The sequence below is a fragment of the Oncorhynchus nerka genome, linkage group LG5 (assembly GCF_034236695.1).
Source record: "Oncorhynchus nerka isolate Pitt River linkage group LG5, Oner_Uvic_2.0, whole genome shotgun sequence".
Classification (NCBI taxonomy): Eukaryota; Metazoa; Chordata; class Actinopteri; order Salmoniformes; family Salmonidae; genus Oncorhynchus; species Oncorhynchus nerka.
In genome coordinates, this window is record NC_088400.1 from 35439316 (window position 1) to 35583494 (window position 144179).

At 46.0% G+C, this 144179-nt stretch overlaps 3 protein-coding genes and 1 pseudogene across 4 annotated transcripts; 3 read left to right on the forward strand and 1 right to left on the reverse strand.

Annotated features, from left to right (window-relative positions):
* Positions 1-367: 367 nt before the first annotated feature.
* Positions 368-18981, forward strand: LOC115129394 (four and a half LIM domains protein 1-like). 2 transcript variants are annotated; one of them, XM_029659685.2, is made up of 6 exons: positions 368-475; positions 14036-14217; positions 15563-15740; positions 15902-16071; positions 18045-18231; positions 18430-18981. In XM_029659685.2, the coding sequence occupies exons 2-6, from the start codon at positions 14062-14064 to the stop codon at positions 18582-18584; spliced, it is 846 nt and encodes a 281-aa protein (XP_029515545.2). In that variant the 5' UTR covers positions 368-475; positions 14036-14061; the 3' UTR covers positions 18585-18981. The 2 variants fall into 2 exon arrangements, with proteins under 2 accessions (XP_029515545.2, XP_029515544.2); XM_029659684.2 differs by lacking the exon at positions 368-475 and adding an exon at positions 9592-9698.
* A 257-nt stretch (positions 18982-19238) lies between these two features.
* LOC115129392 (ensconsin-like) lies at positions 19239-68878 on the reverse strand (annotated as a pseudogene).
* A 12802-nt stretch (positions 68879-81680) lies between these two features.
* On the forward strand, positions 81681-100681 carry LOC115129395 (adhesion G-protein coupled receptor G4-like). The gene is made up of 28 exons (XM_029659686.2): positions 81681-81836; positions 83627-83709; positions 83922-84548; positions 84854-84951; positions 85061-85119; positions 85473-85527; positions 85805-85845; positions 85945-86093; positions 88059-88907; positions 89032-89139; positions 89316-89407; positions 89514-89581; positions 89689-89725; positions 89980-90005; positions 90927-91069; positions 91392-91521; positions 92392-92498; positions 92694-92898; positions 93050-93215; positions 93904-94053; positions 94566-94685; positions 94779-94931; positions 95038-95159; positions 98268-98536; positions 98844-98949; positions 99058-99344; positions 99491-99592; positions 99711-100681. The coding sequence occupies exons 2-28, from the start codon at positions 83634-83636 to the stop codon at positions 99869-99871; spliced, it is 4506 nt and encodes a 1501-aa protein (XP_029515546.2). The 5' UTR covers positions 81681-81836; positions 83627-83633; the 3' UTR covers positions 99872-100681.
* Positions 100682-101899: 1218 nt separating this feature from the next.
* On the forward strand, positions 101900-105257 carry LOC115129396 (transcription cofactor vestigial-like protein 2). Its single transcript, XM_029659687.2, has 4 exons — positions 101900-102191; positions 103255-103466; positions 103620-104015; positions 104284-105257. The coding sequence occupies exons 2-4, from the start codon at positions 103274-103276 to the stop codon at positions 104319-104321; spliced, it is 627 nt and encodes a 208-aa protein (XP_029515547.1). The 5' UTR covers positions 101900-102191; positions 103255-103273; the 3' UTR covers positions 104322-105257.
* Positions 105258-144179: the final 38922 nt, after the last annotated feature.

Sequence of the window (144179 nt, forward strand, 5' to 3'; positions counted from 1 at the left end):
CATGCACACTGTAGGGTGACATAGATGACATATAGATGGCAAACTGTTCATCCTTAATTCGTTTTTTTTTTGGACAACACAAGCTATCCTCCTAATGAGGCCATTTAATCTATCTATGTAATGAAGAAAGCATAGGGCTAGTGTTAAACCAAAAGATGCAGGCCATACTAAAACATTACGCACTTCTATTGAGTTTCTTGAGTCATATACCTGTTCTCAAAGAGTAGCTTATTGCGCGTTGTGACGCAAAGGCCCTTTTGAATGCAACAGTATTGCCCCCATTACCTCCGGTGTTAGCCAGTGAGAACCTATTAGCTACAGCTTGTAAATTCCTGGCTGAGGTCATTGTTGATATGAACGGAGAGGTTTGGATCATATCCTGCAGTTTTTTTTTCTGAGCTCCACTCGCTTTTAAGGAGCGTCTGGTATATCCACGCTAAAAACCTTTCCGTAGGACGCATCGGTGCGGAGATAGGTGAGTCAAATGCCATATTTTGAGAAGTAAAAAACAATCTAAAACCTAGTGAAAATATGTTATAATGGTTTAATAAAGTTTTCTTTGACTGTTCAGTGGAACGACTGTTGTGCGTAAAAGGTCAACTTTTTTTTGTTATAACATATATTTCTTTACTCCGGTTGTCTATGACATAAGTAAATGTTTGAATGTAATTTGTTGTCAGTTTTTGTAATATTTTGGTTTTGGGTCCATGCAAAAAACATTAGACACAATGTGCATGTGCATTTTGGTCATTGAATGCTGGTTTACAGAATCAAATTCCTTGTAGTGGGCAGCATAGCGGTGAAGCAGTTTAAGAGGTCTGATAAGGAGGGCTGGAATTTTAATAGTCAGTGATATAAAGTCATTTCCCTTCCCTGGAGGTATGTGCTGTTATTTATTCGTAGTGAATTTTAGCCTATTGGCAATCATTCATCACAAGTATTATTTGTAAAGTAGCTGCTGCAATACATTTTGCTGACCAAAAATGTAAAGATTTTCACATTTCAGATGAAACCAAGGATTTCTAAGTGTCTATATGCATATGGGGAGTGTGTGACTTGGTAATTTACTGTAGCCCATATGGCCAGATTTTAATGGTCTAGCAGTTTAGTAAATTACATTTACTAATGATTGTTATTCCAAGTTTCATAGTTTTACTGACATAAGGAAAAATGATTCACTGAAAAACTTTTTTTATAGACAGATTATTAGGTTCTGTACATGCATGATGTCAACTATTCAATCAAACCCTGAAACCAGGTTTCTTGCAAAAGTCAAAAGCAGCATTTGTCTACCTCAGGCAAGGTACTGTTTACAATGGGACACAAAAAGAAACTGGACTGCAAATAATGCTGTTTTGGACATATCCTGTAGTTGAAATTAAACCCGTTTTAATTGAATAGGGCCCTGAGCCCATGTCAAAATCATCAGTGCTCAACAATACCATCATAATAGTAGCCTACTTTTCCCCCGTGGGTTCTTTTTATTTTTATTTCACCTTTATTTATTCAAGGTCAGCCCAAAACCCCTCTAGGAAACACACAGTACAATAAGTTGCCCTCAGCCCTGCTACACTTTACTGGTTTGGCCAGCTGCCAAGTCAAATGTATGATGTCATTTTCTCCCAGCAGCAGCAGCCTCAGAACACAGTATCTTTGGATTGGGTTTAGTGCCCATAGCTTTTCAGAATATGGTAGATAAATGATATGATACTTTACTGGAGGGCCTTGTGTTTCCTGCTGGAGGGCCTTGTGTTTCCTGTTTCTAATCAGACTGATTGACACAGTTCCATTTGTTTGTAAAGTGAGCATTTGTGCCTTCATGAAGAATTTGTTCATGCAAAGTTTAGTCTTATCAACCAGTCGCATAAGCCTGACACACCAGCAATAGCAGCAGGACCCAATGTCCACAGACAGGATGCCCATTGGAACACATTGTGACATGTTAGATCAGTGGGCTCAGTTACTGGAGGACATTGTGTTTCCTGTATGGCACACATCAGTTACTGGAGGACCTTGTGTTTCCTGTATGGCCCACATCAGTTACTGAAGGGCCTTGTGTTTCCTGTATGGACCACATCAGTTACTGGAGGACCTTGTGTTTCCTGTATGGACCACATCAGTTACTGGAGGGCCTTGTGTTTCCTGTATGGCCCACATCAGTTACTGGAGGGCCTTGTGTTTCCTGTATGCCCCACATCAGTTACTGGAGGGCCTTGTGTTTCCTGTATGGCCCACATCAGTTACTGGAGGACCTTGTGTTTCCTGTATGGACCACATCAGTTACTGGAGGGCCTTGTGTTTCCTGTATGGCCCACATCAGTTACTGAAGGGCCTTGTGTTTCCTGTATGGACCACATAATTTACTGGAGGACCTTGTGTTTCCTGTATGGCCCACATCAGTTACTGGAGGGCCTTGTGTTTCCTGCTGGAGGGCCTTGTGTTTCCTGTATTGCCCACATCAGTTACTGGAATGCCTTGTGTTTCCTGTATGGCCCACATCAGTTACTGGAGGGCCTTGTGTTTCCTGTATGGCCCACATCAGTTACTGGAGGGCCTTGTGTTTCCTGCTGGAGGGCCTTGTGTTTCCTGCTGGAGGGCCTTGTGTTTCCTGTATGGCCCACATCAGTTACTGGAGGACCTTGTGTTTCCTGTATGTCCCACATCAGTTACTGGACAAGGAACACCATTAGACCCAACCAAATCATGAGAAAACAAAAAGATCATTACTTGACACATTGGAAAGAATTAACAAAAAAAGTGAGCAAACTAGAATGCTATTTGTTTCTAAACAGAGAGTACACAGTGGCAGAATACCTGACCACCGTGACTGACCCAAAATTAAGGAAAGCTTTGACTATGTACAGACTCAGTGAGCATAGCCTTGCTATTCAGAAAGACCGCCGTAGGCAGACATGGCTCTCAAGAGAAGACAGGCTATGTGCACACTGGCCACAAAATGAGGTGGAAACTGAGCTGCACTTCCTAACCTCCTGCCCAATGTATGACCATATTAGAGAGGCATATTTCCCTCAGATTACACAGACCCACAAATAATTAAATAACAAATTTAATTTTGATAAACTCCCGACTAACCGGTGTCTGTATGTAGCCTCGCTACTTTTATAGCCTCGCTACTTTTATTTTTCACTGTTGTTTTTATTTCTTTACTTACCTATTGTTCACCTAACACCTTTTTTGCACTATTGGTTAGAGCCTGTAAGTAAGCATTTCACTGTAAGTATTCGGCGCACGTGACAAATAAACTTTGATTTGATATCTACTGGGTGAAATACCACAGTGTTACATCACAGCAGCAAGATTTATGACCTGTTGCCACAAGAAAAGGGCAACCAGTGAAGAACAAACACCATTGTAAATACAACCCATATTTATGTTTATTTATTTTCCCTTGTGTACTTGAACTATTTCCACATTGTGACAACACTGTATATATATAATATGACATTTGAAATGTCTTTATTCTTTTGGAACTTTTGTGAGTGTAATGTTTACTGTACATTTTTTTGCTGTTTATTTCACGTGTTTATTATCTATTTCACTTGCTATGGCAGTGTAAACATATGTTTCCCAAGCCAATAAAGCCCCTTAAATTGAATTGAATTAAGAGAGAGAGGTAGAGAGAGATAGAGGGAGAGGTAGAGAGAGATAGAGAGAGAGGTAGAGAGAGATAGACGGAGAGGTAGAGAGAGATAGAGAGAGATAGAGAGAGGTAGAGAGAGATAGAGGGAGAGGTAGAGAGAGATAGAGAGAGAGGTAGAGAGAGATAGAGAGAGAGGTAGAGAGAGATAGAGAGAGAGGGAGAGAGAGAGAGGGAGAGGTAGAGAGAGATAGAGGGAGAGGTAGAGAGATAGAGGGAGAGGGAGAGAGGTAGAGAGAGATAGAGAGAGGTAGAGAGAGAGAGAGAGAGAGGTAGAGAGAGAGAGGGGAGAGGTAGAGAGAGATAGAGGGAGAGGGAGAGAGGTAGAGAGAGATAGAGAGAGAGGTAGAGAGAGATGTAGAGAGAGATAGAGAGAGGTAGAGAGAGATAGAGGGAGAGGTAGAGAGAGATAGAGGGAGAGGGAGAGAGGTAGAGAGAGGTAGAGAGAGATAGAGGGAGAGGTAGAGAGAGATAGAGGGAGAGGGAGAGAGGTAGAGAGAGATAGAGGGAGAGAGGTAAAGAGGTAGAGAAAGAGAGCGCTCATAACCCTCTCCCAGACCAGATCTCCCTCTTTCCCATTAGCCGTGTGTCCCTCTTCAAACCTTAAACTGATGTAATCATACTTATCCGTCCCATGACTGTGAATGTAACCATATTCTGCATCTTGGGGTCTCACCGCTTTTGAAGTGTGTTCTGCTGGCCTATAAGGACAGATGAAGTCAGAGGGAAACTCACACCTATTGAACAAGTGAGTCTGTCCTTCTTTACATGCTCTTTCCATTGTCCTACTGATCCTATCTTGTCAACTTGACATATATTGTGGACAGACTTCTCCATCCCCATCAACCGAGCAGACTGAGCTATTGGAGCAGTTGACCTTTGCAGAGTTCCAGAGAGCTGTGAGTCATGCAGAAGCAAAGGGAGCCTGAAGTGTTGGCCTGCCCACCGTGAAGTCTTAATCAATGAGTGTGTGTGTGTGTCTGAATTCTGCATCATGGGAGAAGAAGTTTGGATGCTGTTGAATGGAAAAGGACACACATACAGTAATCCCCCCACCTACCCCACCTTTCTGGTGCCCTGCTGTCCTTGATGGACACACACACACACCTCTGTGCACGACTAGGAGTCATTCCTGAATCGAGTGTTGTGGATATTTTGTCAGTGCCACGTCCTGTTGTGAGATGTGACAATGTCAATTTGTTGACAAAATGGCCATGGCCTTTTAGGCTCGTGTCCACTCAGAAATCACACATATTTGACCCTGTCCGTCTACACCTCACAACTCTCCCTGCATGTCTGTTGTTGCTGGGTAATGTGTGTTGATGTACAGTAGTGCCGTGGCTGTGTCACCGTCTCCCTGTGTGTGGTGGTGAGTCAGTAATACTTTAGTACTCCCCTGACAGAGATAAGATGGCCCTATCACTACCCTGTCCACTGCCCAGGACCAGGAACAGATGGTGACTGAGTCACAACAGAACTCAGAGAGAACAGGACCAGGAACAGATGGTGACTGAGTCATAACAGAACTCAGAGAGACACACAGAGGGGACATTCTGAGAAATGAACCATTGGAAAGCCTGTCCTTTTGTTTCTGTCTGGGCTATAACAGCCATCCATGAACTCTTATATCATGATCAGAGGCTGGCATTTGTTGGTCGGTAAATGTGTAATTGACAAGTCAAACACCAGATGAATAATGCCTGTTGCCAATGGACCTCAGTGATATATCTGTCTGTCTCACAGGGAACAGGGCTCTGGTGGTCTTATGTTGTGGAGGCATGGGCCCTATTCCTGCTTCTGGTCAGAAAGTCCACTCCAGGTGTCCTGTTGAAACCCCCTGGTAACATGAGCAATAAGACTCTGTCTGGTTATATATGTGATGTTAATGCACAGAGTTTTCACATTATCCATCACCCCCACCACCACTACAGAACTGCTGCCAGGATTTCCTCCCAACAGCCTCTTTGATCTCTCCTAGAGAGAGTAGAGATTGAGGCCACACCCCAGAGTGAGGAACACTCCATCAACACACATTACATCTCATTTGTGTGGGAAATAGCTTTCCATGCATGAGAACTCTGAATGTATTGAGACTTTAAAGAGTCCCCATCTCTGTTGGACAGGCTGACACACTGCAACATGACACAATAGATTACAAAGATAGGAAACTGAAGGTAGTCAATTTTCCTACAGTATGTGTCACGTCTGTATGGCTTTTGGCTAACTAACCAAGTACATCTTGTAGTTGGAAAAGCTCTTTGTGGTTCTGGTGAGGTTTGTTTTTGCTGATGGAGCCAGGGTGAGTGTGTGGCGCTATTTCTGTCTAAGGGACTTGCAGGTGGGCGTGCGTTCCTCTGCTATTGTCTACCAGGATAGTAGGCACAGTCTCATCAGCAGTACCTGCAAATGAGCCTGTCACACTGCTGTCAACATTACACACAGGCATGTGCACATGGATAAGCACGGACACACGCACATTCACACACAAAACACACACACCGATTTATATTGTTGTACAGTACTAAACCATAGACCGCTTTAAAGCTTTAATCAACAAAACAACTGCCTGTTCCAGACAGAGGGAGAGATGATGGGAGAGATGGAGGGAGAGATGAAGGGAGAGGTGGAGGGAGAGGTGGAGGGAGAGGTGGAGGGAGAGATGATGGGAGAGATGGAGGGAGAGATGAAGGGAGAGGTGGAGGGAGAGATGAAGGGAGAGGTGGAGGGAGAGATGGAGGGAGAGATTAAGGGAGAGATGGAGGGAGAGGTGGAGGGAGAGATGGAGGGAGAGGTGGAGGGAGAGATGATGGGAGAGATGAAGGGAGAGGTGGAGGGAGAGATGAAGGGAGAGGTGGAGGGAGAGATGAAGGGAGAGGTGGAGGGAGAGATGAAGGGAGAGGTGGAGGGGGAGATGGAGGGAGAGATTAAGGGAGAGGTGGAGGGAGAGATGAAGGGAGAGGTGGAGGGAGAGGTGGAGGGAGAGATGATGGGAGAGATGAAGGGAGAGATGAAGGGAGAGGTGGAGGGAGAGATGAAGGGAGAGGTGGAGGGAGAGATGAAGGGAGAGGTGGAGGGAGAGATGAAGGGAGAGGTAGAGGGAGAGATGATGGGAGAGATGATGGGAGAGATGATGGGAGAGATGGAGGGAGAGATGAAGGGAGAGGTGGAGGGAGAGATGAAGGGAGAGATGGAGGGAGAGATCGTGGGAGAGATGGAGGGAGAGGTGGAGGGAGAGATGATGGGAGAGATGGAGGGAGAGATTGTGGGAGAGATTAAGGGAGAGGTGGAGGGAGAGAGAGGGAGAGAAAAATGAAGAGAAGAACTAATGGAGGCTGTACAAGGCAGAAAGGGGGGGGGGGTATGGGGGATGGGTGTACAGTTGTAGGATTTACATTTGATCACCCTGTTGCAGGAGAAATTTCCTGCAACGCAGTAAATGTTAAACTTGTAATGTGCTTGGGATTTAAAAAGGCTTCTGAAGATGGACATTTTGGACTTGATTTTCAGTTACGAAAACATCAACCCCTACAAAAATGTCCATTCATTATAATCCACAAAATAATTCACATTTCCTGTTGCTGCAGGATTATTTTCCTGCTGTAGCAAACTGGCTCAAATGAAGATCCTATATATGTACTCAACAGAGGAGAGAAGACGGGACTCTTCCTCAGGGGGCTTTAAGTGGTGTGATGTGGTGTCCATGGCTGCTGCCTGATCATTAATGTTTCTCTGTGGGTTTAGTTTGAGGGACAGGTGATATAAACAGACAGGCAATGAATGAAAAAACATGATGTTCGATCCTCAGTAATGGGACAAATCAAATCTGCAAGTACGACCAGATGCCTTAAACAAACATCCACTGCTTTCTCTTCCTTCCTGTTGGATCTGTTGTCCTCTGTCTGGCCTAGTGTTTTTATTATCCTGGTTTATATGATTCTTGTCCTAAATGACACCCTATTCCCTATATAGTGCACTGCTTTTGACCATGGTCCATAGGGCTCTAGTCAAATGTAGTGCTCTTTGCAGAGGATAGGATGTCATTTAAGTGCAGAGACATGGTAGACTCATTAGGGCAACAATAAATAATGGGGATCTCTTTACTCAGGTCATTGACTTGATGATGAGTCCTGATTATTCAATCCAGTTACTGGCCTCCCCACCCAAGTTTCCGTCATTACCTACAATACCTTTCTGTTCTGTTCTGTCTCTATTTCGCTCTCTCTCTCTTCCCCTCCCTCTCCTCCAAACCTTATTTATGTGAGTTAATACTGTTGTACTGTCTGTCTATGGCAGGGTTCCCTAACAGGCGGCCCACAGGGGATTGTATTTGGCCCCGCAAGTTTTTATTGATTTATTTTGGACATAAAAGACTGTAAAAACACCAGAAAATCATCTCAAAATGTTCATTTTGGAAATATGTTTCAAGGTCTTCTCACACATAATAGAGAGATAAACACTGAGTGGACAGAACATTAGGAACACCTTCCTAATATTGAGTTGCACCCCCTTTTGCCCTCAGAACAGCCTCAATTCATCGGGGAATGGACTCCACAAGGTGTCGAAAGCATTCCACAGGGATGCTGGCCCATGTTGACTCCAATGCTTCCCACAGTTGTGTCAAGTTGGCTGGATGTCCTTGATACACACAGGAAACGGTTGAGCATGAAACACCCAGCAGCGTTGCAGTTCTTGACACACTGTAACCGGTGCATGAGACACCTACTACCATACCCCATTCAAAGGCACTTCAATCTTTTGTCTTGCCCAGTCACACTCTGAATGGCACAAATACACAATCCATGGCTCAATGGTCTCAAGGCTTAAAAATCCTTCTTTAACCTGTCTGCTCCCCTTCATCTACACTGATTGAAGTGGATTTAACAAGTGACATCAATAAGGGATCGTAGTTTTCACCTGGATTCACCTGGTCAGTCTATGTCATGGAAAGAGCAGGTGTTCCTAATGTTTTGTACACTCAGTGTATGCGATCGTACACAAAATTTGAAATGATTATGTTTTAGTCAAATGTTATATCCGTTTGGAATTCTGGCGTTCAATTTACAGTCTACAAATGATCAGTAATTATGTTCCGGCCCCAAAGACCATCCGCTCAGGGAAAAACGTACCGCGGCTGAGTCGAGTTGATGGTCCCTGGTGTTACAAATGTCATCTTCACTACTTTCAATGAAATATTTCTGCTGAGAACCACTGAGGTCACAGAGGTATCCAACACTGAAAAACAAAGTGCTTGAAAATGTATTACCCGCATGTGCCTTGAATAACCTTGGCTGGGAGCGCTTTAGGACATAGTTTTGAGAATACATCATTGAGTTATGGGAGTACCGACACACACACACACACACACACACACACACACACACACACACACACACACACACACACACACACACACACACACACACACACACACACACACACACACACACACACACACACACACACAATTTTTTCATATTTCCTATAAAGCCTTCCACCATGTTCTAAGTGTTTATGGTAATATAAAGTGTTACTAAATAAACAAACCATAAATTAAGGTTTGATTGACACTCAGCCTGTTTGCACAATGCCTTTCACTGAGTAATGATATCAACATGCTGGTCGGTTGCAGTGCTTCAGTGCTTGATATTAATCCATTCACGTACTGCAAACACATTCTACACACTAACAAACAAATATCATAGGGGTAGTGGGGGTATACTATCTGTTGTCCCTCGTGGTCCTCATTCCAGAGCTTTGGAATCCCTCTTCCCCTCCCCTACACTCTATTATTTTGATGCATATCCTAAAATGGAATGGTTTATGGTTGGGTTTGTGTGTGGGGTTAGGGGGTGTGGGTGAGGGGGTGTCGGGGTGAGGGGCAGCTGTTAGCCTCAGGGCGTGGATCAGAGGGGGTGTATATATAGCCTATACCTTGGTGGGGTGTGTGGATCACCCTGTGTGGATGCTACTCTCTCCTCCGTTCCTTGGTTCTGTCCTTACCTCTCTTACCTGGACCTAAACATGGCTTACAGACTCTCAGGTAAATAATTATGATAGATGATTTTATTCCATTACTGATACCTAGTGCTGGAATAGTGGTGGTGGTTTGGGGAGATTTTCTCAAGTCCGGTCAGAGACTGACTGGTGGGTTGTGGGAAGTTCCTCTTGGGTCTTGGTTAGAAACATGGGTTTGTTTAGTGGGTCAGAATTGAAAACATTTTGGGAACCTGGAGTACTTTATCTGATTATTGATTTTTTTTTGTTGGGTGGAAAGAAAACGAAGGTCTTGTGACACAACAGAGGGAGCAGAGAGGTCCATAGAGGTAGAAAGAAGTTGAACGTGTTTTTGGGGAGAAAAGGGATAGTTTGACCTTTTTTAAGGCAATGCCATTTACAGCAGGATTAAGGTACTTGGGGGAAGTTAAGTCCTTGGGACAGCATCATTTAGGCTGTCAGTAGATCATCAAAGAGGTTTCCTTTAATATTCATTTGTTACATGATGAGTCAGACAGAGTTATCACATGGTAGATACAGTTGATCTGCCTGACTTCCATAACTCTCTCTTTGGGAGCCGTTTGGCTTTGATCTGCCATCGGTGAGAGATGAGAGCCAGGCTCCCTGGCACCATCCTGGTTCACCACTCAATGTGCTCTTACTCTTACTCTTTCCACTGTAGAGAGCTTCCCTCCCCAGGGATCAAAGTGGTATACTCCAACCCCTCCTACAGAGCGCTGGTGCATACCAGAGCTGTTTCTGCGGGGGGTGCTATGTGATTGGCGGTAGCTGAAGGGCTTAGCGTTTAATTACTCTGCCCTTTTATTAGGAATCTAGACCCATAATGGTCACGGTGGCACAGTGGCACCCACGGTGTCCTCAAAAGTCACTCCTCTGAGTTTGTGGGCCTAGATCAAATCAAATCAAACATTTATTTGTCACTTGCTGAATACAACAGGTGTAGACCTGATTGTGAAATGTTTACTTATGAGCCCTTTCCCAACAATGCAGAGTTAAAAAGTAAGAACAATGAGCTCAATAAAAAAGGAAATAGTAACCCAATAAAATAACAACAACGAGGCTTTATACAAGGAGTACCGGTACGGAGTCAATGTACACGGATATGTGGTAGTTGAGGTAATTAAGGTCATATGTACATAGGGGTAAAAGTGACTAGGCAATCATGATAGATAATAAACAAAGTAGCAGCAGCGTATGTGAAGACAGTGAAAGAGTGTGAAACTGTGTCTGTGTGTGAGTGTGGCATCAATATGCATGTGTGTGTGTGAGCATATGTAGTGTGTGTGTGTGTGTGTGTGTGTGTGTGTGTGTGTGTGTGTGTGTGCGTGTAAGTGTCAGTGTAGTATGTGTGAGTGTGTGTGTGTGTGTGTGTGTGTTTAAGTGTCAGTGTAGTATGTGTGTGTGTGTGTTTAAGTGTCAGTGTAGTATGTGTGTGTGTGTGTGTGTGTGTTTAAGTGTCAGTGTAGTATGTGTGAGTGTGTGTGAGTGTGTGTAAGTGTCAGTGTATGTCAGTGTATGTGAGTGTGTGTGAGTGTGTGTGTGTGTAAGTGTCAGTGTAGTATGTGTGTGTGTGTGTGTGTGTGTGTGTGTGTGTGTGTGTGTTTTAAGTGTCAGTGTAGTATGTGTGTGTGTGTGTGTTTAAGTGTCAGTGTAGTATGTGTGTGTGTGTGTGTGTTTAAGTGTCAGTGTAGTATGTGTGTGTGTGTGTGTTTAAGTGTCAGTGTAGTATGTGTGAGTGTGTGTGAGTGTGTGTGAGTGTGTGTAACTGTCAGTGTATGTCAGTGTATGTGAGTGTGTGTGAGTGTGTGTGTGTGTGTGTAAGTGTCAGTGTAGTATGTGTGTGTGTGTGTGTTTAAGTGTCAGTGTAGTATGTGTGTGTGTGTGTGTTTAAGTGTCAGTGTAGTATGTGTGTGTGTGTGTGTGTGTTTAAGTGTCAGTGTAGTATGTGTGTGTGTGTGTGTGTTTAAGTGTCAGTGTAGTATGTGTGAGTGTGTGTGAGTGTGTGTGAGTGTGTGTAAGTGTCAGTGTATGTCAGTGTATGTGAGTGTGTGTGTGTGTGTGTGTAAGTGTCAGTGTAGTATGTGTGTGTGTGTGTGTTTTAAGTGTCAGTGTAGTATGTGTGTGTGTGTGTGTTTAAGTGTCAGTGTAGTATGTGTGAGTGTGTGTGAGTGTGTGTAATTGTCAGTGTGTGTGTGTGTGTGTGTGTGTGTGTCAGTGTAGTATGTGTGTGTGTGTGTGTGTTTGTGTGTCAGTGTAGTATGTGTGTGTGTGTGTGTGTAGTATGTGTGAGTGTGTGTGTGTGTGTTTAAGTGTCAGTGTAGTATGTGTGTTTAAGTGTCAGTGTAGTATGTGTGAGTGTGTGTGTGTGTGTGTGTGTGAGTGTGTAAGTGTCAGTGTAGTATGTGTGAGTGTGTGTGTGTGTGTGTGTGTGTGTTTAAGTGTCAGTGTAGTATGTGTGAGTGTGTGTGTGAGTGTGTGTTTAAGTGTCAGTGTAGTATGTGTGTGTGTGTGTGTGTGTGTAGTGTGTGTGTGTGTGTGTAAGTGTCAGTGTAGTATGTGTGAGTCTGTGGGTGGAGTCCAGTGAATGTGCATAGAGCCAGTGCAAAAAAGGGGGTCAATGCAAATAGCTGGGTGGCCATTTGATGAACTGTTCAGGAGTCTTATGGCTTGTGGGTAGAAGCTGTTCAGGAACCTTTTGGTCCGACTTGGCACTCCAGTACCATTTGCTGTGCGGTAGCAGAGAGAACCGTCTCTAACTTGGGTGGCTGGAGTCTGACCATTTTTAGGGCCTTCCTCGGACACCACCTGGTATAGAGGTCCTGGATGGCAGGAAGCTCGACCCCAGTGATGTCCCTGAAACAAGTGCACAGTGCTTATACACTCAGAATGGAATGCATGGTTTACTCAGTTTTAGATGGATTCGGGCTTCTGAGACTGTGATACCTTGCTACCCTACTCCCCATAATCAAGCCACTGATCCAATCCTGCAAGTTAGATTCTGTTGGACTGATCCTGGCTGGCTCGTTCCACTGAGATAAGAATGGGGATGACTCACCGGTGACTCAGCATAGGGGCTTAAGCCGGGCTGCCTCTTTTATCCCTCTGGCACAGCTGAAGACAAGCCTGTCTCTTTCCCCTGTTCCACCCACCCATCCATCCTCACTAGACACTACAGCTGGGAGAGAGCACATACCACAGTGTCTGTAACTCATCCCGTTCAGTTCACCACACACATCCCCAGACACCTCGAAGAGCACCAATTGGCGTTCGTAAATATTTGCAGTGTTCCCATGGCTACCAGGATATAATGTCATTCCCTTGTTAGTATTTCCCTCCATCACACTCATTTTATTCAACTGGATTAAGATACTTGAGAACTCACAATAATATCTCATCTGTTGTGTCTCATAAATCCCAGATATTTTTGCTCTGGCTCCCAAACGGCTAACCCCAGCATAGAGATCCAGTTTGATTGACCTTTGGTAGTTTTGGCGTAGTTTAGATGACCCAGATGACACATAAGTAAAAGGCTGAAAGTTCATAGTTCATTCCAGGGAAACCCAAGAGTACAAACATATAAACACACCAATCTCTTCCAGGGAACAACTAGGTCTCTGCCCGTTGTGATGGGAATGTTGGTATGTTGATGAGAGGAGCAGGGGGACTTTTTTGTTTACACTAATAGCCAATGGAGTTGGTTGGATGGGGTGTGTTGTAGTGAGTGAGCCAGGCACTCTAAAAATATGGCCTAAACTTTCCAGCAAAGCCCCCCGTGGGGCCGAGTCCGACATGGAGTGATGACTACATGCTAAAGCTCTGTTCAGGACAGGCAGACATCGGTGTGCCACTTCCCTCAGCGGTTTGGCATGCCGGTGCTAAGCCCCTCACCTGGCTGGTTCTGATTAGAGGACAGAACACATGCTGGGATGCCAGCTTGAATATATCTTCCTTTTAGCTTGGATGTTGGATTATGGAAAGGGGAGGACTTTTGGAATGACTCAGGGCAGGGTTGCAGATAGCTGAGGATCATGGTAGTCTAATAATATGATGAATAAGTCATGTAGGTATTACTTTCTCTTAAGACCCACATGGACCATATTGAGATCTAGGGCTCTATTCAATCCGTATCGCAGAAGTCGGTAGTGATTGACTCAATCAAAAGGTAACCTACACTGCCTCCCTGTGGTGACTCTGAGACATCACATCCAGCTGAACCAGAGCCTTGACAGTTCACGTGCTTCCAGTCAATTCATCTCCAATGGCGTTTATTTACTTGTCAATCAATGAATTTGACGAGTTAATCATGTACACGTGACTCGATCCCCAATAGTAAATGTGATTGTTGTGTGTGTGTTGGTACAGGGCCCAGGAGCTACGCTACTTCCACCATGACTGAACGCTTCGACTGTTACTATTGCCGTGACAACCTGCATGGGAAGAAGTATGTTAAGAAGGATGAGAAGCACGTGTGTACAAAGTGCTTCGACAAGCTCTGCGCCAACACCTGCGCAGAATGCCGTCGCCCCATTGGGGCTGATGCCAAGGTGGGTATTGTGTGTGTGTGTGTAGGAGTGTCCGTGTGTGTAGGATTGTCCGTGTGTGTGTGTGTGTGTAGAGGTGTCCGTGTGTGTGTGTGTAGGAGTGTCCGTGTGTGTGTGTGTGTGTAGGAGTGTCCGTGTGTGTGTGTGTGTGTAGAGGTGTCCGTGTGTGTGTGTGTGTGTGTGTAGGAGTGTCCGTGTGTGTGTGTGTATGTGTGTGTAGAGGTGTCCGTGTGTGTGTGTGTGTAGGAGTGTCCGTGTGTGTGTGTGTAGGAGTGTTCGTGTGTGTGTGTGTAGGAGAGGTGTCCGTGTGAGTGTGTGTGTAGGAGTGTCCGTGTGAGTGTGTGTAGGAGTGTCCGTGTGAGTGTGTGTGTAGGAGTGTGTGTGTGTGTAGGAGTGTCCGTGTGAGTGTGTGTAGGAGTGTCCGTGTGAGTGTGCGTGTTTGTGTTCAGTAGGCTGACTGGCTTCAGTTCATATGTCCAGATTAAGACCAGTGTTTCATATCTGTTCTTCCTCAATGAGCAGCAGATCCACAACATAACAGTCAACATTCAGTCACGGACACTTGTCTGATAGACACTATCATTACTGACTAACCCCGTTTCACCATGGCTGTAGTCTGCCTGTAATGGCTGTAGTCTGCCTGTAATGGCTGTAGTCTGCCTGTATTGGCTGTAGTCTGCCTGTAGTCTGCCTGTATTGGCTGTAGTCTGCCTGTAATGGCTGTAGTCTGCCTGTAATGGCTGTAGTCTGCCTGTATTGGCTGTAGTCTGCCTGTAATGGCTGTAGTCTGCCTGTAATGGCTGTAGTCTGCCTGTAATGGCTGTAGTCTGCCTGTAATGGCTGTAGTCTGCCTGTATTGGCTGTAGTCTGCCTGTAATGGCTGTAGTCTGCCTGTATTGGCTGTAGTCTGCCTGTAATGGCTGTAGTCTGCCTGTATTGGCTGTAGTCTGCCTGTAATGGCTGTAGTCTGCCTGTAATGGCTGTAGTCTGCCTGTATTGGCTGTAGTCTGCCTGTAATGGCTGTAGTCTGCCTGTATTGGCTGTAGTCTGCCTGTAATGGCTGTAGTCTGCCTGTAATGGCTGTAGTCTGCCTGTAATGGCTGTAGTCTGCCTGTATTGGCTGTAGTCTGCCTGTATTGGCTGTCAGTCCTTCATGCTACGCTGCACTCAAATTCACTTCATCTCCACTGCTAACAATTCTTTCCAGATGGACATACTCTGGCAAACCCCTCTGAATACCGTAGCCTACAATTGATAGGGAAATGAGCCTCAGTTTAATGAGGTGTGTATGAAGCCCGTGTTTATTAATGTATCTTACTCTTGACCTTCTCCCATCCTTCCTGTCCAGGAGCTGAACCATAAGAACCGCCACTGGCACGAGGACTGCTTCCGCTGTGCCAAGTGCTACAAGCCCCTGGCCAACGAGCCCTTCAGCGCCAGGGACGACGGCAAGATCATGTGTGGCAAGTGTGGCTCCCGCGAGGATGGTAACCGGTGCCAGGCCTGCTACAAGGTGGTCATGCCAGGTGGGCTTAACCATAACCACAATGCACTTCTTCATCTTTTCTTTAAAGTGACCTAGCAATGCGCACGTGGCTGCTGTTAACGTTTTCAATTTTGACATTTTCAATTCCCACATTATGAAACAGGGTTTTTTATTCTCTTCTTCTGTATCTTGGATTGCCAGGCACACAGAACGTGGAGTATAAGAAGAAGGTGTGGCATGAGGAATGCTTCACCTGCTTTGAGTGCAAGCAGCCAATCCGCTCACAGAGCTTCCTGAACAAGGGCGATGACATCTACTGCGGCCCGTGCCACGACAAGAAGTTTGCCAAGAAATGCTTCCACTGCAAGCAGGTGAATAACAAAATGTTCCCCTTCACACATCCAAATACACATTTGTTTTATTAGATAGAAAATGTTACTTCATTTTATCCTACCATGTTATTTCATGTTAGGGACAGATATACATTTACAGGGGGGCTGGTCCAACTCAAGGTGTCATTAAAAAAAATGCACCCCCCTCCCCAAATGTAAATATTTTCACATGACCCTCCTCTTGTACTGTAAAATAAATTGAACATCCTTCCCGTCATAGGATTAAATCTAAAGTATGTTTACTACCACAAATAACTGTAGTGAATTTGTCTTTATTAACGAGGATATTGACTTAGGGCTACAGGCCAGAAGGTTGATGGTTCACCGACCACCACACACGAGCTCACTCTCCCTGCTTGTTTCATTACATTACGATCAACGCCGGCTGCAGACAATGATCAGCCAGGGGGAAAATCACATTTTAAACCTTTTGATGCAATATTCATTATTAAATCAAATATATGCAACACATTTTCCACCAACAGGTTTCTGTGCCAATACCCCATACAACCAATAAACAAAGTATACCGACTTCAAGCATTTCAATATCATGGTTTTCAACACCACAATAAATAGACTATGTCAACAAACAGAAAATGCATCCCTCCCTACATTGTAGGCTTTACCCAGTATGGAAGGCTTGAATCTCAGAATGTCATTCAACTTGTTGTTTTGTAACAGATGTCCCTTTCCTTTCACCAATTGGCCGCTGCACAGTTTGAATTGATCGATTGATCTGATTTGTCAGTTAATAAAATACATATATACACAAACATGTTAATAGTGGCCAGGATTGCACGATAAAGTGAGGGACCTATTTCCATTGTGGTCCCTATATTTGACATAAATATATATATAATTACAGAGATACAGACGAAAAGGTGCTCAACCTCCAGATGAGTATGAGGAGGGAGTTTAAGTTCAATTCTTACAAGCTTGTTTGGCTGGTAGCCTGTTCTTTATTCTTGGTCTATATCTTTAGATGTTTGGGGCTGCTGGTGAACCATGATGTGCAGACAGAATCAAAGTGACACTGGACTAGCGCACTTGCCAGAGTCTTTAGGGTGTCTATAGCTAGGTTTCCATCCGATTGTAGAGAGATTGATGTGAATATTCTAAAATCTTCATAAAAACAATATGCCATTTCAGTTTCCTTTAGGAATATTTGGCACCGGACAACATGACAGGGAAGATTTTAATTTACTGGACATCTATATGCATTCAGATCCGACTTGGCGCAGTCAGCACCATCAATAAACATCAAGAAACATTTGTTAGCCAAATGAGCCACATTTACGTGTCCTTAAAGACGAGAACCAATTACAGAAGCACTATTTCTTCTGTTTCGATGTGTAGCATATGCAAAACTTTAAAGCCTCTTTTTTTTGGGGGGGCTTCTTTTCCGAAAACAATAATTGTCCACCTCACGGTTCAGCTGTCAGAGATTTGCGCACTAAATGCATCAGGACATTGCATGCAAAGGCCTATAGGTTTAGGTGTCCACGGTTTGATATTAATATTATATACCCCAGAGAGAGAGAGATATGCCGGCAGCATGCTACGACAACATGCTTTTCTTTGTCAGAGGGGTACTGCGCCTGCTCTACAGATTTTGACGTACAGGAGGGTAATTCGTACATATTCAATCTGAATATTTGGTATAAAGATAAGCATTATATTGTTAGACTATAGGAGTAACTCTGGTAGGCCTGAAACAGTCTTCCTCACCTCAATTTCAACTGTAAATAAATCAAATTGACAACCCTCCCCTATTTTGGACCACTACTCCTTCCTTCCAATGCATTTCAATCTGTCCCTTATGACAGTGTAATTAAAGTATACCTAATTATAGTATTCGTAAGGTACAAGTTAAAGGAAATGCTTTCTGTTATTATTCATAGAGAATAAGTCTGTCTTCCAATAGAACTAACATGGTGTTTCTCTCCCCTCAGCCCATCACTTCAGGTGGTATAAGCTACCAAGATCAGCCATGGCACTCTGAGTGCTTTGTGTGTCGTACCTGCCGTAAGAACCTGGCCGGAACCCGCTTCACCTCCCACGAGGAGCAAGTCTACTGTGTGGACTGCTACAAGACCTCTGTTGCCAAGCAGTGCAACGGCTGCAAGAACCCCATCACAGGTCAGTCACCCCACACACACAGTTTACATGAACATGTATGTCTGATGTTGCATGGACAGATGCTGTTTTTATGATAAAGGATTTAATTACATGATATTCTGTTTTGCTGAGATTATATTTTGACTAAGCAGCACTGGTCATCATATATCTGTCCCAGTATTATGCTGACTGCTCCACATACCATCTCCCATAATACAGGGTTTGGCCATGGGACCAACGTGGTGAACTACGAGGGTCACTCCTGGCACGAGTACTGCTTCAACTGCAAGAAATGCTCCCTCTCCCTGGCCAACAAGCGCTTTGTCATCAACGGAGAGAACATCTACTGCCCTGACTGTGCTAAGAAGCTGTGAGGCCCAAAACGTCTGTCATTCATGTTGAGGTGTTTTGACAGGGTCAGGAACATAAATTAGTGCCAACTAAAGTTGAGAGGTCAATCCAAGGGTTAAAACTAGAGAAAGGTCAATTACCTGAGTGAATTTGAACAGCAGCCAAATAGGAATCTTGTTCCAGTGTTTTGTCATTGTTGAATACTAACACACGTCAACTGGTTTGCTTTTGTGGGCCTTCGATATGCAATACTAACAAGCTTGAACACTGCATAGCCATATTAGGGAATGCTATTTTCACTGCCTTACTGGAACACTGCTTTGATAATACTAATATGGCAATTACATGTTACAACGCTTCACATTGCTTCTTGAATTATATACTAGCTTCACTAAATAAATTGGTCACGGCACCTCTGAAGTGATGTTTGCAGAGTTACGTATGAGGGTTTCACATATAACGAACGCTTCTTGTAATAATCAGTATGGACAAACTAGGTCTTCTGTAGGTATCAAGTGGTGTTATGAGATGGTAATCTAATCATGTACTCATACTGTAACTTTCTGACGTGGAGGGAAAGTTCGGGATGTGAATGCACATTATATGATGGGTCAATAAAGGCAAGCGATAAAATTGAGTATTTTCACCTGCTAGACAGAAATAACAAAAACGCCTACTTTTATTTAGCAAAACTTTATTTTAACAGTTCATATCTTCTCAGAACACTTTAGATATATTTACAAATATAATTTGTGGACATGGCTTGGGTTAGGGTCTGAAAAAGCTATTGATATTCACATTGTAGCCCTGGTCGGTTAGAATGATTGTCATGGCCGACGTAAGGACACGTGACACATTTGATTAGTTATTATTACTATAAAATAAAAATACAGCCTATTCTCAATCTAAGGCATCCTATTCTACCATCATAGCCACTGAATCATGAGATCAATTAAGAACAGTTAGCTCTGTATTCAGGCCCACAGATGCAGAAAGGGATGGGAATTAAAAAACATAACAGGACCTGGAACATTTCTAGTATTAAAGCAGCGACCGTCCTGCATTGGTCCGATCTACAGTATCCGTGACTGGATGTGCCAGCGCCACTGCCATTAGCTAAGCACATGTAGACCTGACCAAGGAACAAGCGGTTCATATTGAAGAAGTCTACAGCAATCACCTGCACTTTGAAAAGATAAACGGTTAGTCAAGTCAAGGAGGGGAGTTCATTAAAAGCCTGGATGGGAGGAGACCGGAGAGGAGAGAGAGAACTTTCCAGAATACCACACACACACACACACACCTCTCGAACAGGACTATACAGTAAAGTTACTTCTTGGTGACAAGTGAACCCTGTGTAATTCATTTTAGAAAGCTTTTCAACCCTTTCAAGAAGTGGAAAACCTCCCGCAGTGCAAAGTGTCTTATGTTGTGATGAATAATAAAACTGGTTGCACATGAAAACAAGAAAAGGTTTCTCCTCAGAAAGAGAAGCATGTTAAACGATTAAGGGCTTGTTTGTTTAGTTAAAGTTACATTCTCAAAGCTAAGCTCATGGGTCTAAGTCCAGACATAAGGTATGTAAAATATAAAGCTATTTCAGAGAAACCTTCTGGTTTATTAAATGTGACAGTCAACAGATTTATTATGAAGCAAAAAAACAAAGGTCCCCAAACCTCTCCGTTTGGACGATTCAAGCATAGGGAATTCAAGCTTCTCGACGCAGATTTGAAAGAACCCATAAACGAGACAAGAACAAGACTGACCAAATCGCATTTGCTCCCATCTCCATCATTTAGCGGTAGATTCACTCCGTCACACTGCTGCTATACAGAGAAGCGTGTGGCGCAGTAGTCAGAGTTCATGCTAACCTTCAGACACCATATGACTGCAAACTTTCACACTGTGATAAAGCACTGAAACATTTCCACCCCTCAGAGTCCACCCCTGTCGGAGACCAAGGCGATTGTCAGAGGTGGTTGGGGGATGAAAGTCAGAACTTCACAAAATGCCCTCAATCAAGGTGCACAGACATCTTCCCTCTACAGTATGAGGATCCCCTGCCCTAGGCTCAGAGTACTGGAGAACAGGAGGGTTTCCTGTAGCCTCCTGGGTAACACCAACCCTTAGTCCCTATCCCTTGGCACTTTGTAAGCATTTGACAGGTATAAGCAATATAATAGCTTCACCTTGTGGAATCGTTACCATATTGCTTACACCAATCCAATCTACTAAAGTGCCTAGAGGGCAGGAGACAGGGCTTAATTTAGAACAGAGCATAGGGTAACAGCACTGACTACCCTGGCAAAGGGCACGAGTCTAATAGAACAAACATTTAAATAAAGTAACATCCATTCGCAGTACCCCACCCACAGAAGCATTGGCCCAATACTGATTACATACATAATACAATAACACTTAAATATGAGGAAATATATTTTCGTATATTGTATATAAACAGACGGCCAAATTATGACACAAATAATTGAAACACTTATTTTTTTTTTTTTACCAGGAGAAGTAACATAGAAGCTTAGTGGAGAAGCACTGGAATTTGTATGGAACGAGCTAGACAGACAGCGAATGTAGGAGACACTCCATACATCTACAGCCATGTCAAAACTGTGTTTTAGCCCTAGAAAAAGGAACTTTGGGCATCGTAAGAGAAAACTTCCAACCATTCAAGTTAGTTTCTGGACTAGTACACCCCTTAGAGAAGAGTGACGTAAAATGAAACTCATGGACCTCGTCTGACTGCAATTAACCAACACACACACACACACACACACACATTAATCCACTACGGGCTATAGCCATTCATATGGTAAGTGTATAAATTCATGCAGTCATTGCTGGGGGTTATACCTCAGCGCTCAGGATGCAATTAAATTCAGAATTGATATGAGTTAGTTAAACATTAAGTCTACATACATGTAAAAACATAACATGTCAAGATCTGAGGACATAAACCTAAAGACCAGGAACCGAAAGTTAACAGCAACAGTTCACAAATATTTACTAAATCACCAGCTTTGTCAAATTCCTACATCCTTCAGTTTGTAAATTTGAAATAGTAGGCAACCACCCTCAGCAGTGCCGGAAGAAACCGGAAGCATCCGGTTTTCAGGGGAAAAGCTGAGAAGAGGCGAAGTTTGAAAGCCGTATGCTTCCGGCTTCTTCCGACCCCACTCAGGCATTTATTTTATGCCTGCTACCTTAGGTTAGTAGGCAACAGTCATTTCATAAAACCATTTGTTTGATTCATAGACCTGAGTGCCCCCTAGTGGCCATAAGGAGAAGAGCAGGAGTGAGGGACTGCTGGGGGATGGCAAGGGAAGGCAGAGGGGCATAGGGGTAAACCATGGGAGAATAGGACCTGGAGAGTTTAAAGGAGAGCAAGGACAAATCCAGAATTCTACGTCGGATTACAATTGGGGTAGGATGAGATTAGAGTTACATAGTGCCGCTTCTGGTTTGGGAACCGGCAAGTCGTAACACACGTGTAAATACTCCCTTATCCACTGGAGATACTTAGGGCTCATGTAGGCAGACCCTGAGAGACTACAATACCCAGGTTCCCCAGCCCACCAATCAGTACTAGAGTTTCCTGACTCACTCATGACACGAGAAGTAATGAACTCATAGCGATCATAGAGCAAAGTGTTAAGTACATAAATCCTGGAATATTCTCAAACCAGCAATTACATTTAACGAACACAACAAAATTAATAAATTACGTCGCACGCCCTGCACAACACTTAAAAAACAACAGTATGAACAAAACAACATTTAAAAAATAACCAAGTGTCAACTGTTATAGGTATGGGAGGATGAGAGCCCTTGAAGTAAGCACATTGAAGGAGGAATAGAGATTTTCCCCTGAAGCTTTGTTTCTCTTTTTAAATTTTCTTTTCATGTGGTGGGGGTGCAAAGTTAGCGTTCTGGGAGTCCCTGTCCCCCCCCCAACCCCTGTGCTCTTCCTCTGGCTGAGGGCGGGTGTGTACGTGTGGAGGGGGTAAGGGGGTCTGGAGCTCAGCTGGACAAGAACTCTGGAAGTGCAATATTCACAGGCCTCTGAAGGGAGAGCTGCAGCCTCACATCTCTAGAGAGAGAAAGACACAAAGAGAACAAGTGTCAATATTTGACATCCACAAAGCAATTCACTTTTCTATACAACATGTGCAGTACAGTAACAATAAATCAACTATACAAACAGTTGTTTCCAAAATAACTCTCACACCTGACAGGTCTTCAATGGGCTGACTGGAGGGGTGGAGGGTGGCCACGGGGGTCCCCTTGTCCTCGAAGGCCACCCTGGGTCCATTGGGGGCCCCGTCACAGTCGATGAGGCCCTGGTTGCGGCCGTCAGCATCGATGAGGGGACGGCCCTTGGAGTTGACGCCCAGGTCAATGAATTCCTCGAAGCTCCAGGGGCCAGGCTTACCGTTCAGCCCCGGGGACAGCTTGTTAGAGTCCTCGTTCAGGAACTCTGAGCCCCCCACTAAACGAACCTTAGGCTCTGGACTGGAGGGGAGAGAGGAAGTGAATGAAAGATGCCTATAGCCAAAAATAATCCTATATCATTGTGTCTAGAGCATTTGGGATTGGTATACCTTGTGTGGGTGTGTGTGTCATACCTCACAGCCAGAGGCCCCTCAGCGGTGGTTCTGTTGTTCTCCTTGTTGTCTGCCTCCGGTATCCCGTTCACGCATCCCAACGGCTCTTCCCGCACTCCCATTGGTTCGCTGCGGGCCAGTCCACGCTCCAGGTCGTCCGTCTCCAAGGCAATATCTCCGGGCTGGGTTGACTCATCGTCTGCGGGGACAAATAAGCAGATGGCAGATGACTCAATATGCACACTCACAAAGAGGAGTGGTGTCTGTGCAAACAGACAAGTCAATCACATACAGTGTATGCACTCACTAGGGATGTGACACCTGGACAATTTTTCTTAACGTTTAAACTGCCATTTTTGTATCTGTGTCCATTAAAACCAAGAAAAATTCATCAAAAGTTTTGTCAATTCACAACAATCTATCAGTATAGGCAGGTCAGCCACCAGACAGTCATAACCGTGCACTAGGCCTATCAGTATAGGCAGGTCAGCCACCAGACAGTCAGAATGTGTACTAGGCCTATCTATCAGTATAGGCAGGTCAGCCACCAGACAGTCAGAATGTGTACTAGGCCTATCAGTATAGGCAGGTCAGCCACCAGACAGACAGGCCTTGTGCACGGTTCTGACTATCTATCAGTATAGCCAGGTCAGCACCGTGCACTAGGCCTATCTATCAGTATAAGCAGGTCAGCCACCATACAGTCAGAACCGTGCACTAGGCCTATCTATCAGTATAAGCAGGTCAGCCACCATACAGTCAGAACCGTGCACTAGGCCTATCTATCAGTATAAGCAGGTCAGCCACCATACAGTCAGAACCGTGCACTAGGCCTATCTATCAGTATAAGCAGGTCAGCCACCATACAGTCAGAACCGTGCACTAGGCCTATCTATCGGCAATCAAAAGCTGTATCCCACAATTTCATGGCTTGCAATTTCATGGCTTGCTTCTTTACACAGCGCGCATCCAACCAGGAAGCCAGCCGCACCAATGTGTCGGAGGAAACACCGTGCACCTGGCAACCTGGTTAGCGTGCACTGCGCCCGGCCCGCCACAGGAGTCGCTAGTGTGCGATGAGACCAGATATCCCTACCGGCCAACCCCTCCCTAACCCGGACGACGCTAGGCCAATTGTGCGTCGCCCCATGGACCTCCTGGTCGCGGCCGGCTGCGACAGAGCCTGGGCTCGAACCCAGAGTCTCTGGTGGCACAGCTAGCACTGAGATGCAGTGCCTTAGACCACTGCGCCACATGGGAGGCCCTGGCTAGGATATTCTACATGCAAAAGACCGAAGACTGAACACACACACACTAGCATCATTAGCAAAGAGAGGAAGCGGCAAAGCAAGAGGTTTCACTCTTGCCAAAATCTGTCCAAAAAGGTCTTATTTAATTTGGACCTGAGCTTGTCACCTGCTTTCCCGCCTTTGGGACAACAATTCCCATTGTTAGGGTGGAGACATGAGTGTCTCATCATCATATACAGAACTCTGGCCAAGAGCAGGGCGAGCCAGGGTAAGAGAGAGGGACGAGGGGGCAGGCAGAAAGAATGTCTAGGAAATCTGTGTCTCACAATGTCTTGATTTTCTTGCCTTGCAAATTCACCAAAGTAGGCTAACGTTGGCCCCTTCCACTGTTTTTATTGAAAGGACAACATTCCCCAGGCCTTCATAGCCAACCATCTAGTTAGGCTATAACACAGAAAACAATATGTTATAATAATATGATAACTGCATTGTGATTTAAATTTGGTATAAAAAGTAATGATAAGGATCCCAACTTTGTTTAAACATTTGAATGCTATAACTCAGTCCATTTATGGGATTTTTGCCCATACTGCCCAGCTGTCTCACACACACACACCGTTGTGTCAAAGGGATGGTTAAGTGAGGACAGTTACCCTTGGTTTCGACACAGTTGGTTTCTTCTTCGCCCTCCTCCTCTCCCTCTTCATCCTGTATGTCTCTCATCCTCATCCTCCTCATCATCATCATCATCTCCTCCCTACACAGGACACATGGACAGAGCGCCAGTTAAAATATGTATCAACTAGTATGTGGGAGGATTACTGGATGTTTTAATCCAGCTGATTTGGCTATTATGGAAAGCACAGTTTCCCATGGAGATATCAGAGCTTGAGAAATGTGAACTCACCTTTTCTTGGTCTCCTTTTCTGGTTCTCTTCATGATCTCCTCAATTCTCTGCAAGTCGAAAAGCAACAGTGAGATTCACGTGAACAATCTGGCAAATTACACCCTGCAGACATGCTCAATGTAAAACAAGTTATAAAATGGTTGGGCTGCCTTTACATTCAAGTGTTGGTATACAGGGAGTGGATGCAGGTGCTATTTTCACTGAGTGAGCATGGTGAACAGGTTACTGAAACATCCAGTCAACGCATGCAGTGTGTATGATCAAGCATGCATGATGTGATGGTGATTCTCCACCCACCTTCTTCCTCTCCATGCGTTCCTTATGGTTCTGGGCCATTACCCTCTCCCTCTCAATGCGGACCTTCTCTGCATCAATTGCAGCCTGAGCCTCCGCCTCTTCACGCTGCGATTGGACAAACAGGTGGTCAATCACAAGCAACCAATCAAACTATAAAATGACATCAACAACACTGTCAATGTGTGTGTCCCTACCTCTTTCTGTAGCTCAGCCTGTCTCCCGGCCTCCTCAGCCTCCAGTCTCTCTCGGTCTGCCTCGGCCATGAGAGCGTCCTCCTCCTCCTTTTTCTTCTTCTCCTCCGCTAGCCTCCTCTCCTCCTCCAGGCGTTTCAACCGTGCCTCCTCGGCCAAGCGTTTCTCCTCCTCCTTCCTCAGCCTGTAGATAGGATATGAAAGGTCAATGCCCCCCCCACAGAAAGATGGAGACCACCTGAAAGTGTTCTAGCAGCATGCCTCCTTACTTCTCCTCCTCCTCTCTCAGTACTCGGAGTGCCTCTTCTCTCTCTTTCTTCTCCCGTGCCAGACGGCGGTTCTCGGCAAGGATCATGGCGGCCTCGGCTGCAGAGTTGGTGCCTGCCATGGACTTCTCTGAGAGACCGATAGGAGCCACACAGGAGGTTAGGAAATGTATTGTTTCATTAAAAGGAAAAATCCATCCAAAACCATTGCTTTAATTTAGAGTGTTAAATAACACTAACATGTGAGAACAATATTTCTTGTGAACAAATGTTTCATTTCGGCATTATAATGAAGGCTGGTAGCAACAAGGAGAATTGTTGTGGATATCGGTTGCAGCTCAAGTCGACTACAAAATCCACAATGCAATGTTCTCTCTATGGGCTGGCTGGCTATCTAGCTAACAAACGTAGCTAGCTAGCAAACATAGCTACACACAAATTCGAAAGACAGTCCCATTGGGAGCAGTGAGGGCCTTCAGCGCACACACACACAATCCATTAACCCTCTCCTTAACTAGTTGCTCCTACCCTCTACTTTTTTGAACATTTTGTTAAAAATCGCGCAACATTTCAGCGCCCTGCTACTCATGCCAGGAATATAGTACGTTCATATGGTTAGAATGTGTGTATAGGAAACCCTCGGACGTTTTTAAAACTGGTTAAATCACGACTGTGGCTATTACATAACGTGCGTTACATCGGAAAGCGCAGGAAAACCTGATCACAGAAAATGGAAATATATATCCTTGCGCCACTTCCAGCAATTGTTAACAGTGAGCCGAATTAGATAAGACCGAGCATTCAACTCCCACAGCATCCCCATGTAGTCGAGTATCTTATGAATTTAATCCTCTTTGATTCTTGGTTGAACCGAAAGAGGGGCACGACGTACCTCCGGTCTCCGCCCAGATCATTCCGGAAGAGCTCTCTCCTGAAATTTTTTCCAAGACGACAGCTAATGATATGTACATCGCCACGGATGATTTTTATCGCTTATTAACGTTTACTAAGACCTAAAGTAGCATTACAAACGTATTTCAAGTGTTTTGTGAAAGTTTATCGTCTACTTTTGAATTTTAAAAATGACGTTACGTTGTGAAATCGCTGTTTTTTTCCGCTTATCACACAGTCTACATATAACGATATCTTGGCTTTATATGGCCCGATTTAATCGAAATAAAGACCCAATAGTGTTTATGGGACATCTAGGAGTGCCAACAAAGAAGATGGTGAAAGGTAATGACTGTTTTCTATTTTATTGTGCGGTTTGTGTAACGCCGAAATGCTAATTATTTTGTTTACGTCCCCTGCTGTGCTTTTCTGTTGTAGTGTATTGGTGCATGCTATCAGATAATAGCTTCTCATGCTGTCGCCGAAAAGCATTTTAAAAATCTGACTTGTTGCCTGGATTCACAACGAGTGTAGCTTTAATTTGATACCCTGCATGTGTATTTTAATGAACTTTTGAGTTTTAACTAATACTATTAGCATTTAGCGTAGCGCATTTGCATTTCCAGAGCTCTAGTTGGGACGCAAGCGTCCCAGGTAGAGGTAAGAGGTTAACTATCTCCTAATGAGTTATACAGTAGTAGTACAGGACTCCAACCAGAAGGGGGTACTAGACCTCTAGGGCTAACAGCATGGAACTACAGCTGGTTCACAGAGCATTTACAGCTCCACACTAAGCTGCTGCTGGGGCTGCCATGTCCCTTTCCCTTGCTAATGAACCGCACAGGAGCCCACTAACACACTGTGTTGAAACAGCTATTAAGCCACAGATCAGGGTTCCCCAACTGGCAGGCCACGGGTTTTTATTTGGCCCTCTGTTGGACATATGTATATATTTTTTATACCAGGAAATCAGGTCCAAGTTAATTTAATTTGGGAAAGTATTTCCACGTATAACAGAGATCATATTATATCTGTTTGGGCTTCTTGCGGTCAATTTGCAGTCTACAAATAATTTATAATTATGTTCTGGCCCCCGATAAATCTACTCAACAAAATAAATATGCTGCTGAATCTAGTTGATGATCACTGCCATAAATCATTTAGATACATCCGGATAGAGGACAGAGCAGAGGCTGATGCTCTTTATGGGAACTCAGTAATACAATACAGGGTTTCCAACACATTGCCTCAGAGGCTTACAGTATAGGCTCCCTCTCTCCTTATTCGAAGAAAGTGAGTCTCAGAAGACAGATTGTCAGCGTTGGTTCTTGATTAATCTGAGCTCGGCAAAGTCCTTACTTAAGTGAGATTTCAGCCTTATGTCATGACTGTGGTACTAACAGATGGAAATAGCTAACTCAGCTCAGAGAGAAAGGCCATCTCAGTGAGGTTGTAGGTTCTCTTTGCTCACCGTCCTTGTCTTTGGTCTTAGTGGAGGATGTGGGAGCAGGAGTCGGTGTTGAGCTGGTCTGGGGGGGCTCTGGGGACTGGGGGGCCACAGCCTGGATGGGACACAGGTCCTTTGGCTTGGAGTCTTTCTTCCGCAGGGTGGGGGGGCGGTCGGGGTGAGGGCCGGTCTCTGGATGGGTGGTGGCTTGGCCGAGCTGGGCTGAGGGGATGGGGGCTTGGCCGAAATGGGTTGAGGGGACGGGGGGCGATGTTTGGTACCTCCGGGGTGACGGGGGACGGTTACGGGGGCTTTGCCTGTAGAGGGGAGACAAGATTTGACAGTTTTATCAACTATCCAACAAATCTAAACTATTTCATAGTACACAATTAAACAAGAAACATCTAATATTGTTTAATATCCAATATTGTTAACACATTTTCTGGGGGAGAGCTGTGATGTCTTACTTTGCTGCACTGGGTGAGGGGGTTCTTTTGCTGGCGGGGAGGGTGGCAGGGGAGGGCGAGCGGTGGCGTCCCGCGATGTTGGAGGGCGAGGCGGGGCGCTTCCCTCCGGGCGACGAGAACCGTTTCTCCTTCTGTCGTTCCACAAAGAGAGAGGCAATTCAGTCCATTACGTCATCCGGCTAGGGTATCCTTAAAATAACACGTTGGATTAACACTAGAACAGCAACCCTTCATGAGAATACAGTGAACCAGTAGAAGTGGATGGATAACATGGAATGACCAGATAGCACTTGATCCATGACACAGACAGTCTCCCCATGTGGTCTCAGAGTGTCCCCCCCCCTACTGCAGCACACAGCAGGCTTTAAATAACATCACAGGTGTGGGCAAATCTGATTCAAATATATCCATTTATAAAAAGCCCGTACCACAAGAGGGGTATGCTGACCGGCACAGCAAGGACACCCACACCTGGTAACACAGAGGGTCACACACGTAAACTGACATGCATGCCAAACTTAGGAGGTGTGTGTGTACAGCTATAACTATTTAAGCAGGGTTTATCTGAACACTGCTTAGTAAAAGAGCAGGGTGAATTTATTTCTAAACTGTTTGCTTCTAGTGGGGTAGAAATTAGAGGTCGACCGATTAATCGGAATGGCTGATTATTTAGGACCAATTTCAATCAGTAAATCGGCATTTTTGGACGCCGATTATCGCCCGATTATGTTGCAATTCACGATAAGATTGCGTGCCAGGCTGACCACCTGTTATGCGAGTGCAGGCAGCGAAGAGCCATGGTAAGTTGCTAGCTTGCATTAAACTTATCTTATAAAAAAAACAATCTGTTGACTAGAGGTCGACCGATTATGATTTTTCAACGCCGATACCGATTATTGGAGGACCAAAAAAAACAGACACTGAATAATAAATGTATTTGTAATAATGACAATTACAACACTACTGAATTAACACTTATTTTAACTTAATATAATACATCAATAAAATCAATTTAGCCTCAAATAATGAAACATGTTCAATTTGGTTTAAATAATGCAAAAACAAAGTGTTGGAGAAAAAAGTAAAAGTGCAATATGCGCCATGTAAGAAAGCTAACGTTTAAGTTCCTTGCTCAGAACATGAGAACATATGAAAGCTGGTGGTTCCTTTTAACATGAGTCTTCAATATTCCCAGGTAAGGTTTTAGGTTGTAGTTATTATAGGAATTACAGGACTATTTCTCACTATACAATTTGTATTTCATATACCTTTGACTATTGGATGTTCTTATAGGCACTTTAGTATTGCCAGTGTAACAGTATAGCTTCCATCCCTCTCCTCGCCACTACCTGGGCTCAAACCAGGGAAACATCGACAACAGCCACCCTCGATGCAGCGTTACCCATGCAGAGCAAGGGGAACAACTACTCCAAGTCTCAGAGCGAGTGACGTTTGAAACGCTATTAGCGCGCACCTCACTAACTAGCTAGCCATTTCACATCGGTTACACCAGCCTAATCTCGGGAGTTGATGGGCTTTAAGTCACAAACAGCACAATGCTTGAAGCATTGCGAAGAGCTGCTGGCAAAACGCATGAAAATGCTGTTTGAATGAATGTTTACGAGCCTGCTGGTGCCTACCATCGCTCAGTCAGACTGCTCTATCAAATCATAGACTTAATTATAACATAATAACACACAGAAATAGGAGCCTTAGGTCATTCAAATGGTCGAATCCGCAAACTATCATTCAGAAAACAAAACGTTTATTATTTCAGTGAAATACGGTACCGTTCCGTATTTTATCGGATGGCATCCATAAGTCTAAATATTCCTGTTATAATAATGACAATGTAATTGTCATTATTACAAATAAATGTAAAAAAAAACATTGTGTTTTTTGTTGTTGAAATCGGACGATTTCGGTATCGGTTTTTTTTGGTCCTCCAATAATCGGTATCGGCGTTGAAAAATCATTATCAGTCGACCTCTAATACATACCCCAACCAGAAGCCATGGATTACAGGCAACATCCGCATTGAGCTACAGGGCAGAGCTGCCGCATCCAAGGAGCGGGATTCTAACAAGGATGCTTATAAGAAATCCTGTTACGTCTTCTGACAAACCATCAAACAGGCAAAGAGTCAATACAGGACTAACATTGAATCGTACTACACCGGCTCCGACGCTCGTCGGATGTGGCAGGGCTGGCAAATGTGAGCAAGACCTTTAACTTCTTATGGCTGGGGGGCAGTATTGAGTAGCTTGGATGAATAAGGTACCCAGAGAAAACTGCCTGCTACTCAGGCCCAGAAGTTAAGATATGCATATTATTATTTTATTTTTTTAAACTCTGACACAGTGGTTGCATTAAGGAGAAGTACATCTTTAAACAGGTCAACATTCACAAGGCCGCAGGGCCAGATGGATTACCAGGACGTGATTTCCAAGCATGCGCTAACCAACTGGCAAGTGCCTTCACTGACATTTTCAACCTGTCCCTGACAGTCTGTAATACCAACATGTTTCAATCAGACCACCATAGTCCCTGTGCCCAAGAACACTAAGGTAACCTGCCTTAATGACTACCGACCCGTAGCCCTCACGTCTGCAGCCATGAAGTGCTTTGAAAGGCAGGTCATGGCTCACATCAACACCATTATCCTAGAAACCAAAGACCCACTTCAATTTGCATACCACCCAACAGATCCACAGATGATGCACTCTATTGCACTCCCCACTGCCCTTTCCCACCTGGACAAAAGGAACACCTACGTGAGAATGCTATTCATTGACTACAGCTCAGCGTTCAACACCATAGTGCTCTTAAAAGCACATCACTAAGCTAAGGACACTGGGACTAAACACCTCCCTCTGCAACTGGATCCTGGACTTCCTGACTGGCTGCCCCCAGGTGGTAAGGGTAGGTAACATCTGCGACGCTGATCCTCAATATTTGGGGCATGCTCAGTCCCGCACTCCCTGTTCACTCATGACTGCAAGGACAACAGTGGTAGGCCTGATCACCGACAATGATGAGACAGCCTATAGGGAGGAGGTCAGAGACCTGGCCGTGTGGTGCCAGGATAACAACCTATCCCTCAACGTGATCAAGACAAAGGAGAGGATTGTGGACTACAGGAAAAAGGAGGACCGAGCACACCCCCATTCTCATCGATAGGGCTGTAAAGGAGCAGGTCGAGAGCTTCAACTTCCTTGGTGTCCACAACAACACCAACAAACTAACATGGTCCAAGCACACCAAGACAGTTGTGAAGAGGGCACAAAAAACCTATTCCCCCTCAGGAGACTGAAAAGATTTGGCATGGGTCCTCAGATCCTCAAACAGTTCTACAGCTGCACCATTGAGAGCATTCTGACTGGTTGCTTCACTGCCTGGTACGGCAACTGCTCAGCCTCCGACCGCAAGGCATTACAGAGTGTAGTGCGAACGCACCAGTACATCACTGGGGCCAAGATTCCTGCCATCCAGGACCTTTATACCAGGCAGTGTCAGAGGAAGGCCCTAAAAATTGTCAAAGACTCCCGCCACCCTAGTCAGAGTGTTCTCTCTGCTACCGCACAGCGGTACCGGAGCGCCACGTCCAAAAGGCTTCTTAACAGCTTCTACCCCCAAGCGTTAAGACTCCTGAACAGCTCAAAGGGCTACCCTCTTTTACACCACTGCTACTCTTACCATCTATGCATAGTCACTTTAATAACTCCACCTACTGTACATGTACATATTACATTGACTCTGTACCGGTACCCCCTTGTATATAGCCTTGCTACTGTTATTTTACTGCTGCTCTAATGATTTGTTATTTAATTATTTTTTTTACTTACCACTTACTTTTCTTACATTTACATTTAAGTCATTTAGCAGATGCTCTTATCCAGAGCGACTTACACATTTTCTTAAAACTGCATTGTTGGTTAAGGGCTTGTAAGTAAGCATTTCACTGTAAGATCTATCTATACCTGTTGTATTCGGCTCATGTGACAAATACAATTTGATTTGATAGGCCCAGGGTGTTGCCTGCGCCGTCTGTCTGTCCTGCTCTGCATGGCCTGAACCAGCCACAGCCAGCCACTCCAACTGTACTCAGCCTGTTGTGGGCTCCTTTGTCTGTCTGTGACAAAGGCGCTCCTTCATATCCATGGAGGACCATGGAGAAAGGACAGAGGGCGAGAGAGCCAGGCAGTGGAGGACACTGAACGAATCAAAGCTTGCCTCAGGCTGCATGGAACATGTCTCGAGGCTAACATGACGCTGCTAATGCCCAATGAACCTACTTGGGGGCTAAAACACTTGAATGCAGTAGTGGCATCCTCGTCTTACTGAATTGTTTGGTAAACATCTCTAATGCAACAAGAGTGAAAGAAGCATTTCTCTAGTGAACAATGGTCTTCTCCCCAATGGACAATGAAGGTATTCAATGTAATTCCGACTTGTCCGAGTCGTGAGAGAGCAGTGGGATTCTGAGCAAACAGCTCAGTATCATGGATGGATAACACACAGGGCTGCTTTGACTGGCAAATTATAGAGGATGTACGCATATAACTGAGTGACATTTGTATACTGGGGTTATTTTGTCCAACATCATTGCAGGTTTGGCGAGAGTGTTATCACCATGTTCCTGTAACTAAATCCTGGTGTCCAAAGGGCTTCTGGGAAAGACAACCCACACACCTTTACATGATCTACATTTCCACTGTCTCCTTCATTTATTTTTGATGACCTGGGAGGGGACTGTACTTGCTAAGAACACAAAAACTATGCATGCATAGCCGACTGCTAAGTCGCTAAAATTGAAACCTAATCACTCCCCATTAACCTAGAGTGTAGGGGGCAGTATTTTGATGTTTGGATGAAAAACGTACCCAAATTAAACTGCCTATTTCTCAGGCCCAGAATCTAGAATATGCATATAATTGTCAGATTAGGATAGAAAACTCTAAAGTTTCCAAAACTGTCAAAATATTGTCTGTGATTATAACAGAACTGATATTGCAGGCGAAAACCTGAGGAAAATCCAACCAGGAAGTGCTGTTTTTCCTAAAACCTCTGTTCCATTGCATGCCTTCCCTCCATTTAAAGGGATATCAACCAGATTCCTTTTCCTATGGTTTCCACATGGTGTGAACAGTCTTTAGACATAGTTTCAGGCTTTTATTCTGAAAAATGAGCAAGAAAGATCACATCGCGTCAGTGGAAGGCTGGGTGCCAGCGGTGTTTTGCATGCGCGAGCAGCTTGGAACAGACATTTTCTCTCTCACCGCTATTGAGAAAGCTACAGTCCGGTTGAAATATTATCGATTATTTATTGTAAAAACAACCTGAGGATTGATTATTAAAAAACTGACATGTTTCTACGAACTTTACGGATACTATTTGGAATTTGTCTGCTCCGTTGTGACCGCTCGAGCCTGTGGATTTCTGAACATAACGCGCCAACCAAATGGAGGTTTTTGGATTGAAAAATAATCTTTATGGAACAAAAGGAACATTTATTGTGTAACTGGGAGTCTCGTGAGTGCAAACATCCGAAGATCAAAGGTAAGAGATTCATTTGCTGCTAGCTGTTTGTAATGTTTTGTCTGCTGAGAGAGATGTCCTAACATAAACGCTTGGATAGCTTTCGCCGAAAAGCTTTTTTGAAATCTGACACGCCAGGTGGATTAACATCAAGCTAAGCTGTGTTCTGCTATATTGCGAATTCATGAAAAAAAATAATTGTAATTTAATTTGGCGTTCTGCAATTCAGCGGATGTTGATGAAAATGATCCCGCTAACGGGATGGGTGCACCAAGAAGTTAACAGGTTGTCATCATGCACATGAACACATTAGTTCTAAGTGCTCTACGTTTGCACCACTCCACTAATTCGGTGTCTTCCATTTGTCCATTCTATCAATGCTAATTCTATGTCTTCTAGATTCATGACGTCTCACCAGTGAGGGGTTCAGTTGGTCTGCCGAGGCCGAGGTGGGCAGGGTGGTGCTCTTCTGCCGGTCGATGCTGCGGCTGCGCACAGGTCCTCGCTGCATCAGGTGCAGGGGGCTGGACGAGGCTGAACGAGGACACAGGTGACACTCTGGTAAAGGACACAGTCATCGTAGCGCAGGGAAACCAGCCAATGGGAGCACGGGTAGAAGCAGCCGAGTTGGGTGAGCAAAGCAGAGGCATGGGGGAAAAAGAGAGCGATGGAGAGAAAGAGAGAGTAGAAAGAGAGGAAGACAATGGTTTGGGGGATAAGAGCACAAAACAACCTATTGTTAGATTATGGTAGCACGCACACGCAGTTGGTTGTTGAAGCATTGGGGATAAACTGGAAGTGGAAGGGCTGGAGGGTGGAGCCAGAGAGAGGCAAGGACAGACAGACTGGCATCCCCTGATTGGTGCCAAAGCTCCGGTGCTGCTCATAGCAAAACACATCGACACAACACGGCAATGAGCACATCGCCACAGCAGACGCTGAACACAGCGCACATACAACCCACCACCTTCACAAAATCATCACATCAAAGCAGAAAACGCTGGCAGCGCTCACACACATTAGTCTATAAACACCCTAAACCATCACTATCCAATAGCAACGCTCAAGCACGCTGGAGGAGTGCATTCATTTCTAGTATTCATTCATGGTGATGGGTGGGAAAAGAATTGGTAGTTACATGTCGGGTTATACATTTAGACAGAGCGAGAGATATATAGCAATATTGTTTTTGACAATGTCACAATAATTTTGCTCTAATGGCTGGACGTGCACCAAAACTCCAGTATATATATTTTTTTGAGCCAAATTGTTTTCATCACTTTTATTTCCATGACTGATCAAAACTCGTTTTCTCATGGCTCGCTTGAATCTGCAGCAGACATATGGTGAGCAAAATGTTTGGAATATCGAATCACAATACATATAGAATGGTGAAAATCACAATATACTGTATATCGTATCGGCACCTACGTATTGTGATAATATTCCCGTCCCTATTCAATCATATTATTTGTTTCATCTGGTCATTTCAGGCTTTCTAGCATTTTCTGTTTTTTAAAAGACAAGAGTTTTAGGGGCTTAGTCTAGTATGCCAATGCCACACACAATATTATATCCAGCTTGAATCCAATCCAAATTAAAAACCCAAAAGTTGAATAGGACAAATCCTTCACAGAGAATGATGTACGTCAGCCACAACCCTGCGTATTCCAGTAGCTAGCCCCTCTAGAAGGGTGCTAATGATTAAGTCTTTCATACAGAGTCAGTGTAAGCTGCTGGTCTGTGGTTTGAGACCCTAGTTCTTAATACCGTCTAGCAAGTCTCCAGCTCCCTGGGTTCATTGACCAGTTACCAGCACAAACACTCAATCTCTTAGGCAACCAGCTGCGCGCTGCACTGGGCCCACAAGAAAGTAGCTTAGTGCAAAGCCACCCAGCATGAACTCTGATTCCCAAGGCTCCTCAGACACTGAACCAGCTCCCAGACAAGACTCTACACACACACCCCAGCCAATTGTGTCTGAGCTGTGAGTGCATGTGAGCAGATCCTGCACCTGTATGTGTGGCGCCCATCTACATATGTATGCACAACTTTGTGATCTCAAGTGTACTTTTACTGGATAGCACATTCTGTTCAAGACATTAACCCCTGAGCAAGCAGGCCCCATCAACAGTAATATAGCCACGGCTGGACTACAGCCTTTAGGACTACAGCCTTTAGACACGGCTCCTCGACTACAGCCTTTAGACACGGCTCCTCGACTACAGCCTTTAGACACGGCTCCTCGACTACAGCCTTTAGACACGGCTCCTCGACTACAGCCTTTAGACACGGCTCCTCGACTACAGCCTTTAGACACGGCTCCTCGACTACAGCCTTTAGACACGGCTCCTCGACTACAGCCTTTAGACACGGCTCCTCGACTACAGCCTTTAGACACGGCTCCTCGACTACAGCCTTTAGACACGGCTCCTCGACTACAGCCTTTAGACACGGCTCCTCGACTACAGCCTTTAGACACGGCTGGACAACCACCAGAAAAAATGTTTTACCAGGAAAGGGCCGGTTTTCTTCTAAGGATTTGCCTAGCCAGTAGCAGGGACCTGGGCTAGAGATATACGTCTATACAGCTAGGGACATAACAGGGACCTGGGCTAGAGATATACGTCTATACCACTAGGGACATAGCAGGGACCTGGGCTAGAGATATACGTCTATACCACTAGGGACATAGCAGGGACCTGGGCTAGAGATATACGTCTATGCAGCTAGGGACATAGCAGGGACCTGGGCTAGAGATATACGTCTATACCACTAGGGACATAGCAGGGACCTGGGCTAGAGATATACGTCTATGCAGCTAGGGACATAGCAGGGACCTGGGCTAGAGATATACGTCTATGCAGCTAGGGACATAGCAGGGACCTGGGCTAGAGATATACGTCTATACAGCTAGGGACATAGTAGGGACCTGGGCTAGAGATATACGTCTATACAGCTAGGGACATAGTAGGGCTCTGGGCTAGAGAGATATACGTCTATACAGCTAGGGACATAGTAGGGCTCTGGGCTAGAGAGATATATGTCTATACCACTAGGGACATAGTAGGGACCTGGACTAGAGAGATATACGTCTATACAGCTAGGGACATAGTAGGGACCTGGACTAGAGAGATATACGTCTATACCGCTAGGGACATAGTAGGGACCTGGACTAGAGAGATATATGTCTATACAGCTAGGGACATAGTAGGGCTCTAGGCTAGAGAGATACGTCTATACAGCTAGGGACATAACAGGGACCTGGGCTAGAGATATACGTCTATACCACTAGGGACATAGCAGGGACCTGGGCTAGAGATATACGTCTATACCACTAGGGACATAGCAGGGACCTGGGCTAGAGATATACGTCTATGCAGCTAGGGACATAGCAGGGACCTGGGCTAGAGAGATATATGTCTATACAGCTAGGGACATAGTAGGGCTCTGGGCTAGAGAGATATATGTCTATACAGCTAGGGACATAGTAGGGACCTGGACTAGAGAGATATATGTCTATACCACTAGGGACATAGTAGGGCTCTGGGCTAGAGAGATATATGTCTATACCACTAGGGACATAGTAGGGCTCTGGGCTAGAGAGATACATGTCTATACAGCTAGGGACATAGTAGGGCTCTGGGCTAGAGAGATATATGTCTATACAGCTAGGGACATAGTAGGGCTCTGGGCTAGAGAGATATATGTCTATACAGCTAGGGACATAGTAGGGCTCTGGACTAGAGAGATATATGTCTATACAGCTAGGGACATAGTAGGGCTCTGGGCTAGAGAGATATATGTCTATACCACTAGGAACATAGTAGGGACCTGGACTAGAGAGATATATGTCTATACAGCTAGGGGCATAGTAGGGCTCTGGGATAGAGAGATATATGTCTATACCACTAGGAACCTGGACTAGAGAGATATATGTCTATACCACTAGGAACATAGTAGGGACCTGGACTAGAGAGATATGTCTATACAGCTAGGGGCATAGTAGGGACTTTGGGTGGGTGTTTTATAGCTATTAACTGGTGATGTAATGGGGGCAGGGGTGTGGATTGAGGTGGAATTATCTTATACTGTATCTAGTGATATAATGGAGGTTCAGCAGTGGGGTGGGTCCCTGTGCGTTGCTGGGTCCTCACTCTCTACAGGGGGTCTCCTCTGTGGGGGTTACCTGGGGCTTCACCTCCTTCGGACAGGGCTGCGGCGCTCTTGCTCCTAGCTAGTGAGGCCTGGGTGGGGATGAGAAGGCGACTGAGGAACCCTCCGTCCACGGGGCTCGCCAGGGGCTTGCGAGCTACACGGCCGGAACAAGGCAAACCCCACAAAAAATGGAGAAGCCAAAACAAGAAGAAAAGAAGGAGGCGAGTGGGGGTGGGTCAACACAAAGAAGGGGGCGGGATTTGGGGGTCACCATATGATTTCAACCAGTCACAGGAGAGAATCCACATAAGAAACCAAGGCTGTGTCTCAATAGTCTTAAAGGGAGTCCTTGAGGAAACCTAGTCCTTTCACCAATTCCACCCAGTGGGAATGAAGACAAGGAGACCAGGAAAGAGTATTGGTACACAGACCCAGAGCGAGTGTCAAGCAACTGAAGAGTACTACAAATGAGGTTTAATCAAGGTGTGTTCCTGGTGCAGAGGGGATGCTGTGGGGTAAAAAGGGTATTAGTGAACTCCGCCCACAAACAGGATAAGTTAAGGGCTCAAAGTAAGTGGTTTCTACTGTTCAGACTATAGCAGTGTTTTGTATTGGAAAGAACAAGAACTTAAAGTCTTACGTTGAAATTGCCAAACCAAGATGGTAACTCCTAGGCCCTGCCCACTACGCATTTGTAAAGTATTCAGACCCCTGGACTTTTTCCACATTTTGTTGTTACAGCCTTATTCTAAATGGCTTAAATAAAACAATTTCCTAATGAATCTACACGCAATACCCCATAATGACAAAGCAAAAACAGGTTTGTAGATTTTTGCGTGCGCAAATATATAAAAATAAAAACAGAAATAACTTAACGTAAGTACTCAGACCCTTTGCTATGAGACGCAAAAATTAGCTCAGGTGCATCCTGTTTCCATTGATCATCCTTGCGATGTTTCTACAACTTGGTTGGAGTCCACTTGTGGTAAATTCAATTGATAAATTCAATTGATTGGACATGATTTGGAAAGGCACATACACCTGTCTAAGGTCCCACAGTAGACAGTTCATGTCAGAGCAAAAACCAAGCCATGAGATTGAAGGAATTGTCCGTAGAGCTCCGAGACAGGATTGTGTCGAGAGACAGATCTGGGGAAGAGTACTAAAAAATGTCAACAACATTGAAGGTCCCCAAGAACACAGTGGCCTCCAGAATTCTTAAATGGAAGAAGTTTGGAACCACCAAGACTCTTCCTCAGGGATGCAAACTGGTGAGGGCCCAAAAAGGTGACACTTTTTTTTTTGCACCAAAACATTAAAAGAAAATCCCTGCTAGGGAGAAATGCAGGCTTTAACTAACTAATCAACAAAGAATATGATCTACATGAGCAGTCTTTGTGTAAAATAAGTGGTTAATGTGAACCTAGCTCACAGCTAAAAAAAAATTAAAGAAAGCAATCCAATGTTATTTTTTTCCTAGACTTGACTGCAAATGACACTCAAGTCTTGAGAAAAAAACAATACACTAATATTGCAGTTAGTCATGACAGCCTTTATAATAGAACGCGTGTGACCACACACACACATCTAAATATTGCACTTGTGATAAATACCATTTTTAAAAGTAGAAACAGAATGAAACAAACATTCTATTTTTGCTCCAATCAATTTTTGAATAAGTTTGTAACTTAACAAAATATGGAATAAGTCAAGGGGTCTGAATAGTTCCAGAACGCACTGTATGTGAATAGACAGTGGCGTACATATTAGCAGGATACCTGGAGTCTGACAGTAAAAACCAAGAGCTCTTGATCTCACAAAATGAAGGATTACAGTTCCCCCTTGGTTCCTATGAAAGACCAGTATCCCAGTAACAAAGGTCGATAAACAACAAACGTTAAAGTACAAATCGGCCGTTGCTCTATATTCCCGTTTGGCACTTTGGATAAAGGGATTTGCGTCGAGGCCTCCTTCAGGCTCCCTGACAGAGAGGGGACATCTGTTGCAGACACTCATGTTAGACGTAGAGTGGGCCAGCCTCTTAAAGCATGGAGCCAGACCCTTAAACTTCTTCAGATCCAGCTGTGAAGCTCCAGACTGATTGGAGGTCAGGGTGGGCCAGGGAACGTGGTTAGGAACGGTTGAGGATGGGAGAGTTTTCCCTGTCTGGTTAGTGAAAGGATCCAGGTTAAGGATAGACATGGATGGCTCGTTGTGGGATTCCTCTCAGTACGGGAGATTCAAAGTTTGAGTTGATAAACAAAAAAGGCTAAAGGATGTTTAACAGTTCATGGCATCTCATATCACTGAGAAACTATTTGCCCTGTAAATGAGAATACTCTAAATACAGTCACTTTGAACAACTACTACAAGACATACAGTATGTTGGATACAGTGGGACATGGTTAACACAATTGGCATACAGTATGTTGGATGCAGTGGGACATGGTTAACACATTGACATACAGTATGTTGGATGCAGTGGGACATGGTTAACACAGACATACAGTATGTTGGATACAGTGGGACATGGTTAACACATTGACATACAGTATGTTGGATGCAGTGGGACATGGTTAACACATTGACATACAGTATGTTGGATACAGTGGGACATGGTTAACACATTGACATACAGTATGATGGATGCAGTGGGACATGGTTAACACAGACATACAGTATGTTGGATGCAGTGGGACATGGTTAACACAGACATACAGTATGTTGGATACAGTGGGACATGGTTAACACAGACATACAGTATGTTGATACAGTGGGACATGGTTAACACATTGACATACAGTATGATGGATGCAGTGGGACATGGTTAACACATTGACATACAGTATGATGGATGCAGTGGGACATGGTTAACACAGACATACAGTATGTTGGATACAGTGGGACATGGTTAACACATTGACATACAGTATGATGGATGCAGTGGGACATGGTTAACACAGACATACAGTATGTTGGATGCAGTGGGACATGGTTAACACAGACATACAGTATGTTGGATACAGTGGGACATGGTTAACACAGACATACAGTATGTTGATACAGTGGGACATGGTTAACACATTGACATACAGTATGATGGATGCAGTGGACATGGTTAACACATTGACATACAGTATGATGGATGCAGTGGGACATGGTTAACACAGACATACAGTATGTTGGATACAGTGGGACATGGTTAACACATTGACATACAGTATGATGGATGCAGTGGGACATGGTTAACACATTGACATACAGTATGTTGGATACAGTGGGACATGGTTAACACATTGACATACAGTATGTTGGATACAGTGGGACATGGTTAACACATTGACATACAGTATGATGGATGCAGTGGGACATGGTTAACACAGACATACAGTATGTTGGATGCAGTGGGACATGGTTAACACAGACATACAGTATGTTGGATACAGTGGGACATGGTTAACACAGACATACAGTATGTTGGATACAGTGGGACATGGTTAACACAGACATACAGTATGTTGGATACAGTGGGACATGGTTAACACATTGACATACAGTATGATGGATGCAGTGGGACATGGTTAACACATTGACATACAGTATGTTGGATGCAGTGGGACATGGTTAACACAGACATACAGTATGTTGGATACAGTGGGACATGGTTAACACATTGACATACAGTATGATGATACAGTGGGACATGGTTAACACATTGACATACAGTATGATGGATGCAGTGGGACATGGTTAACACATTGACATACAGTATGATGGATGCAGTGGGACATGGTTAACACAGACATACAGTATGATGGATGCAGTGGGACATGGTTAACACATTGACATACAGTATGATGGATGCAGTGGGACATGGTTAACACAGACATACAGTATGATGGATGCAGTGGGACATGGTTAACACATTGACATACAGTATGATGGATACAGTGGGACATGGTTAACACATTGACATACAGTATGATGGATGCAGTGGGACATGGTTAACACATTGACATACAGTATGATGGATGCAGTGGGACATGGTTAACACAGACATACAGTATGATGGATACAGTGGGACATGGTTAACACAGACATACAGTATGTTGGATACAGTGGGACATGGTTAACACAGACATACAGTATGTTGGATGCAGTGGGATATGGTTAACACAGACATACAGTATGTTGGATGCAGTGGGATGTGGTTAACACAGACAGAGGCCATTTCAGTGCTCTCTAAACCCTAGGAGCTACAGTGGGATGGCACCGAGACACAGCATGGTACACGAGACCATGTGTCAAATCCAATGCTTACAAACGGCATCTGCAGGCAAAACAACAAACACAACGTGACCAACAAACAAAACATTGTGTTAGTTAGGAGCCATTCCTGGTGCTTAGCAGCTCAAAGGAATGAGAGAGAGGGAGAGAGGGGGGGAAGGGTGGAGGGGAGAGGTTAAGACAAGATTAGCTGGGCGTTAAACACAGCAGGAGAGCAACAATACAGGAGAGATCTGTAAGAGAAAGAGCAGGGTGGGTTAGTGACACGAGGCACCAGAGAGAACCCCTGGTAAAGACCAGGGACAGACAAAGGCACAGGAGTTCGGGGCAGTCGAGGGTGTAGTGTTGGCTGGAAAAGAACACACCTATAGAGAGAGGAGGAAAGACTGGAGGAAAGGGACAAGTGCTGGTTTGGAAGTTTTAAATCACTAGCTTGCTGCATTTTACAATCACTGCACCAACAGTAGCTTGAACTGCCTAAACCTCCCTAGCTTGCGCATACAAATCAGTACTAGGAGCTGAATAAGAGGTAAGTGAATGAGCAGACAAATGTTGGAGGAGATGCGTGCTTGTTATTACAAAAGGAGGAGGCCCAAGTAATGCAGACAAGGACAAGAAAAATATAAACTTTGTTCATGCTAGCCACCTTGGTCGTCTGACGTCCCCTTATCGAGCTTGGAGGGGGTCGGCGTTCTGCCCCCCCCAGCTCGTGTCAGGGAGGAGCTTCTCTTCTTCAGGGAGGGGCCTACAGACAGGAGAGTGGGGTTACAGCCTATCAAGGACAGAGGGGGCAGGAGCAATTTCCCCTGAAAGGGCCTCTCGAAACACATGGATTTCATTAAGAGTCATTTTGTTCTCTCATTACAGTACAAATCAATATGCCTTGAATTCTACATTAGTGTCATTTAGCCACACAGTCCACTATGATCATAATCTGATTACTTGCTCTCTCTCGATAGAGGGATACATGATGTCTACCACCACGGTACTGTATGATGTTAGCCTGCATCTGCCAACTATTCAGGCTTAAAGGAAACATTTGTTTCTCTAACAAGCAAAAAATGTCTAGACACGTAGTACTCTCCAGATCAATTATTTTCATCTCTATAGATGCTTGTTTCCTGTGCAGAATGAGGGCGTTGTCAAAAGCTTCAGAGCCACATCAGGCAATGGTTGCTCAGACCTATCAAATGGAGTGTGGAGCATGAAGAGGATGGCTGAGTTGGGTGAGGATAGTGGTGTACTGGGGGGCCTTAATATGCACCTGTCTGTTCCACCTGAAGCTTTTTTCTGCCTTCCTTAGTGGGCTGAGTGTCTAGGTCGACTTTGTTGTTTCTAGGCAACCGATTCAGTGACGAACTCCTCACACGAGCACCTGAGAGACAACGAGGAGACAGCCACGGTGAAACGGTGTCTTTAAAAGTCGGAAGTTTACATACACTTAGGTTGGAGTCATTGAAACTCGTTTTTCAACCATTCCACAAATTTCTTGTTAAACTATAGTTTTGGCAAGTCGGTTAGGACATCTACTTTGTGCATGACACAAGTAATTTTGCCAACAACTGTTTACAGACAGATTATTTCAATTATAACTTACTGTATCACAATTCCAGTGGGTCTGAAGTTTACATACACTAAGTTGACTGAGCTTTTAAACAGCTTGGAAAATTCCAGAAAACGATGTCATGAATTTAGAAGCTTCTGATAGGCTAATTGACATAATTTGAGTCAATTGGAGATGTACCTGTGTATGTATTTCAAGGCTCATGGGAAAATCAAAAGAAATCAGCAAAGACCTCAGAAAATAAATTGGAAACCTCCACAAGTCTAGTTCATCCTTGGGGGCAATTTCCAAACGCCTGAAGGTACCACGTTCATCTGTACAAACAATAGTACGCAAGTATAAACACCAAGGGACCACGCAACTGTCATACCGCTCAGGAAAGAGACGCGTTCCGTCTCCTAGAGATGAACGTACTTTGTTGCGAAAAGTGCAAATCAATCCCAGAACAACAGCAAAGGACCTTGCTAGAGGAAACCAGTACAAAAAGTATCTATATCCACAGTAATACGAGTCCTATAATCGACATAACCTGAAAGGCCGCTCAGCAAGGATGAAGCCACTGCTCCAAAACTGCTATAAAAAAGCCAGACTACGGTTTGCAACTGCACATGGGGACAAATATCGTACTTTTTGGAGAAATATCCTCTGGTCTGATGAAACAAAAATAGAACTCTTTGGCCATAATGACCATCGTTATGTTTGGAGGATAAAAAGGGAAGCTTGCAAGCTGAAGAACACCATCCTAACCGTAAAGCACGGGGGTGGCAGCATCATGTTGTGGGGGTGCTTTGCTGCAGGAGGGACTGGTGCACTTCACAAAATAGATGGCATGAGGGAGAAAATTATGTGGATATATTGAAGCAACATCTCAAGACATCAGTTAAAGCTTGGTCGCAAATGGGTCTTTCAAATGGACAATGACCCCAAGAATACATCAAAAGTTGTTGCAAAATGGCTTAAGGACAACAAAGTCAAGGTATTGGAGTGGCCATCATATAGCCCTGACCTAAATCCTATAGAACATTTGTGGGCAGAACTGAAAAAGCGTGTGCAAGCAAGGCCTTTACAACCCTGACTCAGTTATACCAGCTGTCAGGAGAAATTGGCCAAAATTCACCCAGCTTATTGTGGGAAGCTTGTTGAAGGCTACCTGAAACATTTGACCCAAGTTAAACAATTTTAAGGCAATGCTACCAAGTACTAATTGAGTGCATGTAACATTCTGACCCACTGGGAATGTGATGAAAGAAATAAAAGCTTAAATAAATCATTCTCTACTATTATTCTGACATTACACATTATTAAAATGAAGTGGTGATCCTAACTGACCGAAGACAGGGAATTGTGAAAAACAAAGTTTACATGTATTTCACTAAGGTGTATGTAAACTTCTGACTTCAACTTTACATGATACCATATGTATTATTTCCGTTTTGATGTCTTCACTATTATTCTACAATGTAGAAAATAGTAAAAATAAAGAAAAACCTTGAATGAGTAGGTGTCCACACTTTTGACTGGTACTGTTTACATTGATTAGAACAAATTGCCATAGCGGACGGTAGCTAAATGCTAACAAGCGCAAGAGAACAAAGTAAATGCTAGGAAAGACCACCCAGCCCAAAAATAAACTGTCAAAAGGCTACTCACATTTGATCGAGGATGGGATTGATTGTCCCTGCTGTATCCCAAAAGTTTGGTTTTGCAAGCTAGCCACCTATACCTAGCAAGTTAGCAAACCAAATGCATAGCTGGAGCCCTGAACTGGAGAAAATTATTTGGCAGTTATAACTATAATTTAAGATATTTAGCGGGAAAACAATAGGATTGAATTTCAAGCGCAACTTGATCACCTCTTGTGCTGCTCAACAGTGGGCGTCACGTTAGGAAACGTCAGTTGGCTCCACGTGCTCTTTGTAAACAAGCATACCATGTAACTGACTCAATTGATTTGTGAATAAAAATAAATAAAACACATTAAAATAATAAATAGGGACAGTATTGAAAATCATACCACGGGTATTTCAAAATACCCCGGTATATGGTATATATGCTATACCGCCAAAGCCTAGATTGGACCCAGAATGATGAGTCTTCTCAAAGGACAGAAACAGTGCAATTCCTTGTGAATCAAATCAGGATGAACTGCATTAGGATAAGAAAGGTACAGTACAATGACTACTGAAGAGGAGAGGAGAGAGAGAGAGAAGTAGATCATAAACAGATTACTGATCCTTTGGCACCCCTCCTTATGATTCTGAGACACTTCCCTGTGTCACAAAGTGCACTAGAAAGTGGAAGGGAGCACTAAATGGATGCAATGGAATCACAAGTTCATGCTGGGTTCATCATTGGTTGAGATCAGAGACAGCGAGCCACAGCATTTGTTTACCAGTCTCTTAATGCTCCTCTGATCGGCTTGTCACTCAGTTCCTGGACATAGGAAGAAGAGGGTCAACAAGGTTGACAACAACTGTGACAGTGGCTGGGCATGAGGGTGGGTAAGGACTTACTTTTGTCAGGTGATTTGATGAGGGTGGCGGAGGAGGAGGACAGGCGCTTGTTGATGCCAGAATCGGCCGGCTGTTTCAGGTTCATGGTGGAGGTAGAGCGCTTGTCAGCTAAGGGGAGGCAGGGACAGACAGACAGGGAGGGACGAGGGAGTTATACAGGAGGACCACTAGGAGACTGGGCATGGGGGAGAGGAAAGAGGGAGATAGGGGCAGGGTTCTTGCAGTGTCCGAATGCCCTGCCGGCAGCTAATATTCAACACTCATTTAGTCTCATGTTTATGGTATACTGTACTGGCGGGGCCATGTTTAAACCAAACATTGATCAATAGGGATGGGAATTGCCAGGGACCTCACAGTACGATATTATCACGATAGTTTGGTGCAGAAATGTATTGTGACTTTCACGATTCTAGATGTATTGTGATTAGATACTGTAATTTGATGTTCCAAAACATATTGCTTACTATGGCTACGTTTACACAGACAGCCCAATTCAGGTTTTCTCCACTAATTGGCCTTTTGACCAATCAGAACAGCTCTGAAAAAGATCTGATGTGATCAGTCAAAAGACCAATTAGTGGAAAAAATATCAGAATTGGGCTGCCTGTTTAAATGCAGCCTATATGTCTGCTGCAGAGAGACAAGAGAGCATGAGTTTTTGATCAGCCATGGATATAAAAGTGAGGCATACATGAACATCAAGGGCCAGACCAAAGCCATAACAATTCTTAGCCAGGCACAGCAGTTAGTGGAAAGAATTGAAAAACCAGAAAATATCAACTGAATAGACACCACAGGTGAACAGTCAAGAGAACGTGGACATTAGTTGGCACATGCGTGAAACAGTCAACAGTAGTGCTGCTCAGAGAGCTCAGTGCCTCCATGTGACAGCTGACCTGGAAGTGCTAAAGTGTGAGTGAGAGTGAGAGTGAAAGAAGGTGAGGACGCCCACAGGCTGCGTTTCCATTCAGCGAGCCCAAGGCATGTGGGACAGAAGCAACAGTGAAGTTCCCCTTACATGTTGATCTAAGGTCAGCCTTGCATTTTCCCTCCTGACGGTTCATTTTAGGATGGGGGGGGGGGGTAAGCTGATACTAGATCTGTGCATACAAGCAACATTAACCCATCCCTGGGAGAACAGGAATATATTAGTGAGGCAGTGAGTGACTAAGAAAAGGACTAGTGGTTAACATAACAGTGCCAGTCCATGCTACTGTACTGTAGGTATAGTACAGGTATCAACCAGCACCTTGTGTCCTGGGGGGCTTTTCTGGAGACGCAGGGGAGATAACTATAGCTACTGGAGAGGAGGCGCCTGCGTCAGGGTCTCCTGTGGGTTAGAAAGGATCTCAGCAGGGAGAGGGAGAAGACACAACACCCCACCTCCCCACATGGACAGAGTGGAAGAGGAACAGGGCTGGCTGACAAACATCAATAGATTCACCTCTCTGACCATCAGAGCCCACAACACTGCTGGGAAACAGGCTCACATCATAAGACTTGGGTGAGGCTCTATGGGATCAGACCACAGAAATGTCAAATAAATAGACTGACAACGTACATATTTTGGACCTATACTAATAAGTACATTGGTTTCATACAGTATGGGTTGGATTCCCTGATGCAGATTAAGCACAATTGGACTGAAAAGCACTTTCATCTTCTATCATGTTTTTAAATCCAGAACTAGGTGTAATCTAGTCCTGGGAAACTGCCCCTAGATGTACAATAAATGCCTTGCCTGAAATAAAAACTAAACTTTTTTTTGTGATAGAGAGGCAGCTGTGTCACTGCACATTAATAGTATGCTTCATTAACTAAAGGCAGTCAAGACTTCAAATAAAAACAGAAAACATTGAGAAACAGAGCCAATCAACATAACTCCAGCTGACAGAGAACCAATAACGAGCCAGTCAATGTGAGGATGCATCAGCAAGTTTAACCGACTTGTGTCATTCAGCGTCCCGCTGTCAGACAAGCAGAAACAGAAACTTCTTACACACACACACACAGGTGGAGTCCTATACACTTTGTAGTCCTATCTAGATGGTATAGAGAGCAGTGGGAATGGTATGATGGAGGGTTCCTCACCAGGTCGGTTGTCTGACTCTGAAAGCCCCCCCCAGGACCACCTCTTCTGCTTCTGCTCCACTCTCTGGCTGCGCTCCAGGGTCCGCCGCATCACCGCCTCATAGTGCTCCTGTAGCACAAACACACAGAGAGAGAGCGGGGGAGCGAGATGGGGGAGCGAGAGAGCGAGATGGGGGAGCGAGAGAGCGGGGGAGCGAGATGGGGGAGCGAGATGGGGGAGCGAGAGAGAGAGATGGGGGAGCGAGAGAGAGAGATGGGGGAGCGAGAGAGCGAAAAGAGAGAGATGGGGAGCGAGATGGGGGAGCGAGAGAGAGAGATGGGGGAGCGAGATGGGGGAGCGAGAGAGAGATGGGGGAGCGAGATGGGGAGCGAGATGGGGGAGCGAGAGAGAGAGATGGGGAGCGAGAGAGAGAGATGGGGAGCGAGAGAGAGAGATGGGGGAGCGAGAGAGAGAGATATGGGGGAGCGAGAGAGATATGGGGAGCGAGAGAGAGATATGGGGAGCGAGAGAGAGATATGGGGGAGCGAGAGAGAGAGATATGGGGAGCGAGAGAGAGATATGGGGAGCGAGAGAGATATGGGGGAGCGAGAGAGAGAGATATGGGGGAGCGAGAGAGAGATATGGGGGAGCGAGAGAGATATGGGGAGCGAGAGAGAGATATGGGGAGCGAGAGAGAGAGATGGGGGAGCGAGAGAGAGATGGGGAGCGAGAGAGAGAGATGGGGGAGCGAGAGAGAGAGATGGGGGAGCGAGAGAGAGAGATGGGGGAGCGAGCGAGAGAGAGATGGGGAGCGAGAGAGAGAGATGGGGAGCGAGAGAGAGATGGGGGAGCGAGAGAGAGATGGGGGAGCGAGAGAGAGAGAGATGGGGAGCGAGAGAGAGAGATGGGGGAGCGAGAGAGAGAGATGGGGGAGCGAGAGAGAGAGATGGGGAGCGAGAGAGAGAGATGGGGAGCGAGAGAGAGAGATGGGGAGCGAGAGAGAGAGATGGGGGAGCGGAATATCGAGAGAGAAAGGCGGGGATAGCAAGAGAGGGGGATAGCAAGCGAGAGATATGAGAGGGGGGGGGGGTGGAGAGGAGAAAGAGAGAGAGGGGGAGATTGAGAGATATGGAGAGAGATGGGCACATTGGTAGAATGCAAAGTCATTCAGAAATAATCTTGGTCTCCCAAACCAAAATAAACAAGGTCAAACAGATAATGGGATAAAAATAACAACATGAACATATGTCCCAGAATGATTTGAGTCGGTAAGTCAAGGTGAAATGCCATTTTCTGTCTGACTAGCTGACAATAACAGTTCACTATAATATGACCATAGTGATGGGAGAGGGGGTAAGTGAGGGAGATCATTTTGAGAGACAAACAAGATGTCAGATAACGTCATATTAGAGATCAAGCCAAATAGTCTGTTCTGTTTGAAACAAAAACACATATCCCTAAAATATCTTGTAAATTCTGAAATCTTTCAGATGTCATGGCCATCACTAAATGGTTCTGGGGCCGTTGCTGTAGTGGTGAAAAGCAGCAGGCTACTAATAACAAAGTGTCTGGAATAAGAACTCTGAGTGACTGAGCTTCCTGCAGCAGACGCCCATGAAAAGAAGCTAAAAACGGGATATGGTGTCATTCATAACACGTACCAAAGTATGCAGACTTCACCGAAGTTCTTCACCCATGCTCTAACCGAGACATAGCATTAACTCTGCCAATTAGGCTACACCATAAAATACCACAGACCTGAGCAGTGAGCATAACCACCTCGTGATGAGTTAAGTTCACCAGTACCAATTGAAATACATTCTTCTTGCTTACTTGTACATCTGCATAGCCTGGTTCAGACACATTTGTATCATTCCCAAACCACTGCATCTCAGGGGCTAAAATTAACGCATGCCAAATACGGGTCGGTGTTGACATCGGCGGGTAAGAGGTTTATTCCAGCCACGTTGGCAGGTGGTCTGGGACCCACAGTGCAAGCATTTCACTCCCATTAGCAAATAAATGAGAATTAAGTAAATTATGAGAACATTTATCGCCAAAATAAATGCAGCAGTAATTGTAGCAGAAATCAATTATTTTTCTCATCTACCTGCCACAGTAGCTGGTGGACCAAAAGGTTCCATGCCCAGCACTGCACACACCAGTTAACTAGAAAATATCCCAATAATACCAGCTGTATCTGTAGTGCCGCCCTGGTGTTGAGGATGACCCCAGGGGCCTGTACCTTCTCCTCCTCCTGTTTTAGCTTCCTCTTCCCCTCCACGGCTGAGCGTCTCTGCTCCTCCTTCCTGCGCTGCTCGTCCAGCTTCTTCTGGCGCTCCTCCATCTGACGCTCCACCTGCAGCTTGGCCTTACGCTCCCGCTCCAGGATCTGAGTTTCCTTCGTAGCTAAAGATGGGGCGGGGTTGTGAGGGTGCAAGTGTGTGTCAGTGTGAAAGGGTGATGAAAAAAAACAGAGGGAAAACACATTGGTTCGTTTACTTTGTGACCAGCCCAGAGGTCACCTCATTAAATCTCCCAGTAAGGTCCCTTTACACTCTAAAGAAGGCATTTCCTGTCTTAACAGGAAATGCCTCTGAGGACTTGCAATGTATGTACTTGTGTATGTTGCTAATCCAATGATTTGATTAGGGCTGAAACGGTCAGGGTCCGAGTCTGGGCCTATTAAAGAGGATGGTGTACAGGTTTCCTGAGACCGCTACGAGAATGTTCTGTTGGATTCTGAACCACCATTCAGACTGAGCTCTTACCTTGCTGCCTATCGGCCTCCTCTCGTCTCTCTTTCGCCACTCGAAGACGCTCGTCTATCCTTAGTGCAGCACCATCAATGACTGCATGCACACACAGACACACAGGTAAGTGGGAACACACTCACCTTCACAAGAGGTGGAGAAAGTGTGAACATGGGTGGAGCATCGTTGGTGGATTATAATGAGCTGCAGTGTCACTGAGTGAATCACCTGACAGGCAGATGTGTCCATCATGTGCCTACCTCACATTAATGCACTTTGAGTCATATTACTTTAACTGTAACGGGGAAATAGTGCGAAGATCGGTCAAATTGCCAAGCCCTCATTTCCAGGGAATTATTGATTTTGCACAAAAATAAAACAGTGATCGTGGAATCACAGAGGGACTGATTAGGCTACTCTGCAATGAATTATAGCAGGTAGGGCTAATTTATGACTACTGAGGTTAAGATCATGTTAGCGCATGATAAAAACAACATTAGCTAGGCCTCCTTGAAATACGGCAGAGGCTTAGAGTGACATAGGACTCATTCTGGTGGTATGTATGCCTATGCATGATATATACATGTGTGTGTACTCTATATTCGTACATGTGTGTGTGACAGTGGGTTTATACAGATGCAGAAGGCAGGGGCTGTTTTGTTACCTGGTCGGGGAGACTTTGCTGCTGCTGCTGGGGATGGTGTGTTAGCTGCTGCTACTGCTGCTGGGGATGGTGTGTTAGCTGTTGCTACTGCTGCTGCAGGCCCTGGGCTGTTCCCTGCTAGGCTGCGCCGCTCCTCTGCCTGTGCCTGCGCAGCTGCAGCTGTAAGCACACACAGAGAGAGCGAGAGCGAGAGAGAGAGACAGTCACACGGTCTAGCATGATCAATAAAAATACATTTAAAAAAAGACATCTAATGAAATGAAAATGATTTTGGAATAAGGAGCTGCTGAGCAAGCAGTTTACACTGTGCCTTGTTTATCCTCCATAGGAATGCATGTTCTAGAGAGATCCAGATGATTTAACACTACAGAACAATCCATCTAGTCAGCCTCTAGCCACCCCCTCGTCAATGGTCAGCCAGGCAGCTGTACACAGGGCTCTGTGACACACTGGGTCAGATGCGCTTTGGTCACGACACTAACAGTGCTGGGCTTTTCTATACAAACATCCCAGGAAGAACCTGAAATTTAAAACAATGTCATAGGCCCGCCATTGACTTTGTTATAATGTTTGAGTCCCTCAGGTAACATATGAACAAGGCATAAGCCATGGTAAAGTGTATAATTTCAGTTACTTTGTTTAAATACGGAATTCGCTCTCAGCCACATGACAAATGTGTAGAATTACAGGAAACTAGAATTTAAAAAAATAAAAGTCAAATAGTCTCTCTTCCCGATGGCAAAATGTGCAGAATTTGATTAAATTAGCATTAAAACAGCAACATTGTCTCTGCAGTTCAGTGCTATAGGCTAGCAAAGCCCCATGAGTGTATGGGATAGTAAAGTAGCCATCATGCTTAAATATCTGAGTCTGAGACAGCGGATAACAACGTCAACAAAAAACATGTCCTGTCTAAATGCCTTTATGTCACAAACAACTTTAGTGCAACAGAAGGGAACCATGAACCCTACTCCCCACAGCACCTCTGCTTCTCCCTAACGTGAGACAGTATGGCAACACTAAAGCATTATCCAATGGGGAGTGGTGACAATGGCCCTCTTTACAAGACCCTGATGGTGCTCTGTGTTCACTGCTATCTGCCATGCTGTTTGTTGAGTGGGAGTGCATAGTACAGGAAAGCTCATATACAGAGGACGAGAATCTGCGGGAGAAAACTCATCCGGATATGAACACAATAAAACCAAAGGCAGGTTATCAGTGAGTGGAAATTCCAAATCAGGAAGTGGACTACAGAAGAGGACTATGCTTCAGCTCTTTCCATTAGCCCATATCAGTGTGGTTCTGACTGGAGAAGAGAAACCTCAAAACAACAGACAATGGATCTGTAAATTCAACACTCTTCCACTCCCAAACGGACTGGCATTGATGTATATCTTTAGCCATTGGCCTTTACAGAGCAGATAGCAAAAGTCAACGGGAGGACAAAACCAACACGACAAACAAACAAAGCTGCATCAATACCATAGTCTTCAATGGAACAGCATCAATATATTTCACTCAGGTCGTCACAGATGAACGACTCGGTCAAAGTCTGCTGATAATCCCATAGGAAGTGGACATCAGTTTAATTTCATCACGCTTCACAGAGTGGGAATCCCAGGTTAAGTGAAAAGTTAATGGCCTTATGACTATCTGATACCTACCTTCATAAGACTCAGATAGGTCTAATACACAAATGAGCTAACCCACTGCCTCTTTAGAAACTGAGGGGTGCTTAGTATTAGATTACACATTTGGGGTGAATGGTTAAGTAGTGGTGTCTCATGAGCTAGTGACTAACATCCATCCTTCCCTCAGGGCAATAACAAAACACAATGAGAGGGTGTGAAATTAGATTAAGGTAGGCCAATATACAGCTCTTGAATGTACGAAACAGAGGAAAAATATATAATCTAATCCAAGTTGGTGCAGATAAGGAATCATCCACTAGACGAACTTCAAAACCTCATCACATCGGCCTAAAAGGGACTCTTACAACACACCATTCATCTAGTGTCCTCCTCCCCCTCCAAGACTTAGGCAGTTCTGTCACATGGCAACTGTCCAGCAGAGTACAGCTTGCGACCAGAAAAGGGCTTATGCATCTCACTCACTGTCATTCCAAGCCAAGCACCAAAGTCTTTTCAGAGACCCAAGACAACTGAAAGAATTTTTAAATGGATAGTGAAGGATTTTATTGTTTTATTTATTTAACTAGGCAAGGCAGTTAAGAACAAATTATGATTTACAATGACGGCCTACGCGGGCTAAATCCAGACGACGCTGGGCCAATTGTGCGCCGCACTATGGGACTCCCAATCAAGGCCAGTTGTGATACAGCCTGGAATCGAAGCAGGGTCTGTAGTGACGACTCTAGCACTAAGACGCAGTGCCTTAGACCGCTGCGCCACTCGGGAGCCCTAAGTCAGATGAACTTGTGGATACCTTTTTATGTTTATGCATACAGTATGAAGAAAGTTTGAGGTAGATTTGCAAACCAATGCCAACTAGCATTAGCACAATTATTGGAAGTCTATGGGAACAGCTAGCATGCTAGTTAGCAATTGCGCAAACGCAAGATAGAAACATCCTACAAAATGCACGCAGAGACATAAAAATGGTACTCACCAGTTCATCCGACTCTGGAGAAGTAGATAAAGGGCTTCATTGGCAAAATCCAGAACAATTCTCTTTAAAAAGATTGCAGTCAATTTCATAATGACCAATTTTAGGTTAGTAGTTCCTTTACATGAACACTTGGGCAATATATTGACCACATTTATCAAATGAAAGTCTGTGGTCTGTCATCAGGGGCCAGGTCTGAGGTAGCATGTCATGTAGTTGGGCAGGGCTCTGGGTAAAAAGAAAGTAAAGAATTCACACTGCCCTCGCCTTTGAATGAGGATTTAACTCTACCGCCAGTTAAATTCAACTTCGTTAGGTCCGAGTACTCTATGCATTTACATTGCTATGTTTAGAAAGGAACCAAGATACACTGAACAAAAAATATAAAAACGCAACATGCAAGTTTCAATGATTTTACTGAATTAGTGCATATAAGGAAATTTGTCAATTTAAATAAATTCAATAGGCCCTAATCTATGGATTTCACACAACTGGGAAAGAGTACAGACATGGGTGGGGTACCAGGCACAGCCAACTATGAGCTTTTCTCCACAAAAGGGCTTTATTATAGACAGAAATACTACTCAGTTTTATCAGCTGTCTGAGTTGCTGGTCTCAGACGATCCCGCAGGCGAAGAAGCCAGATGAGGTGGTCCTAGGCTGGTGTGGTTACAGGTGGTCAGTGGTTGTGAGCCCAGTTGGACGTACTGACACATTTTTCTAAAATGACATTGGAGGCAGTTTATGGTAGAGAAATTTACTTTCAATTCTCTGGCAACAGCTCTGGTGGACATTCCTGCAGTCAGCATGCTAATTGCTCACTCCCTCAACTTGAGAAGTCCGTGGCATTGTGTCGTTTGACAAAACTGCACATTTTAGAATGGCCTTTTATTTTACCCAGGCGCACATGTGTAATGATCATGCTGTATAAATCAGCTTCTTGATATGCCACACCAGTCAGGTGGATGGATTATCTTGGCAAAAGAGAAATGCTCACCTAGAGGGATGTAAACAAATTTTGTGCATATTTTTTATTTCAGCTCATGAAACATGGGGACCAACACTTCACATTTTGATTTTATATTTTTGTTCGGTGTATTTTTCCAACATTCACTCAATGTACTCTGGGTAAAAATACAGGACAAGCCACTCCATCAGAATGTGCTATCGGACAACTAGATATACTTACCTACTTACATTTTGGAAGCTAATAGATAGCATTTTGTTAAAAGATGACAATTGTAATCAGAAGATAAAATGAAAATGTAAATAGTATTGGTAACATTAAAATACCAGTAGAATAACTGCTGATTAAATCATTTAAAATTGTACACCCAATGTAGGCTACTGCCCCTTTAAGAGCTAGAATTGACTTTACGACCATGTCACCAAATATGTTGTCTTCACACTATTCAAACCCCACAATCAATAAACAGCTTATGAAGCTATCTTAGCCTATAGATCAACATATTGCAAACAAATGCTTGACATGCTTAACACCCCGGCCATCCTACAATCTAAGCTTGATGCCCTCAATCTCACACAATTTATCAATGAACCTACCAGATATAACCCCAAATCCGTAAACACAGGCACCCTCATAGATATCATCCTAACTAACTCACCCTCCAAATACACCTCTGCTGTTTTCAAGATCTCGGCGATCACGGACTCATTGCCTGCATCCGTAATGGGTCTGCGAGCAAACGACCACCCCTCATCACTGTCAAACGCTCCCTAAAACAATTCTGCGAGCAGGCCTTTCTAAGCGACCTGGCCGGGGTATCCTGGAACGACACTGACCTCATCCCGACACTAGAGGATGCCTGGTTATTCTTTAAAAGTGCCTTCCTCACCATCTTAAATAGGCATGCCCCACTCAAAAAATTGTAGAACCAGGAATAGATGTAGCCCTTGGTTCACTCCAGACCTTTCTGCCCTTGACCAGCACAAAAACATCCTGTGGCGTTCTGCATTAGCATCGAATATCCCCCGTGATATGCAACTTTTCAGGGAAGTTAGGTACCAATATACACAGGCAGTTAGGAACGCTAAGGCTAGCTTTTTTAAACAGAAATTTGCACCCTGCAGTACAAACTCAAAAACGTTCTGGGACACTGTAAAGTCCATGGAGAATAAGAGCACCTCATCCCAGCTACCCACTGCTCTGAGGCTAGGAAACACTGTTACAACAGACACATCCACTATAATTGAGAATTTCAATAAGCATTTCTCTACGGCTGGCCATGCTTTCCACCTGGCTACCCCTACCCCGGGTCAACTGCCCAGCACCCTCCACAGCAACCCGCCCAAGCCCCCACCATATCTCCTTCACCCATATCCAGATAGCTGATGTTCTGAAAGAGCTGCAAAATCTGGACCCCTACAAATCAGCCAGGCTAGACAATCTGGACCCTCTCTTTCTTAAAATTATCTGCCGAAATTGTTGCAACCCCTATTACTAGCCTGTTCAACCTCTCTTTTGTATCGTCTGAGATTTCTGAATCACATCATACCTTCTCCGCTATGCAATCTGGTTTCTGAGCTGGTCATGGGTGCACCTCAGCCACGCTCAAGGTCCTTAACGGTATCATAACCGCCATCGATAAGAGACATTACTGTGCAGCCATATTCATTGACCTGGCCAAGGCTTTCGACTGTCAATCACCACATTCTTATTGGCAGACTCAACAACCTTGGTTTCTCAAATGATTAGCTCGCCTGGTTCACCAACTACTTCTCTGATAGAGCTCAGTGTGTCAAATCTGAGGGTTTGATGTCCGGGCCTCTGGCAGTCTCTGGGGGTGCCACAGGGTTCAATTCTCAGGCCGACTCTTCTCTGTATACATCAATGATGTCACTCTTGCTGCTGGTGATTCTCTAATCCACCTCTACGCAGACGACACCATTCTGTATACTTCTGGTCCATCTTTGGACACTGTGTTAACAACCCTCCAGGCGAGCTTCAATGCCATACAACTTTCCTTCCGTGGCCTACAACTGCTCTTAAACGCAAATAAAACTAAATGCTCTGACTTAGAATACGTGGATAACTACAAATACCTAGGTGTCTGGCTAGACTGTAAACTCTCCTTCCAGACTCACATTAAAAATTAAATCTAGAATTGGCTTCCTATTTCGCATCAAAGCTTCCTTCACTCATGCTGCCAAACATACCCTCGTAAAACTGACCATCCTACTGATCCTTGACTTCGGGGATGTCATCTATAAAATAGCCTCCAACACTCTACTCAGCAAACTGGATGTAGTCTATCACAGTGCCATCCGTTTTGTCACCAAAGCCCCATATACTACCCACCAATGCGACCTGTACGCTCACGTTGGCTGGCCCTCGCTTCATACTCGTCGCCAAACCCACTGGCTCCAGGTCACCTACAAGTCTTTGCTAGGTAAAGCCCCGCCTTATCTCAGCTCGCTGGTCACCATAGCAGCACCCACTCATAGCACACGCTCAAGCAGGTATATCTCACAGGTCACCCCCAAAGTCAATTCCTCCTTTGGTCACCTTTCCTTCCAGTTCTCTGCTGCCACTGACTGGAACGAACTGCAAAAATCACTGAAGCTGGAGATTCCCATCTCCCTCACTAGCTTTAAGAACCAGCTGTCAGAGCAGCTCACAGATCACTTCACCTGTTCATAGTCCATCTACCTACCTCATTCCCATACTGTATTTATATTTTGCTCCTTTTGCACCACAGTATCTCTACTTGCACATCCATCTTTTGCACATCTACCATTCGTGTTTAATTGCCATATTGTAATTACTTCATCACCATGGCCTATGTTTTGCCTTAACCCCCTTATAGGCACTCACTGTATATAGACTTTGTTTTATTTTTTTCTACTGTATTATTGACTGTATGTTTTGTTCATTCCATGTGTAACTTTGTTGTTGTATGTGTCGAACTTCTATGCTTTATCTTGGCCAGATCGCAGTTGCAAATGAGAACTTGTTCTCAACTAGCTTACCTGGTTAAATAAAAAAATAATCTGAACATCATGTCAGTACAAAACTGTATATTTGAATTTCTGTGCATCCCTGACAATCTCTAATCAATATCCATAAACAGCACACGTTCTTTTCCCACGAACCTGCACATCATCTTCTCTCACCAATGTGAGGGGTTATTGGCAGGGGAAATGGTGTTGCAGTAGTCTACTGTGTGGTATGGGAATAATGACAAGCGAACGTGGAGAGCTTTGTGTTCACATTGATCTGGTCCCTTTTTTGGGGCACAGAATTCAAGCAAACCAAACTCAGACAACCTCTCGAGATAGTTCAGTTCAATTCACATCTGGGGCTCTTTTGAGGGGTCTGAGTTCCTTTGGAGTGTTCACACTATTCATAGACAGACTCTTGGCCCAGGCAGTGGTCATTCATATTGTCGATCCAAAAAGAGTTCCACTGAAGACAGTCATCTTTAAAAGAGGTTGAAATAATTCCCTGCTTGTGTGATAGCGTGATTAGAAGTAGGTGCACCCTACCCTCACAGACGCAGATTAAAAGAGCAGGCCAGAGGATATAGAGAATATGCAAAAGGGATTGTCTGAGTCACTGTCCTCATCCTCTCAGTCACTCACAAAGGAGGACAGTGGGCAAACAGTGAGCCCTCTCCTCCAGCACAAAGCATGCAAATAACAGTACACCATAGCAACAATAAAAGGACTGAGTCCCTGGTTACACCACCTATGCTCCAGTCCATACCCATTAACTCTGCCACACCTGGGAGGCTAGTGATACCATCAATTTATCCAAAGTTAATATTGGTCATAGACTAGCCTACATTAACTGGACAATGCAATAGGGGTTTCAATTGAATATAATGCTTTTATTCAGGTCTTCTCACCACAGACTTAAACATAATTTACATTTTAGACATTTAGCAGACGCTCTTATTCAGAGCGACTTACTTGTTGCTATCGTACTGGTCCCCCGTGGGAATCAAACCCACAACCCTGGGTTCGAGCCACACAGGACCACGTATTGTAGAACTGAAAGTGAGTGCATACGTTTTCGTACTGGTCCCCCGTGGGAATTGAACCCACAATCCTGGGTTCGAGCCATGCTCTAACAACTGAGCCACACAGGACCACGTATTGTAGAACTGAAAGAGCCAGGTGTCCTTGTGCACACTGAAAGGAGAGCTGACGAGAGGGAGAGGGCATCTGCATCCATCACTATGGAGATTTGCATTGATAAGCATACATTAGACCCGAGTGGGCTGGCTGCTGTAAATCAGACAGACTGGATGACGCAGCACAAAGCCGGACAAGAGCGTGGGTGGCGTTTTTATAACAGTAATGTCAATGGGGACAACAGCAATGGTGACGGAGTGAAGGTATTAAGCAAAACCATTAGCACACACAACAAATTTGCCTGCCTAGCCGATGTCAATGTCAATTGGAGTTACGTTTCAATGGCATTTTATCTACGTTTCAATCAGGTTTCAGAAAACAGCATGGCACTTCTACTGCAGCAACAAATGTTGGTAATTATATAATTGATGCCATGAACAAGAAACAGCACCCTTATTAAATCGATCTATCAAAGGCATTTGACAGTTGATCATGACATGTTGCAAAGACTTGCCAACACAGAATTATCTGATCAGGCTGTCTCTTGGTTCAAAAGCTGTGTGTCAGAAACTGGACATAGAGTTCTGATGGCAAGACACCAGATGGGTTAACTGTCCAGAAGGGGGCAGGACCACAGTTCTCTATTTATATTAAAGGGAGACTTATGGATTTTGGAAATGAGTCACATGAACTTCTCGATACCATTTGTATGTCTCGGTGTCCAGTATGAAGAACGTTGGAAGTTTTGCGAGCCTATGCTAACTAGTTTTAGCACAATTACAAATCTATGGGTTTAGACTTCAAGTCATTGCGCTAACGCTAGTTAGCATTTGCGCTATCACTAGTTAGCAACTTTCTTCAAACCGCACACAGACCAAATGGAATCCATGAGTTCATCGGACTACGGGGAAGTAGATAAATGGCCTCATTGTCAAAATCCCAAAGAATCCCTTTAATAATGACGTGTCAAATGCTAGTTTTCATTTTTATGCTAACAGTTATTTATTGTTGTGCCGCAACATTGAATAAGGCTTTTGAAGAACTGCAATCTACCTTTACTATTGTCCAGACTCAGCTCTGTCAGCTGAAGTGGCTTTTAAAATGCTGAAAAAGTTTTCACAAAATCTAAGATGAAACCTCAGACTCTCCCATGTATAGTCACTATGCAGATAGAGTATAAAGAGAAGCAACTTACAAGTACTTGGGGTCTCTTGATAGATGAGTGTCTCACCTTTAAAACCCATATCGAAGGTTCAAGTTGGGTTTTTATTTTCATAATAAGTCATTTTTTTCTTTTGAAGAGAGAAAGAGGCTCGTTTCCGCTATTTTCGTGCCTGTAATTGATTATGGTGATATCTTGTACATATTTGTCCCTGTGACATCATAACGCATGCTGGACACTAACATGAGGAGAATGGGAACAGTTACATTAAATTAGAGCATGGCACTCCTCCTAGAATTGAAAAGAGGAACTAGGCAAGGTTGCCCAATTTTCACCTTACCTCTTCCTGCTTGCAACCCAACTTTTACAAGTTTTGTTAAATCCAGCAATATAAAAGGGATCTCTATTGCTGACAGAGATATCATCACCAGTAAGCCTGTAGATGACACCACCCTGTTTCTGAAAGATGCTGACCAGATTCCTAGATCAGTCGATGTGATAAATATATTTTCCAAAGCATCTGGTCTTTGCCTAAACCTTAATAAGTGTGAATTGTTTGCTGTTAAAGACTGTGTGATACCCTCTATATGCAATATTCCAGACAAGGAAAAAGTAACGTACCTTGGGATTACCATATCTAAGGATCAACAGGAAAGATGCTCATTAAATTTCATACCTATTTTTGAAAATAAAAGTTTAACCATTGGTTGCTGAGGGATTTATCCTTGAAAAGGTCAAGTACTGCTTTCTAAAGCTGAAGGCATCTCCACACTTACTTATGCAGCCCAGTCCCTACATATTCACAAAATAAGTAAACCGGTTGACCAGATGCTTTAACTTCCTGGAAAAATCATACACATTGTATTAGGAAATCTGTCGCTATGAACACATGAATATGGTGGGCTCATATTTTTTCCGATTTTCATACTTTGAATAATACTTAAGATAAATTGGGCTAAACATTTCCTAAAGAATACAACTTCAATTTGGAGTTTCATCCCTCATATCTTCTCCCGTTTTGGTGGCTTCAATTTTATGTTACTTTGTAACTATAACAATGATTAGATTCCTAAAAAAATGATCTGCTTTTCATAGACAAGTATACTTAGCGTGGTCGTTAATAAACCATTTTTCCCCTCATAGGTATTTCATTTGGAACAATAAGGATATTTTGTATAGAAACAAGTCTATTTTTTTAAGAACTGGTTTAATAATCATATCCTGCTGATGAGTCAACGTTTTAATGCAGAAGGATTGTCAATCATTATAAGGAATTTTTCTCTTTACAATATCCCTGTCACACCTAGAGAGTTCGCCATAGTCTGATGCTATTCCATCTGGAACTCTCATGTTATTTAGAGGTGTAGCCAGACCTCACCTTCTTCACCTGCCCTCGCTTAATCCAGTTGACTCTCCAAGAGGGAAAATGTGTTTCTCCTTGCTCCCTCAGAACAACAGATACATCCCTGCTTTATTTAAAAGGGATATAGAATCAATTCCTTATGTCACAACTTACTGGAATACATTTGTCAATAATATCTGTTGGGAAAAAAAGTCTGGTTATTACCACACAAATACCTGCTTGTTAACAAGGTCAAAGGTCTCTTTCAGAATGATCCATAAGTATTACCATGCTAATCATTACCCGATGAAACAAAAAAATACATTAACTGTACTTTGTGTTGAGCATCCAGAAAGAGTTTTGCATTTATTTTGCCATTGTCTGTTTTTTCTGAAATAAAAAAATACAAATAAAAGCCATGAGGAGCTGAGGTTTGTTACTAACTCCAAAGCTCTCACATCACTGTACCCTCTACATGAGTGGGTTGGTCTTTGTTAGCTCTTCAGAGATTAAATCATTGGTATATTTTTTATTTATAAGGCCATATTGAGACAATTTTACTTTTGTAACTACATTGTCTAGCAGTCAAATGAAAACTATCGTCTGTGCACAGATGACTGTGTCTAGCTCATTGTGCCTAAGGCCCGTACAGAGCTAGGGCAAAAAGCCTTTTAGGACTCTGCCACTTCCACTTGGAACGAGCTTGAAAAGGTCCAAAAACGACAGGAGCTCATCCCATTTCAAAATGTGTTTAAAATTAGTGTTCAACCTATGATGGAAAATAAAAGAGGGCTATCAATGTTCTGACCCACAGTTGCACCACACTTTCCCAAAACATCTTGCTTTTCTGTATGTAAATGTATGTTGTTTTTTTAACTGTAGCGCTTCGTGTTTTATGATGTAAATCTGTCTGCAACTTTGTGTGCTGCCATTTTGGCCAGGTCTCTCTTGTAAAACAGACAGATTAACAATGAGACTAACCTGGTAAAATATGTTTTATTTTATGTCCACAACTAAAATACAATATGTTTAAAAACAACCTACTTTTTTTTCATCAAACCATAGAGGACATGCCATTTTAATTAGCCTATGCTTGCTAGCTACAGCGGCACTACATTGCTGTGATGGGGGAAACACCTCACTGATTAGTCTGTGGTACCTAACTTATCCTATTAGGCAGTTAGGGTATAGTATGCACTGCAACAGCTTTGCACTCTATAAATCACACACAACATAGTAAATAGACTGGCTATATTGATTAGGCTAGCTAGGCTAGGAAACATCCCCCAGGCAGAGCAGTTAGGGGAGGCAGTAAAATCCAACTCATCAGGGGGGTCCTGTCTTGTCCTGGAACACTCATCATGGCTCCACAGACAGGGCAGGCACTGGTCATAAACAGGAAACAGGCCAGCCTGCACCATCATGCAGCTGCAGTTCTGTTCACAGCCGGACAAAACCACCAGTGTTCAAACAGGAAATGTCTAACTTCAAAGCACCATGAGTAATGAACACCAATATAAAAGAGTATGAGGCATATAACCTTTTGTTCATAAATTACATAGTATTCACAATAAATTTACATTGGGCCACTGCTGAAGACATGCTGACTGCGGCGTTCGTGCCTCCTGTCCAAAGCCACAGTGAGATTGACACCTCAGTGCTCAGTACCAGTCAGCCAAAAATAAAGCAGAGTCCAGCCACTCGTCAGTAGACAGGCCCCCCCCCAACCTTAACACAACCATCCACCACTCAACACACACACAAATATCAGTCAGAGACAATAGTGAGTTCAGTGAGTCAGTGAAGTGACCTCTCATTCCCTCTGGGGCCCAGCAGTAGCAATGGTTGGGTGTTTCTTGGCAAGCAGGAAGTGCAGTACTGCAGATACCTGGAGGGGAATGTGTCCACACCGTCTAATAATGACAGTCTTCACCGGGCACAGCTGCGATGAGGGTGCACACACACACAGCAGATCTTGTCCAGGATTATTGGGGACACATTCACTCAGAGGTAAGCCGGGGCTATTTCCAGAGCCACCGGGATGATGACACCTTGACGACAGCAGGTTGAGCTCCATTCTCACTGGCTATTGACAGAATGCCCTGACCAGAGTTGGGCTCACACAAGGACTGTCTCAGATGTGTAACACACACATCACGTTTCATCAGCATCACTCATGGCAGGCCAACAAGCACAATGGAGTGGATAGGCCTAGGCTCAATGCTTATACAGTCAACTGATAGAAAGCATCTAAACTCAACAAAAAAGAAATGTCCTCACTGTCAACTGCATTTATTTTCAGCAAACTTAACATGTGTAAATATTTGTACATAACAAGATTCAACAACAGACAAAAACTGAACAAGTTCCACAGAAATGTGACTAACAGAAATGGAATAATGTGTCCCTGAACAAAGGGCGGTGTCAAAATCAAAAGTAACAGTCAGTACCTGGTGGGGCCACCAGCTGCATGAAGTACCGCAGCGCATCTCCTCCAGATTTGTCAGTTCTTGCTGTGAGATGTTACACCAATCTTCCACCAAGGCACCTGCAAGTTCCCAGACATTTCTGGGGGGGGGGAATGGCCCTAGCCCCCACCCTCCGATCCAACAGGTCCAAGACGTGCTCAATGGGATTGAGATCCGGGCTCTTCGCTGGCCATGGCAGAACACAGACATTCCTGTCTTGCAGGAAATCACACACAGAACGAGCAGCCTGGCTGGTGGCATTGTCATGCTGCAGGGTCATGTCAGGATGAGCCTGCAGGAAGGGTACCACATGAGGGAGGAGGATGTCTTCCCTGTAACTCACAGGGTTGAGATTGCCTGCAATGACAACAAGCTCAGTCTGATGATGCTGTGACACACCGCCCCAGACCATGATGGACCCTCCACCTCAGAAATCCCGCTCCAGAGTAAAGGCCTCAGTGTAATGCTCATTCCTTCAAAGATAACCGCAAATCCGACCATCACCAATGGTGAGACAAAACCGCGACTCGTTAGTGAAGAGCACTTTTTGCCAGTCCTGTCTGGTCCAGCGATGGTGGGTTTGTGCCCATACGTGATGTTGTTGCCGGTGATGTTTGGTGAGGACCTGCCTTATAACAGGCCTACAAGCCCTCAGTCCAGCCTCTCTCAGCCTATTGAGGACAGTCTGAGAACTGGAGGGATTATGCGTTCCTGGTGCAACTCAGGCAGTTATTGCCATCCTGTACCTGTCCCGCAGGTGTGATGTTCGGCTATACCAATCCTGTGCAGATGTTACTAGTGGTCTGCCACTGCGAGGACGATCAGCTGTCCGCCCTGTCTTAAGCGTCTCACAGTACGGACATTGCAATACTGCTATACTGTTACACTGGCAATACTAAAGTGCCTATAAGAACATCCAATAGTCAAAGGTATATGAAATACAAATGGTACAGAGAGAAATAGTCATATAGATACTATATTAACTACAACCTAAAACCTCTTACCTTGGAATATTGAAGTCTCATGTTAAAAGGAAGCACCAGCTTTCATATGTTCTCATGTTCTGAGCAAGCTTTTTTTACATGGCACATATTGCACTTTCTTTCTTTTCCAACACTTTATTTTTGCATTATTTAAACCAAATTGAACATGTTTCATTATTTATGAGGCTAAATTGAATTTTATTGATGTATTATATGAGTGGGCACATCCAACTTCCATGATATTTTACTGCATCACATGAATCAGCTCTTATTCACCAGATAAAAGAGTTGACCTGCCTGGGGCTCGTTTCTCTCTGTGCTGTAATGCCTGCCATGAAACCAAACCGTGTCACTGTTCTGCTCTGCAATCTCAGACTGTAGCATGTCATGACCTCTGAACTCAGGGTTAACCTCCTGTAGAAGACAGGGATGAGAGGAACTCCTCCTAACTAGTTGTTTCTGTTTCATTGCTACAAGCTTCCGAACAAAAAAAGGCTAAACAATTTCCTCCTTCGGTTCCTTCAGAACAATTCAGAAATATTTTTCATGCTTTTGATTCTTCAGGCCAGGCAGAGCCAGGATTCAGATAGCCTTGCTAGGTTCCAGTCACAGGCATCTGATCTGCACTCATAATGACAGTGTAGGTACAACCCACAATCTTGCGGAGATAACCAAGTATTTGTGTGTTTCAACACTGTAATGGATTCCAGCCATTCTTTTGTTACCCTTCCTATCTATGAACACAGTGCGGTTGGGTTTTTCAAACCTCCCCTCATCACCCTCTTTCTCAGCAGTTCACTGACGGGCAAGATTGAATATCTCTGGAAAATACTTTCACAAAGACACATATTTCAGTGGATATAGCTTTCAGAGTGAAAATAGTGAATGAGAAAGTGGATGAAGAAAAGATATGACCTACTTTCAGAAACACCCCTTCACCACTGGTATGTTGACGGAAAGAAACACTAGCATTTCAGCCCAGTCCAACAGTTTGAGTACAAAACAAACTGGGCATTCAGACCTTCTGATGCAGACAAACAGTAAACATCTGTGCATTTGGCTGCCACTCAGGAAGAGGCCCAGCTTACGACAGAAAAGGTGTTGGCTTATACAGCAATTTTGTACAGTGAAAAAGTGGAACCAAATACACAAGAAACAAACAACCCCTTATCACTGACTGCATCCAAGAAAACTAGCAGTAAATGGACAGTCATCATCCCATGAGCAGCTTTGTGGACTTTTGGTTCAGTGTCTGTGGAACTCAGTGCAAAACCACGTCAGACATCGTGATGTAGATCGAATCCCCGAGCTGACAAGGTAAAAATCTGTAGTTCTGCCCCTGAACAAGGCAGTTAAACCCACTGTTCCCCAGTAGGCCGTCACTGACTTGCCTAGTTAAATAAAGGTTAAATAAAATAAATGTAGCAGCTAGCTACCTTGCCAAGACAACGGAATCGGTCACATGTCAACAAGCTTAGACAAATAGTTTAATTTCAGATTCTCTTCACTGCTTGAATACCAATGAGCCACATGCATTGAGGGAAAACTGTGCATTGGTGACTTGTCTCTAGATAGGAATTAGCTAGCTAGGCATGCAACACACAAAAACCACCATAACTTCCTCTCAAATCCCACGAAACCACCAATCACCTCCCAGTTCCAGGTCAAAACCTGTCAACATCCAAAGCCCACGGGAATACTCTCATTCAAAGCCCTCAGGAATACCACAACAAACGTCCTTTCTGGGCATTAAGAGAGGCACAAAAAAATAGCAACACTTACGTAGCTAACGTTACTTGCACATCACTGTTTTAGAATTAGCCTAGCGTCATTTAACATACCAACATACAATTTGTGTAGTTTACACGACAGTTTCGTGCAGCCTCTCCAGGGTCAATCTGATTAAACTAGTTAGCCAACCAGAAAATACGGTTTGCTCCTTTGCAGAATGGCTAGCAAGTCGTTGGCTAACGTTACCTCCTAGCTTGAACTTGGAGATGTCAAAGATGACCATTAAGTAGCTACTGTAGCTAGTATTAGTTAAATTAGCTAGTCAGAAAATAGGCACTGTTATGACGCTAACTGTATAAGTTAGCTACCCAGCTAGCTAAGTAAACTATGCTTATTGGCAAATTAATTAATTTAGTTAATAATTAGCTAGCTAATTAGGCAACTATTTAGGCAACTACTTCAACAAGTTTGATGTGTAACGTTAGCTAGGTAGCAATTTATGGCGCCTCAGCAGCGCGCACACAGATCCGTTCCAACCGGTGATTACATTTAATTTTGGATCCAACGATTGGCTCTCTGGTTCTGCTACTATGGCTCAGTTAGAGTAGGTTTTAATGTGATTTTACAATAAGTACATTCAATAGGAACGTTGTACTAGTTACATATAGTACAAAATAAATGACCCGGTAAACGTTGATGTTCATGTAGCTAGCTTAGTAAGTTGTACAGCTAGCTTTCAAACTGGCCGGAGGGGATCAGAGTTGCGGACTTCCAACTCCTTTTGTCAGCGGATAAGGTTAGCTTGCTAGCCACAAAACATGTTCAAAATGAGTAGGTTACCGGTAGAGGGGTCACTTAGCAAGCAACGTAGAGGACATTCGACTTCATTAAGTAGCTACATTGGCACATCAATAATTAGTTATGCTAAGTGTATTCCTTACCCATTTGAGCTCGCAAACCCTTCAGAGATGTTGCACCCTCCGCCATTTCTATGAAGTTTTCCTTCTCAATTTTTTGGGGGCAACAGAGGCGCGCATAATACGTACGCGGTTACGTGGACATCCAAGTAAAACTAGGGAACGGGCCATCGATATGCAATAGCGCCACCTAGCGTGAAAATCTATGGTTGTGAGAAGGCAACAGCTGCTTATCAAAGTTTGCCATGTAGAATATAAAGTGTAATCAAACCACCCAGGGAATGATAGTGGGAATACAATTCATTAGAACTCAAACAGGAAGTAATATTTATGTCAGAACATAAAAGCTCAGATGCACTATAAAAGTTAGAGATGCATTTGTGTCAATCATATTGTTTTGTCTCTGTCATAACATTACATTAGAGAAGCAGTTTAGAGAAGTCAAGGCATTGGCTTCCTTGAGGACTTACCTTATGGAAAGAGTTGACGAGTCTAAGGAGTTAGTTTCAGGAGGAACTGCTTTGCAGCAGTAGTGAACCAACCCCTACAAATAAAGAAAACACCACATCCTCCCTGTGCTCTGTTCTGTCTATTTTCATCCAACACTAACGCTTCTGTCCTACCCCATCTCACATGCCTTAGCCAGCGGGGCCCTCATTCATTTTACATGGAAAACAGGGTAAACAAAAATACATTGTGGGTTCAGTTATACTGCACTGAACAATACAGAAGAGGTTATTTAACACTAACAACCATCACATATAATGGAAGTGTTAGTGAGAGGTTGGTCCGGTATAGCAGTGAGATACCATAAACCCTATACTGGTATTCATCATAGGCAAATTGCCTTCCCATTGACATGGTTAAAGGGATGCTTCAAGATTTTGGCAATGAGGCCCTTTGTTTACTTCCCCAGAGTCAGATGAACTTGTGGATAGTGTTTGTATGTCTCTGTGTCCAGTATGAAGGAAATTAGAGTTAGCTTCGCATTGAAAAGCATGCTAGCAGATACCCATAGACGTCCAGTCATTGCACTAAAGATAGTTAGCATTGGCTCGCGAAACTACCTCTTACTTCCTTCATACTGGACACAGAGACATACAAATGTTATCAACAAGTTCATCTGACTCTGGGGAGGTAGATAAAGGGCCTCATTGCCAAGTCTCTGTGCGTTGCATCCTGTGACTCAGATGAAAAAGTAATCTAGGTCACATTACAATGCTGACTATTCACACCTTACAGTATGCAGACAAATGATACCATTATGTCTTATGCAACAGAGAATAGTTCAAGGGTACTACATATATAATGGCTATACATTGAATGGATTGATTTAACCCACTGTGAACAAGCAATAGCAGTTTCTAGCCCCCCCCCCCCCCAAAAATCAAGTTTCAAACGGTCAAGTTCTGCTCCCTTTCCCTTTGAGTTGTTTTACTAAAGGAACATTGACATAATTGGATATCATATAACAAGCTGGTAGCCCCACTGTCTGACAATACGTTGCAGAACTAGAACATTATCCAGGAGTCTCATGTCAAACTCTGCACTATACTGGTGTCCCTTTCCCATGGTGTGGCATACCATGATGAGGATTCTGGTCATAGTGCTACATACAGTACACTCCCCTACGTATTTATTTGTACAGTGAAGCTAAAGCGTTTAATTTGGCTCTATACTCCAGCATTTTGGAATTGAGTTAAACTGGTTCATACTGTATGAGGCAACAGTACATAATGTCACCTTTTATTTGAGGATATTTTCATTCATACATATCTGTTCTACCGTTTAGAAATGAAACCACTTTCTGTACTGTATTTAGTCCCCCCAATTGAAGGTGTCATAAGTATTTGGACAAATTCCCTCATTAGTAGTCAAAATGTTTATATTTAGTCCCATATTCCTAGCACGCAATGACTACATAAAGCTTGTGACTCTACAAACTTGTTAGAAGCACTTGCAGTTTGTTTTGGTTGTGTTTCAGATTATGTTGGCTAACAGAAATGAATGGTAAATAATGTAGTGTCATTTTGGAGTCACTTTTATTGTAAATAAGGAGTGAATACGTGTCTGAACACTTCTACATTAATGTGGATGCTACCATGATTACAGATTATCATGAATCAATAGTAAATATTGAGTAAATATGAAGGTTTGAGAAAGTTACAGAGGCCCAAAGATCATACCCCACCCCCTACCCCAAAAATGCTAACATCCCCTGTTATTGTAATGGTGAGAGGTTAGCATGTTTTGGGGGTATGATATAAAATGCTAACATCCCTGTTATTGTAATGGTGAGAGGTTAGCATGTCTTGGAGGTATGATATAAAATGCTAACATCCCCTATTATTGTAATGGTGAGAGGTTAGCATGTCTTGGGGGTATGATATAAAATGCTAACCTCCTCTGTTATTGTAATGGTGAGAGGTTAGCATGTCTTGGAGGTATGATATAAAATGCTAACCTCCTCTGTTATAATAATGGTGAGAGGTTAGCATGTCTTGGGTATATGATATTGGTGCATCTGTAACTTTCTCAAACAATACTATTCACAATTCATTCAGGATTCTCCGTAAAGTGAGTCCAAAATGGCATTTCTACTGGGCACAACATAAATGCAACCAAAACCAATTGCAAATGCATCCAACATGTTTATAGATTCACAAGCTTGATGTAGTCATTGCGTACTAGGAATATGGGACCAAATACTAAACTTTTGACGACTTCTACATTAATGTGGATGCTACCATGATTACAGATAATCCTGAATGAATCGGGAATAATGATGAGTGAGGAAGTTAGACACACAATCATCATACAACCAAAACATGCTAACCTCTCACCATAACCAATAACAGGGGATGTTAGCATTTTATATCATACCCCCAAGACATGGTAACCTCTCACCATAACCAATAACAGAGGAAGTTAGCATTTTATATCATATCCCCAAGACATGCTAACCTCTCACCATAACCAATAACAGAGGAAGTTAGCATTTTATATCATACCCCCAAGACATGCTAACCTCTCACCATAACCAATAACAGGGGAGGTTAGCATTTTATATCATACCCCCAAGACATGCTAACCTCTCACCATAACCAATAACAGGGGAGGGTCATATTTCTGGGAGTATCATTTTGCTGATATATCGGAATATGAAACCAAATACTAAACTTTTGACTACTTTAAAACACATATAAGTGAATTCGTCCAAATACTTCAAATGGGGGGACAAGATACATTATGTGATTTCATTTCTTAATGGTAAAATAGTTTTGTATGAAAATACCCTCAAATAAAAGGTGACATTAAGTACTGTCGCCTCATATGACACATTCGATCTCAAATCCAAAATAATGCAATATAGAGACAAATAAAACATTTTAGCTTCACTGAACAAATAAATATGTAGGGGAGTATATATGTCACAAAGGCCAAGTTGAGCTTGGATTGCTTGGAGTCATGGCAACATGTCCCTAGGGCCTGGACGTCACCGTGTGAGTGGCCACCAGAGCGCAATGTATCCTAGCAACAATGTCAAGGCGGGGCAGGAGGGCGGCGGCTTGGGACAGTAGGGTGTAGGTACTGGAACAGATCATGGAACCCATGGAGGTTAGAAAGGACCTCAGGGGAGAAACCCAGGGAATAGCCCAGCCTCTTCACCTGGACCAACAAGAAGACAAGAAGAGAAGAGTTCAGTGTCAGTCAATTACTTAAATACTGGTGTCAGCGCAGTGATAGAGAGTTGAAAACAGTTTGACACAGAAAACCTGATTTCAGTTTTTGAAAACATACAGTTGGTTGTAAGTTCATGTAAAAATCCAAGGGCATGAATTGATTGTGTAACAGCATTTAGTGGGCCACAGTAGTCTCTCTCTCTCTCTCTCTCTCTCTCTCTCTCTCTCTCAGAGGGGACTGGTGGTCTTTCTGAGGGGATACTGGTGGTCTCTCTGAGCGGGTACTGGTGGTCTCTCTGAGGGGATACTGGTGGACTCTCTGAGGGGGTACTGGTGGTCTCTCTGAAGGGATACTGGTGGACTCACTGAGGGGGTACTGGTGGCATCTCTAAGGGGGGTTCTGGTGGCCTCACCGTGGGGGTACTGGTGGTCTTTCTGAGGGGATACTGGTGGTCTCTCTGAGGGGATACTGGTGGTCTCTCTGAGGGGATACTGGTAGTCTCTCTGAGGGGATACTGGTGGCCTCACCGTGGGGGTACCGGTGGTCTTTCTGAGGGGATACTGGTGGTCTCTCTGAGGGGATACTGGTGGACTCTCTGAGGGGATACTGGTGGACTCTCTGAGGGGGTACTGGTGGTCTCTCTGAGGGGTGTACTGGTGGACTCTGAGGGGATACTGGTGGTCTCACTGAGGAGATACTGGTGGTCTCACTGAGGGGATACTGGTGGTCTCTCTGAGGGGATACTGGTGGTCTCTCTGAGGGGATACTGGTGGACTCTCTGAGGGGATACTGGTGGTCTCACTGAGGATATACTGGTGGTCTCACTGAGGGGATACTGGTGGTCTCACTGAGGAGATACTGGTGGTCTCACTGAGGGGATACTGGTGGTCTCTCTGAGGGGATACTGGTGGTCTCTCTGAGGGGTGTACTGGTGGACTCTGAGGGGATACTGGTGGTCTCACTGAGGAGATACTGGTGGTCTCACTGAGGGGATACTGGTGGTCTCTCTGAGGGGTGTACTGGTGGACTCTGAGGGGGTACTGGTTGTCTCTCTGAGGGGGTACTGGTTGTCTCTCTGAGGGGTATACTGGTGGACTCTCTGAGAGGGTACTGGTTATCTCTATGAGGGGATACTGGTTGTCTCTCTGAGGGGGTACTGGTTGTCTCTCTGAGGGGGTACAAGTGTTCTCTTTTCAGTAAAGGCAAAACTCACTGAATCTTTCAATGAACAGCAGAAGGGCCCAGAGCAACAGAAGTAGTAGATAGGTCGATGTGGAAGTCACTGAACCAATAAGAGCCATGGAGACATGAACTGTATCCAGTGTCACTACTGTAGCTCAACAATACACACATAACCACCCTCATCTACACAACTCGTTTTACAACTTCATGTACTCAGTGTTCCCTGTAACTCCTTTGTGTCACGACTCCTACCGAAGGTGGCTCCCCTTCCTGTTCGGGTGGTGCTCGGCGGTCGTCGTCACCGGCCTACTAGAAGGTGGCTCCCCTTCCTGTTCGGGTGGTGCTCGGCGGTCATCGTCACTGGCCTACTAGAAGGTGGCTCCCCTTCCTGTTCGGGTGGTGCTCGGCGGTCATCGTCACCGGCCTACTAGAAGGTGGCTCCCCTTCCTGTTTGGGTGGCGCTCGGCGGTCGTCGTCACCGGCCTACTAGAAGGTGGCTCCCCTTCCTGTTCGGGTGGCGCTCGGCGGTCGTCGTCACCGGCCTACTAGAAGGTGGCTCCCCTTCCTGTTCGGGTGGCGGTCGTCGTCACCGGCCTACTAGAAGGTGGCTCCCCTTCCTGTTCAGGTGGCGCTCGGCGGTCGTCGTCACCGGCCTACTAGCTGCCACTGATCCTTTTCCCCCTTTCTGTTTATTCGTTTCACCTGTTTTGTGTTTAGGCTGATTAGTCGGGCTATGTTAACCAGTAAGCCCGCCTGCTCTTTGTGCGGGATTGTTTGTGTAACTTGTGTGCACGGTTGAAGTTTACGTGTTTCCCATTTCGTGGGTTTTTGCTGGACTGTTTAAGTCCCCATGTTTGGGGCATTTGTTTCGTGTGCACCCTGTGTTTCCTGGGGTGGCTTATGTTCACCGGTTGTGCATTAAATAGCACTACCCTGAACTTTCTGCATCCTGCGCCTGACTTCGCACCCACTACACCCAGATCGTTACACTTTGGAACTTCTCCTGGAAATAATGATGGCCAAATGAAATTCTGTTGACTAATTCTCACTCTGAGAAGAATCATTTGAAAATCAACAGGATCTACCAGTGGAAAGCTTACGGTGATGTTGTAGTTGTTTGCTAAACAGCATTAATCTGTTGGCTGGCTGTTGACCTTGCCTGCTGTGAGGGCATGCACAACAGGTCCACATCAGGAGCTTATATCACCACACATAAACACCACACATAAACACCACACATAAACACCATACATAAACACCACACATAAACACCATACATAAACACCACACATAAACACCACACATAAACACCACACATAAACACCACACATAAACACCACACATAAACACCACACATAAACACCACACATAAACACCATACAAAAACACCACACATAAACACCACACATAAACACCACACATAAACACCATACATAAACACCACACAAAAACACCATACATAAACACCACACATAAACACCACACATAAACACCACACATAAACACCACACATAAACACCACACATAAACACCATACATAAACACCACACAAAAACACCATACATAAACACCACACATAAACACCACACATAAACACCACACATAAACACCACACATAAACACCATACATAAACACCACACAAAAACACCATACATAAACACCACACATAAACACCATACATAAACACCACACATAAACACCACACATAAACACCACACATAATGATGTACGCAGCATGGCCTATGGGGATGATCATGACCGATCCTGTTTCCTTTACTGCACTCTAAGATTACAGTGGCTTTGGTTATCTTTAAGTTATTGGAATAAAAAACAATACGTTTGATGTGTTCGAACCCATTCCATTTATTCGGTTCCTGACATTACTATGAGCCCGTCCTCCCCAATTAAGGTGCCACCAGCCCCCTATAGATATTGAACCCTGGGAGGAAGTTGTCACACTGGGCATTGTTGGTGGGTGAGCACGCTGCACTCTCCTGGCGGTTTAGCAGAATACACTGAATGCACTGCCAGCAGGAGGCTAACCCAGTCTAGACACTGAACTGCCCCTCAGCACACGGCACACAGCAGCCCCCTCTCCCCATCCCCATAGCCACAGTGCTGGGACAGTAAGCACAGGTGTAGAGGCAGGGACAGGTTAACAGATATACAGACAGACAGACAGACAGACAGACAGACAGACAGACAGACAGACAGACAGACAGACAGACAGACAGACAGACAGACAGACAGAGTAACTCTATTTGTTACGTCCACAGACAGGACAGACAGACAGACAGACAGACAGACAGCCAGCCAGCCAGCCAGACAGACAGACAGCCAGCCAGACAGACAGAGAGACAGGAGACAGACAGACAGACAGACAGACAGACAGACAGACAGACAGACAGACAGACAGACAGACAGACAGACAGACAGACAGAAACTCTATTTGTTACGTCTGTTATCAGGTCCACAGACAGGACAGACAGACAGACAGACAGACAGACAGACAGACAGACAGACGCAGTAACTCTATTTGTTACGTCTGTTATCAGGTCCACACAGACAGACAGACAGACAGACAGACAGACACAGTAACTCTATTTGTTACGTCTGTTATCAGGTCCACAGACAGACAGACAGACAGACAGACAGACAGAAAGTAACTCTAGACGTCTGACAGACTACAGACAGACAGACAGACAGACAGACAGACAGACAGACACAGACAGACAGACAGACAGACAGACAGACAGACAGACAGACAGGACAGACACAGTAACTCTATTTGTTACGTCTGTTATCAGGTCTACAGACAGACAGACAGACAGACAGACAGACAGACAGGCACAGTAACTCTATTTGTTACATCTGTTATCAGGTCCACAGACAGGACAGATAGACAGACAGACAGACAGACAGACAGACAGACAGACAGACAGACAGACAGACAGACACAGTAACTCTATTTGTTACGTCTGTTATCAGGTCTACAGACAGACAGACAGACAGACAGACAGACAGACAGACAGACAGACAGACAGAAACTCTATTTGTTACGTCTGTTTTCAGGTCCACAGACAGGACAGGCCACATAACTGCCATTAAAGTGCAGAAACTGTGTCTGATTATAGCTGAACTCAGACAGTGCCAGCAGACAAGATGCCTGTGGAGAAACACAACACACACAAACCATTCATTGGCATAACTCTACGGTGAAATGCCCCCACAACATAACACAGCAGAGATGCAGAAACACTGGCCTCCATAGACAGACCCTCCGTGGTCCTGCAGTCTTGGCTGCTAGATGTGGAAGACAGGAAAGTGTTGAATACCCCTGCTCACAAACTTTCTGTCAATGACAGGTGAATTCATAATGAATTACATTGAAGCCAATATTGATTTGATTTCAGAATTTCGGTTATATCCAAAGTCCAGTCTCTATCACACTTATGCCAGGTAGGTGGCATTAATGCACCTTAACGTTGGTCTGCACACTACCATAAACACCAAAGAAGAAGAAGAGCCAGTATTAAAAAGAACAACAATAATCATGCTAAATTCCCTGTATGCTTATTCTCAGTGTGTTCTCACTCAAACCTTATGGGTCCCATCGAGAGCATCACTGCCTGGTATGGCAACTGCTCGGCCTCCGACCTAAAGCCACTACAGAGTACATCACTGGGGCCAAGCTTCCTACCATATGGGACCTCTATACCAGGCGGTGTCAGAGGAAGGCCCTAAAAATGGTCAAAGACTCCAGCCACCCTAGTCATAGACTGATCTCTCTGCTACCACACGGCAAGCGGTAACGGAGCGCCAAGTCTAGGTACAAGAGGCTTCTAAACAGCTTCTACCCCAAAGCCATAAGACTCCTGAACATCTAGTCAAATGACTACCCAGACTATTTGCATTGCCCCCCCCCCCTTTACGCTGCTGCTACTCTCTGTTATTATCTATGCATAAGTGACTTTAATAATTCTACCCACATGTACAGTTGAAATCGGAAGTTTACATACATGTTAGCCAAATACATTTAAACTCAGTTTTTCACAATTCCTGACATTTAATCCTAGTAAACATTCCCTGTCTTAGGCCAGTTAGGATCACCACTTTATTAAGAACGTGAAATGTCAGAATAATAGTAGAGAGAATGATTTATTCAATCAATTAGTATTTAGTAGCATTGCCTTTAAATTGTTTATCTTGGGTCAAACGTGTCAGGTAGCCTGCCACAAGCTTCCCACAATAAGTTGGGTGAATGTTAGACCATTTCTCCTGGTGTAACTGAGTCAGGTTTGAAGGCCTCCTTGCTCGCACACGCTTTTTCAGTTCTGCCCACAAATTCTCTATGGGATTGAGGTCAGGGCTTTGTGAGGGCCGCTCCAATACCTTGAATTTGTTGTCCTTAAGCCATTTTGCCTCAACTTTGGAAGTATACTTGGGGTCAAGCTTTAACTTCCTGACTGACTGACTACCTGACCGATGTCTCAAATCAAATTTATTTATATAGCCCTTCGTACATCAGCTGATATCTCAAAGTGCTTCAATAAAACCCCAAACAGCAAACAATAGGTGTAAAAGCACGGTGGCTAGGAAAAACTCCCTAGAAAGTCCGATGTCTTGAGATTCTCCTCCTCCTCCCTCATGATGCCATCTATTTTGTGAAGTGCACAAGTCCCTCCTGTAGCAAAGCACCCCCACAACATGATGCTGCCAACCCCGTGCTTCACGGTTGAGATGGTGTTCTTCAGCTTGCAAGCCTCCCCCTTTTTCCTCCAAACATAATGATGGTCATTATGGCCAAACAGTTCTATTTTTGTTTCATCAGACCAGAGGACATTTCTCCAAAAAGTATAATCTTTGTCCCCATGTGCAGTTGCAAACCATAGTCTAGCTTTTTAATGGTGGTTTTGGAGCAGTGGCTTCTTCCTTACTGAGCGGCCTGTCAGGTTATGTCGATATAGGACTCGTTTTACTGTGGATATAGATATAGTTTCCTCTAGCATCTTCACAAGGTCCTTTGCTGTTGTTCTGGGATTGATTTGCACTTTTCACACCAAAGTACGTTCATCTCTAGGAGACAGAACGCATCTCCTTCCTGAGCGGTATGACGGCTGCGTGGTCCCATGGTGTTTATACTTGCATACTATTGTTTGTACAGATGAACGTGGTACCTTCAGGTGATTGGAAATTGCTTCCAAGGATGAACCAGACTTGTGCAGGTCTACCATATTTTTTTGAGATCTTGGCTGATTTCTTTTGACCTTCCCAGGATGTCAAGCTAAGAGTCACTGAGTTTGAAGGTAGGCCTTGAAATACATCCACACGTACACCTCCAATTGACTCAAATTATGTCAATTGGCCTATCAGAAGCTTCTAAAGCCATGACATAATTTTCTGGAATTTTCCAAGCTGTTTAAAGGCACAGTCAACTTAGTCTATGTAAACTTCTGACCCACTGGAATTGTGATACAGTGAATTGTAAGTGAAATAATCTGCCTGTAAACAATTGTTGGAAAAATGACTTGTGTCATGCACGAAGTAGATGTCCTAAACGACTTGCCAAAACAATCGTTTGTTAACAAAAAAATTGTGGAGTAGTTGAAAAACGAGTTTTAATGACTGCACCCTAAGTGTATGTAAACTTCCGACTTCAACCTATATATTAGCTCAATTACGTCGACTAACCGGTGCCAACGAACATTGACTGTGTACCGATATCCCTTGTATATAGCCTCACTATTGCTTTATACTGCTACTCTTTAATTATTTGTTACTTTATTTCTTATTTTTTTATGTATTTTCCTTAAAACGGCATTGTTGGTCAAGGGCTTGTAAGTCAGCATTTCACCTGTTGTATTCGGCGCATGTGTCACGCCCTAACCTTAGTATTCTTTGTTTTCTTTATTATTTTGGTTAGGTTAAGGTGTGACAAGGGTGATTTATGTGTTTTTGTCTTGTCTAGGGGTTTTGTATGTTTATGGGGGTGTTTACTAGTCTAGGTGTTATGTATGTCTATGGTTGCCTAGATTGGTTCTCAATTAGGCAGCTGTTTATCATTGTCTCTGATTGGGAACCATATTTAGGCAGCCATATTCCTTAGGTTCTCTGTGGGTTATTGTCTATGTGTTAGTTGCCTGTGGTTGCATTTATCATATATAGTGGCACATTCGTTGTTTAAGTGTTCTTCGTTTCATTAAATAAGAAGAATGTATTCACATCACGCTGCACCTTGGTCTCCTCCATTCAACAAACGTGACAGCATGTGACAAATAAAATTTGACTCCTGTGTTGTCTTGGCTGTATGCTTAGGGTTGTTGTCCTGTTGGAAGGTGAACCTTTTCCCCAGTCACCACCATGCTTCACCGTAGGGATGGTGCCAGGTTTCCTCCACACGTAAGGCTTGGTATTCAGGTTTCATCAGACCAGAGAATCTTGTTCTTATGGTCTGAGAGTCCTTTAGGTGCCTTTTGGTAAACACTTAGCAGGCAGTCATGTGCCTTTTACTGAGGAGTTGCTTCCGTCTGGCCACTCTACCATAAAGGCCTGATTGATGGAGTGCTGCTGAGATGGTTGTCTGTCTGGAAGGTTCTCCCATCTCCACAGAGAACCTCTGGAGCTCTGTCACAGTGACCATCGGGTCCTCCCTAACCAAGGTCCTTCTCCCCCAAATACTCAGTTTGGCCGGGCAGCCAGCTCTGGTTAGAGTCTTGGTGATTCCAAACTTCTTCCATTTAAGAATGATGGAGGCCTCTGTGTTCGAGGGGACCTTCAATGCTGCAGAAATATTTTGGTACCCTTCCCCAAATCTGTGCCTCGACACAATCCTATCTCGAAGCTCTACGGACAGTTCCTTCGACCTCATGGTTTAGTTTTTGCTCTGACATCCACTGTCAACTGTAGGACCTTAAATAGACAGGTGTGGGCCAATTGAATTTACCACAGGTGGACTCCAATCAAGTTGTGGAAACATCTCAAGGATGATCAATGGAAACAGGATGCACCTGACTTTGACTTTGAGTCTCATAGCAAAGGGACTGAATACTTGTTGAAATAAGGTATTTTTAATACATTTGCAAACATTTCTAAAAAACAGTTTTTGTGTGTGTAGATTGTTGAAGATTTGTTTTTATTTCATCCATTTTAGAAAAAGGCTGTAACGTAACAAAATGTGGAAAAAGTCAAGGGGTCTGAATACTTTCCGAAGGCACTGTATTGAGTTATAGTAGGGCAAAGTGACTAGATAAGTGAGGGATAAACACAGACGTTCAGTACATTACATAAGGGATGATCAACAAGAGGCTTTGCGTTCTATGGAGAATAATGATGGACGTGGAAGGTAGGTACCATGACATGCTAGCGGAGATCAACTTTCAATACTGAAGCAATGCTGCAAATTTCAGCGATACAGAGAGCAAGGTTATTACAAATCTCCGCTGTTGACAACCAAATGCGAATCTAAAAGAAATGGTAGATAATGTCTAGAGGTTTTTTACAATGTAGATCTAGTATATAAATTGCCTGGCTGAGTTGATGAGACAGTGGATTGCGCAGTCAGATGGAACAGAGTAAATAGGCATTTTAAGGTCATAGGTTTAGCAGGTGGTAACTTGTGGAATAGACACCGTCTGGAATGCGGTTTTAACCAATCAGCACCCAGGATTAGAAACACACATTGTGTAAGATGTCAAGGCATCAGTCAGTTTCCCAACACTCCTTACTGATTCTCTGGACATGTCTGTCTGTTAGCTCCATACCAATCAACAGGAACATGTGTTATAGTCAGAATATAGTGACAGGACCAAGTAAATCATCCAAAACCATTCACCCAAAGCCTTTCACATACATTTAGTAGAATTCTAAATTGGGTAGAATTTGTATATACCTATTTCCATATTTGAAGAACTAAAGTTGTAGATATCATGGTCAATCTGCCCTCTGTTGCCTTAGTTATGTTTATTGCTCTGTGTCTGATTAATAAGTAAGCCAGGATACAAAAGGAGAGGGCGTGGAGGTCTTCTTAAAGAGGAAGACATTGTAGTCTCCCTCATTCAACAAAGACTATTATCCCAGGAGGCCAACCTTTTCTCTTAACCTTCCATTTGGCGTTATAGACATGTAAGAGACAGTTTATTCAATTCTAATTGGCTTGTTTTAACTGGCGAAGGACATTGCTTTTTGGACTGGGGGATGACACAGGTAAGTCATAGTTTTGTTTGCATGTACAGTACCAGTCAAGTTTGGACACACCTACTCATTCCAGGGAATTTTCTTAATTTTTTGAATTTTTTTTTACCATTTACCATTTTTCTACATTGTAGATTAATAGTAAAGACATCAAAACTGTGAAATAACACAAAAGGAATCATGTAGTAACCAAAAAAGATAGTCACCTGGTATGCATTTCAATTAACAGGTGTGCCTTGTTAAAAGTACATTTGTGGAATTTCTTTCCTTCTTAATTCATTTGAACCAATCACAAGGTAAGGGTGGTATACAGAAGATAGCCCTATTTGGTAAAATACCAAGTCCATAGTATGGCAAGAACATCTCAAATAAGCAATATATATGTTGCAAAAAATATGTTAAAAAAAGACAAGATATTTGTCCTCTGAAGTGGTGGAGGGCTTAATAAAAAAATGAATAAAGACATGAAGGTCAGTCAATCTGGAAAATTTCAAGAAGTTTTAAAGTTTCTTCAAGTGCAGTCGCAAAAAACATCAAGTGCTATGATGGAACTGGTTCTCATGAGGACCTCCACAGGAAAGGAAGACCCAGAGTTACCTCTGCTGCAGAGGATACGTTAATTAGAGTTAACTGGTTCTCATGAGGACCACCACAGGAAAGGAAGACCCAGAGTTACCTCTGCTGCAGAGGATACGTTAATTAGAGTTAACTGGTTCTCATGAGGACCTCCACAGGAAAGGAAGACCCAGAGTTACCTCTGCTGCAGAGGATACGTTCATTAGAGTTAACTGGTTCTCATGAGGACCTCCACAGGAAAGGAAGACCCAGAGTTACCTCTGCTGCAGAGGATACGTTAATTAGAGTTAACTGTCTCTCAGGAGGACCGCCACAGGAAAGGAAGACCCAGAGTTACCTCTGCTGCAGAGGATACGTTCATTAAAGTTAACTGCACCTCAGATTGCAGCCGAAATAAATGCTTCACAGAGTTCAAGTAACAGACACATCTCAACATCAACTGTTCAGGGGAGACTGCGTGAATCAGGCCTTCATGGTCGAATTGCTGCAAAGAAACCACTATTAAAGGACACCAATAAGAAGAAAAGTCTTGCTTGGGCCAAGAAAAACGACCAATGGCTATTAGACCGGTGGAAATCTATCTTTTGGTCTGATGAGTTCAACTTTCAGAATTTGGTTCCAAATGCCATGTCTTTGAGAGACACAGAGTAGGTGAATGGATGATCTCTGCATTTGTGGTTCCCACCGTGAAGCATGGAGGACGAAAGGGCTATTTGACCAAGAAGGGGAGTGATGGAGTGCTGCATCAGATGACCTGGCCACCACAATCACCCAACCTCAACCCAATTGAGATGGTTTGGGATGAGTTGGACCATAGAGTGAAGGAAAAGCAGCCGACAAGTGCTCAGCATATGTGGGAACTCCTTCAAGACTGTTGGAAAAGCGTTCCAGGTGAAGCTGGTTGAGAGAACGCCAAGAGTGTGCAAAGCTGTCATCAAGGCAAAGGGTGGCTACATTGAAGAATATAAAATATATTTTGATATGTTTAACACTTTTTTAGTTACTACATGATTCCATTTAATAGTTTTGATGTATTCACAATTATTCTACAATGTAGAAAATAGTCAAATTAAAAAAAAACTTGAATGAGTAGGTGTGTCCAAACTTTTGACTGGTACTGCATATTGTACTGTTGTCTGATAACAGTTCTATTTGCAGATATACTTCATTGTTCCCCATTTTCTGACATGATATTTACATGGAGAGATATTCATCTTTTGTTTTAGACTGGTGATGGATTCTGCCAGGAGGCCCTGTTTCATAACCGTGTGTTTGTGGGTACTGGCAACCACCTGTCTTCCATATTCCGGTATGGCCATAAATAAATCAAATCAAATTGTATTGGTCATATACAAATATTGAATGAAGTGATTTTGAAGCAATTGTATAAACGCTAGGGTAAAAGTAGTGTCAATAGAATGCATTATGGCTGAAGACTGAACTCCACTAGAGGAGGTTTTGTCCAATTGTCCCCAAAATGTCCAATGTCAGTGTGTGACGTTGGTTCTGTGTTTGTGCCAGGCTCCCAGAGCCCCAGCCTGTGGGGTAAGAAGGCGGTGTTCTTGGGCCGTCCATGTATGTGGCAGCTGGGTAAGGAGTGTGTAATGCCCCTCCTGGAAGAGCTCAGTGTGTGTGTGCAACTGTGCCGGAAGATCGCGACGCCTGAGTGGACCGGCTTTGTGTACAAGGCGCCTGGCAACAGGCAGGTAGAGCTGGGGCTTGCAGGCCGGGGAGGGCTCCTGGTGGCATGGCTGTTTGGGCAGGAGTGGTCGGTACCAGAGGACCTGCCCCTGGAACACTGGCAAAACGTCTGCCTCACCTGGTCCAGCAACTCCGAGAGGCTCAGACTCTACATCAATGGGAGCAGTCGCCTGGACGCCCACGTTAACGCCAGCCTGTCCCGGCAACTGGCCCACAATGGCACCCTGACCCTGGGGGTGTCCCATAACATAGTAGATGGGGTGATGGAGTTTGAGGATGGGAAGAACTTCCTGGGGGACATAAGCCTGTTCAGGATGTGGGGGCGGGAGCAGACGGCTGAGGAGGTGAGGGCCCATAGCTGTGCCGATGGGAACGTGGTGAGCTGGGACACCCGTGACTGGGACTACCAGAGCTGCCTACCTGAAGATGACACTAGCCTCCAGTGTGGTTAGCTTCCATACTTATTGTCTTCTACTGTATTCTATTTTGAGTCCTATTGAGAAAGTCAGCCCTGGGCACCATTCTATTCTATTCAAAGGGCCCCACTGAACAAATGTACAGTGAAGTGGAAAACATGATTGTGACAAAATATGTATTCTTTGAGTAAGTAGGGAGATTTCATCCTCTTGATATAATGTGTGAGGGAACATCTGTAGGTAATGTGAGGGAACATCTGTATGTGATTTCTATAATGGAATATCTGGTTAATGCCCTGTCTTCTCCGGTTGGATTGTCTCGGTCACCTTTCTTAGCATGGTCAATGTTCAAAATTAAAATGAAGGCCGTCATAGCACAACGGCACCCTCTTGACAAGCCTGTCAATTCCCCAGAGGACATCATACGCAAATGGGTAAGAAGAATGTGATAAAGGATTGCTTTTTCCATTACATAAAGGTGCCATGATATTCAATCCCAGTTGAATATGAACCCTATTTGTCTCTTTTGTCATTTTCCATCAGCTGGGGACCATATTTCCTGGGAACATTTCTGTGCGTGACATCTTTGTGTCATCTCCAAGGTAGTTTCATGTGTCAATTGAATGGAATTGTCCATTGGAATATAATGTACAGCATTGCTTGAATGGGGAGGGTGTTTTTGTATGTGTGTGTGTGTGTGTGCATGCGTATGTGCGTACGGGTGTGCAAGTGTGCGTGTATGTTTGTGGGTGCTTGTATGTGCGTGTACTATAGCGAAGCCATATCTATATGAGAAACCAACATAAAGAACAAAACTGTCTAGACTTTCAACATCTTGTGTGAATATGATGATGTGTGTATGTGTGTGTTGAAGCAACCTAGAACATTGAAATGAACACTGCGTGGACACATGCCCCTTAGCCTAATCTCTAGTTTTATCTGTGTTCCCACACAGCCAGATCTGTCAAGTGGGCTATAATCCTAGTGTGCGAAACACAGAGAAAGCTCAGGTACGTCACTGTCCAGTGCCTCAATTTGATTTTCCATAACGAGGATTGCAATATCCTCAGAGAAGCACCGTGCTGCTGATAGGGACAGCACTGAAGGGCTCCAGATAACGTTGTTATTCAACAGGACAGGCAGGAAACTGTCAGACAGGCTTTCATCGTAAACCCTTTTGTCAGGTCACAGACGAGGGGAAAGGTAAACTCATGAACAAGTGGGAGAATTGTAATTAAGAGACCGTACAAGTTAGAACTAAAATCATAAATATGTGTTTGTTTCCAGGAATCAAGAAAAATGGAGTTCAACTCAACTTCTGACAAGTGGTATGAGGAGAATGCATAAGGATGCATGAGGATGCATAATGGACATTATAGTTTCTAGTCTGATGTTGTGTTGCTTCACTGTAGTGTCTCTCTCCATAGTGTCAGCTGTTTGGTCTATGTGAGTGTTAGTCCTGAGACTGATGTTGGAGCGGCCCAGAATGATATCTTTGGAAAGCTAAGTCTAGCCTTCACCTCTGGCCAAGTCACCCTTATTGCAGACCCCAGCAGCCTCAGTGTACGCCCCATAGGTGGGTACACACACACACACACACACACACACACACACACACACACACACACACACACACACACACACACACACACACACACACACACACACACACACACACACACATACACACACATACACACACATACAGTACCAGTCAAAAGTTTGGACACACCTAGCTGTACAAGAGTTTTTGTTTATTTTTACTATTTTATATTTTATGCATATAGAATAATAGTGAAGACATCAAAACTATGAAAAACACATATGGAATCATGTAGTAACCAAAAAAGTGTTGAAAATATATTTGAGATTTGAGATTCTTCAAAGTAGCCACCCTTTGCCTTGATGACAGCTTTGCACACTCTTGGCATTCTCTCAACCAGCTTCACCTGGAATGCTTTTCCAACAGTCTTGAAGCAGTTCCCACATATGCTGAGCAATTGTTGGCTGCTTTCCCTTCACTCTGCAGTCCAACTCATCCCAAACCATCTCAATTGAGTTGAGGTCGGGTGATTGTGGAGGCCAGGTCATCTGATGCAGCACACCATCACTCTCCGTCTTGGTCAAATAGCCCCTACACAGCCTGGAGGTGTGTTGGGTCATTGTCCTGTTGAAAAACAAATTATAGTCCCACTAAGCGCAAACCAGATGGGATGTCGTATCGCTTCAGAATGCTGTGATAGCCATGCAGGTTAAGTGTGACTTGTTCTAAATAAATCACAGACAGTGTCCCCAGCAAAGCAGCCCCGCACCATCACACCTCCTCCTCCATGCTTCACGGTGGGAACCACACATGCGGAGATCATCCGTTCACCTACTCTGCATCTCACAAAGACATGGCGGTTGGAACCAAAAATCTCATGAGTCCAAAAGACAGATTTCCACCGGTCTAATGTCCATTGTTCATGCCTCTTGGCCCAAGCAAGTCTCTTCTGCTTATTGGTGTCCTTTAGTAGTGGTTTATTTGCAGCAATTCAACCATGAAGGCCTGATTCATTAGTCTCCTCTGAACCGTTGATGCTGAGATGTGCCTGTTACTTGAACTCTGTGAAGCATTTATTTCGGCTGCAATCTGAGGTATTTCTTTGGGCTGGAATTTCTGAGGCTGGTAACTAATGAACGTAACCGTTGATGCTGAGATGTGCCTGTTACTTGAACTCTGTGAAGCATTTATTTCGGCTGCAATCTGAGGTATTTCTTTGGGCTGGAATTTCTGAGGCTGGTAACTAATGAACGTATCCTCTGCAGCAGAGGTAACTCTGGGTCTTCCTTTCCTGTGGCGGTCCTTATGAGAGCCAGTTTCATCATAGCTCTTGATGGTTTTTGCAACTGCACTTGAAGAAACTTTCAAAGTTCTTAAAATGTTCCATATTGACTGACCTTCATGTCTTAAAGTAACGATGGACTGTCGTTTCTCTTTGCTTATTTGAGCTGTTCTTGCCATAATATGGACTTGGTCTTTTACCAAATAGGGCTATCTTCTGTAAACCACCTCTAACTTGTAACAACACAACTGATTGGCTCATTAAGAAGGAAAGAAATTCCACAAATTAACTTTTAACAATGCACACCTGTTAATTGAAATGCATTCAAGGTGCCTACCTCATGAAGCTTGTTGAGAGAAAGCGCAAGAGTGTGCAAAGCTGTCATCAAGGCAAGGGTGGCTACTTTGAAAAATCTCAAATATAGCATATATTTTGATTTGTTTAACACTTTTTTGGTTACTACATGATTCCATATGTGTTATGTCATAGTTTTGATGTATTCACTGTTATTCTACAATGTAGAAAATAGTAAAAAATAAAGAAAAACCCTTGAATGAGTAGGTGTGTCCAAACCTTTTACTGGTACTGTACATATTCACATAGACACCTACAAATAGCATGCCCACACATGCACATGGATTCAAATGGATTGCACATTCATATTTTTGCACGCTGTTATGCACACTGTTGTGTAATATCTTGCTCATTCCTCACAGGGGCTTTCCCCAACGCAACAGCTTCTCCTCCCACTGACACCAACACCACTACTGGCTCACCAACCAGCACCACTGCTGGCTCACCGACCAGAACTACTACTGGCTCACCAACCAGCACCACTGCTGGCTCACCAACCAGCACCACTGCTGGCTCACCAACCAGCACCACTGCTGGCTCACCAACCAGAACCACTGCTGGCTTACCAACCAGAACCACTACTGGCCCACCAACCAGAACTACTACTGGCTCACCAACCAGCACCACTGCTGGCTCACCAACCAGAACCACTGCTGGCCCACCAACCAGCACCACTGCTGGCTCACCAACCAGCACCACTGCTGGCTCACCAACCAGAACTACTGCTGGCTCACCAACCAGCACCACTGCTGGCTCACCAACCAGAACTACTACTGGCTCACCAACCAGAACTACTACCTTCTCACCAACCAGCACCACTGCTGGCTCACCAACCAGCACTACTACTGGCTCACCAACCAGCACCACTGCTGGCTCACCAACCAGAACTACTACCTTCTCACCAACCAGCACTACTACTGGCTCACCAACCAGAACTACTACCTTCTCACCAACCAGCACCACTGCTGGCTCACCAACCAGAACTACTACTGGCTCACCAACCAGAACTACTACTGGCTCACCAACCAGAACTACTACCTTCTCACCAACCAGCACTACTACTGGCTCACCAACCAGAACTACTACCTTCTCACCAACCAGCACCACTGCTGGCTCACCAACCAGAACTACTACTGGCTCACCAACCAGAACTACTACCTTCTCACCAACCAGCACTACTACCTTCTCACCAACCAGCACTACTGCATCAGGTGACACAGTTCTTTCATAAAATAGAAATGCTGGACTGCTGTGCACTAAGGAGGACCTGAAATTGGCTTCCATTCCATTTCCACCAATCTATTCTAAAGAAGCTGGTTCCTTTCTTGTCTGTAGACCCTGGCTCTCCTTCAGAGACATACCAACCATCCATTGGAGTGCCTGCAAATCCCACTGGCCTGTCTACAACCAGAGAATCTTTAGACTTCAACTCAACAAAACCTGGTCAGCCAATATGACACATTTGATTACCTGTCTGCTAACGCTACAAATAAGCTTCATTTTCATAGAAAAATATCAGTGGCTCTAAAATAAGTTTATTTTCCATAGGTGTAAGACCTAGGTTGAGAGATGAAGGCTGTTCAAATGTACAATCATTTCCACTGTTATGCTGTTATTAGGCATTGCATCCACCTTCTACAGAGTTAATGTGAAACTGAATATGACAACGACTGTAACTGGCAACGACCCAGGGGAGACCATTCAGAAGTGGGTAAGAAACACAACAACAACAGCATCGGCACTGGAGGATGATAAACGTACAACAACATTCTCTTCAGCCTAACGGTCGACACAGCGTCTTTTTGTCTGGGTTACAGCTTCAGAGAAACCTTGGGAAAGTCAAGATGAACGTATTAAACATCAATATTTTAAACTCGACTTATAAGTAAGTCCTGGCATTAACTGCATTATGACCTGCTGTGTAGCATAAGAAAAATAAGACCCTGAGGTGTGCCTTTTAACGGGGGCTTGTTCCTTGTGTTTTTGTTGTAGAGTCAATGATCATAAAAAGATTCAAGAACTGGAGATGGTGAGGCTGTTTTAAAAACAAATGACTGTATCAACATTGGAAATTGATTTAGGGTGTAACTACATTTAATCATAATCGCAGCAGTAAGGAACCAGTTATACTATTGCGAAGATTAATGAGCATAATCTTTATTACCACACTGTAAGTTTATGGCTTTCAATATGAGTAAACAATTTATTGCCCACTAGTCATGAATTGTTTTTGGTTAAGTAAGATGTATAGTGCATATTTCATTGTGGTGTCTTCTCTGTTAGACTGCTGAGCTGAGGCATGAGAAAAGGTAAGAGATTATAAAAAAGGTAAGAGATGATAAGAATGGAAAGAGATGATAAAAAAGTTAAGAGATGATAAGAATGGAAAGAGATGATAAAAATGGAAAGAGATTATAAAAAAGTTAAGAGATGATAAGAATGGAAAGAGATGATAAAAAAGTTAAGAGATGATAAGAATGGAAAGAGATGATAAAAAAGTTAAGAGATGATAAGAATGGAAAGAGATGATAAAAAAGGTAAGAGATGATGAAAAAGGTAAGAGATGATGAAAAAGGTAAGAGATGATAAAAAAGGTAAGAGATGATAAAAAAGGTAAGAGATGATAAAAAAGGTAAGAGATGATGAAAAAGGTAAGAGATGATAAAAAAGGTAAGAGATGATAAAAAAGGTAAGAGATGATGAAAAAGGTAAGAGATGATAAAAAAGGTAAGAGATGATAAAAAAGGTAAGAGATGATGAAAAAGGTAAGAGAGTATAAAAAAGGTAAGAGATTATAAAAAAGGTAAGAGATGATAAAAGAGGTAAGAGATTCTTTTAAAAAAAGTAAAAAAACAGTTGCCATTTTGTTATGTAGACTTGATAGATATTGATACCAACATGTTGTGTTTTGTTTTTCCCCAACTTGTTTTAGTATGCTGTTGACATTTCAGTAACCATTTTTTTTACTGAATCTGTTTTTTTAAATGTACCTTTTATTTAACTAGGCAAGTCAGTTAAGAACAAATTCTTATTTACAATGACAGTCTACCAGGGAACAGTGGGCTAACTGCCTTGTTCAGAGGCTGAACAACAGATGTTTATCTTGTCAGCTCAGGATTCAATCCAGCAACATTTCAGTTACTGGCCAACGCTCTATCCACTAGGCTACCTGCTGCCCCAGGTTGGTCACCAGGTTGGTTTTGGGTTTTCATCCCACATTTTATCTGTAGGTTTAGATGTACCTTCCAGGTTGAGGATGCTGATGCACGTAATGTCACGACCACTCAAACACTCATCACTGACCTTCTGTCTGGGAACCATGTTGATGAAGAGATCCAGGTTGACCGCAGAGATGTCCACGTTTCACATATAGGTACAGTATGGCTGACCTTTGACCTTTCCTCCATCTGTATTTGATTTTCCAATCTATTTTAGAGTGAATGATTGGTGTCCACCCAACTACTGTCACCAATCATACTTTCTCAGATCATACTTCCAAGAGGGAGGCATGGAAGAAAGAAAGAAAGAAAGAAAGAAAGAGAGAGAGAGAGAACGAGAGAGAGAGAGAGAAAGAAAGAAAGAAAGAAAGAAAGAAAGAATGAAAGAAAGAAAGAAAGGAGGAAAGGAGGAAAGGAGGAAAAAGAGAAAGGAGGACGGAACGTGCCTGACTTATTAACCTATTTTCCCCTCTCCAGATCCTGGGAGCTGTCCTAAGGACACCCATGAGAGTTTCTGGGGCGTGTATAAATGGCCAATCACAGAGGTCCAGGTGACAATAACTATGATCTGTGAGAAGAACCTTGGATCAAGGGCTTCCAGGAAATGGTGAAGGCCCAGCTAACTTTACATTTGCAATAATGCTTGTTAATTGGGGTCGGAAAATCTCATGGCTGTAGTGATGATGGTGGGAGTACCATAAATGGTGGTTTATATAGTAGATACTGTGAAGTAAAATGATGTGCATTATATTCCATGGTATGGTAGATCGTGTAATCTTTATTCAAACAGTTTCTTGCTGAATCATCTTAGCGCTATACGTCTTTCTGAGGATTCAGAATATGTCTTTTAACCTGTTCAATACCAGAGCTGTGACTACGGTCAAAGGGCAAGATCATATTTCTATGGATAAATCACCCGTTGCCATAGAGACGGCTCAGCGAAGAGATCCTTCAAATGTCTCCTAGACACAGTGCAACCCTGTCACACACGCTCTTACCTATGTGCACACAATCACTCAGTCACAGAGGTGACACTGGTGGACCTCTCAGTGCGAGCAAGAATCCATTTCCTTCAATTGAATTGGGTGGACGGAACGCCTCTGGAGTCAGAGTGAAACATTGTCCTAGCGTGTATTATGCTAGCAGTGATACATTATGCCAATGTTTATTTAGCCTACCAGGGGAAGGTTGTCTGCAGGAAGTAAACGTTGAAGGGAAAGAAAAGGATCATCACCTATAATTGAAAGAAAGCCCTTTGACTTACGTTTCCCATGATGCCTCCGTAGTCCACCCTTCTTCCTGAAACGTCAATACACAAAATATTTTTTTAATCATCGTAAAAAGAGGTGTGCAATTATGCAAAATAGTAACACATTGTTTATTGACAACAGATCAGAACAAGACAAGACTGGTCCTCTCGTCTTCTGCTCATTTCACCTTCATCTCTTTTTTCTCCTGGCCCCCTTCTTCCCTTTAGTGAGTTAGATGGAGTGACTGAGAAAGCCAAATGGGCTAAGCCAAACCTGAAGGCATGCAAGCCGGTAATCACCATCTCTGATCTGGATAAAGTCACCGTCACAGCAAGTAAGTGCCTTGTGCAGTCTAAATACCAGTCACTAGGTTTTGGTGAAATAACAGTCATTTGTTATGTTGTACTGTAGCTATGGAATGCATGTTCTTCCCTAGCCTCTTCCCCTGTGTTTTTCAGTAGTATTATATTAAAATATTCCACAGTGCAGTGTGCTACATAACATTGGACTTTGTGTCTTTTCCTCCCAGACAACTCAGCAGATGTGATGGACATGATTAAGAACCTCCTGGGTGACGAGGGGGACCTGAGTGACTCCCAGCTGGCCACCGTGGTCCAGAAGCTGGATGAGGTTCTGTGGGTCAGCACGGTGACCCCTCAGCTCGGCAGAGATATTGTCAACATCGTCGCTGACATCCTGGTGTCCAATTCGGACCTGTCAGCGGTCGCCAATGAGTAAGGGGAAGGGGCAATGGGGAGAGGGAATATGGTTGCCAGATTTCATGTAATTGTTCCTTTTTTCTGATGTCACCTGTGTATTTTCCTCCTCCTCTGCTGTTCTTTATGACAAATTTGTCACTCACATTTTCCATCATGTTCCCAACAGAATTCTGGGTATCACAGACAGCATTGGGGACCAGATGGATTTCCCCGAGGAGTCACTAAATGTGACTGTCCCTTCCCTGGCCCTCTCCATGATCAACGTAGATCCAGAGCAGTTCCAGGGCCTCACGTTTGGTGTCTCCTCGTTTTCGACTGGCCTTGTTCCAGAGGTAAAATTGTAACATGACCCTATTGTCTGGTCAAGCACTTTCTGTATTTGACTAGCAGTGAGTATCACAACTCAGAGATACAGTGTCCATGGTCCAGCAGCGCAGCCAATTTCCTGTCAATATGTCCATATAAATGTCCCGTTCTTTATTGCTCCCTGTGATATACTGAGCCCTTCCTACTAAAAATAAATGACATAATTAACTGGACTGTTTTTATTCCATTTAAATGAGGACATGTCCTTAAGGGAACAGAGAAATGTTTGACACATGTAGATGTTATATGACACATGTAGATGTTATATGACACATGTAAATGTTATATGACACATGTAGATGTTATATGGAAAAAGGAAAAGATAAATAATTCTGCATAACAGCAAATGTGAATTATTATGTGGACATTCCAAGTTTAACATTTCCTGCACTGCAGAAAAGCTCTCCTGCAACAGGGTGATCAAATTAAGATCCTACATCTGTAGCATTAATTTCAACTGTGCTGAAACAGCAAATAGTAATGAAAATATGACGATTTACAGAAACAAGAACATTGTTTATTCCAACATGTGTCCATTGTTTTCCTTGTGGTGCAATGACCTTTAATTCCATGATGAAATGTAGTTATATATGTCCACTTGAATAAATCATTGTACATGCGTTTTGATGATTTGTACACCACTTTCTTTTATAGACCTATGTCAACCAGACGTTCTTGAGTCGGCCTTGTGATGGCACAGTTGCATCCATCTCCCTTCCGCAGTCCCTTCACAACTTCTTCCCCCAGGGAAACAAAAAAAAGAGAGTTCAGTTCCACTTCTATGGCATACAAGAGCTTTTCAAGGTACCTGGTTAAGAATGACTTGATGTCGTTAACAACGTATGAGGTGCATCATGATTTTTGGTTAATTATTCATTAATAACCTTTTACCTCAGTGGGCTAAATCATGGTCACACAGAGTGTTTCTTGGTAGTCTTAAACAAATCTACTCCGAAACAAAAGTATACACCTCACACACAAGGTTATGGCTTAAAAAAGAAGACACCTGTACCATGTCAGATATAGAGTTGAAATGTATAACATTTTGAGTTTGCATCCCAATATTACACTTAATATATATCACAGAAAACTGAAATATATATATTTTTAAACGTTTGACATAGAAACAGCAAGTTTTTAAAAGTAATTTAGGAAATGATGAACAATATTAATAACGTTCCACCCATGAGGCCACTAGAGGGCGATGTGGTCACTTGACTGCAGGAAGCTATGGAAGGATGGCTTACTTATTTCGAAGGGAAGCTTACAGCAAACGTACAGTAGTTCAGTGTTAAAGGTTTTATGATCATTCACAGGACCCAGCAACCAACTGGACGCTGAATAGTTATGTGGTGTCTGCCAGTGTCAACAACAGCAATGTCAGCAACCTCAGGGATCCCGTGGTGGTGACACTTCGTCACCTCAAGCTGAAAGAGGTGAGGAATGAAAAATAGCTTCACCTTACCACTGAACATAGTGATGTTTCTGCTTTAGAGCCTGACTAGCTGCACCCTTTGCTTCCCCAACAGAAAAACGACAAGGTGGAGTGTGTGTACTGGGACTTCCAGAAGAACAATGGGAGCGGTGGATGGGACAGCAACGGCTGTGAGACACTTCCAATTATCTCCGCTTATCAGACCACCTGCCAATGCTACCACCTGACCCATTTTGGCGTGCTCCTGGTGAGTCACTTTTGTCGTCGACTGAGGGAAACAAAAGACATTAGTGCACTGCATCTGGACTGATATGAGGCTCCTATTGACCTTTGGCCTCTGTGGTGTCCTACAGGATGTGTCCAGGACTCCTATCGGTGAGGCTGACCAGGAGATCCTGACGGTCATCTCTTACCTGGGCTGTGGTGTGTCCTCCATCTTCCTGGGCATCAGCCTGCTCACCTACGTGGTCTTTGAGTAAGTCAGCATCTGGACAGATAGTCAAGGAGGCAGATTCATGGATGGGACAGACAGGGCAGACTATTTGGTGATATTACTACACACTATGTTCTATACTTTTCTGTAGCCTTTCACATCACATTCTCCACCTCTCCTCCTTTCTACATTTACATTACATTTAAGTCATTTAGCAGACGCTCTTATCCAGAGCGACTTACAAATTGGTGCATTCACCTTATGACATCCAGTGGAACAGTAGTGCATCTAAATCTTTTAAGGGGGGTGAGAGGGATTACTTTATCCTATCCTAGGTATTCCTTAAAGAGGTGGGGTTTCAGGTGTCTCCGGAAGGTGGTGATTGACTCCGCTGTCCTGGCGTCGTGAGGGAGTTTGTTCCATCATTGGGGGGCCAGAGCAGCGAACAGTTTTGACTGGGCTGAGCGGGAACTGTACTTCCTCAGTGGTAGGGAGGCGAGCAGGCCAGAGGTGGATGAACGCAGTGCCCTTGTTTGGGTGTAGGGCCTGATCAGAGCCTGGAGGTACTGAGGTGCCGTTCCCCTCACAGCTCCGTAGGCAAGCACCATGGTCTTGTAGCGGATGCGAGCTTCAACTGGAAGCCAGTGGAGAGAGCGGAGGAGCGGGTGACGTGAGAGAACTTGGGAAGGTTGAACACCAGACGGGCTGCAGCGTTCTGGATGAGTTGTAGGGGTTTAATGGCACAGGCAGGGAGCCCAGCCAACAGCGAGTTGCAGTAATCCAGACGGGAGATGACAAGTGCCTGGATTAGGACCTGCGCCGCTTCCTGTGTGAGGCAGGGTCGTACTCTGCGGATGTTGTAGAGCATGAACCTACAGGAACGGGCCACCGCCTTGATGTTAGTTGAGAACGACAGGGTGTTGTCCAGGATCACGCCAAGGTTCTTAGCGCTCTGGGAGGAGGACACAATGGAGTTGTCAACCGTGATGGCGAGATCATGGAACGGGCAGTCCTTCCCGGGAGGAAGAGCAGCTCCGTCTTGCCGAGATTCAGCTTGAGGTGGTGATCCGTCATCCACACTGATATGTCTGCCAGACATGCAGAGATGCGATTCGCCACCTGGTCATCAGAAGGGGGAAAGGAGAAGATTAATTGTGTGTCGTCTGCATAGCAATGATAGGAGAGACCATGTGAGGTTATGACAGAGCCAAGTGACTTGGTGTATAGCGAGAATAGGAGAGGGCCTAGAACAGAGCCCTGGGGACACCAGTGGTGAGAGCACGTGGTGTGGAGACGGATTCTCGCCATGCCACCTGGTAGGAGCGACCTGTCAGGTAGGACGCAATCCAAGCGTGGGCCGCGCCGGAGATGCCCAACTCGGAGAGGGTGGAGAGGAGGATCTGATGGTTCACAGTATCGAAGGCAGCCGATAGGTCTAGAAGGATGAGAGCAGAGGAGAGAGAGTTAGCTTTAGCAGTGCGGAGCGCCTCCGTGATACAGAGAAGAGCAGTCTCAGTTGAATGACTAGTCTTGAAACCTGACTGATTTGGATCAAGAAGGTCATTCTGAGAGAGATAGCTGGAGAGCTGGCCAAGGACGGCACGTTCAAGAGTTTTGGAGAGAAAAGAAAGAAGGGATACTGGTCTGTAGTTGTTGACATCGGAGGGATCGAGTGTAGGTTTTTTCAGAAGGGGTGCAACTCTCGCTCTCTTGAAGACGGAAGGGACGTAGCCAGCGGTCAGGGATGAGTTGATGAGCGAGGTGAGGTAAGGGAGAAGGTCTCCGGAAATGGTCTGGAGAAGAGAGGAGGGGATAGGGTCAAGCGGGCAGGTTGTTGGGCGGCCGGGCGGACGCGAGATTTCATCTGGAGAGAGAGGGGAGAAAGAGGTACAAGGTAGGGCAGTGTGAGCAGAACCAGCGGTGTCGTTTGACTTAGCAAACGAGGATCGGATGTCGTCGATCTTCTTTTCAAAATGGTTGACGAAGTCATCTGCAGAGAGGGAGGAGGGGGGAGGATTCAGGAGGGAGGAGAAGGTTGCAAAGAGCTTCCTAGGGTTAGAGGCAGATGCTTGGAATTTAGAGTGGTAGAAAGTGGCTTTAGCAGCAGAGAGAGAAGAGGAAAATGTAGAGAGGAGGGAGTGAAAGGATGTCAGGTCCGCAGGGAGGCGAGTTTTCCTCCATTTCCGCTCGGCTGCCCGGAGCCCTGTTCTGTGAGCTCGCAATGAGTCATCGAGCCACGGAGCGGGAGGGGAGGACCGAGCCGGCCTGGAGGATAGGGGACATAGAGAGTCAAAGGATGCAGAAAGGAGGAGAGGAGGGTTGAGGAGGCAGAATCAGGAGATAGGTTGGAGAAGGTTTGAGCAGAGGAAGAGATGATAGGATGGAAGAGGAGAGAGTAGCGGGGAGAGAGAGCGAAGGTTGGGACGGCGCGATACCATCCGAGTAGGGGCAGTGTGGGAAGTGTTGGATGAGAGCGAGAGGGAAAAGGATACAAGGTAGTGGTCGGAGACTTGGAGGGGAGTTGCAATGAGGTTAGTGGAAGAACAGCATCTAGTAAAGATGAGGTCGAGCGTATTTCCTGCCTTGTGAGTAGGGGGAAGGTGAGAGGGTGAGGTCAAAAGAGGAGAGGAGTGGAAAGAAGGAGGCAGAGAGGAATGAGTCAAAGGTAGACGTGGGGAGGTTAAAGTCGCCCAGAACTGTGAGAGGTGAGCCGTCCTCAGGAAAGGAGCTTATCAAGGCATCAAGCTCATTGATGAACTCTCCGAGGGAACCTGGAGGGCGATAAATGATAAGGATGTTAAGCTTGAAAGGGCTGGTAACTGTGACAGCATGGAATTCAAAGGAGGCGATAGACAGATGGGTAAGGGGAGAAAGAGAGAATGACCACTTGGGAGAGATGAGGATCCCGGTGCCACCACCCCGCTGACCAGAAGCTCTCGGGGTGTGCGAGAACACGTGGGCAGACGAAGAGAGAGCAGTAGGAGTAGCAGTGTTGTCTGTTTCTCTCTGTGTCATTGGCTTATTTCTTCCTGTGCTTCATCTGCCACTCACACTATTCTTCTCATTCTCACCCTCTTTCCATTCATCTCCCAATATTCTCTCTCTCTCTCTCTCTCTCTCTCTCTCTCTCTCTCCCCCACTCCGTCACAGGAAGCTGCGTAGCGACTACCCATCTAAGATCCTCATCAACCTTTCTGTGGCTCTGCTGGGCCTGAACCTAGTCTTCCTGCTGGACTCCTGGCTGTCCTCCTTCGGCAGCTACGGTCTCTGCATCAGCACGGCAGCCACGCTGCACTACTTCCTGTTAGCCTCATTCACCTGGATGGGCCTGGAGGCCATCCACATGTACTTCGCTCTGGTCAAGGTCTTCAACGTCTATGTCCCCCTCTACATCCACAAGTTCTGCGCCCTCGGCTGGGGTAAGGCAGTCTGAAGCAAAATAAGGACACTTGTATTAAAATATTTTAGAGCAAGAATTGTATGACTACAATTATCTTTTTTTATTTGCTTGTCTCGGAATAACATTCTAATATGTGTTGAGAGCCTTGAGTCGATAAAAAAAAAAAGATCAATCAATTCAAGGCAAACGACAGTGATTTACTTTCCTTTTCGACGCTTTTGTATTGTAGTCAGTGTTTGAAACGTTTACACAGGCCCTGATCTAACGGATTGGCTGACCATGTTTGATGAGGGAATAGAATGAAGAAGTTCTCTGTCTCCACACAGGCATTCCTCTGGTGATTGTCAGCATGGTCCTAGCCGTAGAGAAGGATGCCTATGGCAATGTTCTATCTGAGGCCTCCCTTGACTCTCTACAGGGCTCTGAGCCATTGTGAGTGTGCTGCACGGCCAGTTGACCAGTGTTACTGATACAGGTTATTGATAGGGGTGTGTGGCAGTTCATCACATCCATGTTATTAATCATCTCTCCCTTTCTCAGCTGTTGGATGCAGAGTAATGTTTTCTTCTACGTCACGGTCGTGTCGTTCGTGCTGCTGGTCCTGGTCTTTAACGTGGTCGTGTTCATTGTGGTTCTGGTCCAAATCCGCCACATGCATACCAATAAGCCTGCAGCAACAGGAAACAAGCGCTGTGCCATGCATGATTTGAGAGCAGTGGCCAGTCTCACCTTCCTATTGGGTCTCACCTGGCCAATAGCCTTCTTTACCTGGGGACCAGCCAGGGTCCCTATACTCTACCTCTTCTCAGTCCTCAACAGTCTGCAAGGTAAGGGGACCAATATAATAGTGTCTATTGTACAATAAGGTATGGAAGAGAGAGAGAGAGAGAGAGAGAGAGGCAAGTAAGCAGGCAGGTGGAGACAGAGATAGAAAGAGAGAAGCCCCATTATCTTCTCTCCGGCTGTGTTTCAGGGTTCTTTATCTTTGTGTTCCACTGCCTGATGAAAGAGAATGTGAGGAAGCAGTGGAGGATCCATCTGTGCTGTGGCCGATTCAGGCTCAATGACTACTCAGGTACAGTCGATGGACCTCCAAGCAGTTTGTCTGCTAAATGACTCAAATGTAAATGTAAATATGATTCATAGAGAGTGTTCCTGAAGTTGCTTCATTTTTACCTTTGACCCGGGTTTAGATTGGAGCCACTCCATGACGATGGGCAGCAAGACCAAGCAGAACCAGCTGGTGCACCGCTCTCCATCTGTCAAGTCTGTCAACACCTCCTCTAGGAAGATCTCTGATGACTCCACTACAGCTAGCTGTAGCTCTGGCACACCCTACCAACAGGGGGCCTAGTCTACTGTAGCTCCACCAGGAAGCCTAGCTCCACCAGGGGGCCTAGCCTAGCTCCACCAGGGAGCCTAGCTCCACCAGGGGGCCTAGCCTAGCTCCACCAGGGGGCCTAGCCTAGGTCCACCAGTGGGCCTAGCCTAGTTCCACCAGGGGGCCTAGCTCTACCAGGGGGCATAGCCTAGCTCCACCAGGGGGCCTAGCCTAGCGCCACCAGGGGGCCTAGCTCCACCAGGGGGGCTAGGCTCCACCAGGGGGCCTAGCCTTGCTCCACCAGGGGGCCTAGCATGGCTCCACCAGGGGGCCTAGCATGGCTCAACCAGGGGGCCTAGCCTAGCTCCACCAGGGGGCCTAGCATGGCTCCACCAGGGGGCCTAGCATGGCTCCACCAGGGGGCCGAGCCTAGCTCCACCAGGGGGCCTAGCATGGCTCACAGGACAGGGACACTGAACTTTACACAACATGTGCTATAACATCCTTCATCTGAAACAATGGGAAAAGCTTGAGCTCAGGACATCATAGCAGACACCTGAGTTCAGGCCATTCTGAATTGCACTGTCGTATGTCTCTCTGCAGTGCAGTCTCAACTTCCTCAGGACATAAACATAATCTAGGTTTAAGTGTTAGCCTGTTCTGTGCATTAAAGGACACAAACTCTATGAATGATGTGTGTTGTAAGTGGACTATTGTTGTAGTAAATGATCAATATGTTGGTACCTTGTGCATTCTATCTGGCAAATTGCATTTCTCTTCTCCATAATGTGTTTCTGTTTATCTTTTCATGATGTTAAATTAAAAACTTTTGCAAATAAAGAAGAGGAATGAAAACCTTGAAGTGTAAAGAGTCAACGACACTTCAAAACCTTTCTTGACTTCACAGAAACCTATATTTCCAAAGCCTCGTAATGTAGGCATTCCATTGGGCTGTCTCTCACCATTTCAACAGGAAACAATCCATGACATTTAATGAAACAAGTTATGTTAACCACCATCTCTAAAAGACTTGAAGGTTGATGAATGTGGTTTGTTTAGCATAGCGGGGAATCTTTTATTTTCAGTCTTTTCTCCATTCCTCCATCTAAAATACACCTTATGAATATAGCACTCTTCCCACACTTGCATTTTGACAGAAAGATAAGGCTACGTGGTCCATTCAAAAGGTGCCGAATGTAAACGTGGGGACACTTCAATGGAAAGACATCTGACAAGGAGGATCTGTGTCAAGCATATTTTTTTAAAATATATATTTTTTACCTTTATTTAACTAGTTAAGAACAGATTCTTATTTTCAATGACAGCCTAGGAACAGTGGGTTAACTGCCTGTTCAGGGGCAGAACGACAGATTTGTACCTTGTCAGCTCGGGGGTTTGAACTTGCAACCTTCCGGTTACTAGTCCAACGCTCTAACCACTAGGCTACCCTGCCGCCCCAGCATAACATCTCATGTTGTTTCAGCTGTATGGTTACAAGGCAATGTGTCCTTGTGTTGACTAGTGAAACGATGTCTGCATCACATCTTCATTGGTGGCTGGGACTTTGATTGTAGTTCTCTGTACGCATATGGAATACCGTCTCCTTTTCTAAAGAGAGCTGTTTCAAATAACCATTTCAAGTCTAATATAGAATATTTATTTATTGCATTATTGCAATTACCTTACTGTCTGAAAATGGTCAGCTGTCTGCATTCTGCCCGTCGGAAAACATCTATGCTGAGCATACAATGCTTGTCTTAGATTGACATGAGGATTATTACTTGCACAGTGCACAGAAAGTAAGAGCATGTAAATATCACAAATCAATAGCCATTCTATAACCTTTGAACCCTTCCAATATCAAACTGCAGATATTTCCACACTTTCTAACTTCCCATATAGAATGTGTTCCCATGAACTCTTCTTTAAACGTGAATAGACGTTTTTGGCAGTGCAGTTCACTAAGGAATGTTTTTAAAAGGTGCTGCAAGTGTGTGGAGGAACTTGTTGAGTTACATTCTCATCATACCGAGTTCATAGCGTTGTCACACCCTCCCTCCCGACGTCTACTGCACAGCAGGCAGCTGGAGCGCTGGATGTGTTGAAGGGAGGCGGCTGACTCCAATAAGCGGAGAGTTTGATGTTTACTCCGTCAATCTGGAAACTTGAAAGAGCACCACGATCTTTAAAGGTTGTATTATATCAGCAGCATTTGAAGAATGCCAGTGCTGTTGTCAAAGGAATGATATTTTGACTCATTTTTGGCAATTGCATGTAATCAACAACAGTAAAGGTTCTTTCAATCAATCCAACCAGGAACTTGGTCCTTGGTCAGAGGAGCTCACCTGCTCAGGTAAGAGTACATGTCATGTATTCCTTTCTTCTGATACAATCTAAGAATACTGTCAATGTAATATATGGTTTTAACAATATTTGCAGATACATGTCTGATTATTATAATTCACCATAACCGTTTATGGTGAATTATCTATTATTCTCTAATTTATGTCACTTAGGACCTTTTTCATTCAATATTATGTGGTTGTTGATACAATTGGACTGAATCAAAGATAAAAAATATGTCTATCACAAAGTTGTGATAAAAGGTATGTAGCTTGTAACATGTGGACAGCAATGAGCATTGATTTACTTTGTACCTATAATGTGTGTACTGACAAGCAGACATTGTTTTTAAATAACAGATATCTGCTAATTAAAAGATGTCATTTCAGTCACGTTTTGGAAAGCTTATCCTGCCCATTCTATTACAGTCATACACACACGGTTGTTGGGGATTTTTCAACTGTCGGTGAATCATATAAGCTCACCAGGATACTTTCCTTTTTTTTTTATTAAAACAAAATAAAAAAGAACTATTTGACTACTTCATGGCGAGATGATTTGTTAATTCCCCTTGGATGCTACGGTATCCATCCAAGTCAGGAAATCCAATCCAAACCGAGAGAGTTAACATTTTTTAAATGTTTTTTATTTTCATTTCACCTTTATTTAACCAGGTAAGCTGGTTGAGAACAAGTTCTAATTTACAACTGCGCCCTGGCCAAGATAAAGCAAAGCAAATTAAATCCATATCCTAAATGATAGACTTACAAACAGCATAATTCCAATGAATGAAACAATCACATGCTGTATGAGTAGCCTAGCCTACAGATGGATTTGCTATTCACAATATCAATGTTCTCTACCTTTCAACTATTGTACTCTACCACAGGAGGCTGGTGACACCTTAATTGGGGAGGACGGGCTCGTTGGTAAAGGCTGGAGCGGAATGGTATCAAACACATCAAACAAATGGTTTCCATGTGTTTGATGCCATTCAATATGCTCCTTACGGCCATTATTATGAGCCATCCTCCCCTCAGCAGCCTCCACTGTACTCTACTGTGTTCCACCAGGATCTGAGTTGAGTCAGCGATGGCAGTTCGTTCAGGTAGCCCCCAGGAAGTTGTAAAGACAGAGGTGCAGTCCGATAGAGTCATCTTCACCTACTTCCAGGGTGACATTGGTAGCATGGTGGACCAACACTTCACCCGTGCCCTCGGCAAGGCCGGCAAGAACAAGGCCCCCAGCGGGAAGGGCAAAAAGAGCCGCAAAGCTGTCAAATCTGGTGAGCAGACAATATTGCACAATATCTCATACTGTGCAATTACGTTTATCATCCTGATGCTGTGTGCACCAAACAAGAAAACAGGTGTTCACTGACATGTGAAATGTACACAATGAAATACAATTCTAGATACTTTTTCTCAATCTGTTTCAGAGTCTGACTTAACGTCTTGTCGGTGGGGTGTCTCGACCCCGTCCTGGTCTGAAGGCCACTTTGCCCCTGTCTCTGGTTCCCTTCAGCTGAGCAACACCAAGGAGTCCAGCTCCAGCCACCCCCTCGCCCTCGACTCCCCAGACGAGAGCCCCAGCCCCTGGGCCTTTGCCTCCAGGCAACATGGTGGTCTGGGCCTTCCCGCCATGGCCTATCCCCATGCCATGTCCCCTGAGGGCCTGGGGGTCACTGGACAGCATTACACCAACTCCCTGCTCAATCTCCTCCACAGTGACCGGTCAGAGGTGGCTGCAGACATGGTCTCAGGCTCCAAACCAGAGCTTTTCCCTAGCTGGACGGGTCACCCGGTCTTCAGAGAACCCATGAACCCTGACTCAGGTATGGCTGCCTCAACACAGATCCCCTATCACTATTCATGTGTAGGAAAAGGAAGACTTCTCTCTTACACAGATTAGATAGTGAACTGTAGCCTAGATCACTGTCAGATAAATCTACCATCCAAAATGAATTGGTGTTGTGAAGATTAGGGAGGTTTCACAGTACCTGTGCTTCAGTACTTTTTCTCAACTTCATATCATTTGATTGTTTGGTTGGTTTTCAAAAGGTCTGTTTTGAGTTATTCATCACCTATTCCTCCCTCTTTCAGGAATAGTTCTGGAGAAAAAGGACCTGTATTGGTATTAAATGAAGTGTCACTGCGCAGGGAAGAGAGAGAAGAGTCTGCAACACATTCATGCTGTGCTCCCTCCTCTGGTAATCAGACAATTTCCTGCCAAACCAGCCTCCTCCACAGCCACTCAGAAGGATATCAGTTCCCTGAAATGCAACAGCTGGAACGGCCTCTCAGAAACAAAACACTTTCTGACTAACCTGTTTGCAAACCGGATTATAATTCAAGGAGTCAGGGGGTGGGGTGTCAGTGTCACATCAAAAATCAAAAATAGCCTGTTTCGACTGTGGAGAAAGTTTACATTAGATACTTACATCAATTTCCTACGTAAAAAAAAAAAAAACTTTTTTTTTTTTTTACAATTTAACAATTTCAAACATTTATTGAAATACGGGTGTTTATGAATAGCTGTTGCTTTCTTCAATGTGTGGACTTCGGAAGGAGTTTTCTTTTAATGTGATCTTCATTTGTGATGTGGAACCAGCTAATAAGGTTTAGCTCATAGCAAATGAATGAAATGCAGTTGATATCCTTATGATTGTCATGAAAATGAAAGGGGTTTATGGAGAGGTTTATGAAATAGGTTATTCAGAGATTGTCTACTTTGTATGCTCAGCAGCAATCTACATTGCACTGTAGGCATTGACACAAACCTCTTTTACTGTAATAATTGAGTTGTAAGACTTTGGATTAAACATAAAACATGTATCTGTTACATCTTAATGAAGTGCAAAAACATCTGGACATCTGGATTGATCTGGATTAGATTAAATATCTTTTGCCTGGAAAGTGTACATTACTCTCACAGGAACAGACCTCGAGCCATTTAGAACAAGTTTGACCATACTGCCACCATATGGCTGAAAACATGAAGAGGGAAGAGGTGCCAAATGTACAAAATGTCACTTGAAATGAATATTAGACTATTAAAATGTTATTTTGTTTTCTCATTCATTTTTCATGTGTGGATTTTTTATTGATGCATAGTGGATTATATTCAGTAATACAAATAAAATATTTTTTCCCCTCCGAAATGGGCAGAGCATTTTTGTTAAAAAGTTGGTTAGAACAAAGTGGCCATGACAAAGCATCTTCCGCCCTGTAAATGTTTTTGAACGGTATTTTGCTAAAAGGTGTCAAACATAACTGTCAAATTCTTTATCCAATGATACTAAAAAAGAGAGGAACGACAGCTAGAGGGGTGTTGCATTGTGTTTCAGTATTAGCATAGGAAGAGGACGGGCAGGTGAGACAGTAGCATAGGAAGAGGACGGGCAGGTGAGGCAGTAGCATAGGAAGAGGACGGGCAGGTGAGGCAGTAGCATAGGAAGAGGACGGGCAGGTGAGGCAGTAGAGGAAGAGGACGGGCAGGTGAGGCAGTAGCATAGGAAGAGGACGGGCAGGTGAGGCAGTAGCATAGGAAGAGGACGGGCAGGTGAGGCAGTAGCATAGGAAGAGGACGGGCAGGTGAGGCAGTAGCATAGGAAGAGGACGGGCAGGTGAGGCAGTAGCATAGGAAGAGGACAGACAGGTGAGGCAGTAGCATAGGAAGAGGACGGGCATGTGAGGCAGTAGCATAGGAAGAGGACGGGCAGGTGAGGCAGTAGCATAGGAAGAGAGCAGACAGATGAGGCAGTAGCATAGGAAGAGGGCAGGCAGGTGAGGCAGTAGCATAGGAAGAGGACGGGCAGGTGAGGCAGTAGCATAGGAAGAGAGCAGACAGATGAGGCAGTAGCATAGGAAGAGAGACAGACAGCATAGGAAGAGGACGAGGCAGTAGCATAGGAAGAGGACGGGCAGGTGAGGCAGTAGCATAGGAAGAGGGCAGACAGGTGAGGCAGTAGCATAGGAAGAGAGCAGACAGGTGAGGCAGTAGCATAGGAAGAGGACGGCAGGTGAGGCAGTAGCATAGGAAGAGGACGGGCAGGTGAGGCAGTAGCATAGGAAGAGGACAGGCAGGTGAGGCAGTAGCATAGGAAGAGAACAGACAGATGAGGCAGTAGCATAGGAAGAGAGCAGACAGATGAGGCAGTAGCATAGGAAGAGAGCAGACAGGTGAGGCAGTAGCATAGGAAGAGAGCAGACAGGTGAGGCAGTAGCATAGGAAGAGAGCAGACAGGTGAGGCAGTAGCATAGGAAGAGAGCAGACAGATGAGGCAGTAGCATAGGAAGAGAGCAGACAGTAGCATAGGGAAGAGAGAGCAGACAGGTGAGGCAGTAGCATAGGAAGAGAGCAGACAGGTGAGGCAGTAGCATAGGAAGAGAGCAGACAGATGAGGCAGTAGCATAGGAAGAGAGCAGACAGGTGAGGCAGTAGCATAGGAAGAGGACGGGCAGGTGAGGCAGTAGCATAGGAAGAGAGCAGACAGGTGAGGCAGTAGCATAGGAAGAGGCAGGCAGGTGAGGCAGTAGCATAGGAAGAGAGCAGACAGGTGAGGCAGTAGCATAGGAAGAGGACGGGCAGGTGAGGCAGTAGCATAGGAAGAGAGCAGACAGGTGAGGCAGTAGCATAGGAAGAGAGCAGACAGGTGAGGCAGTAGCATAGGAAGAGAGCAGACAGATGAGGCAGTAGCATAGGAAGAGAGCAGACAGGTGAGGCAGTAGCATAGGAAGAGGACGGGCAGGTGAGGCAGTAGCATAGGAAGAGAGCAGACAGGTGAGGCAGTAGCATAGGAAGAGAGCAGACAGGCATGAGGCAGTAGCATAGGAAGAGAGCAGACAGGTGAGGCAGTAGCATAGGAAGAGAGCAGACAGATGAGGCAGTAGCATAGGAAGAGAGCAGACAGATGAGGCAGTAGCATAGGAAGAGAGCAGACAGATGAGGCAGTAGCATAGGAAGAGAGCAGACAGGTGAGGCAGTAGCATAGGAAGAGAACGGGCAGGTGAGGCAGTAGCATAGGAAGAGAGCAGACAGATGAGGCAGTAGCATAGGAAGAGAGCAGACAGAGAGGCAGTAGATAGGAAGAGAGCAGACAGATGAGGCAGTAGCATAGGAAGAGAGCAGACAGATGAGGCAGTAGCATAGGAAGAGAGAGGAGACAGGTGAGGCAGTAGCATAGGAAGAGAGCAGACAGGTGAGGCAGTAGCATAGGAAGAGAGCAGACAGGTGAGGCAGTAGCATAGGAAGAGAGCAGACAGGTGAGGCAGTAGCATAGGAAGAGGACGGGCAGGTGAGGCAGTAGCATAGGAAGAGAGCAGACAGGTGAGGCAGTAGCATAGGAAGAGGACGGGCAGGTGAGGCAGTAGCATAGGAAGAGGACAGACAGGTGAGGCAGTAGCATAGGAAGAGAGCAGACAGATGAGGCAGTAGCATAGGAAGAGAGCAGACAGATGAGGCAGTAGCATAGGAAGAGAGCAGACAGATGAGGCAGTAGCATAGGAAGAGAGCAGACAGATGAGGCAGTAGCATAGGAAGAGAGCAGACAGATGAGGCAGTAGCATAGGAAGAGAGCAGACAGATGAGGCAGTAGCATAGGAAGAGAGCAGACAGGTGAGGCAGTAGCATAGGAAGAGGACGGGCAGGTGAGGCAGTAGCATAGGAAGAGAGCAGACAGATGAGGCAGTAGCATAGGAAGAGAGCAGACAGATGAGGCAGTAGCATAGGAAGAGAGCAGACAGATGAGGCAGTAGCATAGGAAGAGAGCAGACAGGTGAGGCAGTAGCATAGGAAGAGGACGGGCAGGTGAGGCAGTAGCATAGGAAGAGAGCAGACAGATGAGGCAGTAGCATAGGAAGAGAGCAGACAGGAGGCAGTAGCATAGGAAGAGAGCAGACAGATGAGGCAGTAGCATAGGAAGAGAGCAGACAGGTGAGGCAGTAGCATAGGAAGAGGACGGGCAGGTGAGGCAGTAGCATAGGAAGAGAGCAGACAGATGAGGCAGTAGCATAGGAAGAGAGCAGACAGGTGAGGCAGTAGCATAGGAAGAGAGCAGACAGGTGAGGCAGTAGCATAGGAAGAGAGCAGACAGGTGAGGCAGTAGCATAGGAAGAGAGACGGACAGGTGAGGCAGTAGCATAGGAAGAGAGCAGACAGATGAGGCAGTAGCATAGGAAGAGACAGACAGGTGAGGCAGTAGCATAGGAAGAGAGCAGACAGGTGAGGCAGTAGCATAGGAAGAGAACGGGCAAGTGAGGCAGTAGCATAGGAAGAGAGTAGACAGATGAGGCAGTAGCATAGGAAGAGAGCAGACAGGTGAGGCAGTAGCATAGGAAGAGAGCAGACAGGTGAGGCAGTAGCATAGGAAGAGAGCAGACAGATGAGGCAGTAGCATAGGAAGAGGAGCAGACAGGTGAGGCAGTAGCATAGGAAGAGAGCAGACAGATGAGGCAGTAGCATAGGAAGAGAGAGACAGGTGAGGCAGTAGCATAGGAAGAGAACAGACAGGTGAGGTGAGGCAGTAGCATAGGAAGAGAGACAGACAGGTGAGGCAGTAGCATAGGAAGAGAGCAGACAGATGAGGCAGTAGCATAGGAAGAGAGCAGACAGATGAGGCAGTAGCATAGGAAGAGAGCAGACAGATGAGGCAGTAGCATAGGAAGAGAGCAGACAGGTGAGGCAGTAGCATAGGAAGAGGACGGGCAGATGAGGCAGTAGCATAGGAAGAGAGCAGACAGGTGAGGCAGTAGCATAGGAAGAGAGCAGACAGAGGCAGTGAGGAAGAGAGCAGACAGGAGGCAGTAGCAGGAAGAGAGCAGACAGATGAGGCAGTAGCATAGGAAGAGAGCAGACAGGTGAGGCAGTAGCATAGGAAGAGAGCAGACAGGTGAGGCAGTAGCATAGGAAGAGAGCAGACAGATGAGGCAGTAGCATAGGAAGAGAGCAGACAGATGAGGCAGTAGCATAGGAAGAGAGCAGACAGGTGGAAGAGAGGCAGTAGCATAGGAAGGAGAGGACAGACAGGTGAGGCAGTAGCATAGGAAGAGAGCAGACAGATGAGGCAGTAGCATAGGAAGAGAGCAGACAGGTGAGGCAGTAGCATAGGAAGAGAACGGGCAAGTGAGGCAGTAGCATAGGAAGAGAGCAGACAGGTGAGGCAGTAGCATAGGAAGAGAGCAGACAGATGAGGCAGTAGCATAGGAAGAGGACGGGCAGGTGAGGCAGTAGCATAGGAAGAGAGCAGACAGATGAGGCAGTAGCATAGGAAGAGAGCAGACAGATGAGGCAGTAGCATAGGAAGAGAGCAGACAGATGAGGCAGTAGCATAGGAAGAGAGCAGACAGATGAGGCAGTAGCATAGGAAGAGAGCAGACAGATGAGGCAGTAGCATAGGAAGAGAGCAGACAGATGAGGCAGTAGCATAGGAAGAGAGCAGACAGATGAGGCAGTAGCATAGGAAGAGAGCAGACAGGTGAGGCAGTAGCATAGGAAGAGAGCAGACAGATGAGGCAGTAGCATAGGAAGAGAGGAGACAGGTGAGGCAGTAGCATAGGAAGAGAGCAGACAGATGAGGCAGTAGCATAGGAAGAGAGCAGACAGATGAGGCAGTAGCATAGGAAGAGAGCAGACAGGTGAGGCAGTAGCATAGGAAGAGAACGAGCAGGTGAGACAGTAGCATAGGAAGAGAGCAGACAGATGAGGCAGTAGCATAGGAAGAGAGCAGACAGATGAGGCAGTAGCATAGGAAGAGAGCAGACAGGTGAGGCAGTAGCATAGGAAGAGAGCAGACAGATGAGGCAGTAGCATAGGAAGAGAGCAGACAGATGAGGCAGTAGCATAGGAAGAGAGCAGACAGATGAGGCAGTAGCATAGGAAGAGGACAGGTGAGGCAGTAGCATGAAGAGAGTAGACAGGTAGGAAGAAGAGGACAGACAGATGAGGCAGTAGCATAGGAAGAGAGCAGACAGATGAGGCAGTAGCATAGGAAGAGAGCAGACAGGTGAGGCAGTAGCATAGGAAGAGGACGGGCAGGTGAGGCAGTAGCATAGGAAGAGAGCAGACAGATGAGGCAGTAGCATAGGAAGAGAGCAGACAGATGAGGCAGTAGCATAGGAAGAGAGCAGACAGATGAGGCAGTAGCATAGGAAGAGAGCAGACAGATGAGGCAGTAGCATAGGAAGAGGACGGGCAGGTGAGGCAGTAGCATAGGAAGAGAGCAGACAGGTGAGGCAGTAGCATAGGAAGAGGACGGGCAGGTGAGGCAGTAGCATAGGAAGAGAGCAGACAGATGAGGCAGTAGCATAGGAAGAGAGCAGACAGATGAGGCAGTAGCATAGGAAGAGAGACAGACAGATGAGGCAGTAGCATAGGAAGAGAGCAGACAGGTGAGGCAGTAGCATAGGAAGAGACAGACAGATGAGGCAGTAGCATAGGAAGAGAGCAGACAGATGAGGCAGTAGCATAGGAAGAGAGCAGACAGATGAGGCAGTAGCATAGGAAGAGAGCAGACAGGTGAGGCAGTAGCATAGGAAGAGGAGCAGACAGATGAGGCAGTAGCATAGGAAGAGAGACAGACAGATGAGGCAGTAGCATAGGAAGAGAGACAGACAGATGAGGCAGTAGCATAGGAAGAGAGCAGACAGATGACAGATGAGGACAGTAGTAGCATAGGAAGAGAGCAGACAGGTGAGGCAGTAGCATAGGAAGAGAGCAGACAGGTGAGGCAGTAGCATAGGAAGAGAGCAGACAGATGAGGCAGTAGCATAGGAAGAGAGCAGACAGATGAGGCAGTAGCATAGGAAGAGAGCAGACAGGTGAGGCAGTAGCATAGGAAGAGAACGGGCAGGTGAGGCAGTAGCATAGGAAGAGAGAGATGAGGCAGTAGCATAGGAAGAGAGCAGACAGGTGAGGCAGTAGCATAGGAAGAGAGCAGACAGATGAGGCAGTAGCATAGGAAGAGAGCAGACAGATGAGGCAGTAGCATAGGAAGAGAGACAGACAGGTGAGGCAGTAGCATAGGAAGAGAGCAGACAGGTGAGGCAGTAGCATAGGAAGAGACAGACAGATGAGGCAGTAGCATAGGAAGAGAGCAGACAGATGAGGCAGTAGCATAGGAAGAGAGACAGACAGATGAGGCAGGCATGGAAGAGAGCAGACAGATGAGGCAGTAGCATAGGAAGAGAGCAGACAGATGAGGCAGTAGCATAGGAAGAGAGCAGACAGATGAGGCAGTAGCATAGGAAGAGAGCAGACAGGTGAGGCAGTAGCATAGGAAGAGAGCAGACAGATGAGGCAGTAGCATGAAGAGCAGATGAGCATAGGAAGAGAGCAGACAGATGAGGCAGTAGCATAGGAAGAGAGCAGACAGATGAGGCAGTAGCATAGGAAGAGAGCAGACAGATGAGCAGTAGCATAGGAAGAGAGCAGACAGGTGAGGCAGTAGCATAGGAAGAGAGCAGACAGATGAGGCAGTAGCATAGGAAGAGAGCAGACAGATGAGGCAGTAGCATAGGAAGAGAGAGCAGACAGATGAGGCAGTAGCATAGGAAGAGAGCAGACAGGTGAGGCAGTAGCATAGGAAGAGGACAGACAGATGAGGCAGTAGCATAGGAAGAGAGCAGACAGATGAGGCAGTAGCATAGGAAGAGAGCAGACAGATGAGGCAGTAGCATAGGAAGAGAGCAGACAGGTGAGGCAGTAGCATAGGAAGAGGACAGACAGGTGAGGCAGTAGCATAGGAAGAGAGACAGACAGATGAGGCAGTAGCATAGGAAGAGAGCAGACAGATGAGGCAGTAGCATAGGAAGAGGAGCAGACAGGTGAGGCAGTAGCATAGAAGAGAGCAGACAGGTGAGGCAGTAGCATAGGAAGAGAGCAGACAGGTGAGGCAGTAGCATAGGAAGAGAGCAGACAGATGAGGCAGTAGCATAGGAAGAGAGCAGACAGGTGAGGCAGTAGCATAGGAAGAGGACGGGCAGGTGAGGCAGTAGCATAGGAAGAGGACAGGCAGGTGAGGCAGTAGCATAGGAAGAGAGCAGACAGATGAGGCAGTAGCATAGGAAGAGAGCAGACAGGTGAGGCAGTAGCATAGGAAGAGGACGGGCAGGTGAGGCAGTAGCATAGGAAGAGAGCAGACAGATGAGGCAGTAGCATAGGAAGAGAGCAGACAGATGAGGCAGTAGCATAGGAAGAGAGCAGACAGATGAGGCAGTAGCATAGGAAGAGAGCAGACAGATGAGGCAGTAGCATAGGAAGAGAGCAGACAGGTGAGGCAGTAGCATAGGAAGAGAGACAGACAGGTGAGGCAGTAGCATAGGAAGAGAGCAGACAGATGAGGCAGTAGCATGGAAGAGAGCAGACAGGTGAGGCAGTAGCATAGGAAGAGGAGCAGACAGGTGAGGCAGTAGCATAGGAAGAGAGCAGACAGGTGAGGCAGTAGCATAGGAAGAGAGACAGACAGGTGAGGCAGTAGCATAGGAAGAGAGCAGACAGATGAGGCAGTAGCATAGGAAGAGGAGCAGACAGGTGAGGCAGTAGCATAGGAAGAGGACAGGCAGGTGAGGCAGTAGCATAGGAAGAGGAGCAGACAGGTGAGGCAGTAGCATAGGAAGAGAGCAGACAGATGAGGCAGTAGCATAGGAAGAGAGCAGACAGGTGAGGCAGTGCAGGCAGTAGCATAGGGAAGAGAGCAGACAGGTGAGGCAGTAGTATAGGAAGAGAACGAGCAGGTGAGGAAGTAGCATAGGAAGAGACCAGACAGATGAGGCAGTAGCATAGGAAGAGAGCAGACAGGTGAGGCAGTAGCATAGGAAGAGAGCAGACAGGTGAGGCAGTAGCATAGGAAGAGAGCAGACAGGTGAGGCAGTAGCATAGGAAGAGAGCAGACAGGTGAGGCAGTAGCATAGGAAGAGGACGGGCAGGTGAGGCAGTAGCATAGGAAGAGAGCAGACAGATGAGGCAGTGAGGAAGAGAGCAGACAGCAGTAGCATAGGAAGAGGACAGACAGGTGAGGCAGTAGCATAGGAAGAGAGCAGACAGGTGAGGCAGTAGCATAGGAAGAGAGCAGACAGGTGAGGCAGTAGCAGGAAGAGAGCAGACAGATGAGGCAGTAGCAGAGGAAGAGAGCAGACAGATGAGGCAGTAGCATAGGAAGAGAGCAGACAGGTGAGGCAGTAGCATAGGAAGAGAGCAGACAGGTGAGGCAGTAGCATAGGAAGAGGACAGGCAGGTGAGGCAGTAGCATAGGAAGAGAGCAGACAGATGAGGCAGTAGCATAGGAAGAGAGCAGACAGATGAGGCAGTAGCAGGAAGAGAACAGACAGATGAGGCAGTAGCATAGGAAGAGGACAGTTAGGTGAGGCAGTAGCATAGGAAGAGAGCAGACAGATGAGGCAGTAGCATAGGAAGAGAGCAGACAGATGAGGCAGTAGCATAGGAAGAGAGCAGACAGATGAGGCAGTAGCATAGGAAGAGAGCAGACAGGTGAGGCAGGCAGGAAGAGAAGACAGGTGAGGATAGGAAGAGACAGACAGATGAGGCAGTAGCATAGGAAGAGAGCAGACAGATGAGGCAGTAGCATAGGAAGAGAGCAGACAGGTGAGGCAGTAGCATAGGAAGAGGACAGACAGGTGAGGCAGTAGCATAGGAAGAGAGCAGACAGGTGAGGCAGTAGCATAGGAAGAGACCGACAGGTGAGGCAGTAGCATAAGGAAGAGAGCAGACAGATGAGGCAGTAGCATAGGAAGAGAGCAGACAGATGAGGCAGTAGCATAGGAAGAGAGCAGACAGATGAGGCAGTAGCATAGGAAGAGAGCAGACAGATGAGGCAGTAGCATAGGAAGAGAGCAGACAGATGAGGCAGTAGCATAGGAAGAGAGCAGACAGATGAGGCAGTAGCATAGGAAGAGAGCAGACAGATGAGGCAGTAGCATAGGAAGAGAGCAGACAGGTGAGGCAGTAGCATAGGAAGAGGACGGGCAGGTGAGGCAGTAGCATAGGAAGAGAGCAGACAGATGAGGCAGTAGCATAGGAAGAGAGCAGACAGATGAGGCAGTAGCATAGGAAGAGAGCAGACAGGTGAGGCAGTAGCATAGGAAGAGAGCAGACAGGTGAGGCAGTAGCATAGGAAGAGAGCAGACAGGTGAGGCAGTAGCATAGGAAGAGAGCAGACAGATGAGGCAGTAGCATAGGAAGAGAGCAGACAGGTGAGGCAGTAGCATAGGAAGAGAGCAGACAGATGAGGCAGTAGCATAGGAAGAGAGCAGACAGGTGAGGCAGTAGCATAGGAAGAGGACAGGCAGGTGAGGCAGTAGCATAGGAAGAGAGCAGACAGATGAGGCAGTAGCATAGGAAGAGAGCAGACAGATGAGGCAGTAGCATAGGAAGAGGACGGGCAGGTGAGGCAGTAGCATAGGAAGAGAGCAGACAGATGAGGCAGTAGCATAGGAAGAGGAGCAGACAGGTGAGGCAGTAGCATAGGAAGAGAGCAGACAGGTGAGGCAGTAGCATAGGAAGAGAGCAGACAGGTGAGGCAGTAGCATAGGAAGAGAGCAGACAGATGAGGCAGTAGCATAGGAAGAGAGCAGACAGGTGAGGCAGTAGCATAGGAAGAGGACAGACAGGTGAGGCAGTAGCAGACAGGTGAGGCAGAGCATAGGAAGAGGACAGACAGATGAGGCAGTAGCATAGGAAGAGAGCAGACAGGTGAGGCAGTAGCATAGGAAGAGAGCAGACAGGTGAGGCAGTAGCATAGGAAGAGACGGGCAGGTGAGGCAGTAGCATAGGAAGAGAGCAGACAGATGAGGCAGTAGCATAGGAAGAGAGCAGACAGATGAGGCAGTAGCATAGGAAGAGAGGTAGAGGAAGAGAGCAGACAGGTGAGGCAGTAGCATAGGAAGAGGACAGACAGGTGAGGCAGTAGCATAGGAAGAGGACGGGACAGGTGAGACAGTAGCATAGGAAGAGAGCAGACAGATGAGGCAGTAGCATAGGAAGAGAGCAGACAGATGAGGCAGTAGCATAGGAAGAGAGACAGACAGATGAGGCAGTAGCATAGGAAGAGAGCAGACAGGTGAGGCAGTAGCATAGGAAGAGAGACAGACAGATGAGGCAGTAGCATAGGAAGAGAGCAGACAGATGAGGCAGTAGCATAGGAAGAGAGCAGACAGATGAGGCAGTAGCATAGGAAGAGAGCAGACAGATGAGGCAGTAGCATAGGAAGAGACGGGAGAGGCAGTAGCATAGGAAGAGAAGACAGGTGAGGCAGTAGCATAGGAAGAGAGCAGACAGATGAGGCAGTAGCATAGGAAGAGAGCAGACAGATGAGGCAGTAGCATAGGAAGAGAGCAGCACAGGTGAGGCAGTAGCATAGGAAGAGAGCAGACAGGTGAGGCAGTAGCATAGGAAGAGGACGGGCAGGTGAGGCAGTAGCATAGGAAGAGAGCAGACAGATGAGGCAGTAGCATAGGAAGAGAGCAGACAGATGAGGCAGTAGCATAGGAAGAGAGCAGACAGATGAGGCAGTAGCAGGAGAGGACAGATGAGGCAGTAGCATAGGAAGAGAGCAGACAGGTGAGGCAGTAGCATAGGAAGAGAGGGCAGACAGATGAGGCAGTAGCATAGGAAGAGAGCAGACAGATGAGGCAGTAGCATAGGAAGAGAGCAGACAGATGAGGCAGTAGCATAGGAAGAGAGCAGACAAGTGAGGCAGTAGCATAGGAAGAGAACGGGCAAGTGAGGCAGTAGCATAGGAAGAGGACAGGCAGGTGAGGCAGTAGCATAGGAAGAGAGCAGACAGATGAGGCAGTAGCATAGGAAGAGAGCAGACAGATGAGGCAGTAGCATAGGAAGAGAGCAGACAGATGAGGCAGTAGCATAGGAAGAGAGCAGACAGGTGAGGCAGTAGCATAGGAAGAGAGCAGACAGATGAGGCAGTAGCATAGGAAGAGAGCAGACAGATGAGGCAGTAGCATAGGAAGAGAGCAGACAGGTGAGGCAGTAGCATAGGAAGAGAGCAGACAGGTGAGGCAGTAGCATAGGAAGAGAGCAGACAGATGAGGCAGTAGCATAGGAAGAGAGCAGACAGATGAGGCAGTAGCATAGGAAGAGAGCAGACAGATGAGGCAGTAGCATAGGAAGAGGACGGGCAGGTGAGGCAGTAGCATAGGAAGAGAGTAGACAGATGAGGCAGTAGCATAGGAAGAGAGCAGACAGATGAGGCAGTAGCATAGGAAGAGAGCAGACAGGTGAGGCAGTAGCATAGGAAGAGAGCAGACAGGTGAGGCAGTAGCATAGAAGAAGGAAGACAGTGAGCAGTAGCATAGGAAGAGAGCAGACAGATGAGGCAGTAGCATAGGAAGAGAGCAGACAGATGAGGCAGTAGCATAGGAAGAGAGACAGACAGATGAGGCAGTAGCATAGGAAGAGAGACAGACAGGTGAAAGAAGAGACAGTGAGGCAGTAGCATAGGAAGAGACAGACAGATGAGGCAGTAGCATAGGAAGAGAGCAGACAGATGAGGCAGTAGCATAGGAAGAGGACAGACAGGTGAGGCAGTAGCATAGGAAGAGAGCAGACAGATGAGGCAGTAGCATAGGAAGAGAGCAGACAGGTGAGGCAGTAGCATAGGAAGAGCAGTGAGGCAGTAGGAAGAAGAGCAGACAGATGAGGCAGTAGCATAGGAAGAGAGCAGACAGATGAGGCAGTAGCATAGGAAGAGAGAGGTGAGGCAGTTAGTGAGGCAGTAGGAAGAGAGCAGACAGATGAGGCAGTAGCATAGGAAGAGAGCAGACAGATGAGGCAGTAGCATAGGAAGAGAGCAGACAGATGAGGCAGTAGCATAGGAAGAGAGCAGACAGGTGAGGCAGTAGCATAGGAAGAGAGCAGACAGGTGAGGCAGTAGCATAGGAAGAGAACGGGCAAGTGAGGCAGTAGCATAGGAAGAGAGCAGACAGGTGAGGCAGTAGCATAGGAAGAGAGCAGACAGGTGAGGCAGTAGCATAGGAAGAGGACGGGCAGGTGAGGCAGTAGCATAGGAAGAGGACAGGCAGGTGAGGCAGTAGCATAGGAAGAGAGCAGACAGATGAGGCAGTAGCATAGGAAGAGAGCAGACAGATGAGGCAGTAGCATAGGAAGAGGGCAGACAGGTGAGGCAGTAGCATAGGAAGAGAGCAGACAGGTGAGGCAGTAGCATAGGAAGAGAACGACAGGTGAGGCAGTAGCATAGGAAGAGAGCAGACAGATGAGGCAGTAGCATAGGAAGAGAGCAGACAGATGAGGCAGTAGCATAGGAAGAGAGCAGACAGATGAGGCAGTAGCATAGGAAGAGGACGGGCAGGTGAGGCAGTAGCATAGGAAGAGAGCAGACAGGTGAGGCAGTAGCATAGGAAGAGGACGGGCAGGTGAGGCAGTAGCATAGGAAGAGAGCAGACAGATGAGGCAGTAGCATAGGAAGAGAGCAGACAGATGAGGCAGTAGCATAGGAAGAGAGCAGACAGATGAGGCAGTAGCATAGGAAGAGAGCAGACAGATGAGGCAGTAGCATAGGAAGAGAGCAGACAGATGAGGCAGTAGCATAGGAAGAGAGCAGACAGGTGAGGCAGTAGCATAGGAAGAGAACGAGCAGGTGAGGCAGTAGCATAGGAAGAGAGCAGACAGATGAGGCAGTAGCATAGGAAGAGAGCAGACAGGTGAGGCAGTAGCATAGGAAGAGGACGGGCAGGTGAGGCAGTAGCATAGGAAGAGAGCAGACAGATGAGGCAGTAGCATAGGAAGAGAGCAGACAGATGAGGCAGTAGCATAGGAAGAGAGCAGACAGGTGAGGCAGTAGCATAGGAAGAGAGCAGACAGATGAGGCAGTAGCATAGGAAGAGAGCAGACAGATGAGGCAGTAGCATAGGAAGAGAGCAGACAGATGAGGCAGTAGAGGGAAGAGGCAGACAGGTGAGGCAGTAGCATAGGAAGAGGACAGACAGATGAGGCAGTAGCATAGGAAGAGAGCAGACAGATGAGGCAGTAGCATAGGAAGAGAGCAGACAGGTGAGGCAGTAGCATAGGAAGAGAGCAGACAGGTGAGGCAGTAGCATAGGAAGAGGAGCAGACAGATGAGGCAGTAGCATAGGAAGAGAGCAGACAGATGAGGCAGTAGCATAGGAAGAGAGCAGACAGATGAGGCAGTAGCATAGGAAGAGAGCAGACAGGTGAGGCAGTAGCATAGGAAGAGAGCAGACAGGTGAGGCAGTAGCATAGGAAGAGGACGGGCAGGTGAGGCAGTAGCATAGGAAGAGAGCAGACAGATGAGGCAGTAGCATAGGAAGAGAGCAGACAGGTGAGGCAGTAGCATAGGAAGAGAGCAGACAGATGAGGCAGTAGCATAGGAAGAGAGCAGACAGGTGAGGCAGTAGCATAGGAAGAGGACGGGCAGATGAGGCAGTAGCATAGGAAGAGAGCAGACAGATGAGGCAGTAGCATAGGAAGAGAGCAGACAGATGAGGCAGTAGCATAGGAAGAGAGCAGACAGATGAGGCAGTAGCATAGGAAGAGAGCAGACAGATGAGGCAGTAGCATAGGAAGAGAGCAGACAGGTGAGGCAGTAGCATAGGAAGAGAGCAGACAGGTGAGGCAGTAGCATAGGAAGAGAGCAGACAGACGAGGCAGTAGCATAGGAAGAGAAGACAGATGAGGCAGGTAGCATAGGAAGAGACAGACAGATGAGGCAGTAGCATAGGAAGAGAGCAGACAGATGAGGCAGTAGCATAGGAAGAGAGCAGACAGATGAGGCAGTAGCATAGGAAGAGAGCAGACAGGTGAGGCAGTAGCATAGGAAGAGGACAGGCAGATGAGACAATAGCATAGGAAGAGAGCAGACAGATGAGGCAGTAGCATAGGAAGAGAGCAGACAGGTGAGGCAGTAGCATAGGAAGAGCAGACAGATGAGGCAGTAGCATAGGAAGAGAGCAGACAGATGAGGCAGTAGCAAGAGGAAGAGAAGAGGACAGACAGGTGAGGCAGTAGCATAGGAAGAGAAGCAGACAGGTGAGGCAGTAGCATAGGAAGAGCAGACAGGTGAGGCAGTAGCATAGGAAGAGAGCAGACAGGTGAGGCAGTAGCATAGGAAGAGAGCAGACAGGTGAGGCAGTAGCATAGGAAGAGACAGACAGGTGAGGCAGTAGCATAGGAAGAGAGCAGACAGATGAGGCAGTAGCATAGGAAGAGAGCAGACAGATGAGGCAGTAGCATAGGAAGAGAGCAGGGCAGGTGAGGCAGTAGCATAGGAAGAGAGCAGACAGATGAGGCAGTAGCATAGGAAGAGATTACAGACAGATGAGGCAGTAGCATAGGAAGAGAGCAGACAGATGAGGCAGTAGCATAGGAAGAGAGGGCAGACAGATGAGGCAGTAGCATAGGAAGAGAGCAGACAGGTGAGGCAGTAGCATAGGAAGAGAGCAGACAGATGAGGCAGTAGCATAGGAAGAGGACAGACAGATGAGGCAGTAGCATAGGAAGAGAGCAGACAGATGAGGCAGTAGCATAGGAAGAGAGCAGACAGGTGAGGCAGTAGCATAGGAAGAGAACGGGCAAGTGAGGCAGTAGCATAAGGAAGAGAGTAGACAGGTGAGGCAGTATCATAGGAAGATAACAGACAGATGAGGCAGTAGCATAGGAAGAGGACAGTTAGGTGAGGCAGTAGCATAGGAAGAGAGCAGACAGATGAGGCAGTAGCATAGGAAGAGAGCAGACAGATGAGGCAGTAGCATAGGAAGAGAGCAGACAGATGAGGCAGTAGCATAGGAAGAGGACGGGCAGGTGAGACAGTAGCATAGGAAGAGAGCAGACAGGTGAGGCAGTAGCATAGGAAGAGGACGGGCAGGTGAGGCAGTAGCATAGGAAGAGAGCAGACAGATGAGGCAGTAGCATAGGAAGAGAGCAGACAGGTGAGGCAGTAGCATAGGAAGAGGACGGGCAGGTGAAGCAGTAGCATAGGAAGAGAGCAGACAGATGAGGCAGTAGCATAGGAAGAGAGACAGACAGAGAGGCAGACAGTAGCATAGGAAGAGGACAGACAGATGAGGCAGTAGCATAGGAAGAGAGCAGACAGGTGAGGCAGTAGCATAGGAAGAGGACAGACAGGTGAGGCAGTAGCATAGGAAGAGAGCAGACAGATGAGGCAGTAGCATAGGAAGAGCAGACAGATGAGGCAGTAGCATAGGAAGAGACAGACAGATGAGGCAGTAGCATAGGAAGAGAGCAGACAGGTGAGGCAGTAGCATAGGAAGAGACCGGCAGATGAGGCAGTAGCATAGGAAGAGAGCAGACAGGTGAGGCAGTAGCATAGGAAGAGAGCAGACAGATGAGGCAGTAGCATAGGAAGAGAGCAGACAGATGAGGCAGTAGCATAGGAAGAGAGCAGACAGATGAGGCAGTAGCATAGGAAGAGAGCAGACAGGTGAGGCAGTAGCATAGGAAGAGAGACAGACAGATGAGGCAGTAGCATAGGAAGAGAGCAGACAGATGAGGCAGTAGCATAGGAAGAGAGACAGACAGGTGAGGCAGTAGCATAGGAAGAAGAGACAGACAGGTGAGAAGTAGCATAGAAGAGAGACAGACAGGTGAGGCAGTAGCATAGGAAGAGAGCAGACAGATGAGGCAGTAGCATAGGAAGAGAGCAGACAGATGAGGCAGTAGCATAGGAAGAGGACGGGCAGGTGAGGCAGTAGCATAGGAAGAGAGCAGACAGATGAGGCAGTAGCATAGGAAGAGAGCAGACAGATGAGGCAGTAGCATAGGAAGAGAGCAGACAGATGAGGCAGTAGCATAGGAAGAGAGCAGACAGATGAGGCAGTAGCATAGGAAGAGAGCAGACAGGTGAGGCAGTAGCATAGGAAGAGAGCAGACAGATGAGGCAGCATGGAAGAGAGCAGACAGATGAGGCAGTAGCATAGGAAGAGAGCAGACAGATGAGGCAGTAGCATAGGAAGAGAGCAGACAGATGAGGCAGTAGCATAGGAAGAGAGCAGACAGATGAGGCAGTAGCATAGGAAGAGGACAGACAGATGAGGCAGTAGCATAGGAAGAGAACAGGCAGGTGAGGCAGTAGCATAGGAAGAGAGCAGACAGATGAGGCAGTAGCATAGGAAGAGAGCAGACAGATGAGGCAGTAGCATAGGAAGAGGACGGGCAGGTGAGGCAGTAGCATAGGAAGAGGACAGGCAGGTGAGGCAGTAGCATAGGAAGAGAGCAGACAGATGAGGCAGTAGCATAGGAAGAGAGCAGACAGATGAGGCAGTAGCATAGGAAGAGGACGGGCAGGTGAGGCAGTAGCATAGGAAGAGAGCAGACAGATGAGGCAGTAGCATAGGAAGAGAGCAGACAGATGAGGCAGTAGCATAGGAAGAGAGCAGACAGATGAGGCAGTAGCATAGGAAGAGAGCAGACAGATGAGGCAGTAGCATAGGAAGAGGACAGACAGATGAGGCAGTAGCATAGGAAGAGAGCAGACAGGTGAGGCAGTAGCATAGGAAGAGAGCAGACAGATGAGGCAGTAGCATAGGAAGAGAGCAGACAGGTGAGGCAGTAGCATAGGAAGAGGACGGGCAGGTGAGGCAGTAGCATAGGAAGAGGACAGGCAGGTGAGGCAGTAGCATAGGAAGAGAGCAGACAGATGAGGCAGTAGCATAGGAAGAGAGCAGACAGATGAGGCAGGCAGGAAGAGGACAGGCAGGTGAGGCAGTAGCATAGGAAGAGGAGCAGACAGGTGAGGCAGTAGCATAGGAAGAGGACGGCAGGTGAGGCAGTAGCATAGGAAGAGAGCAGACAGATGAGGCAGTAGCATAGGAAGAGGACAGACAGGTGAGGCAGTAGCATAGGAAGAGAGCAGACAGGTGAGGCAGTAGCATAGGAAGAGAGCAGACAGATGAGGCAGTAGCATAGGAAGAGGACGGGCAGGTGAGGCAGTAGCATAGGAAGAGAGCAGACAGGTGAGGCAGTAGCATAGGAAGAGGACGGGCAGGTGAGGCAGTAGCATAGGAAGAGAGCAGACAGATGAGGCAGTAGCATAGGAAGAGAGCAGACAGGTGAGGCAGTAGCATAGGAAGAGAGCAGACAGATGAGGCAGTAGCATAGGAAGAGAACAGACAGATGAGGCAGTAGCATAGGAAGAAGAGCAGATGAGGCAGTAGCATAGGAAGAGAGCAGACAGAGTGAGGCAGATAGCATAGGAAGAGACAGGCAGATGAGGCAGTAGCAGGAAGAGGACAGACAGGTGAGGCAGTAGCATAGGAAGAGAGCAGACAGATGAGGCAGTAGCATAGGAAGAGAGCAGACAGGTGAGGCAGTAGCATAGGAAGAGAGCAGACAGATGAGGCAGTAGCATAGGAAGAGAGCAGACAGGTGAGGCAGTAGCATAGGAAGAGGACGAGGTGAGGCAGCAGCATGAAAACAGGACAGATGAGGCAGTAGCATAGGAAGAGAGACAGACAGGTGAGGCAGTAGCATAGGAAGAGAGCAGACAGACAGAGGCAGTAGCATAGGAAGAGAGCAGACAGATGAGGCAGTAGCATAGGAAGAGGACAGACAGGTGAGGCAGTAGCATAGGAAGAGGCAGACAGGTGAGGCAGTAGCATAGGAAGAGAGCAGACAGTGAGGCAGTAGCATAGGAAGAGACAGACAGGTGAGGCAGTAGCATAGGAAGAGAGCAGACAGGTGAGGCAGTAGCATAGGAAGAGAGACAGACAGGTGAGGCAGTAGCATAGGAAGAGGACAGACAGGTGAGGCAGTAGCAGGAAGAGGCAGACAGATGAGGCAGTAGCATAGGAAGAGAGCAGACAGATGAGGCAGTAGCATAGGAAGAGGACAGACAGGTGAGGCAGTAGCATAGGAAGAGGAAGACAGGTGAGGCAGTAGCATAGGAAGAGGACAGACAGGTGAGGCAGTGAGCATAGGAAGAGAGAGACAGATGAGGCAGTAGCATAGGAAGAGAGCAGACAGATGAGGCAGTAGCAAGGAAGAGGGAGACAGATGAGGCAGTAGCATAGGAAGAGAGCAGACAGATGAGGCAGTAGCAGAGGAAGAGAGAGATCAGACAGAGAGCAGTAGCATAGGAAGAGGAACAGACAGATGAGGCAGTAGCATAGGAAGAAGAGGACAGACAGGTGAGGCAGTAGCATAGGAAGAGAGCAGACAGGTGAGGCAGTAGCATAGGAAGAGGACAGACAGGTGAGGCAGTAGCATAGGAAGAGGACAGACAGGTGAGGCAGTAGCATAGGAAGAGAGCAGACAGATGAGGCAGGAAGAGGACAGACATGAGGCAGTAGGGAAGAGAGCAGACAGATGAGGCAGTAGCATAGGAAGAGAGCAGACAGATGAGGCAGTGCAGAGGAAGAGACAGACAGAGAGGCAGTAGCAGGAAGAGAGCAGACAGGAGGCAGTAGCATAGGAAGAGAGCAGACAGATGAGGCAGTAGCATAGGAAGAGAGCAGACAGATGAGGCAGTAGCATAGGAAGAGAGCAGACAGATGAGGCAGTAGCATAGGAAGAGACAGACAGATGAGGCAGTAGCATAGGAAGAGGACAGACAGGTGAGGCAGTAGCATAGGAAGAGAACAGACAGATGAGGCAGTAGCATAGGAAGAGACAGACAGATGAGGGCAGTAGCATAGGAAGAGAACGGACAGATGAGGCAGGCATGAAGAGGAAGAGACAGATAGCATAGCAAGGAAGAGAACAGACAGATGAGGCAATGAGGAAGAGACAGATGAGGCAGTAGAAGAGGAAGAGAACAGACAGAGAACAATGCATAGGAAGAGAGAACAGACAGATGAGACAATGCATAGGAAGAGAGCAGACAGATGAGGCAGTAGCATAGGAAGAGGACAGACAGATGAGGCAGTAAGAGAACAGACAGATGAGGCAATGGAAGAAACAGACAGATGTGAAGAAGAGACAGACAGTAGGCAATGCATAGGAAGAGGACAGACAGGTGAGGCAATGCATAGGAAGAGAGACAGACAGAGATGAGGCAATGCATAGGAAGAGGACAGACAGATGAGGCAGTAGCATAGGAAGAGGAAAGACAGACAGGCAATGCACAGAGGAAGAAACAGACAGGGAAAACTGATAGGAAGACGAACAGACAGAGAGAAGAATTAAGAAACAGACAGATGAGAGTAGCATAGGAAGAGAGCAGACAGATGAGGCAGTAGCATACAGAACAGAAGAGAGATGCAGACAGAAGAGGCAGGAAGAGACAGATAGAAGAGGAAGAGAACAGGCAACACAGGAAGATAAACAGACAGAGAGCAACACTGTGAAGAGGAAGAGAGCAGACAGATGAGGCAGCAGCAGAGGAAGATAAACAGATGAGACAGTAGCATAGGAAGAGAGACAGACAGATGGAAGAGGCAGACAGATGAGACAGTGCTTATAGGAAAGAGACAGACAGATGAGGCAGTAGCATAGGAAGAGGACAGACAGATGAGGCAGTAGCATAGGAAGAGAGCAGACAACAGGTGACAGAATAGCATAGGAAGAGCAGACAGGTGAGGCAGTAGCATAGGAAGAGAAGACAGACAGATGAGGCAGTAGCATAGGAAGAGAGGAACAGACAGATGAGGCAGTAGCAGATAGGCAATGAGGAAGACAGATGAGGCAGACAGCATAGGAAGAGAGCAGACAGATGAGGCAGTGAAGGAAGAGAACAGACAGATGAGGCAGTAGCATAGGAAGAGAAAGACAGAGAGGACAGTGCATAGGAAGAGAACAGACAGAGAGGCAGTAGCATAGGAAGAGAAGACAGACAGATGAGGCAATGCATAGGAAGAAGGACATGAGACAGAGAGACAGGAAGAGGAAGAGAACAGACAGAGGTGAACACAGTAGCATAGGAAGAGAACAGACAGATGAACAGTGATAGGAAGAGGACAGATGAAGGCAATGAAACAGGGAAGACAGACAGATGAGGCAATGCTTATAGGAAGAGAACAGACAGATGAGGCAGCACAGGAAGAGAAGAGAACAGATTAAGAACACTAGGAAGAGGAAGAGAACAGACAGATGAGGCAATGCATAGGAAGAGAACAGACAGATGAGGCAATGCCTCTCGGAGAGAAGAAAGACAGATGAGAACAATGCCTAGGAAGAGAAACAGACAGAGAGGCAATGCAAGACAGATGAGGCAATGCTTAAGAGAACAGACAGATGAGGCAATGAAACAGAAGATGAGGAGAACAATGTATAGGAAAGAGAACAGACAGATAGAGCAATGTGAGGAAGAGAACAGACAGATGAGGCAATGCTTATAGGAAGAGAACAGGTCAGGCAATGAGGAAGAGAAGACAGAGAGAACACAGGAGAGAGACAGACAATGCTGAGGAAGAGGACAGTGAGGCATAGGAAGAGAGACAGAGAGGCAGACAGGAAGAGAGGACAGATGAGGCAGTAGCATAGGAAGAGACAGACAGGTGAGGCAGTAAGAGAACAGACAGGTGAACACTGTGAGGGAAGAGAGCAGACAGATGAGGCAGTAGCATAGGAAGAGAGCAGACAGATGAGGCAGTAGCATAGGAAGAGAGCAGACAGGGAGGCAGCATAGGAAGAGGATTAAGACAGAGAACAGGAAGAGGAAGAGCAGGCAGGTGAGGCAGCAGCTGTGAAGAGGAAGAGAGCAGACAGGTGAGGCAGTAGCATAGGAAGAGAACAGACAGATGAGAGCAGTAGCATAGGAAGAGAGGTGAGACAGAAGAGAACAGACAGAGGAGGAGCAGCATAGGAAGAGGACAGAGAGGCAGTAGCATAGGAAGAGGACAGACAGGTGAGGCAGTAGCATAGGAAGAGGAAGACAGGTGAGGCAGTAGCATAGGAAGAGAGCAGACAGACGAGGCAGTAGCATAGGAAGAGAACAGACAGATGAGGCAGTAGCATAGGAAGAGAGCAGACAGATGAGGCAGTAGCATAGGAAGAGGACAGACAGGTGAGGCAGTAGCATAGGAAGAGAACAGACAGATGAGGCAGTAGCATAGGAAGAGGAGCAGACAGGTGAGGCAGTAGAGGAAGAGAGCAGACAGGTGAGGCAGTAGCATAGGAAGAGAACGACAGGTGAGGCAGTAGTGGAAGAGGACAGACAGATGAGGCAGAAGCATAGGAAGAGAGCAGACAGATGAGCAGACAGATGAGGCAGTAGCATAGGAAGAGCAGACAGAGGCACTAGCATAGGAAGAGAACAGACAGGTGAGGCAGTAGCATAGGAAGAGAGACAGACAGAGCACTGTGAGGAAGAGGAACAGACAGATGAGACAAAGCATAGGAAGAGAGCAGACAGATGAGGCAGTAGCATAGGAAGAGGATCAGACAGACAGAGGCAGCAGCATAGGAAGAGAAACAGACAGAGAAGGCAGCACAGGAAGAGGACAGGCAGGTGAGGCAGTAGCATAGGAAGAGAGCAGACAGATGAGGCAGTAGCATAGGAAGAGAGAGACAGGAGAGGCAGTAGCATAGGAAGAGGACAGGGCAGGTGAGGCAGTAGCATAGGAAGAGAGCAGACAGGTGAGGCAGCAGCATGGAAGAGGAAGACAGACAGGTGAGGCAGTAGCATAGGAAAGAGAGCAGACAGATGAGGCAGTAGCATAGGAAGAGAGCAGACAGACGAGGCAGTAGCACAGGAAGAGAGACAGACAGATGAGGCAGTTAGCATAGGAAGAGAACAGACAGACGAGGCAGGCATAGGAAGAGAGACAGATGAGGAGCATAGGAAGAGAGCAGACAGATGAGGCAGTAGCAGAGGAAGAGAGCAGACAGATGAGGCAGTAGCATAGGAAGAGAGAGACAGGTGAGGCAGGCATGAGAGCAGTAGCATAGGAAGAGAGACAGACAGATGAGGCAGTAGCATAGGAAGAGAGCAGACAGATGAGGCAGTAGCATAGGAAGAGAGCAGACAGGTGAGGCAGTAGCATAGGAAGAGAACAGACAGGTGAGGCAGTAGCATAGGAAGAGGACGGGCAGGTGAGGCAGTAGCATAGGAAGAGGACGGGCAGGTGAGGCAGTAGCATAGGAAGAGAGCAGACAGATGAGGCAGTAGCATAGGAAGAGGAAGAGGCAGCAGCAGGAAGACAGGAGGCAGTAGCATAGGAAGAGAGCAGACAGATGAGGCAGTAGCATAGGAAGAGAGACAGACAGGTGAGGCAGTAGCATCAGGAAGAGGACGGGCAGGTGAGGCAGTAGCATAGGAAGAGAGCAGACAGATGAGGCAGTAGAATGGAAGAGAGCAGACAGATGAGGCAGTAGCATAGGAAGAGGAACAGACAGAGAGGCAGTAGCATAGGAAGAGAGACAGACAGATGAGGCAGTAGCATAGGAAGAGAGCAGACAGGTGAGGCAGTAGCATAGGAAGAGATGACAGATGAGGCAGTAGCATAGGAAGAGAACAGACAGATGAGGCAGTAGCAAGGAAGAGAACAGACAGATGAGGCAGTAGCATAGGAAGAGAAGACAGGTGAGGCAGTAGCATAGGAAGAGAAACAGACAGTGAGGCAGTAGCATAGGAAGAGAGAAGACAGGTGAGGCAGTAGCATAGGAAGAGAGACAGACAGAACACTGTGAAGAGGAAGTGAGGCAGTAGCATAGGAAGAGGGACAAAGAGGCAGTAGCATAGGAAGAGGACAGACAGATGAGGCAGTAGCATGGGAAGAGAAGACAGATGAGGCAGTAGCATAGGAAGAGGGCAGACAGGTGAGGCAGTAGCATAGGAAGAGGACAGACAGGTGAGGCAGTAGCATAGGAAGAGAGACAGACAGGTGAGGCAGTAGCATAGGAAGAGGAACAGACAGGAGAGGCAGTAGCATAGGAAGAGGACAGACAGATGAGGCAGTAGCATAGGAAGAGAACAGACAGATGAGGCAGTAGCATAGGAAGAGAACAGACAGATGAGGCAGTAGCATAGGAAGAGAACAGACAGATGAGGCAGTAGCATAGGAAGAGAGACAGACAGAAGGCAGTAGAGGAAGAGACAGACAGATGAGGCAGTAACATGGAAGAGGACAGACGAGGCAGTAGCACAGGAAGAGAGCAGACAGATGAGGCAAGCAGGAAGAGAAACACAGGTGAGGCAGTAGCATAGGAAGAGAGCAGACAGATGAGGCAGTAGCATAGGAAGAGAACAGACAGATGAGGCAGCAGCATAGGAAGAGGAAGATGAGACAGATGAAGAGAACAGTAATGCATCGGAAGAGAAGACAGATGAGGCAGTGCATGGAAGAGAGCAGACAGGTGAGGCAGTAGCACAGGAAGAGACAGACAGGTGAGGCAGTAGCATAGGAAGAGGACAGACAGGTGAGGAGAACAGCACAGGAAGAGGAGACAGACAGAGGCAGTAGCATAGGAAGAGAACAGACAGATGAGGCAGTAGCATAGGAAGAGAAGACAGATGAGGCAGGCATAGGAAGAGAACAGACAGATGAGGAAGTAGCAGGAAGAGAACAGACAGGTGAGGCAGTAGCATAGGAAGAGACAACAGACAGATGAAGGCAGTAGCATAGGAAGAGAAAGACAGACAGAGGCAGTAGCATAGGAAGAGAGACAGACAGGTGAGGCAGTAGCATAGGAAGACAGAGAGCAGACAGACAGAGGCAGTAGCATAGGAAGAGGACAGACAGATGAGAACACTGCAAGCAGCACAGGAAGAAGGAAGACAGATGAGGCAGTAGCATGTGGAAGAGGAGAGACAGATGAGGCAGTTAGGAAGAGGACAGACAGATGAGGCAGTAGCATAGGAAGAGAGCAGACAGATGAGGCAGTAGCATAGGAAGAGAGACAGACAGGTGAGGCAGTAGCACAGGAAGAGACAGACAGATGAGGCAGTAGCATAGGAAGAGGACAGACAGAGGCAGTAGCATAGGAAGAGGACAGACAGGTGAGGCAGTAGCACAGGAAGAGGACGGACAGGTGAGGCAGTAGCATAGGAAGAGAGCAGACAGATGAGGCAGTAGCATGGAAGAGGACAGACAGGTGAGGCAGTAGCATAGGAAGAGGACAGACAGGTGAGGCAGTAGCATAGGAAGAGAGCAGACAGATGAGGCAGTAGCATAGGAAGAGCAGACAGATGAGGCAGTAGCATAGGAAGAGGACAGACAGGTGAGGCAGTAGCATAGGAAGAGGACAGACAGGTGAGGCAGTAGCATAGGAAGAGAGACAGACAGGTGAGGCAGTAGCATAGGAAGAGAGACAGACAGGTGAGGCAGTAGCATAGGAAGAGAGCAGACAGATGAGGCAGTAGCATAGGAAGAGAGCAGACAGATGAGGCAGTAGCATAGGAAGAGGACAGATGAGGCAGTAGCATAGGAAGAGCAGACAGCATAGGAAGAGAGAGCAGACAGATGAGGCAGTAGCATAGGAAGAGAGCAGACAGATGAGACAATAGCATAGGAAGAGAGCAGACAGATGAGGCAGTAGCACAGGAAGAGAGCAGACAGGTGAGGCAGTAGCATAGGAGAGAAGACAGATGGAAGTTGTATAGGAAGAGAGGACAGATGAGGCAGCATAGGAAGAGAGCAGACAGATGAGGCAGTAGCATAGGAAGAGAGCAGACAGATGAGGCAGTAGCATAGGAAGAGGACGGGCAGACAGATGAGGCAGTAGCATAGGAAGAGAGACAGACAGGTGAGGCAGTAGCATAGGAAGAGGACAGACAGATGAGGCAGTAGCATAGGAAGAGAGCAGACAGATGAGGCAGTAGCATAGGAAGAGGGAGCAGACAGATGAGGCAGTAGCATAGAAGAGACAGACAGATGAGGCAGTAGCATAGGAAAGAGCAGACAGATGAGGCAGTAGCATAGGAAGAGAGCAGACAGATGAGGCAGTAGCATAGGAAGAGGATCAGACAGATGAGGCAGTAGCATAGGAAGAGAACAGACAGATGAGGCAGTAGCATAGGAAGAGAGCAGACAGGTGAGGCAGTAGCATAGGAAGAGGACAGCAGGTGAGGCAATAGCATAGGAAGAGACAGACAGATGAGGCAGTAGCATAGGAAGAGAGACAGACAGATGAGGCAGTAGCATAGGAAGAGGCAGACAGATGAGGCAGTAGCATAGGAAGAGAGACAGACAGGTGAGGCAGTGCATAGGAAGAGGACAGACAGGTGAGGCAGTGAAGCAGACACATAGAAAGCATACAAGAGAGCAGACAGATGAGGCAGTAGCATAGGAAGAGGACAGACAGGTGAGGCAGCAGCATAAGGAAGGCAGTTAGCAAGGAAGACAGCAGACAGATGAGGCAGTAGCATAGGAAGAGAGCAGACAGATGAGGCAGTAGCATAGGAAGAGAAGACAGACAGATGAGGCAGTAGCATAGGAAGAGAGCAGACAGATGAGGCAGTAGCATTAGGAAGAGAGCAGACAGATGAGGCAGTAGCATGGAAGAGATGTGACAGATGAGGCAGTGCATAGGAAGAGAGCAGACAGATGAGGCAGTAGCATGGGAAGAGAGCAGACAGGTGAGGCAGTAGCATAGGAAGAGGACGGGCAGATGAGACAATAGCATAGGAAGAGAGCAGACAGATGAGGGTCAGTAGCATAGGAAGAGAGCAGACAGATGAGGCAGTAGCATAGGAAGAGAGCAGACAGATGAGGCAGTAGCATAGGAAGAAGAGCAGACAGATGAGGCAGTAGCATAGGAAGAGAGACGACAGGTGAGGCAGTAGCATAGGAAGAGGCAGACAGATGAGGCAGTAGCATAGGAAGAGAGCAGACAGATGAGGCAGCAGGAAGAGAGACAGACAGGTGGGGGTGGGAAGAGGACGGGCAGGTGAGGCAGTAGCATAGGAAGAAACAGACAGATGAGGCAGTAGCATAGGAAGAGAGCAGACAGATTTGCAGTAGAATAGGAAGAGGACGGGCAGGTGAGGCAGTAGCATTGGAAGAGGACAGACAGGTGAGGCAGTAGCATCGGAAGGGACGGGCAGAGCAGTAGCATAGGAAAAGGACGGGCAGGCAGTAGCATAGGAAGCAGACAGATGAGGCAGTAGCATGGAAGGGACGGGCAGGTGAGGCAGTAGCATAGGAAGAGAGAAGACAGATGAGGCAGTAGCATAGGAAAGAAGAAGACAGAGCAGGAAGAGAGGAAGACAGCAGTAGCATAGGAAGAGAAGAGGGTAGAAAGGAAGAGGAAGACAGGTGAGGCAGTAGCATAGGAAGAGGACAGACAGGTGAGGCAGTAGCATAGGAAGAGGAGAAGACAGATGAGGCAGTAGCATAGGAAGAGAGCAGACAGATGAGGCAGTAGCATAGGAAGAGGACAGACAGGTGAAGCAGTAGCATAGGAAGAGGACAGACCCAGTAGCATAGGAAGAGGACAGACAGGTCAGGCAGTAGCATAGGAAGAGGAAGACAGGTGAGGCAGTAGCATAGGAAGAGGAAGACAGATGAGGCAGTAGCATAGGAAGAGGCAGACAGATGGTGAGGCAATAGCATAGGAAGAGAGGACAGATAGGTGAGGCAGTAGCATAGGAAGAGAGAAGACAGATGAGGCAGTAGCATAGGAAGAGAGAAGACAGGTGAGGCAGATCATAGGAAGAGGACAGACAGGTGAGGCAGTAGCATAGGAAGAGGGAAGACAGGTGAGGCAGTAGCATAGGAAGAGACAGACAGATGAGGCAGTAGCATAGGAAGAGGAGCAGACAGGTGAGGCAGTAGCATAGGAAGAGAGCAGGCAGGTGAGGCAGTAGCATAGGAAGAGGACAGACAGATGAGGCAGTAGCATAGGAAGAGGACAGGTGAGGCAGGTGAGGCAGTAGCATAGGAAGAGGACAGACAGGTGAGGCAGTAGCATAGGAAGGAGGACAGACAGGTGAGGCAGTAGCATAGGAAGAGGACAGACAGATGTGAGGCAGTAGCAGGAAGAGAGCAGACAGATGAGGCAGTAGCATAGGAAGAGACAGACAGATGAGGCAGTAGCATAGGAAGAGGACAGACAGATGAGGCAGTAGCATAGGAAGAGGACAGGCAGGTGAGGCAGTAGCATAGGAAGAGAGCAGACAGAGTGAGGCAGTAGCATAGGAAGAGGACAGACAGATGAGGCAGTAGCATAGGAAGAGAGCAGACAGATGAGGCAGTAGCATAGGAAGAGACAGACAGGTGAGGCAGTAGCATAGGAAGAGGACAGTCAGGTGAGGCAGTAGCATAGGAAGAGAGCAGACAGATGAGGCAGTAGCATAGGAAGAGAGCAGACAGATGAGGCAGTAGCATAGGAAGAGGACAGGCAGGTGAGGCAGTAGCATAGGAAGAGGAGACAGGTGAGGCAGTAGCATAGGAAGAGACGGCAGGTGAGGCAGTAGCATAGGAAGAGAACAGACAGATGAGGCAGTAGGTGAAGAGCAGACAGATGAGGCAGTAGCATAGGAAGAGAGAAGACAGGTGAGGCAGTAGCATAGGAAGAGGAGCAGGGCAGGTGAGGCAGAGCATAGGAAGAAACAGACAGATGAGGCAGTAGCATAGGAAGAGAGCAGACAGATGAGGCAGTAGCATAGGAAGAGAGGACAGATGAGGCAGTAGCATAGGAAGAGAGCAGACAGATGAGGCAGTAGCATAGGAAGAGAGACAGACAGATGAGGCAGTAGCATAGGAAGAGAGCAGACAGATGAGGCAGTAGCATAGGAAGAGGACAGACAGATGAGGCAGAGCATAGGAAGAAGAGGACGACAGGTGAGGCAGTGCATAGGAAGAGGCAGACAGATGAGGCAGTAGCATAGGAAGAAGGACAGATGGGCAGGAAGACAGACAGATGAGGCAATGCATAGGAAGAGAGGACAGATGAGGCAATGAGGCAGTAGAAGCATAGCATAGGAAGAAACAGGCAGGTGAGGCAGTAGCATAGGAAGAGAGCAGACAGATGAGGCAGTAGCATAGGAAGAGAGCAGACAGATGAGGCAATGCATAGGAAGTAGACAGGTGAGGCAAGAGGAAGAAGACAGGTGAGGCAATGCATAGGAAGAGGCAGACAGATGAGGCAGGTGCAGGAAGAGAGCAGACAGATGAGGCAGCACAGGAAGAGATGACAGACGAGGCAGTAGCATAGGAAGAGAGCAGACAGATGAGGCAGTAGCATAGGAAGAGAAGACAGATGAGGCAGTAGCATAGGAAGAGAGCAGACAGATGAGGCAGTAGCAAGGAAGAAACAGACAGATGACGAGTAGCATAGGAAGAGAGCAGACAGGTGAGGCAGTAGCATAGGAAGAGGACGGGCAGACGAGGCAGTAGCATAGGAAGAGAGCAGACAGATGAGGCAGTAGCATAGGAAGAGAGCAGACAGGTGAGGCAGTAGCATAGGAAGAGAACGGGCAAGTGAGGCAGTAGCATAGGAAGAGAGCAGACAGATGAGGCAGTAGCATAGGAAGAGAGCAGACAGATGAGGCAGTAGCATAGGAAGAGGACGGGCAGGTGAGGCAGTAGCATAGGAAGAGAGCAGACAGGTGAGGCAGTAGCATAGGAAGAGGACGGGCAGGTGAGGCAGTAGCATAGGAAGAGAGCAGACAGATGAGGCAGTAGCATAGGAAGAGAGCAGACAGATGAGGCAGTAGCATAGGAAGAGGACGGGCAGGTGAGGCAGTAGCATAGGAAGAGAGCAGACAGGTGAGGCAGTAGCATAGGAAGAGAGCAGACAGATGAGGCAGTAGCAAGGAAGGACAGATGAGGCAGAGCATAGGAAGAGAGCAGATGAGGCAGTAGCATAGGAAGAGAGCAGACAGATGAGGCAGTAGCATAGGAAGAGAGCAGACAGGTGAGGCAGTAGCATAGGAAGAGGACGGGCAGATGAGACAATAGCATAGGAAGAGAGCAGACAGATGAGGCAGTAGCATAGGAAGAGAGCAGACAGATGAGGCAGTAGCATAGGAAGAGAACGGGCAGGTGAGGCAGTAGCATAGGAGAGGACGGACAGGTGAGGCAGTAGCATAGGAAGAGAGCAGACAGATGAGGGGAAGAAGGACAGGTGAGGCAGCAGCATCGGAAGGAAGGCAGGTGAGGCAGTAGCATAGGAAGAGCAGACAGATGAGGCAGTAGCATAGGAAGAGGACAGACAGGTGAGGCAGTAGCATAGGAAGAGGACAGACAGAGTGAGGCAGTAGCATAGGAAGAAGGACAGACAGGTGAGGCAGTAGCATAGGAAGAGGATGGGCAGGTGAGGCAGTAGCATAGGAAGGGACGGGCAGGTGGGCAGTAGCATAGGAAGAGAGCAGACAGGTGAGGCAGTAGCATAGGAAGAGAGAAGACAGGTGAGGCAGTAGCATAGGAAGAGGACAGACAGGTGAGGCAGTAGCATAGGAAGAGAGCAGACAGGTGAGGCAGTAGCATAGGAAGAGGGACAGGTGAGGCAGTAGCATAGGAAGAGACAGACAGGTGAGGCAGTAGCATAGGAAGAGAAGACAGATGAGGCAGTAGCATAGGAAGAGAGACAGACAGGTGAGGCAGTAGCATAGGAAGAGGACAGACAGGTGAGGCAATGCAGGAAGAGGACAGACAGTAGCATAGGAAGAGGACAGACAGCAGTAGCATAGGAAGAGGAAGACAGGTGAGGCAGTAGCATGGGAAGAGGAAGACAGGTGAGGCAGCATAGGAAGAGGAAGACAGGTGAGGCAGTAGCATAGGAAAGAGGACAGATAGTGAGGCAGTAGCATAGGAAGAGGAGCAGACAGATGAGGCAATGCATAGGAAGAGAAGACAGGTGAGGCAGTATCAGGAAGAGGACAGACAGGTGAGGCAGTAGCATAGGAAGAGGACAGACAGGTGAGGCAGTAGCATAGGAAGAGGACAGACAGGTGAGGCAGTAGCATAGGAAGAGGACAGACAGGTGAGGCAGTAGCATAGGAAGAGGGAAGACAGGTGAGGCAGTAGCATAGGAAGAGGACAGACAGGTGAGGCAGTAGCATAGGAAGAGGACAGACAGGTGAGGCAGTAGCATAGGAAGAGGAAGACAGGTGAGGCAGTAGCATGGAAGAGAGCAGACAGGTGAGGCAGTAGCATAGGAAGAGGACAGACAGGTGAGGCAGTAGCATAGGAAGAGGACAGACAGGTGAGGCAGTAGCATAGGAAGAGGACAGACAGATGAGGCAGTAGCATAGGAAGAGAGCAGACAGATGAGATAATAATGCATAGGAAGACAGATGAGTAGAAGAGAGCAGACAGATGAGGCAGTAGCATAGGAAGAGGACAGACAGGTGAAGCAGTAGCATAGGAAGAAGAGCAGACAGATGAGGCAGTAGCATAGGAAGAGGAAGACAGATGAGACAGACAGGAAGAAACAGACAGATGAGGCAAGCATAGGAAGAAAGATGAGACAATAATGACAGACAGATGAGGCAGTAGCATAGGAAAAACAGACAGATGAGAAATGCTTATAGGAAGAAACAGACAGATGAGGCAGTAGCATAGGAAGAGGACAGACAGATGAGGCAGTAGCATAGGAAAAGAGAAACGACAGACAGGTGAGGCAGTAGCATGAGGCAATGCTTATAGGAAGAAAACAGACAGTGAGGCAGTAGCATAGGAAGAGGACAGACAGGTGAGTGGCTTGGAAGACAGACAGAAGAGTGGAGGCAATGCCCTCCGGAAGAGGACAGACAGGTGAGGCAGTAGCATAGGAAAAGCAGACAGATGAGAGCAGTAGCATAGGAAGAGACAGACAGATGAGGCAGTAGCATAGGAAGAGAACAGACAGATGAGGCAATAGCATAGGAAGAGAGCAGACAGATGAGGCAGTAGCATAGGAAGAGAGCAGACAGATGAGGCAGTAGCATAGGAGAGAGCAGACAGATGAGGCAGTAGCATAGGAAGAAAACAGACAGATGAGGCAATGCATAGGAAAAACAGACAGGTGAGGCAGTAGCATAGGAAATGGAAGACAGATGAGACAATAGCATAGGAAGAGGACAGACAGATGAGGCAGTAGCATAGGAAGAGAGCAGACAGATGAGGCAGTAGCATAGGAAACAGACAGATGAGCAGACATAGGAAGAGGAGACAGAGGCAAGCCTCCGGAGAACCAGATGAGACAGAAAACAGACAGATGTAGAGCAATGCTTATGAAACAGACAGAGTAGCAATGCTTATAGGAAGAAACAGACAGATGAGGCAATGCATAGGAAGAGAGGACAGACAGGTGAGGCAATAGCATAGGAAGAAAGCAGACAGATGAGGCAGTAGCATAGGAAGAAACAGACAGATGAGGCAATGCAGGAAGAGACAGACAGATGAGGCAGTAGCATAGGAAGAGAGAGCAGACAGATGAGGCAAGCATAGGAAGAGACAGACAGATGAGGCAATAGCATAGGAAGAAACAGACAGATGAGGCAGGTGAGGACAGATAGCAATGCAGGAAGAGAAACAGACAGATGAGGCAGGGGAAGAAACAGACAGATAGAGGCAATGCCTAGGAAGAAAGACAGATGAGGCAGATGAGGCAATAGCATAGGAAGAAAGCAGACAGATGAGGTAGCAATGCATCGGAAGAGGATGACAGACAGATGAGGCAATGCATAGGAAGAGAACAGACAGATGAGGCAGTAGCATAGGAAGAAACAGACAGATGAGGCAGTATGCATAGGAAGAGACAGACAGATGAGGCAATAGCATAGGAAGAAAGCAGACAGATGAGGCAATGCTTATAGGAAGAACAGACAGATGAGGCAATGCTTATAGGAAGAAACAGACAGATGAGGCAATGCATAGGAAGAGAACAGACAGATGAGGCAATAGCATAGGAAGAGAGACAGACAGATGAAGGCAATGCATCGGAAGCAGTAGCATGAGGCAATGCCTCGGAGGAAGAAACAGACAGATGAGGCAGTAGCATAGGAAGAAGAGACAGATGAGGCAATAGCATCGGAAGAAGAGCAGACAGGTGAGGCAATGCAAGAAACAGACAGGAAATGCTTATAGGAAGAAACAGACAGATGAGGCAATGCATGGAAGAAACAGACAGATGAGGCAATGCTTATAGGAAGAGGACAGGTGATGAGGCAATAGCATAGGAAGAAGGATGGGACAGATGAGACAATAGCATAGGAAGAAGCAGACAGATGAGGCAATGCATAGGAAGAGAAGAAACAGACAGATGAGGCAGTAGCATAGGAAGAAAACAGACAGATGAGGCAATAGGAAGAAGAGACAGACAGGTGAGACAATGCCTCGGAAGAAGAAACAGGAGATGAGGCAATGCTTATAGGAAGAAAACAGACAGATGAGGTAGCATAGGAAGAGACAGACAGATGAGGCAGGAAGAGAATAGGAAGAGATGAGGCAATGCAGGAAGAGAGACAGACAGATGAGCATTGGAAGAAGGGACAATGAGGGCAATGGAAGAGAGGTGAGGCAGACAGAAACAGCAATAGCATAGGAAGAAGGACATATTGAGGCAAGCATAGGAAGGCAGTAGGCAATGCCTCGGAAGAAGAAACAGACAGATGAGGCAATAGCATCAGGAAGAAACAGACAGATGAGGCAATAGCATAGGAAGAAACAGACAGATGAGAGCAAGCATAGGAAGAGAGACAGACAGATGAGGCAATGTAGCATAGGAAGAAGAGCAGACAGATGAGGCAGTAGCATAGGAAGGAAACAGACAGGGTGAGGCAATGCATAGGAAGAAACAGACAGATGAGGCAATAGCATCAAGAGAAACAGACAGATGAGGCAATGCATCCGGAAGAGAAACAGACAGATGAGGCAATGCTTATAGGAAGAAACAGACAGATGAGGCAATGCCTCCGGAAAGAAGGACAGACAGAGGCAATGCTTATAGGAAGAAACAGACAATGAGGCAATGCTTATAGGAAGAAGGATGGACAGATGAGGCAATGCCTAGAATAGGAAGAAGGACGGACAGGTGAGGCAATAGCATTGAAGAGGACAGACAGATGAGGCAATGTAGCAAGGAAGGACGGAAGAGGCTATAGAAGAGAGGAGATGGGCAGTAGCATAGGAAGAGGACAGATGGGGCAATGCATCACGGAAGAAGGAAACAGACAGACGAGCAATGCATCGGAAGAAGACAGTGAGGCAATGCATAGGAAGAAACAGACAGATGAGGCAGTAGCATAGGAAGAGAAAGACAGATGAGAAGGACAGACAGATAGCAATGCTGCATCGGAAGAGGAAGACAGGTGAGGCAGTAGCATAGGAAGAGGACAGACAGGTGAGGCAATAGCATAGGAAGAGGACAGACAGGGTGAGGCAATGCATCGGAAAAAGACAGACAGGCATGGAAGAGAGACAGACAGAGGAGTAGCAATGCAAGGAAGAGAAGACAGATGAGGCAGTAGCATAGGAAGAGGACAGACAGGTGAGGCAGTAGCATCGGAAGAAGACAGGTGAGGCAGTAGCATAGGAAGAAGAGGACAGGTGAGGCAATGCAGGAAGAGGACAGACAGGTGAGGCAATGCTAGGAAGAAGACAGATAGGCAGTAGCATAGGAAGGAAGACAGGTGAGGCAGTAGCATGGGAAGAGGGAAGACAGGTGAGGCAGTAGCATAGGAAGAGGACAGATGAGGCAGGTGGAAGAGGACAGACAGGTCAGCAGTAGCATAGGAAGAGGACAGACAGGTGAGGCAGTAGCATGGGAAGAAGGAAGACAGGTGAGGCAGTAGCATAGGAAGAGGACAGACAGGTGAGGCAGTAGCATAGGAAGAGGCAGTAGCATAGGAAGAGGACAGACAGATGAGGCAGTAGCATAGGAAGAGAAGACAGGTGAGGCAGTAGCAGGAAGAGGACAGACAGGTGAGGCAGTATCATAGGAAGAGGACAGACAGGTGAGGCAGTAGCATAGGAGGAGGAAGACAGGTGAGGCAGTAGCATAGGAAGAGGACAGACAGGTGAGGCAGTAGCATAGGAAGAGGACAGACAGGTGAGGCAGTAGCATAGGAGGAGGAAGACAGGTGAGGCAGTAGCATAGGAAGAGGACAGACAGATGAGGCAAGGAAGGACAGACAGGTGAGGCAGTAGCATAGGAAGAGGACAGACAGATAGGAAGAGAGGACAGTAGCATAGGAAGAGGACAGACAGATGAGGCAGTAGCATAGGAAGAGAGGACAGACAGGTGAGGCAGTGCATAGGAAGAGAGCAGACAGGTGAGGCAGTAGCATAGGAAGAGGACGACAGGTGAGGCAGCATAGGAAGAGAGCAGACAGATGAGGCAGTAGCATAGGAAGAAGGACAGACAGGCAATGATGGAAGAGACAGACAGGTGAAGCAGTAGCTATAGGAAGAGGACAGACAGGTGAGGCAGTAGCATAGGAAGAAGACAGACAGGTGAGGCAGTAGCATAGGAAGAGATAGACAGATGAGGCAATAGCATAGGAAGAGAGCAGACAGATGAGCAATAGCTATAGGAAGAGAACAGACAGATGAGGCAATAGCATAGGAAGAGGACAGACAGATGAGGCAGTAGCATAGGAAGAGAGGACAGATGAGACAGTAGCATAGGAAGAAACAGACAGATGAAGGCAATGCCTCTAGGAAGAAGGACAGACAGATGAGGCAGTAGCATAGGAAGAGGACAGACAGGTGAGGCAGTAGCATAGGAAGAGGATGGAAAGATGAGACAGATAACAGGAAGAGCAGACAGATGAGGCAATGCATAGGAAGAAAGCAGACAGATGAGGCAGTAAGGAAGAGAAACAGACAGATGAGGCAATAGCATAGGAAGAAGCAGACAGGTGAGGCAGTAGCATAGGAAGAGAACGAGCAGGTGAGACAGTAGCATAGGAAGAGAGCAGACAGATGAGGCAGTAGCATAGGAAGAGGCAGACAGATGACAGATGAGGACAGTAGGCAATGCATAGGAAGAGGACAGGCAGATGAGGCAGTGCAGGAAGAGAGCAGACAGATGAGGCAATGCATAGGAAGAGAAGACAGGTGAGGCAGTATGCCTCGGAAGAGGACAGGCAGGTGAGGCAGTAGCATAGGAAGAGAACAGACAGATGAGGCAATAGCATAGGAAGAGAGCAGACAGATGAGGCAGTAGCATAGGAAGAGAGCAGACAGATGAGGCAGTAGCATAGGAAGAGAGCAGACAGATGAGGCAGTAGCATAGGAAGAGAGCAGACAGGTGAGGCAGTAGCATAGGAAGAGGATGGGCAGATGAGACAATAGCATAGGAAGAGAGCAGACAGATGAGGCAGTAGCATAGGAAGAGAGCAGACAGATGAGGCAGTAGCATAGGAAGAGAGCAGACAGATGAGGCAGTAGCATAGGAAGAGAGCAGACAGGTGAGGCAGTAGCATAGGAAGAGAACGAGCAGGTGAGACAGTAGCATAGGAAGAGAGCAGACAGATGAGGCAGTAGCATACGAAGAGAGCAGACAGATGAGGCAGTAGCATAGGAAGAGGACGGGCAGGTGAGGCTATAGCATAGGAAGAGGACGGGCAGGTGAGGCAGTAGCATAGGAAGAGAGCAGACAGATGAGGCAGTAGCATAGGAAGAGGACGGGCAGGTGAGGCAGTAGCATCGGAAGAGGACGGGCAGGTGAGGCAGTAGCATAGGAAGAGAGCAGACAGATGAGGCAGTAGAATAGGAAGAGGACGGGCAGGTGAGGCAGTAGCATTGGAAGAGGACGGGCAGGTGAGGCAGTAGCATCGGAAGAGGACGGGCAAGTGAGGCAGTAGCATAGGAAAAGGACGGGCAGGTGAGGCAGTAGCATAGGAAGAGGATGGGCAGGTGAGGCAGTAGCATAGGAAGGGGACGGGCAGGTGAGGCAGTAGCATAGGAAGAGAGAAGACAGGTGAGGCAGTAGCATAGGAAGAGAGAAGACAGGCGAGGCAGTAGCATAGGAAGAGGGAAGACAGGTGAGGCAGTAGCATAGGAAGAGGGAAGACAGGTGAGGCAGTAGCATAGGAAGAGGGAAGACAGGTGAGGCAGTAGCATAGGAAGAGGACAGACAGGTGAGGCAGTAGCATAGGAAGAGAGAAGACAGATGAGGCAGTAGCATAGGAAGAGAGAAGACAGGTGAGGCAGTAGCATAGGAAGAGGACAGACAGGTGAGGCAGTAGCATAGGAAGAGGACAGAGGTGAGGCAGTAGCATAGGAAGAGGACAGACAGGTCAGGCAGTAGCATAGGAGGAGGGAAGACAGGTGAGGCAGTAGCATGGGAAGAAGGAAGACAGGTGAGGCAGTAGCATAGGAAGAGGGAAGACAGGTGAGGCAGTAGCATAGGAAGAGGACAGATAGGTGAGGCAGTAGCATAGGAAGAGAGAAGACAGATGAGGCAGTAGCATAGGAAGAGGAAAGACAGGTGAGGCAGTATCATAGGAAGAGGACAGACAGGTGAGGCAGTAGCATAGGAGGAGGGAAGACAGGTGAGGCAGTAGCATAGGAAGAGGACAGACAGGTGAGGCAGTAGCATAGGAAGAGGACAGACAGGTGAGGCAGTAGCATAGGAGGAGGGAAGACAGGTGAGGCAGTAGCATAGGAAGAGGACAGACAGGTGAGGCAGTAGCATAGGAAGAGGACAGACAGGTGAGGCAGTAGCATAGGAGGAGGGAAGACAGGTGAGGCAGTAGCATAGGAAGAGGACAGACAGGTGAGGCAGTCGCATAGGAAGAAGGACAGACAGGTGAGGCAATGCATAGGAAGAGGACAGACTGGTGAGGCAGTAGCATAGGAAGAGGACAGACAGGTGAGGCAATAGCATAGGAAGAGAGACAGATGAGGCAGTAGCATAGGAAGAGAACAGACAGATGGGCAGTAGCATAGGAAGAGAAGACAGATGAGGCAGTAGCAGGAAGAGGACAGACAGGTGAAGCAATGCTTATAGGAAGAGAGAGACAGGTGAGGCAGTAGCATAGGAAGAGGACAGATAGATGAGACAATAGCATAGGAAGAGAAAGACAGATGAGGCAGTAGCATAGGAAGAGGACGGACAGGTGAGGCAGTAGCATAGGAAGAGGACAGGCAGGTGAGGCAGTAGCATAGGAAGAGGACAGACAGATGAGGCAGTAGCATAGGAAGAGAAACAGACAGATGAGGCAGTAGCATAGGAAGAGGACAAGACAGGTGAGGCAGTAGGAAGAAACAGACAGGAGGAGCCTCGGAAGACAGATGAGGCAGCATAGGAAGAGACAGACAGATGAGCAGTAGCATAGGAAGAGAACAGACAGGTGGAGGCAGTGCATAGGAAGAGGACAGGCAGGTGAGGAGTGGAAGAGAGCAGACAGGTGAGGCAGTAGCATAGGAAGAGGACAGACAGGTGAGGCAGTAGCATAGGAAGAGAGCAGACAGATGAGGCAGTAGCATAGGAAGAGGACAGACAGGTGAGGCAGTAGCATAGGAAGAGAACAGACAGATGAGACAGGAAGACAGACAGATGAGGCAGTAGCATAGGAAGAGAGCAGACAGATGAGGCAGTAGCATAGGAAGAGAGCAGACAGATGAGGCAGTAGCATAGGAAGAGAGCAGACAGATGAGGCAGTAGCATAGGAAGAGAGCAGACAGGTGAGGCAGTAGCATAGGAAGAGGATGGGCAGATGAGACAATAGCATAGGAAGAGAGCAGACAGATGAGGCAGTAGCATAGGAAGAGACAGACAGATGAGGCAGTAGCATAGGAAGAGGACAGACAGATGAGGCAGTAGCATAGGAAGAGAGCAGACAGGTGAGGCAGTAGCATAGGAAGAGGACAGACAGGTGAGACAGCATAGCAGACAGATGAAGAGGACAGACAGACAGATGAGGCAGTAGCATAGGAAGAGACAGACAGGTGAGGCAGTAGCATAGGAAGAGGACAGACAGGTGAGGCAGTAGCATAGGAAGAGGCAGACAGATGAGGCAGTAGCATAGGAAGGACAGATGAGGCAGTAGCATAGGAAGAGAGCAGACAGATGAGGCAGTAGCATAGGAAGAGACAGACAGATGAGGCAGTAGCATAGGAAGAGAGCAGACAGATGAGGCAGTAGCATAGGAAGAGACAGACAGGTGAGGCAGTAGCATAGGAAGAGGACAGACAGAGGCAGTGATAGGACGAGAGCAGACAGGTGAGGCAGAGCAGGAAGAGAAACAGACAGATGAGGCAGTAGCATAGGAAGAAGACAGACAGGTGAGGCAGTAGCATAGGAAGAGGACAGACAGGCATAGGAAGAGAGTAGACAGATGAGGCAAGCATAGGAAGAGAGAGACAGATGAGGCAGTAGCATAGGAAGAGGACAGACAGGTGAGGCAGTAGCATAGGAAGAGAAAGACAGATGAGGCAGTAGCATAGGAAGAGGACAGACAGGTGAGGCAGTAGCATAGGAAGAGGATGGGCAGGTGAGGCAGTAGCATAGGAAGAGACGGACAGACATAGGAAGAGAGACAGACAGGTGAGGCAGTAGCATAGGAAGAGGAAGACAGACAGGTGAGGCAGCATAGGAAGAGGGAAGACAGGTGAGGCAGTAGATAGGAAGAGGGAAGACAGGTGAGGCAGTAGCATAGGAAGAGGAAGACAGGTGAGGCAGTAGCATAGGAAGAGGACAGACAGGTGAGGCAGTAGCATAGGAAGAGAGAAGACAGATGAGGCAGTAGCATAGGAAGAGAGAAGACAGATGAGGCAGTAGCATAGGAAGAGAGCAGACAGATGAGGCAGTAGCATAGGAAGAGGACGGGCAGGTGAGGCAGTAGCATAGGAAGAGAGCAGACAGGTGAGGCAGTAGCATAGGAAGAGGATGGGCAGGTGAGGCAGTAGAATAGGAAGAGAGCAGACAGATGAGGCAGTAGCATAGGAAGAGAGCAGACAGGTGAGGCAGTAGCATAGGAAGAGAGCAGACATATGAGGCAGTAGCATAGGAAGAGAGCAGACAGATGAGGCAGTAGCATAGGAAGAGGACGGGCAGGTGAAGCAGTAGCATAGGAAGAGAGCAGACAGGTGAGGCAGTAGCATAGGAAGAGGACAGACAGTTGAGGCAGTAGCATAGAGAAGAAACAGACAGATGAGGCAGGCATAGGAAGAGAGCAGACAGATGAGGCAGTAGCATAGGAAGAGAGCAGACAGATGAGGCA

Coding starts and splice junctions, on each gene's coding strand:
- LOC115129395 (XM_029659686.2), top strand. CDS start 83,634: ATGGATTCTGCCAGGAGGCCCTGTTTCATAACCGTGTGTTTGTGGGTA. Junction 84,952..85,060: donor AGGACATCATACGCAAATGG/GTAAGAAGAATG, acceptor ATTTTCCATCAG/CTGGGGACCATATTTCCTGG. Junction 89,726..89,979: donor AGATTCAAGAACTGGAGATG/GTGAGGCTGTTT, acceptor CTTCTCTGTTAG/ACTGCTGAGCTGAGGCATGA.
- LOC115129396 (XM_029659687.2), top strand. CDS start 103,274: ATGGCAGTTCGTTCAGGTAGCCCCCAGGAAGTTGTAAAGACAGAGGTG. Junction 103,467..103,619: donor CCGCAAAGCTGTCAAATCTG/GTGAGCAGACAA, acceptor AATCTGTTTCAG/AGTCTGACTTAACGTCTTGT. Junction 104,016..104,283: donor ACCCATGAACCCTGACTCAG/GTATGGCTGCCT, acceptor TCCCTCTTTCAG/GAATAGTTCTGGAGAAAAAG.
- LOC115129394 (XM_029659684.2), top strand. Junction 15,741..15,901: donor CTACAAGGTGGTCATGCCAG/GTGGGCTTAACC, acceptor TTGGATTGCCAG/GCACACAGAACGTGGAGTAT. Junction 18,232..18,429: donor CTGCAAGAACCCCATCACAG/GTCAGTCACCCC, acceptor CCCATAATACAG/GGTTTGGCCATGGGACCAAC.